At 42.8% G+C, this 144,179-nt stretch overlaps 2 protein-coding genes and 1 long non-coding RNA gene across 4 annotated transcripts; 1 reads left to right on the top strand and 2 right to left on the bottom strand.

Moving 5' to 3' along the window:
- Positions 1-23,200: 23,200 nt before the first annotated feature.
- LOC132207942 (ral guanine nucleotide dissociation stimulator-like 1) lies at positions 23,201-56,621 on the bottom strand. The gene is made up of 16 exons (XM_059643748.1): positions 56,569-56,621; positions 52,134-52,196; positions 50,664-50,744; positions 49,462-49,539; positions 47,104-47,181; positions 45,050-45,136; positions 44,316-44,393; positions 38,995-39,188; positions 38,237-38,364; positions 35,884-36,099; positions 33,762-33,865; positions 32,895-32,973; positions 30,115-30,201; positions 29,519-29,551; positions 25,738-25,797; positions 23,201-23,255 (listed from the first exon to the last, which is right to left on the bottom strand). Coding segments are annotated over exons 3-15 (1,173 nt in total). The 5' UTR covers positions 50,666-50,744; positions 52,134-52,196; positions 56,569-56,621; the 3' UTR covers positions 23,201-23,255; positions 25,738-25,788.
- Positions 56,622-61,046: 4,425 nt separating this feature from the next.
- On the bottom strand, positions 61,047-73,722 carry LOC132207946 (ral guanine nucleotide dissociation stimulator-like 1). 2 transcript variants are annotated; one of them, XM_059643751.1, is made up of 6 exons: positions 72,829-73,722; positions 71,666-72,596; positions 70,234-70,307; positions 66,042-66,241; positions 62,781-62,843; positions 61,047-61,402 (listed from the first exon to the last, which is right to left on the bottom strand). In XM_059643751.1, the coding sequence occupies exons 3-6, from the start codon at positions 70,234-70,236 to the stop codon at positions 61,318-61,320; spliced, it is 351 nt and encodes a 116-aa protein (XP_059499734.1). In that variant the 5' UTR covers positions 70,237-70,307; positions 71,666-72,596; positions 72,829-73,722; the 3' UTR covers positions 61,047-61,317. The 2 variants fall into 2 exon arrangements, with proteins under 2 accessions (XP_059499734.1, XP_059499735.1); XM_059643752.1 differs by lacking the exons at positions 70,234-70,307; positions 71,666-72,596; positions 72,829-73,722 and adding an exon at positions 68,942-69,011.
- Positions 73,723-79,918: 6,196 nt separating this feature from the next.
- Positions 79,919-93,779, top strand: LOC132207944 (uncharacterized). Its single transcript, XR_009444030.1, has 3 exons — positions 79,919-80,066; positions 83,060-83,212; positions 92,638-93,779. It is a non-coding gene; the product is annotated as an uncharacterized LOC132207944 (long non-coding RNA).
- Positions 93,780-144,179: the final 50,400 nt, after the last annotated feature.

Here is a 144,179-nt window from a genome sequence, read left to right as displayed (position 1 = left end):
ATGGCTGAACATACACAGGCCTCCTTCCTGATATCTGAGAGCTTGTGAGAACATTTAAAGAGCTTTCCCACGGGCGGTACAGAAATATCAGGAAAGGAGAAGGCCATTCAACCCATTTAGTGTCCCCCAATCTAGTTCATGGCTGAACATACACAGGCCTCCTTCCTGATATCTGAGAGCTTGTGGGAACATTGAAAGAGCTTTCCCACGGGCGGCACAGAAATATCAGGAAAGGAGAAGGCCATTCAACCCATTTAGTGTTCCCCAATCTAGTTCATGGCTGAACATACACAGGCCTCCTTCCTGATATCTGAGAGCTTGTGAGAACATTCAAAGAGCTTTCCCACGGGCGGTACAGAAATATCAGGAAAGGAGAAGGCCATTCAAACCATTTAGTGTTCCCCAATCTAGTTCATGGCTGAACATACACAGGCCTCCTTCCTGATCTCTGAGAGCTTGTGAGAACATTTAAAGAGCTTTCCCACGGGCGGCACAGAAATATCAGGAAAGGAGAAGGCCATTCAACCCATTTAGTGACCCCCAATCTAGTTCATGGCTGAACATACACAGGCCTCCTTCCTGATATCTGAGAGCTTGTGGGAACATTTAAAGAGCTTTCCCATGGGCGGTACAGAAATATCAGGAAAGGAGAAGGCCATTCAACCCATTTAGTGTTCCCCAATCTAGTTCATGGCTGAACATACACAGGCCTCCTTCCTGATCTCTGAGAGCTTGTGAGAACATTTAAAGAGCTTTCCCACGGGCGGCACAGAAATATCAGGAAAGGAGAAGGCCATTCAACCCATTTAGTGACCCCCAATCTAGTTCATGGCTGAACATACACAGGCCTCCTTCCTGATATCTGAGAGCTTGTGGGAACATTTAAAGAGCTTTCCCATGGGCGGTACAGAAATATCAGGAAAGGAGAAGGCCATTCAACCCATTTAGTGTCCCCCAATCTAGTTCATGGCTGAACATACACAGGCCTCCTTCCTGATATCTGAGAGCTTGTGGGAACATTGAAAGAGCTTTCCCACGGGCGGTACAGAAATATCAGGAAAGGAGAAGGCCATTCAACCCATTTAGTGTCCCCCAATCCACTTCATGGCTGAACATCTCTTCAATGCACTTCTCTCACATAGTGCACATAGCCCTTACAGTGATTAATCATTGGGGAAACAATATTAATTAGGAACTGTAGTAATTCCTTCGGTCGATTGATTTTCCTCCACCACTCAACATAATGACGCTGATACTCTTTCTCATACTTCTGTTCTCTGCCATTTAGTGTCTAGAAATCCATATTTATATTCAGTGCCTGGCTTCTACAGCCTTGTGTGGCAGAGTGTTCCCAAAGTTCACCAGTCTCTTTATGTAGACATTAATGCTTATCTTGTTGTACAGTGGCCTGCCTGTACCTAATACTGTGGCCCCTTATGTTAGACGTCCTAGCCAAGGGCATTATTCTCCCTGCTTCCAAACTGTCTCACTCTGAGAGAACTTAATGCATTACACTGAGATCTTCAGTCATTTCCCTAAACCTCATGGAATTTCGGCTGATTTGACTCGAACTCAGCTCAAACAATGAGCCTGTCATCCCATTGATCATAGAACATAGAACATAGAACAGTACAGCACAGAACAGGCCCTTCAGCCCACAATGTTGTGCCGACCATTGATCCTCATGTATGCACCCTCAAATTTCTGTGACCATATACATGTCCAGCAGTCTCTTAAATGACCCCAATGACCTTGCTTCCACAACTGCTGCTGGCAACGCATTCCATGCTCTCACAACTCTCTGCGTAAAGAACATGCCTCTGACATCCCCTCTATACTTTCCACCAACCAGCTTAAAACTATGACCCCTCGTGCTAGCCATTTCTGCCCTGGGAAATAGTCTCTGGCTATCAACTCTATCTATGCCTCTCATTTTCTTGTATACCTCAATTAGGTCCCCTCTCCTCCTCCTTTTCTCCAATGAAAAGAGACCGAGCTCAGTCAACCTCTCCTCATAAGATAAGCCCTCCAGTCCAGGCAGCATCCTGGTAAACCTCCTCTGAACCCTCTCCAAAGCATCCACATCTTTCCTATAATAGGGCGCCCAGAACTGGACGCAGTATTCCAAGTGCGGTCTAACCAAAGTTTTATAGAGCTGCAACAAGATCTCACGACTCTTAAACTCAATCCCCCTGTTAATGAAAGCCAAAACACCATCAGTCTGGTCATCCTTCGCTGTGCTCCCTCAATATAAGGTTTATCCTTAATGAGGCAAGGAGACCAAAACTGCATACAATACTGCACAATGTTCAAGATATGGCTCATCAAGGACCTGGTCTCTAGTAATATAAATAGCCTTCTCACACCATCCCCTGACTCCTGCCATTAAGACAATTTTGAATGTGACTTGCCAAATTACCATTGATACCATTGCGTTTTACTTTCTTTATCAGTTTCCCATGTGGGGCTTTGTCAAAAGGCCTTGCTGAAAAACCATATAAGTGATCATCTTGAAAGAAATCAATGAAATTTGTTAGGCATGACTTCCCGCTAATAAAGTCGTCCTGACTATCCCTGATCAAACCTTGTCTCTCTAAATGCAGAACATTTTTTTTTTGCTTTCCTATTTTCTCCCACTGTTTCCCTAACACTGATCTGATACTCACTGGTCTATTATTGCCCAGTCTATCTCTGCACACCTTCCTGTAAAGAGGTACTACACTAACTGTTCTCCAATCCTCTGATGCCTCCCTGCGGCGATTCTTATAAATCTGGATCGGGGTTTCCCTCTCCTGTCTCCGACAGCTTCCTCTGTTGCAAATCAGCCAGGTTCGGGGATTTGTACAATTTTATACCTGCCAAAACCATCAATCACTGCTTGCATCATATATCCATCTGCTAAAGGGCTTCACAGTTCATCTTCTTGAATTCTGTCCCCGAATCCTCCTTCTCCCAATTAAAACAGGCATGAAATACTCATCTATCATGGTTCTCCAGCTTCACACACACATTGTCCCTTTGTTTCTGGTGGGCCCTATTTGTTCCCTGATTATTCCATTCCACTTGATGTACATGTGGAATATTTTCGGATTCTCCCTCATCTCACCTGCTTGCTGTTCTCCATGTCCCTGTGTTAGTCAGTCCCGTCTGTGTGAATTTTCTCAGTTTCACTGTGATCACTCTCACTCTTTTAAACTTGGAGAACACAGAATGAGTTTTCTGATCAGACAATTTTGCCATCTGTGGGAGTAATCTCGAGAATACCCACTGCATTTCCTCATTGTTCAGTATATTCTTTCTCAGCAAACTGGACACAATACTTCAAGTACCGTCTCACCGACATTCTATGGAACTGCTGCAAGACATCATTATTGCTGTATTCCAATACCCTGCAAATGAAGGGAAACCTAACTTTCACTTTTCAGTTTGCATATGTTCCTCCCTACACCCTTTGCTTCAATTTCCTAACTCACTGTGCGATCTCTTGGAAAATCCTTCTGAATATCCATATGTACCACATCCACTAGTTCTCCATTACCTATGCCTATCAGAGAAATATCTTCAAACAGTTTGAAATGGAAAGCTCATCAATTGTAATTTTCATTTCATAACTGTCTAATATTGCTGCCTGCGACTTCTTAGTGCTTGCATTAAATTTACAGCTGGAATTTTTGGCTTCCCATTCAAATTAGGTTTAAATGTATTTTTAAAGAACTGATCATATTGATTTTGAAAATTTCCTATTTCCAGTTTCCCCTCTCTTACAAACTGCAAGAGTTCCCCTCCTGTGATTACATCAATTCCGGCTTTGGAACATTGACAGGCAAAAAACAGTTTGAACTGCATTGCAACTTCGAAATGCAGGCATTAAACTAGCTCTGACATACGACCGTAGGTCAATTTCCAAGGATTAACTAGTTGCATTGTACACAAAGTCACTGAGAAACTTTACATTTTCACAAGTTCGTGATTAATCCCAAAGTGCACAATCCCTTCAAGTTTAAGATGATTTGTTTTATTGTTGTGCCTTTAGCTACTTACATTGTCGATCAGAAAGTGAAACCATGGTGGTAGTGTCCTTAATTCTGAGCCTGGAGTGCTGCGTTCAAACTCCACCTGCTCCAGAACTGTGTTATGATTTCCCTGAACATTTTAGTTAGGTTTATCAAGAAGTAAGTGGATATCAATATGGTGTCGGAAAAGGACTGAGGTTTGATTCCGGCCTCAGGTGACTGTGTGAAGTTTGCACATTCTTCTCCTGTCTGTGTGGGTTTCCTCTGGGTGCTCCAGTTTCCTCCAAAGATATGCAAGTTAGGTGGTGTGGACATGGGCAATGCAGGTGGTTCAGGGATCTTCAGAATGTCGGTGTACAGTCGATGGGCCGAATAGCCTACTTCCATACTGTATTGAGTTACCTGGTTCACTTGAAGCTTTCTCTGACCAGCCAACACTACAGACCATTAACTGTTTCATTCTGCCAAATTTTCATTGCAAGACTTTACCCGTACAATATTTTAATAGTCTGATGTCAATTTTTATGAGGTGGTGCCATTCCCAAAGGGATTGAAACAGGCTGGGGTTGTTGAACTGGAAAGTTGGAGAGTTGTGGCTTTCCTAGTGGCTGTAAGTGTGATTCCATTTGTATCAGCATCAAATAGGCAGAACACTGATCTTCTTAGGACTGGCTCTGGTATATGGCATCGAAAGGTTGCATAAAACCAACACAGATTTACTTACATCTGTCACAAAGAGCCACAGTGTAGTATATCCACACAGCCATTTGAAGTTGGATTACTTTTATATTAATGCTTCTAAGTGAAGTTGAGAAGGGAATCTGAATGGGATTTGGACAGTTTATGTGACTTGGTAAGGACACGGCAATTGGAATGTAATGTGAAATTTTCCACTTTAGAATGAGGGAAAATGAAAGACAGAGCCTTTCTTAAATAGTGAAAGGTTGAGAAGTGTTGCTGTCTGTAAGGACCTGGCTATCTTGAGCCTTCCAGTGAGCAGCAGGTACAGCAAGCTGTTGGGAAGATAAACCATTGGCCCTTATCACAATGGGATTTAAGCACAGGACTTGAGGCATCTTGCTGCAACTGTTTTGGGCATTGGTGAGACTGTACTGTGCACAGTTTTGGGCTCCTTCTCCAACAAAAGATAAGTAGAGACAGTGCAATGAAGGATCAGCAGACTAATTCTCGTGATGGTGTGTGTGTCTTATGAGGATAGATTGAGGAAGCTGACCTCCCTGGGGGAGGTGAAGGCCTAGTGGGTATTATTGCTGAACTATTAACCAACAGTCCCAGGTAATGTTCTGGGGAGCCCAGTTCAAATCCTACCATGCGCATGGCAGATGGTGGAACTTGATTTCGATAAAAATCTTGAATTGAGGATCTAATGATGTCTACGAATCCATTGTTAATTGTTGGGAAAATGATTCTGGCTCACTAATGTTCTTTGGGGAAGGAAACTGCCATCCTTACCTGGTCTGGCCTTCACGTGACTCCAGACCCACAGCAATGTGGTTGACTCTTTATTGTCCTCTGGGCAATTTGGGATGGGCAATAAATGCTGGTCTCACCAGCGATGCCCTCATCCCATGAATGACTCAAAATAAATATTCTCTCGTGTTTCGATGAATGCTTGGAGATCTTATTGAAACGAATACAAATCTCATGGAGATTGTCAGCATGCATGCAGATAAAATGTTTCTTCCAGCTGGCAAGGCTAAAGGCAGAGGATATAATCTCAGAATAAGAGATGGGCCATTTAAGACCAAGGTATGAAGAATTTCTTCACTCAAAGCTTGCTGAATTTTTAGAATTCTATACCACAGTGTGTTACGGAAGCTCAGACATTAAGCACACTCAAGACAAAAATGGAAAGATGTTTGTACACTGATGGCATCAAGGGATAATGGAGCTTTATTGTAGATGATGAAACATGTTCTAATTGAATGACAGAGCAGGCTGAGGGGTCTGACTAGCTCACTCGTGTTCCTACATTCTGTTAGAAACTGAAAAGATGTATTTTCCAGTTCTCAGTCTAGTTGACAGTACCACAATTCCCACAGGACCAATTTGGGATTCTAAAGGTAAACATCAGGAGGTCATCCAGGAAACTAAACTGTTTAGAACATGCTGCAGACTCCTGGACTATTAGTCTTTTTTTCCATGCAGTATATTTCAATAGCAACTAACTGTGGACAGGACAGAGACAAACATCGAGGGCCGAAGGGCCTGTACTGTGCTGTAATGTTCCATGTTCTATGTAAACCATGTGGAGCCTGACTTAGCTGCATTTAATCCTATTTACGTTTCAAGCCTTCATCAGAAAATATGTTGTTTGCTGCTCCAACTGTTTTAGCTATCTCTGCGGAAATGTACAATATGTGCTGCTACAATGCAATCCTCTTCCAAATTACTTTTGGTTTTCAATTCTTCATTCACTACACATAATCACTGTAGGGGCCAAACCAACCCTGTGTGAAGAACTGAATATTCTGCTTGTTGTGAATTGCATATTCCAACAGAAATTTAACAGGGATGAAGAATGGCTGTTTCAATAGTTAAGGGTCTGCTGTTGAAAGACTAATGTTTTCCAACCTGTTTGATCCTACTGGGACAGTATTTTTGTTAATATGTAACAGTTAATCATGTATTTCACAGGCTAACTCAACCTAAATGAAATTAAAGCAAAATACTACAGAAGCAGGAAATCAGAATGTGGGGAAATTGGGGAAAACAGAAAGTGCTGGAAATACTCAGGCAACATCTGTGAAGCGACAAAACTAACATTTCAGCAAACATTTCAGCTAACATTTCCTTCGCCCTGCTTTGGTCCTAGATGCATTTTCCGATAAAACAGCCTCACCACCTCAGAGCTCAGTCACTGCAAAAATAAACATGCAGCTTTCCTTTTTAGAAAAGGGAAAAAGCAATGAGCATCAAACAACATTTTGATAAAAATCTTGTGAGCAAAGCATCATGACCAGGGATTTAGCTAATGCTCTAAACAGAGGTCAGTATGCAGAAGTTATAAGATGCGGAATTCCACCACTAACCTTGAAGAATAATTTCCACTTTATATAAAATATTAAAGTGGTACGGACAGGGAGCCTTGCTGAGCAATTCAGTAATGAGCAGAAACTGGTTGAGTAGCATTATCAAACATATTGTGATCATCTGATTTGATAAATACCACAATTTACGTTAATGAAACTGCCATTTGTGTTCTGAAACTATGCTGATGACTGCCAAGCGTGATGCAGCTGAGATTATATCAATACCCTCATGTTGGAACTATTGAGAAAATCCCCCATATCAGCTGCCATGGGTCACCTTCACAACGTAAGCCATTACCTGGTTTCCCTGCAGAACAGGACACATCACATTTGCCACTGCAGCCAAGTTAAATCTTTTGGTGGGCATGTCTGAGCTCAGATTTTTGCAAACATCTACATCAGGCCATGGGAAACATACATTACTGAAAGCAAGTTTGCTTTTAATATTTTCACTTCAGGATTGCACGAAAATCTACTAGTTCCAATAATGAAACGTAGTAATATAAACATTCAACTTAGAGCATTTATTAGAGTCACAGAGTTATACAGCACAGAAATAGACCCTTCAGTCCAACTTGTCCGTGCCGACCAAGTTTCCCAAACTGTACTAACCTCATTTGCCTTTATCCCCCTCTGAAGCTTTCCTCTTTGGGTAACTGTCCAAATGTCTTATAAATGTAGAAGCAGAATTCAGCTGTAGTTGTCTGTACCACTTCCTCTGGCAGTTCATTCCACATGCAATCCACCCTCTGTGTGAAAATATTGCCCCTCAGGTCCCTGCTGCTTCCCTCATGCAAGTAATATGTTTAGACTTTCAGAAAGCATCAGTAAGATTTTATAAAAAGGATTAAATAGGTTAATACTCAAAATTAGACCTCCGGATTGGGGTTAAATATTGGCACATATTGGGAATTTATTAAAGGGCTTAAATTTGACAGCAGGATTAAACAGTTTTGTTAGTGGACAATACGAGGGACTTAAGGGGAGGAAAGAGAGGAGGGGGAATGGTGATTTTGGTTTGGGATAACATTATGGCTGTACTTAGCGAGTACTTAGGGAGGATTTCTGGGAGTTTGCCCAAGGAAATTATTTGGGTTGAACTATGAAATAAGAAAGGGGTGACCATCTTGTTGGGATTGTACAAAAGTCACCCCCAGTCGTCAACGGGAAATTGAGAAGAAAATATCGAAGGAATTCTCAGATATCTGTGAGAATAATAGGTTTCTAATGGTTGGGGATTTTAACTTTCCAAACATAGACTGGGCCTGGCACAGTGTTAAGAGGTGGGATGGGAAGGAATTTATTGCATGTGTGAAAGAAAACTTTCTTATTCAGTATGTGGATGTATGTACAAGAGAAGGAGAAAAACTTGACCTATTGGGAATAAGGCAGGTGAAATGATTGAGGTCACAGTAAGGGAGTACTTTGGGAAAGTGATCATAATTCTATAGTTTTAAAATAGTTCTGGAAAAGGACAGATTGATCAAAAAATTAAATTGGAAAAAGCCCTATCTTGATGGAATTAGGCAGGAACTTTCAAAAGTTATGAAAACAGAAATCGCTGGTAAAGTTCAGCAGGTGTTGCAGCATCTGTTGAGAGAAATCAGAGTTAACGTTTCAGGTCGAGTGACCCTTCCTAGATTCTGAAGGAGTGTCACTCGATCCGAAACGCAAACACTGATTTCTCTCCACAGATTCTGTCAGACTTTTCCAGCAATTTCAGCTTTTGTTTCCAATTTAAGCATCCGCAGTTTCTTCAGGGTTTTTACTTTCAAAATTTGACTGGGAGAGATTATTTGCAGGTAAAGATTGGGAATCAGGACTCCTTTAAAAAATAGTTAAGGAGAGTCCAGAGACAGTTTGTTGACGATAATGTGAAGGGTAGGGCTGGGAGGTGCCAGGAATGCCGGATGAATAGAGAAATTGAGGGTCCGGTTAAGAAAAATGAGCCATATATTGGGTTTGGACAGCTGGGATTGAGTGACTCCCTGAACAAGTATAGGGGCAATAAGTATATATTTAGGAGGGAAACCACGAGTGCAAAAAAGGGACATGGAATGGCTTTGGCAAGTGCAGTTAAAGAGCATCCAAAGAGATTCTATAACAATAATAAGGGCAAAACAGTAACAAGGGAGATAGTAGAGCCCTTTAAAGATCAAAAAGGCCGTCTGTGTGTGAAACCGCAGGAGGTGGGTGAGATACTAAATGAATATTTCACATCAGTATTTCCCCTGGAGAAGGACGTGGAAGCTAGGGAACCTGGGGAAATAAACAGTGATGTCCTGAAAACAGTCCATATTACAGAGGAAGTGCCGGAGGTTTTAAAATGTATAAAGGTGGATAAGTCCCTGGGACCTATCAAGTGTAACCCAGAGCATTGTGGGAAGCTCGGGTAAATTACTGGGCCCTTTGCTGAGGTATTCATATCATCAAAAACCATGTGCGAGTTGCCAGCAGACTGGAGGTTGGCTAACGCAGTGCCATTATTTCAGACAGGTGGTAAGAAAAAGCCAGGGAACTATAGACCGGTGAGCCTGACTCCAGTGGTGGAAGTGGGTACAATGACAGTTAAAAGGAATGCGGATGGGTATATAAATAGGAAGGGTTTGGAGGGATATGGGCCAAATGCTGACAAATCGGACTAGATCAGTTTAGGATATTTGGTTGGCAGGGACAATTGGACCAGACGGTCTGTTTCTGTGCTATAGAGCTCAATGACTCCATGAGTACCAGAGACTCTTAAGTCTCAGAACAAATTCCTCCTCGCCTCAGTCTTAGGCTGAGGAGTAGGACCTGTCAACTCTGGCCATTTCTTTTCTGTTTTGTTTTCCCTATTTTGGCTTCTTTCTTCTCGGTGATGCCCTGAATGTCCAGCCTCAGTGTAGGCCCAGCAAGGTGATCCATTGGCTGACATGCCTTAGCATGGACTTCTGGCCTTGAGGTGATTCCAGAGCAGTCTCCCGGCCTCGAGAGGCTCAAAGTGAAGCCTGGCATGGTCAGGAGTTTAGGCTCAGACTGGAGGCTCGGTGCCAGCGTGAACTGGGTTAAAAGGACTGACATTCTGAACTTCTTACTGATATTTTAAAATTTATTCCTGTGAACTATCACGGTGAATTTCTTGCTTATTGTTCTCCCTTATTACTCTGATCAATAATCCTGAAACTTTTCTTTCTTTATTTTTCTAATTGTCAATCTGACCAAGAATTTGTACTTAAGAATCTTAACCTGGGTACCTCTGTACCTGAAATGGCCCGATCTGTGACATTTGAGTATATGTGACAATAAAGCTACTTCTCAGATTCAATTCTAACGTGGCACCTTTTATTTGGGGACTATACCTTCTGGACATATAGTCTCCCATGAAGGAAACATCCTTTCCACATTTACCCTGTCAGGCCTCTTAAGAATCCTGTACGATTCACTGAAATCACATCCTCATTTTTTAAAAAGTTCCGGACAGTAGAGTCCCAATCTGATTAGCCTTTACTCATAAGGTCATCCCAACACATTGGAGATCATCTAGTGAACCTTCTTTGAGCTGCCTCCAGTAAAATGATATCTTTTAAATAAGGGAGGAAAAACTGCTGACATAGTCCAAATGTATCCCACCAGCACAACTCCCTCATTTTAAGTGGTTGGAATGTAAGACAAGGGCCAATATTCGATTCGTCTTCGTGTTTATCTGCTGCATCTGTGTGCCAACTTCCTGTGTTTTGTGCACAAGGACCTCAACTGCCTTTATTGCAGATTTCTGCTTTTTTTTCTCCATTTGAATAAAACAACTCTTTTGTTCTTCCTTCCAAAATTAACAACTTTGCATTTTCCCACATTATACTGCATTTGCTTTTTGTCTATTCAGATATCAATATTTCAATGTGAAATGTGTGTACATCTCTCACAACCCACTTTTCTACTTTTTTTTTTACATTTTCTGCAAATTCGGCCCAGGTACTTACACTTCATTACCCCAAGTTATTTATATTTGTTGTAAACAGTTGCCGTCCCAGTACTGATCCCTGTGAAACTCCACTGGTCGCAGGTCACCAAGTTGGAAAAGAACCTCTAATCCCTGCTCACTGCTTCCTGGCTGTTAGCCAATTCTCCATCCATGTCAACTTATCACCTCCAACACCATGGTTTTTACTGTAAGGCTTAACCTTTTGTGAGGTACCTTGATGAACGCCTGCTCGAATTCCAAATATAACACATGTACTGGTTCCCCCCTAACTGCTCTGGTTCAGCATTCTTCAAAAAACTAATAGTCAGACATGATTTCTCTTTCATGGAGTCATGATGACTCTGTTTAATTAGATTATTGCTTTCCAAATGCACTGTTATTATTTCCTTAATGATTGATCCCAACACCTTTTCAACATTAAATGTTTGGCCTAAAGTTACCTGCCTTTTGCCTCCCTCTCTTTTTGAATAGGGGTGTCACATTGGCAGTTTTCCAGATACTTCCCCAGAATCCAAAGATGAGGAAAACTACAACAGTACAGCCACTATTCCTGGAGCTAACTCTTTTATCTGTCCCACCAATGCTTGTGCCAGCACGAGTTGCCCCACAGCGCTGATGTGACAGTCACTGCAAACACCATTATTCAACAGTCTTGCACAGAAATTCTTTGAAAGTGCATCAAGACCAATGTGGCCTTTGCACTGAGGCTTGCATTTTACAAATGGCATGGGGTCAGTGATGCAAGTGAGTAGACGGATGTCAGAGGCCATTTTTAATGGAGGCACCTTTCCCACGTATTGCAAACAAACTGTTCCAATCCTGGCAGAGCCATTATTTGTTCAACCAGTTTGTCCATCAGCTGCCCCCCCAATAGAGATTTCCTGTGTGATGCCAAGGTACCTGCCTTGCTCTCTAGGATTATGACTATCAATTGCCCCAGATACATGGTTCGTGGAGGTGAGCTCTCAACACAAATTGCTGATAGGAGGTTATATTTAGTGAAGCAGCACTAATTAGAGATGAAGTATACTCCCTCAGCCTAGAATTTGTCTTCTACTTCAAAAGAATGAAACAAAAGATTGCAATTTAAGTTTTTTAATTTAAAACAAATGTAAGAACATTGAAAACATTTACTGAACACTATTTTTAGAAACAAACTTAGACAAAGAACTCAGATGATTTTCTCTTCTACCTGTGGCTGGTATTGTTGGCATAGCCTCGATGGTGAACCATTTTAATTTTAAAGTGGTTATGTGTAAATGTCTAATTAGTGAATCCTATGTCGAGCACCAAGCGATTTACAGGAGGAGAAGGAAATAAAATACATATGACCTCTCAAAAATCAGGGCGGTGAGCTCTCTAAAGCCCTTCCTCACCAGAGCTCATTGATTCACATTGGGAAGGAGGCTCGAACATTGCCTGTGGAAGAAAGGAATACCAGAAATGTTAAAGTGCTTGTTGTTCCTGGTGTTAATTTATACATCGTGCAAATGTGAATTTGACAGAGACTCAAATACTGTTAAAAATTCCTGATATTTTGCTACTTTGAATGGATTTTTGTTTTGGATCCATTTGAAAAGTGAATATACATAACCAACGCTGTCCTGCACGTGAGATGTGATTGCATGAAGATGAAAAGGTCAATGAATGAGTTTCAAATTGGCTGTTAACCAATGAGACCCACTTGAAACAATGACAGGTCTGAGTAATGGAACATGAGCAGATAAACTAGGAACAACAAGTGTCTTACAGTATTCATGTCTGAGGTGATCTGGTCCCCTGTACATCTTTTAAATACCTTTTATCCCCAAAATGGTTTGCATTTTACAAATATATATTCTCTTACACACGCACGCACATCTCACAATATAACCATTCAAAATAAATTCATTATAAAGCTGAGCATTAATTAAAGTCTCAAACAAGTGCAATACCACTGGCAATAATAAACAGTGCTGTTATTTCTTGCAGTTGCAGTGAGTTAAAAAACATCAATGGGTTTTTAATGCAGAATTAGTTAAAGCCTCTGGAAACAAAAGGTTGGCTGGAGACTTTAAAGGCCGAGCCAAACAAACCAGCTGAAGTACTCATCATCCCACCTAATGGTCTGGATAAATGGTTAGTTTGTTAGTTTTTTTTTCCCCTGAGATGGCTTGCACTTTACTCTCATATATCCTCTCATACACACACTCCCTCACTCTTACACTCTGACAGTTTCATTCGCAGTCTCACACTTACACACACAATTTCTCACTCAGCCTGTTATAGTCGCTCACACACACACTCAGTCAGTCTGACTCACACTTCACGCAGCCTCACTCACACTCAGTTTCACTCACAAGTATGGACTCATTCACACACATGGACTGACTCCCTTCCCTCACACTCTCAAACAGTCTCATTCACACTCAGTCTCACACAGTATCACAAGCACAATCTCAAGGGTGGCATGGTGTCTCAGTGTTTAGCACTGCAGCCTCACAGCGCCAGGGACCCGGGTTCGATTCCAGCCTCCGGTGAGTGTCTGTGTGGAGTTTGTACATTCTTCCCGTGTCTGCGTGGGTTTCCTCTGGGTGCTCCGGTTTCCTCCCACAGTCCAAAGATGTGCAGGTGAGGTGGATCGGCCACGCTAAATTGCCCGTAGTGTTTGGGAGTGTGTGGGTTGTAGGGGGATGGGTCTGGGTGGGATGCTTCAAGGGGCAGTGTGGACTTGTGGGGTCAAAGGTCCTGTTTCCACACTGTAGGGAATCCAATCTAATCTCACACGCTCTCACTCATACAGTATCACGCTGACTTTGCAGCTTCAGTCACACGCATACACAGTCTCACTCTGACTTTTTCACTCACACACATGGTCTCAGTCTCACACATACAGTCTCATTCTCACTTCACACAGTCTCACACATGTAATTTGACTCCCTCCCACACAGACACTCACATTGTGTCACATGCACAAACTCAGGCTCAATAACACACATGCCCAATTTTGACTCTCACGCACCAACTCAGTCTCACTCACACAGGCTGTCTCTGACACTCTTAGCCAGTCTCATTTGAGTGCACAGTCTCACCCACACAGAGACTCACTCACACAGAGTCTCACCTGCGCACAGTCTCACTCGCACGCAGTCTCACCCGTACATAGTCTCACACACACAGTCTCACTCATAACGCTGTCTCACTCGCATGCAGTCTCACCCGTACATAGACTCACTCGCACACAGTCTCACCCTCACACGGTCTTACTTGGAGGTTCAAACACACAGTATCACTCTGACTTCCCACGATTTCACTCTCACACACCTTGCCTCTCACACTCACACAGTCTCACTCATACACAATCTCACTCTGAGTTCACAGTCTCAATCACACATGGTCTTGTTCAAACTCACTCAATTACACATGCTCTCTCACTCATACATTCTCACACAATCTTATTCAGTCTGACTAATATTCAGTCTCACACTCAATCATACATTCTCAATTAATCTCACTGTGTCACTCAAACTCTCACTCACAGTCACACTCACATCGGATCACTCGCAGTCTCACTAACACAGTCTCACTCACACACAGTCTCTCTCAGACTCTCTCACACACACATTCTTATTCACACACATGGCCTCACTCTCACAAATGCACGGTCTCATTCACATACAAATTCCTACTCTTTCTCTCTCAGTCTCACTCTGACTCACTCACACACGGGCCCACTCACACACGGGCCCACTCACACACGGGCCCACTCAGACTCTTTCACTCACACACATGTTCTTAGTCACACACATGTTTTCACTCTCACAAATGCATGGTCTCATTCACATACAAATTCCTACTCTCTCTCTCTCAGTCTCACTCTGACTCACTGACACACAGACTCACTCACTCACCCACAGACCCACTCACACACAGTCCCACTCAGACTCTCTCACTCACACATGTTCTTAGTCACACATATGGTCTCACTCTCACAAATGCACGGTTTCATTCACATACAAATCCCTAGTCTCTCTCTCTCTCTCTCAATCTAACTCTGACTCTCTCTCTCACAGTCTCACTCGCACACATGCTCTCACTCACAGTCTCACTCTGACTTCATACAGTCCCACTCTCTCACACCCACTCACACAGAAACTCTCAGTATCACTCACACAGTCTCACACTGACTGTCATTCAGTCTCACTCACACGTACAGTCTTACTCTAACTTCACAGTCTCACTCTTACACACACTCACAGTCTCACTCACACATCGCTTACTCTGACTCTCACTCACACAGTCTCACTCATATGTCCCACTATGACACAATAATTTTATGTTAAATTGTTGTAAAATTGAACATTAAGTAAAAACAGTTAAGGTCTCAAACAAGTGCAATATGACTGGCAGTAATAAACAACTCTATTATTTCTGGTAGTTACCCTTTGTTGAAGGCATGTCAATGGCATTCTGTCCAAATTAGTTTAAACCACTGGAGAAATAAAAATATTGAAGGCAGGAATGGAGTGCTGAAGAGTTTAAAGGCCAAACCAAACACTTCAGTTGAAGTATTCATCATCCTGCCATTGGCTGAACAAATGGCTGGTTTGCTTTTTAACCAAACAACCATTGAGGAACCCAAGCAAATTCAATCACAATTGGTCAACAAGATTGATACGTAAACGATTCTTTTTCTCATCCAACCAATTGATACATGACTGTGATGTTCATAGAAGACCGGTGGCAGGGTTCAATTCTCCAGCATTCCAGAAAAAATAGCTGATGTGCAAGATGTTTGAAAAGGACAAACAAGCACTGGACTCAAAAGTTAATGTTAAGCAATTGTCTGAAGTCAAGTCACTCTCTCCAAATTGTCCAATAATTTAAAGTAGAACACTGCCAAAGTAATTTATTCATATATTGCAGGGTTTTTGGTACTGAGCAGAGATTTTAGATCCAACAGAGTCCCATGAAACATTATGTTCCTTACAGCTAAAACTTGCATAGACATGAAGATCTTCTTTCAGTGAATCTCAGGATGAAGTCATGATTCACTTTCTTGTTCATTGCATAATACAGGATGGCATCGGCCGGAAGTATGAGCACTGAAAAAGCAGAGGGAAAGCACATTATTATTCACACGTGTTTTCATCATATTAATTGTGCACAGGTCCAACTGCTTCCTGGATACGGAAATATCAATGGCTGGGAGGAACAGAACAAATGTACTGCAAGGATTCAGAACGTATTACAAAACACAAGAGAAAATCTTGGAGTTATACCAAATTAGGTAAACTCAATAACTGAAAACCATTATATCTGAGACCCATTCTCAGGATGAGCATTGTTGGTCAAGACTAAAATCCATTTCAAACCTCTCACTGTCCGATGGCACATGCCTTCTTCATGACAGTTTGTACAATTGAGTGGCTTTATTAGGCCACATATGAGGCTGTGAAGAGTCAGCATACAGTAGCCCAGGTAAAGATGTCAGATTTTCCTTACTACAGAACAACGCAAAACCCCAATTGATTCACGAATGACCCAGCAGCTACATGGTCACTTCTGCTGATACCAGCATCAAACACAAAAAGGTGCAGTGTGATCAATGCGAAAACACTGAGAAAAGCTATCCTCTCCTTCAGCATTGTGTTGGAATCATGAAACTAACACCACTGAGGGCACCTAAATCAAACACGAGTTAGTGATCCAGTGAATGGCCATTTTCTGAGGGCTATGATGGATGCAGAATAAATTCCAGCTTTGTCAGTGAGACTTACGTCCAGGGAACTGATTTTTCTTTTCTGTGAAATCTGACAGGGATAGCATGCTGCAAAGGCATTGGGACCTTTCATTTTCATAAGGCATTCTGCTTAACACAGCCTGGATGGCAAGTTTTACACCACAGCAGAATTAAACCCATGAGACCTCGTTTCTACTTTTCACCAGGAAATGGTTGGGGGAGGGTTGCGACAGATTTGCAACTTGACAGCAGTGACCCCAACCATGTTTCTGGTCTCTCAGCCACGGGCCAAAAAGAGGGGAAGAACAGATTAATTTCAGCAACAGGAAACATTTATTTTGGAATAACCAGTTAAAATAAGAATGAACAAAGCAGAACAATGTGCTAACAATGCGAATAATTCAGGATTTAATGCCACACCCAAATCCCGATGTACATCCTTCACTCAATATGGCTTTAGGTAGTTTTACAAAAGGGCTACTGGACTCTAAACACTACCCCTGACTTCTCTCTACAAGTGCTGCTACTGCTGCTGTTCTTTTCCAGCAGTTTCTGATTTCCAGCATTTGTGGTTCTTTGTTCTGATTTGGCTTTAGGGCAATCTGATGAAATAATTTGCTTTTATTAGGTGCAGGTATTAGTTGTTTATTGGCTTTACATTCCTCAGAGTTGAATCCTGCTGAACATGCTTGGGTATGTTCAATGATACAAATTTAGATATCTGCAGCTTTTTGGTGAAATCAAAAGAAAATATCAATTCCCTTGCAGTTGTTATGCTGTTCAGAAATAGATTTAACTTAAATTGAAGCAATTTCCACTGCTCACCTTTATTTGATTCAATGATCTGTGCTAGAGCAAATTGCTGAGGACGCTCGGGTTCAAATTTGAGCGCGGTGATGGCTTTGTTGAGAACTTCAGATACACGATCTTGATTAGTCACCTAATTAAAACAACATTCACTTTTCATTAATGCATTAGACACACACACCAAATGAAATATATAATGCCTCAATTTCCAAAGGGCTTATAAATATTGCTGCTTTCACCCAGAAAACTAATTGGGACATTACACTGTAAGCTGTAAAAGTTACATTAATGAAATAATATCTGGTAGGACAGTTATTGTAAAATCTGCATTCGATGCTCCATAACACAGTTACTGTGAACAGTAAAGGTTGGAATTTGAATGGAAACAGAGCCCAGTGATCAAGTTTACCTATACACACAGTTTGAAACAAGTAACTAATGACGAAATTCATAATTTAAATAATCCACTTCCATCCCCTCCCACCCAAAACCCCCATACCATTTGACATAATGGGAACTGCAGATGCTGGAGAGTCCAAGATAACAAAATGTGGAGCTGGATGAACACAGCAGGCCAAGCAGCATCTCAGGAGCACAAAAGCTGATGTTTCGGGCACAGATCCTTCAACAGAAAAGCTTTGTTTCAAGGCTGAAGAGATTACAAGAGAGTTGCAGTGGGAGAAAGATCCACTGAGGTTTTTCCGGAGAGAGGAGGGTAACTTCTTCAGGTTAGGTATCCCTGGAAGAGGCTTCACAATGAGGTTAAAATTGTATCAGAGATAATGGGAACTGCAGATGCTGGAGAATCCAAGATAACAAAGTGTGGAGCTGGATGAACACAGCAGGTCAAGAAGCATCTTTGGAGCACAAAAGCTGATGTTTCAGGCCTAGACCCTTCATCAGAAAAGGGTCTAGGCCTGAAAGGCCAGACTGTGTGCTCCTGAGATGCTCTGCTGCTTGGCCTGCTGTGTTCATCCAGCTTCCCACTTTGTTACCCCCATACAATTTGCCTGCTTTTAACATTTATTGTCATTACAGCAAATGGCTCAATGTTGTTTGTGAAGTCTGACATTTCCTAATGTTATGCTTATTCATATAAATTATTCATAAAATTGCTTTAACAGTTTGAAACAGTTAGCAATTTGTGATTTGAAGACAGTGCAAATATTTAATCATAATGTGACTGTACAGGAATAATATTTGATAGGCAGGATATTGAGAAGACCAGTTTTTTGGGCAATTGTCTGCTTTTGTTTAATTCTCTGTTATATTTGGAGAATGCTTTTCTCAGCTCAAGTTTGAGCAATGACCTGGAAGATGAAATGCACCAGTAAATTTTCTGTTTCTTCTGGAGAACTGCAATGTTTTCTGGTTGAGTAAACTCACACTTAATTCTACTTTAATTTTGCTATAGTTCATGGCTAAAAAAACTACTTTTGCCACCCAGTCAAAAGCAAAGATCATATTAAATATATTAATGGATAGCAAATCTGAAAAATCCAAAAAATGTAGTGGAATTAAATTCCTGAGCAAGTGGCAGATGTAGACACAATTACAATGTTTAAAAGACATTTGAATAAGTACATAAATAGGAAAGGTTTGGGGGGATATTTTGTTCGGTACGTCTCGACAATTCTATAAGTGGTAGAGTCAAATATTACACAACTAGAGATTAGATGAACTACATTATCTTTCTAAGGAAGGGTCTAGGCCCGAAACGTCAGCCTTCCTGCTCCTCTGATGCTGCTTGGCCTGCTCTGTTCATCCAGCTCGACACCTTGTTATTTTACATTAACTAACATCCCCAAAAGTGATCTTTTTTGAATAACCAATACCTTTTCCACTCTGTATGCTCAGACTTTAAATGATTAATCACTAATTTTAGTGATTCATTGGTGATAAATTGGATTTTCTAAATTATGTTCGAAGAAGTGCCACACAAGTGTGCAAGCAAAATTGAAGCCTGTGGAATGAAATGGGCAGTGGCGGTATAGACTCAAAATTGGGTAAGGATTAGAACATAGAATCATGAAGAACAGTCATTTGCTCAGGCTAACTAAAGTAAATGAGGGAAACTGTTTACTGGTCCTTCTGACACTATGTACCAAGGTCAAAATCTAAGGTCATTGGTGGGGAGAAAAAGCAAAAACAAAAAAGAATCCTGCTTTTTCCAAACCGCAATGTACGAATAGGTGGTTAAAGCAGATTAAATAACTTTCTAAAGACAACTGAATAATTGCATGGAGCAAAATTTGCAGGGCAGGGCTAAAAAGGGCAATGGTGGTTGTGGTGGGGGAGATGGGTGGCGAATTAGGCTACTTCTCACTGAGATTTAACACAGACACAATAACTCAAGTTTTTGTTTTGCTTTGTGATAACATTCCACGATTTTCTAGTTGGCCTCTCATGACTGTATTAGTTGGCAACAATTTGTTGCACATTCATCAGGAGACATTTTCGTCATTTTGGTTGAGAATTTTGTTTTCTGTGTTTCATAGATGTTCAATCTAAACAAGCTGTTTGCCATTTGCTTATCCAAATTCTGCCTCAGATCTTAGGCTGGTTCTGCCCCATCTCCAACTCACTGACAAGCTAACAAATGTTCTCTTCACCAGAGTAAAGAGGCGCTGTTTGTTAACAATATTTAAACACTAGAAGCAATTTCCACACATCACACTGACCTCTGTGGAGGCACAATCAGAGTACGACTGATCCTGTCAAGGAAAATGCATGATCAAACAAAACAACCTATGTGCCTTCTAATTTGGCCAATATTCCTTCGACTTCCCTGAACTAGCCAATAGGCAATTATTCTGTTTTGGATTGCACTCTTGCTATTGGAACGCTTTGCCTGCAACGGTAGTAGATTCACCAACTTTAGGTACATTTAAGTCGTCATTGGACAAGCATATGGACGTACATGGAATAGTGTAGGTTAGATTGGCTTCAGATTGGTATGACAGGTCGGCACAACATCGAAGGCCGAAGTGCCTGTACTGTGCTGTAATGTTCTATGTTCTTCTCCAACCCATTTTTGATGTGCTTTCTTCCATGCACCAGCCTTTTAAATTTCACATGAGCCAAAGCCAGGAAAGAAATATTCAATATCTCTGTTAGTATTACTCGATTGGCTTACAGATGGACCAAAGTGCCTGTGGTCAGCTAACTGAAGATCTGGTACCTCCTTGCTGATTTATTGTACAGTTAATGGTGCGTGTTAATTTGTGATATTTCCTCTTCAATAGTTATCAGCCAGTCCCCAAAATGGGGCAACAGAGCGCTGCACCTTGCCATGTACACTTAAAGGAGAAATGCAAGGAAAATGTGTTCAGGCCTAAAACCTAAACATTGCTACTGCATTACAAAACAGGATCAAAATGATGGTCAAAGCACTCTCATAGAGCAAAAAAGGCTTCAGCAATGTGGAAAATACACACTGAATATGACTGCATCGCAACAAATAATTGGGATAAAAATTCCTCTTGCGATACTGGCAGGGAGCAATGGCAATTATTTGGACCGAGCATGACGAGAGCAACCAGTCCAGGGACTTACCAAAATAGTTTTGAATTCTTGTGCTCTGTCCTCCTCTAATCTGACTCGGATGAGGCAGCTTTTCTCATTCTGGCGGTTGTCCCTCCGACGTGTTGCACACCAGCAGCTGCCCAAACCTGCACGCCTACGAGACTTGGCTTTGTCATAATTTGATTTTGCTGGTGCACCACTGTTGGATAAACCTCCAGAGGAGGCAGTATCCACGGATCTTAATGGCTGTGGAATAATTATTTTGTTTAAGAAAACGTTTGTCAATTGTTGCATATTAGATACTTCCCCCTTTCCAGTTATATTTATTATTACACAAAATATGCTGTCCTGCTGCCCATAAAGGTGAAGGCATTCTGCTCAGGACAGCTTAATTGCAAGAACATTATGTTGTACATGAATTCTTGGTCGTTGCTGTCTTGTGAAATATTTAACTTGCAGTTCTTTCCTCTACCAGTAAAGATCACTTCTGAGGAATTATACTCCCGCTTGTGTTTACTAGCTGTTCAGTCAACATCAACAATTCAGTACTTAGCATGCCCATAAATTACTAATTAGTTTCCTTCAGCATAATAACATTGTGGTCATTTCACTTGACCATGTAAACTGGTGCTTCAATTCTAAGTTTGTCAGATAAACCTTTGGGGTTTCAGTTTGCACTCAGTATGTGAACATGCTTACATAAATATTTATTTGCCCACTTCACCCTGCTACGCACAGAAATCTTGAATACAACTATACTGTTTGAAGTTAAAACACATTTATGAATTGCAGGTGACTGCGAATGGGCCAACCAGTGCATTGTGCAGGTCAGAATGTGTGCGGCACAGCACCACTGGCAGAAAGAAAGACAGACAGCAGCAGCAAACCACATACAGCAGAGAACTAAAGAAACCAGAATGAAATCATCCAAGTCACTGCAGCTCTCAGTTTATGATTAACATACAGGGAGTCACAACACTAAACAGGAGAATCCATAAAAAGGAAGAGGGTATTTTGAAACAAAGAAATACCACTCCAAAACACCTAAATGTGACCTAATAATACTTAGCCCAATTCTTAGGGGAATACATTATGAAAATATCCCTGGGACAAGTCCTAGACATATTCTGTAAACAATAACCATAACACAACTTTGATAATCTCCCAAGATACAATGGTCTTCAGCACAGAACGCACTAATCAACAGCTCAAAGCCCAAATATTGAAGAAAAAGAAAACGTGCAGTCACGAGGACTCCATGCAGAGAGCTGCATTACTTTGTTGCAATTGCTGGATCAAGACCTATCCAACATACTCTAAATACTGTTTTTGTGGGCAGTGCGCTTCAAGCTGCGACAGATGTACCCCATGCACTAAAATTTACTGTGTAGAAATTAAACATGCTGTGAAAAATTAAAGATGAAATATTTTGGCTATTAGTATAAAATCATATAAAATATCTAAGCAAAACAAAGCCAACAGCACAACTCAAAAAAAACAAATAAAATCAGCTCTCACTTCGTGAGCGAATAACACCTTTTCTGGAATCAAATGCTTCAGTAACCAGCACAAAGGTTGAATTTGGCTGGGAATTGCACAGCTGTCTTGCCTTCGTTCTGAAAGCAAGTAACCCAACTTTGGCAAGTGGGACTTGGGACGGAAAATTGCTGGCAGCAGCCAGGTATGAAGATGCTTGGTGGAACGGCATTCACTTTAAGGATTTCAGTCTGGCTGAAACATCAAAATGGCTATTCGGCTAATAGCTCTTAAAAGAAAGGCGAAGGAGATTGGCTAGGCAGCCATCCAGCTCCAGTGGCTGGGACGGTATCACTGAGTACCCTTGTATCCTCTTGACTGCCAAAGTGTAGTCAGGATAATAAGACGGCAGGAAGGCAGAAGAAAGGAAGGAAAGAAAGAAGAAAAAAACTGTCTGGACATTATTAGACAAACCAGAGTCTCCAAGAACAACATATTTTACGTGATGAGTGCCTCACTGTCTCACCTTTTCCGGCGCTTTTTGCGAAGTGCTCGGCTCTTCCATTTCCAAGTGGCTGGAATCTGATAAAATGCTGGCTGCGGTAATGCTGTCGTCTGAATCCTCATTCTGAAGGGATGCTCGCTGCTCAGAGCTTTTAGTTTGAGTGTTGTGTATTTTAACACCTCTCTTTGAAAACAGGCTGCACAAGGGAAAGGGGACACAACAAACATGAAAATGTCATTGCATTCTAGAGAAACTGTTTAAAAAAATTAAACTAGAATGAAGGTATATTGATGATGAGAGTACCAGGAGTTTGATGCGCGCCACATTTGACCTGTGAGAAATTAATAGTGGCACACTCATACCAAGAGCTCGCATTACTAGTATTGAACACCGTTACATTGTCTAATAGTTAGGGAGTATATGAATAGGTTACAATGTTTGCATATTCCAATGGCACAAGAATCTGGGCTTTTTGCAGTGTTTGTTCAACCTGCTATCAACTTCAATCTCATGAAAGGCAAAATGTGGATTTGAATACCCACAGGGTGGAAAATTTCCCCCAACCTGGCCACATGCTAATGTGTATGTAATTTCATCCTGAAAGCTGCAGTTTATTAAAAATAAAACGTAAAACAAAGTAACACCATTGATAATTGATAGAAAACTGTATACAACACTTTGTAAGGTAGGACAGTGAACTCTGAATTTGGCCTTCAGTATATTGGTACTGCAAACGTTAGGATTTCTATTCAGCAATTTGCATTTATATTGCATAATTAACATCGAAAATTTTCCAAAACTCCCAAAAGAAGTACAGCAGATGCAATGACAAAAAAATTCCTACACTGAAAATCCCGATTGTTGGTATATTAGGCATTAAATAGTGCAGGGAGCAAGAGCAGATGGCTGCTGAAATGTGAGATTGCACACTAATGCTGCAACGTTGATTGCCTGCACTTCGAGAATCACAATTAAGCCACGGAAGCCTAAATCACATCCATGTAACATCCACACTCATGTAAAGAGAAGATATCCTAGGAAGTGAATAAGTGTTTCCCTTCTCTTTCTTGGTTTCTATATAACAATAGTCACATGTCACAGTCCAGATCACTGCAAGGCACAACACAGCAACAAGGCATGGTTTTGCTTCTCTGAAACTCTACACGGGTAGGTGGTGGAAAATCTGACTTTGCTGAGTTCCGGTCAGTCCTTACCTATTGAACAGAAATATAAAATAATATCCCCAACTCAGGAAAATTATCAAAAACAATAACTTTGGAGTCTTTACACATGTATGCACAACAACACAAACACATACTTTCATGTCACCTACATGGAAAGAGATTTGAGTTTTATAGACAATAGACAATAGGTGCTGGAGTAGGCCATTCGGCCCTTCGAGCCAGCACCACCATTCATTATGATCATAGCTGATCATCCACAATCAGTATCCTGTTCCTGCCTTATCCCCATAACCCTTGATTCCACTATCTTTAAGAGCTCTGTTTATCTCTTTCTTGAAAGCATCCAGAGAGTTGGCCTCCACTGCCTTCTGGGGAAGAGCATTCCATATATCCACCACTCTCTGGGTGAAGACATTTTTCCTCAACTCTGTTCTAAATGGCCTTCCCCTCATTTTTAAACTGTGTCGTCTGGTCCTGGACTCACCCATCAGCGGAAACATGCTTCCTGCCTCCACAGTGTCCAATCCCTTAATAATCTTATACGTCTCAATCAGATCCCCTCTCATCCTTCTAAACTCAAGTCTCCAAGTCCAGTCGCTCCAATCTTTCAACATATGATAGTCCCGCCATTCTGGGAATTGACCTTGAGAACCTACGCTGCACTCCCTCAATAGCAAGGATGTCCTTCCTCAAATTGGGAGACCAAAACTGCACACAATACTCCAGATGCAGTCTCACCAGGACCCTGTACAGCTGCAGAAGGACCTCTTTGCTCCTATACTCAATTCCTCTTGTTATGAAGGCCAGCATGCTATTAGCTTTCTTCACTACCTGCTGTACCTGCACGCTTGCTTTCATTGACTGATGTACAAGAACGCCTAGATCTCGTGTGCTTCTCCTTGACCGAACTTGACTCCATTGAGACAGTAATTTTGAGGTGGAGCTTCAAATGTGAGAAGCATGTCTGATAATTTTTCAACAGAAGATATTTCTGCTGCCTGCTGACCCACAAAGTAGAACACAAATCTGATTTTTCACTCAAAATTGTTAAACATTGCTAGTTTTCATTATACAGGCCCACAAATATGCAAATTTAATTCACTGTAACACTTTTTTTGCTTACTTGTCTCTCATAAACAAATTTATTCCGGTGAAATTTAGCCATGGTGCAGAAACTTCTCTGGACAAATGAGAATCGCTAGGCAATACCAAGCTCATCACAGGTCCACATTCTACACTCATGGTCATAGCAAAGAATCTCTATCAATCAGTCTACACGAGACACATGCACAAGGTGAGAATAACAGCACCACTCCTTGCATCATCTCAAATTACTCAAACAGTTACTAAAAATCTCACTCCAATGAAGCAATAATGACCACACATCAAATGTCTCTATTTGTCAAGGAACAGATGTAATTACCTTTCTGTCCATTCATCCCAATAATAAAGGAAATAATGAGATATTTGCGGTGCTTAACATGGGATACTTACCAGCTGAGGCGTTTAAACACACTCTTTTTGGGCTTTGGCGGTTTCTCGAGTTCAGAGGAGCTGCAGGGTGGCAAATAAACATTTTCAGACAAGATTCATTTAAAAAGAATCAGATGCTTTTGTTCAATATTCTTATTATTTATGGCAAAATCAATCATTTACATAGATTTGAAATTGCAGAATGATAATTTTGTTTGCAAAAGGCACGTGTTTTCAGGCAGGAGAACACTGAACATTACTTTGAGTAATGAGCGACAAAAGTTCTCACTGTAGGCACATCGATCTTTTCTGCTTTATGAACAGCAGATCAAGACAATAAGAGTTCTGAAGAAATGTCACCAGACCCGAAGGATAACTCTGCTTTCTTTCCACAGATGCTGCCAGACCTGCTGAATGTTTTCAGCAATTTCTCTTTGTGTTTTTGATTCCCAGCATCTGCGGTTCCTTTGCTTAATTTTTTACCAAGACGATAACCCCCTCAGTCTTTTTGCAGAACACGTGGAATTGAACAAAATGCTCGAACTTCTACAGCAGGTACAGAAAAAATTAACAAGGACTGGGCTTGAAAAAAGTTAACTGGAAAACATGAGAATCAAACTTCCAGTGCCGAAGGTGATACAATAGGTTGTAAAGTTATACAGGAGTTTCTCTGGGCCTCATCCACACTGTCATGTGAATGTACAGACAATGTCAAGCAATGAAAGGTAGTCATGAATCAGTCACTTCAGGTGACTAAAACACCACATGCCACATCTCGGAGGTAGTAAAATGAGGAGTATATCTCTTGACCAGACTTTCTGTTGCTGATATTTTCAGACAAACCGTCCGAAAATCAACCAAACTATCCGAGAGGTCCAAAAGAACTTTAAATATAACTTATGATCCATGCAAAGTGAATTTCGGTAACATTTTGTAATTACTGTTATAAATAAATACCATGTTTGAAGTTGGCCCAATACTGACTGTGCCACTGATGGAACTGACGATAATGCCAGGTGCTTGCTGCACATGGTCATCCATAGCCTGAGGATGGGCTTAATAGTGAGCTTTGATTTTCAAAGCAGGAATGTAAATTGCTACATCAGGTACATTTTAAATAAGAACTTCTGCCCATCAATTTATGAAGAAGCAAACTGTTTTCAAACAATGTAATTATTACAAAGCCTGCTCTGTCAAAACTAAAAAATAGTTTCAGTGATCTATAATCTGGTTCCTTAATCAACTCTGGTCCAGGAATGGCAAAGTGTTTTGTTTATCAGTTGGAGATTATTTTTGGTTGCATTATTAAAAATATACTGTGGCTATTTCGAGATGAGGGAATGATGTTTTTAGGCAACCATTGAAAGATACTTTAAAATGCTGACCAATTGTGTAGGGTTATTGTTAATTTTATGTTAGTAATAGGATTATGTGTTTGAAAAGAAATTGGAAGGAAAAGAAACATTTCTCAAAACTGGTACAATTTACATCTGGATTTGTAGGTGCACCCACAATAGGAGCTCTTGGACATGTTGCTAAAATTGGTCACTCATCAAGTTTTTTGCATTTTCCTGCAATCATTGGCTTAGTGATAGTATACTCTGCACTATTATATACCAATGAAACGCATTTTGATGCAACACAACAGAATTGATTCATTGAGCAACTGGCTTTATCCTCATCGGTCAGAATTCATTGTCAAAACTTTGAAACCAAGGAAAAGGAAGACAGTAAACAATCTGGCAGCTCACTAGCATTAAACAGCAATTATAACGAGAGAAGATTTCACACACAACCCTTAACTGTTTTACCTGCACACTCCTACAATACCAGTTACGTACTCGCTATCCTCACTTAAGTATTGTTGCATAAAGAACAAGTCTAGAAAATTCTCGTTTGGACGAAGGGTGTAAGATGAGCAAGCAAACTGCAGGGATTTGATACCCAAAATTATTTCATATTCCTGAAAGAACACAAATAAATAATGAGCTGTTAAGGCAAGTTTAAACTGCTATAATTGCTCCTGCTAAATCCTAGTCTGTGGTATTTTGAACAGCATCGATAACTTTATTCAAAGTGCACAGTACATCATGTCACAAAAATATTTCTGCTTTGGAAATAAATGACACAAATGTGACTTTTCAAGGATAAATTTCTGTACAGATTATCCAGGATGGTTTCAGGACACTAATTCCCAAAACAGTGCTTCAAAGATGGATTATTTTAAAAAATGATTCACTTAAGAACCATAAGCTGATTTAGGGTGAAGACAAGAAATGTTATGAAAGATCATTCATCCAAGCAAAAGGAAGTCTGCCAAGTACAAAATAAGTGGCTGATCTATAGTAACTGATACCAAGACAGACGGTGAAAATGTTGAGTTAATTTTTCAAGGTTGCACCACCATGAAATTGAATGGACCATGAGCAGCTCGAAGTTACTGGACTATTTTCTTTCAACCACAGTGGCTTCTTGGTTGAATCTTGTCACAATTTGACATGTAAAAAGGGGCAGACCTTTCTCAGTCAAACTCTGACAACATGTTACTGTCAAGTTGTAAAGTGCCAGCCAGTTTTCAACAGGTCAGTGAAAAGAAACACTTCACTACATCCACATCAGCCACGACAAATGGCGGGCCATTTGACAGATTACATTCCGAGCTGGTGAATTGGAGTCACATAGCGTTGGATGCCTATTTTGCCACCCAGCTGATTTTACATCACATGGCCCAGTTTGGCAAATTCAGCATCAGCTGCTTCTGATCGGAACCTATTCTATTCATAGGGACCTCAAGTTACAGCTCTGTAAGCAAGAATTCATTGTTTGCCATAAGGTCAAATTCCTCTCAAATTCATATTCTCAGGTTGCCTGCTGAATGTTGCAGTACAAGATGAAAATACAATCTGAGTGGGTTATCTCTGGGTACTCTGGTTTCCTCCCAAGGTCCAAAGATGTGCATGTTAGGTGGATTGCCCACGCTAAATTGCCCGTAGTGCCCAGGGATATTTAGCTTCAGTGAGTTAGACATGGGGAATGGGTCTGGGTGGGACCCTCTTCAGAGTGGCCCTATGAACTTGTTGGGCTGCATGGCCTGTTTCCACACTATAGGGATTTGATGATACCCTCAACAGTAGTCATGACAACAGGGATGTTTGAGAATTTGGTATTACCAAATTCAGAAATATGGAGTAAAACATACTGCCCAGTCAGTGAGAATCCAAACAGGTGCACTCCCTCAATTTCTGACATCCCATGACGAAATGATGTCTCTCATCTAAAGGAAAATACTAATATGGAGAGATTGTTTATCCAGTGTCTTCAATAATGAAATAGCTTCCATGACACTGAGATTAATTGAACAACATCTTCACTCACATAACGCCTAGCATATCCTGTGCGTGGCTGTGACTGTTCAAAGGTAAATTGTAGCACATTAGCAGCGCAAAAGCAGGCTATTTGACTGAACTGCTCCATGCTGATCTATACACCTCTCCCACCTTGCTTCAAACTCTAAATATGCCGCTGTGTCCTTTCTGACATCTAACTTTCTGTCAAATACATCTGTGCTCATCCTCTCAACGAGTCCTGGTAGCAGCAGCTTCTGCATTCTGGCTGCTCTGAGTAACAAAGCATCTCCTTAATTCTTTATTGGATTTATTAGTGACCATATACATTTAGGATGCTGTTGGGGACTCCCCCTACACCCCCATCAAGCAAATAAAGCAGCACAAGATTGAAAAGCATGCTTTTCCCCTTTCATACAATTCCAAACATTTTGTACAGTGCAATTTTCAGTACTAACTTTTTGTCTCTTGTCAAAGTTGATCAAGCCATTCTGTAAGAGATAGACAAGGACAAAGAAAATTAATTCAAATGTACAAAGGTCAAACAGTACAACAAGATCATGAAATTTAAAAGATCAGAAGTGAAATACAAGCTCTGTAAACTTGGTTCCATTTTAGTATATCGTCAAAGGCCAATCACAAATGATCTGTCATACCACCAGGTCATATCTTGGACACTACATAGAGCCCTTTGCTCCAGTCAAGTAGGTCAGTACCAAGCTGAAGACATTCTCAGCTGTTCAACTGCTCAATACGCAGTGACATCCAGGTAACCAATTTACCTGTACAGAATAAAAATGATGTGCAATTTATCCAACCTTTTGAAAAACTAAACCCATATTCAATTAACTGCAAAGTGATTTGCATGTTCCTTTGTTTACAAATTGTTTGATTCACAGCACAAAGCATCAAATTATTCTGATTGGGATTATTAATCAAACTCATTCATTTTTTTTTATTGCTTTGATTCTCATCTACAAGCAGCTTGCAATGAAACCATAATAATAGCGCTCATCAGCAAATAAGGAATCCAAATCTTGTAAGAGAGACTTACTGAATGGTAATTCGGGAAAGCCGAATCCAGTGCTGAAAATTCTGTTAAGAAAGTTCCCAGGTACGGCACAATTCCCTGAACGATATCCTAGAAAAAGAGAGGTGAATTTGTTTAATCCATTGTGAACTCATTGTCCTATTTCTCAAAATTACTACTCCATGTCTTATTTATTCCCTTGATCATACAACTAAATCTATTTAGAATCAAAATTTAGGACTCAAAATTTTAGACAGTTATACAGTGGAATGCAACGTTAGATCTATAAAGGCCAGGCAAGTTCAACGTTTGATCCCTCATCTGTGAACTGGAAACCAAACTCAATATTTGTGTAACCTCATCATTTGGAGATTGGAAATTTTCTATGTAACGTGCAATTTCGCTTGAAGATAAAAACAATTTACCTCACCAGATCTCCAAAACTTTGTCTCAACAAGTTTAAACGTCATTTTTTTCTAAACTCAAGAATACAATTCTTCTCAAGGTCTTTTCATTAGACACCTCTCTTACCCGAAGAAATAATTTAATGGTCTCAGATGGTGGGTTGGTTCAGAACCTAAGAGCCTAGGAGATACATCGAATTGGCAAATTGGAGCCAAAATTGGGTTTGCGGCAGGAAGTAAATGTGATTTTTGAAGGGCTTTTCAGCAACTTGATGCTTTCATCCAGCAGCATACCACAGGGTACAGTAATAGTTCTTACTGTGCGTACATTAATGTTGAAGACACGAAAGCTCCAAGTATGAACAGCCGATTCACAGATGACACAAGAATTGGACGGTTGTGAACAGCAAAAAGCCTTAGTCTCTCGGGTTATGCATATGGGCTGGTTAGAAGGCCTGAACAGAGGCAAATAGAATTCAATCCAGAAAAGTGTGAGGTGAAGCATTTTGGGGGTCTAATAGGTCAGGAGAATATATGTTCAATGAGATAATAAGGTGTGGAGCTGGATGAACACAGCAGGCCAGGCAGCTTCAGAGGAGCAGGAAAGTTGATGTTTTGGGTCTGGATGACAGAGGATCAAAAGGACTTTGGTGTGTGCATGAACATATTCTTGAAGGCAGGAGGACCTGTGGATAAGTTGGTAAAATATTGGATACTTGCCTGAATATAACAGCAATGGGGTAATGATGGAACTGTAAATAACATTAGTTGAGCCACAGCTGGAACAATGTGTGCCTCAAAACTAAGGCATTTTGCTACTTACTACCGTTCCAATTCTTGTGTCATCTGTGAACCTGCTGTTCACACTTGGAGCTTTTGTGTCTTGAACATTAATGTACTCACAGCAAGAACTATTGCGGTGCCCTGCACCACTGCCAAAGCACATTTGTGTAAGATGCTGAAAGATTAGCAAACCATGCACTGTAATTCACTGCATAATCTGGGAGAAAGCTTTATGGAAGTTATACAACTGTCCAATCATGAACTCACATTTTCCCCTGTATACTTACAGAATTTTGCACCACAAAAACAATCATCATGCAGAGCACACATTTTTGATTATAAAAGCAAACCTACTTTTAGATTCAATCTAGATCAGAAAAATATGTTGAAATTCTGTACAGTGCACCAATCACAACACACAATAAACAAAGTGTGACAGCAGGGCAGTAGAAATTCTGGGGCAAACATCTGGAAAGCAATGTAAAAAGATAGTTCACTGCAACTAGAACATTGAGCAGTTTGAAAAATGGAGTGTCTGTCAAACTGACAACATGCTAGCATGATTACTGCATTTCTCCCTCTTCAAATACCAGCTTGAAAGTGTTTCAATTCCAACTAAGAATGATTTAGAGAATAAGAAAACGTTGACTATTTTCTGAGCTGGACAACTAGTTTGGTAAAGTGGCACCAAAATATTTATATCTGACCAATTATTCTGTTATTTTGTCAAATTCAGGAGCAAAATGAGTGGACAAAGAGCATGATAAAAGGAGTGAGGAGGAATGGCTAGAAACTTGTCAGTTTTCGTCCAAGCTAGTTGAAACTAGATAGTTGATGTCTGAAATACTGAACAAAGAGATATGAATATCTCTCCATTCCTACGCAGCAAATAGTTCTGACTGCAGAGAACAAGAAAAGGAAGACATGGTAATTGAGTAAAAACACTTATGAGAACCAGTTAAATCTCTTAATGTTTTGCCTTGGCTTTTATTAATTACAAGGCCCTTGAGGTGTACAAAGCAAAAGAAAAAGAAATTGGCACATATCGCACTTTAGACATTGCTTCAGTTCAAATTTCCAAGATAATGAACACTGAGAAAGATAATCTATGAAGGCTGCATCACTGCATCATAGACATTGCTTCAGTTCAAATTTCCAAGATCATGAACACTGAGAAAGGTAATCTATGAAGGCTGCATCACTGCATCATATACATTGCTTCAGTTCAAATTTCCAAGATAATGAACACTGAGAAAGATAATCTATGAAGGCTGCATTACTGCATCATAGACATTGCTTCAGTTCAAATTTCCAAGATAATGAACGCTGAGAAAGATAATCTATGAAGGCTGCATCACTGCAGTATAACCAAATTAGATGTCGATTAAAATGTTAACTGCAATATCATCAGCAATTATAAGAATCATGACAAAACAATCTTGGAAGACTTGAGCCAAGCCAGACCACCTGGACTGCAATACATATACTCCTGTTGCAGTATTGATTGACAGAATCTGTATGCATTCAGTCACCAACTGAGTTCATTGCAGATATTTTACTAGAAACTATTGATCATGCCCTGAATATAGTCACACTGGGCCAAGTGCAACACCTTACCTCCATTAGCAGCTCTCTACTCGCTACAAAGTTATCTTCTTCATTGTTTGAAAGGTCTTCAAATGTTGTCTTACTGCTCCTAGTCAAGAGAATGAGACAAATTACTCTTGACAGAATAGAGTCAAGATAACAAACAGCTGATACGGAATCTGACAAATAAGCAAGTAATACAGAGAGTGAACGGCAGTGAAGCATTTTTACAATAAGTATAGTTATTTTAACCCAATTGTTCAGAAATGTTTTGGCAATCTCTGGGGCAGGTAGAACTTGAACCCTGATTGTTGAAACCCAGGGATGGGGATACTGCCATTGTGCTGCAAAAGCTCTTGAGTGCAGTCGTTTTGGTGAATCTCATTGCAGCAAGAGAGATTTCATTCCCAAGCTGCCTACAAAAACACAACCATGATCAAATGGTCTGAGGCACACGAACATAAACTACAGGTGTGCACTTCAAAGTGTTATAGAGTGCTTTCTTGGGAGATTAAAATAATTGTTGTCTTTGTATTTTAGCATCCCACACAAACCTCCGGCTTATATCACCCCATCACAGCATATCCACAGGAAACTGTGTTACGTTACATCCAACAGCAGATCAGTTTTGGAACACGATAGTTAAATATTTCAAGTTGCCAAACAGTTTTCTTTTTCCAATTAAACAAATTAACTCTTCGCTCCTTTGTGAAAGGATGAAAGATTCTGCCAATTAACCAATTGTTAGGATTGCACTGTAGTGCCTCTGGTAATCCTGTTAATGCACCGAGCGTGTGAAGATCACTTGTGCAAGTAAACCTGGAGGTCAAACCTGCAATTTCCTACCTCATACTTATTAAATAAAAATTACATGGCTCTTTCTGAACAATGACTTACTTTGACACGGCTGCCCAAGTCTTCTTCAAATTGAACACACTATTTGATTGCAATGCAGTGGTAATAGCATGCACTGACGAGAAATTCTGCAAAATCCTACATTCCTGTCAGAGAAAAAAAGCCGTGAGTTCTGTGGAAAAAGCAGTGACTCCCCATTACCCAACACCTCAGACTTTTTAAAAAGGTTCTATCAGAAAAATGTTAGCTGAGAAAATAACAGCATTAACAAACAAACTTTTTGAGGGAAAGAATTCCATGATTCTTGGCAACTCAAACCTTGATATTCGTTTTGTATCCCTCTGAGACAACCTCTTCAGTTCCCTTGCTGCCAGCCTGTGACTGGTTAGATATGATTACTGACACCAAAGGAGAGCTTAAAATGAGTAGGATTGAGACATGGACATCTGAGTGGTAGAAGTCGCGAAGGTAGGGGGTGGAGGCGGGGTAATCATCTTTGTTATATCCATCACATTTAGCTCATAAATGAATGATAGGTTGTATTATCTGACAGAATAGGAGGGCAGGACCAGTCACGTGAGATACTCATTCGAGGGAAAACAGACAAATCAGGAAATTGGGTCTACTTTTATGAATCACTACGTTATTGATACTGAGTTAACTAATCTTACCTAGATTAGCAGCTGAATGTCCTTCATCTGTTTCCACCACCCCCCCAACCTGTTGGAGGTAGGGAGAAAACTGGATCAAATCAAACCTCCCAAATGTGTACTTTGGGGTGTGGTGGAGATGAGGAGGAAGCCTGCGAGTGTTTGTTATCAGGTCTCAAAGCCAATTCTGCTTGGGGAGGAAGGCCAGGGAGGGGCAGGGTGATCACACCATTTGGGATTTCTTTAGAGGTGCGTCAATTGGCATAATCATAAGAGCCTTATCTGATTAAGGCCAGCAGGTAGGTTCTCCAGCCCATAGTCTTCCGGCTTCAGGGAAATAAAGCTGCTGCAGTAAAATGGAAGTAATGGAGGGCACTTCAACATGGAAGCCACTCCTTGTCAACTATTGTAAAAACTCAAAATCAGAACTAGAAAAGTCAGCCAAGTGATCAAAGTAAGGTGGTGATTCCTCTTCAGAATAGCCTTTGATAACACCAGTGTATATGTCAGCAACTCCTTCATCCATGTCTACTACTGGGAGTCAGCCTACATTCGGTTGAACTGCTCCATGTTGTGAAACTGGAGACAGACTTTCAAATCCCCATCAAGGTCCCATTAATGCCTCAAGACTCTTAACGAGTCAAAACTGATGCAGGCAGTGTTGCCAAGACCCAAACCAGACTTCTCTAAATTAGCTGGCAACAGAATTATTGTGAACTTTCATTCCAAACCTTACGAATGAATGAATATTTTGTTGTCACGTGTATACGGGAAAATACATTGAAAGTACAATTTTGTTGCAAAATCCAGTGCAATTTTGGATTATAAAATCAGTAAGAATCAATTACTTCCTTTACTTAATTAGTTAATTACTCGGTTCCTATCCTGATCCTTTCCAAATGTACGAGTGGGCATGCCACATGTTGGCGACAAGTACAAACCTGGTATCAGATCTGACAGCCCTTCCTCACTCTTTTCCCGATTGCTGACTAACATGCTGAGACAAATTCCTTTGGCAAACACATAGGAAACAGACAACCAGGCAAGTTACTGAAGTGCCGTCATGTAGGCATACAGAATGCAGAACATTGGGAATAAAATGTACACTGTTTCATAAACTGATTACGGCTTGGAAGGGAGGCAAATAACACTATGTAATGCCCAATAACTAACTTCGTTTTTGAAGGGCCAGTAAAAATCTGAAATCAGTTTGCCTTTTTTATCCACATAAATATTTTTGATTAGAAAAAAATACATTAATATTTCAATGCAACTGTAAACTGAGGCAAGAGCTATTAGCAGCCAGCACTACAGAAATTATGAATGCTAGGATTTTCCATGAAGCATTCAACTCTTATTCAGAAAAGTATTCTGCTCACCAATTCAAGAGGCTTTCAAACCTTGGACATATCAACACATAGTGTTAATGGCTTGCTCTCTTCCACCATGGTTGTTTCATGCACTGTGGACTTTAACATGTCACAAAGGCTAAAAACCAATAAAGAATAGTGTACCTGGGCAACATCAATCCATTTCTCAATGATTTTAGCCGTCTGCCATGGTTTCAACTGTTGGCGTCTTAATATGGTGCTGGTGACACATTTTGTAACATTATTGAACTGTGTCATGGTGGCCTGGACGGTTGATACCAGATGCTGTTTTTCTTCCTTCCCTCGTTGAGACCAGATGGACCCTAAACATTGGCTGGGCACAAGTTTCCGAAAAAGATCCTGATCAAAAATAAAAAGGAAACAAAGGTTAAAGGTGTCAGTCGTGCCATGTTTTAAGCAATGAACGACAAACAAGATTTGTCCATCCATGGGTACATTCGTCCTGCTAGTTTGCAATTGTACATTAAAACTGCATGCTATATTGTCAACGACTGGCTAGAAAATACTCACATTGATGCACAAGGGCACATTGGCTATTCAGACAGATCAAAACCCTCGAATTTTCAGTCATCTGCTTCCTATTTGTAGGTTAGATTTAAAATCACTGGTTATCTCCACCCAACTCCGACTGTTGGCTCCACGCACACCATCAATGCATGGCTCTGCTGGCAATAGTCACTGCTACAGATGCTCAGCCCTGGTGGCCCACAGGCTAGACAGGCTGGGCATCAGTATAGCGGCCCTGCATCATGTCTACTTCTCGCACCAAGGCAGGTTGACAGAACACAATGGCAGCCTGGCCCTCTGTTGGTTCAACAGGCCTCAATGTCAACACTTCACCACTGTTGGTTTCATGCTGAACACAAATATTGCCAAACGTCCAAGCTTGTCAACTGGTCATTCAGATTACATTGTGTCCTTCTGTCTCCCTCTTCAAGATGAGCAACTCCCATCAACAATTATGCTCCGACAGTGAAAGTTAACACAACCGGCAAATAGCTCCTTCGGATCCCCGTAAACTCATTCAGAATGGAGAAATTTGTCAGTTTCGTCACTTTCAAAGCCAGAGTTGGCTGTGACAGGCTGCAGTAGAAAGGAGTGCTCAGAAACCATCGAGAGGGAAACTGTTGCATGTTTATGCAAGCATGGTGGGCTCTCACTTTTAACAGTCTGATCACGTCACAATGATGTCAGCGATCATTTCCGGCAAGGAATAGCTTAGGCTAACCCTGCTGCCTCGACAGTAAACTACATAATAAAACTCCTGCTGTTTAACATTTCAGCCCCCTGGCTCTGCATGGTAAAGAAAAAAACTAGCAATGAGGATCAAAAAAACCGCTTTAATATTCACCAGGTAAAACCACTGATTTGACAAAGACTCACAACCCTCACTGCAGATCTCGATGGTTCAACAAAAGAAAAGCAGCTACATTCCTCAACAGACACCCAGCTAGGTTGCTTCCCACCAAAAATGGCTGTTGTCATCAATATGTCACATGATTAGACTCTAAGTGCCAGTCGGTGTATACATACACATATGCAACAGAGACTGCAGTCAAAACAGACAGTTACCTTTGGAACTCTGTGCAGAAAAGCAGCTGCCCCTTAACAAACTGAGATAACAAAGTGTGGAGCTGGAGGAACACAGCAGGCCAAGCAGCATCTTCGGAGCAACTGTGCTCACCCAGCTCTGCACTTTGTTATCTCGGGTTCTTCTGCATCTGCAGTTCCCATTATCTCTTATCCCATAACCAAAACCTACTTTTGACAAACTGGTCACTTCCAGATGAGATTGCTGCACCCCTGTTCTGAACATGAACATATGCTTAGGATTTTTGAGACCTAGAGGACTACTTACATTCTAGAGTCACACCCAATGCTGTCATACAGACCACTAAACTTTCACTTCAAGCCTAAGCCTATGACCAGACTTTGACATAACTCAAATTTTGATTCAGCAACCAAGAGTCTCATTTTGTAGAGGTAGGCATCAAGCCACCTTGGAGACTAGACTGGAATACCCCGTGGCTGATCCCACTCCAGAAGATTCTGGGAAAACAACAAAATTGCCATCCTGGATACTACAAACAAAATCAGTGGACTCTTGAAGAAACAGTGACTGTTATGATGAAACAATTAAACTTTTACCCTGAAATACTATTCATTTTGTAAAGTTTCAACACTAAGTTACAAAGGATTTTCAGTGCTCTCTCGGGTCACTTATTTCACATGGCGTTCATTCAAAACAAATGACAAGTGCTGAAGTTTTAGTTGGCAGGTATTTCAAGCGAGATACTGAAGTCACACGTCAAACAACACATTTTAACATCTTGGAAGACTGCATTTTGAAGGGAATTCAGTTATAATGACTGGTGGAGCAGTAATAGCATTAAACAATACAGAGAGATTCAGATGCCGACTGCTGACTGAAACATCTTATTCAGAATGACTGGCCGCCAGACTCCTGTTTACTCACAGCATCCATAAAAGTCAGCTGCTCTGCAATGAAGCGTGATGGGTAGGACAGGAGCTTTTCGTCAACTTGTTCGATGGTTTGGTCGTGTTCTTCTCCCACATAGAATCTGACTCTTCTACGGTAGCCTTCTGTGCAAGTGAAGATAGACATGTATTTTGTGCCCAAAGTTCACATTGCTCTAAAATATCTCACGAACTTGTGACTAGAAATTGTGCATTGGTTTCCAATAGTTATCTAATATTCATACTTCTAAATCTAGATTTGGTGAAAGTAATATGATATTGCACTGAAATCCTCTTGTTGGGAGCATCTCAATTGCAAAAGAACTTGTATTTAATGACAGATTCCCATCCCTATTTCTGGCTTTAGGAAATATTCTGAATCACAATCTATTGTTTCACAATAACTTGCAAAATTATTACGTCAGATTATAAAATAAAATGTCATTGACGAAAACATTTCAAAAGGAAATTGTCCAGAAAGTCGCATTACATGCTGCTGGGTCTTATCGGACCATATGAGAGTATCAATTCTATGCAGAATTTGGTCTTGTACATCATGCAATTAGTACAGGGGTAAGCACTCAGCAATAATTTTAATTCACTTCGTTTATCCAAAAATTTGCAAGTAATTTTGAAGCTTGTCAAAGGAAACCAAAATGAACTAAATCCTGAGACAGAGGGGCAAGCCGCACACAAACTTGTAGGGAGGCACCCTGAATTAAAACCACATTTTTGCAACATAATTGTAAATCTTACTAAACATCTCTTTCTCCGCTGTTTCCTCCGCCAAAAACCGACTCAGGAGTTTCTGGGCCCGATGTTCAGCATCTGACCCTGGCACTGTCTGGTTCAAGTAGGAAAGTACCTTCCGGAGACAAGAGTAAGTTGGAACTTGACGAAAGTCTTCGGCAGACTCCTCCAGCCAGATTTCGAGAATTTCAGGAATAGCACTGGAAATAAAGTCAGAGTTAACAACTGTTCATCGGGGAAGCAAAACATGTGGGGGAGAAAAAGCTTCTAATTCTACAAATGTCAATGCAATAGATTAAAGTTGGAATATGGGGTCATCGTGCTCACACAGGAGATGAGCTGCCATCTTGAACTGCTGCAGTGCACATGGCAATGGTGATCCTGCTGTGCCATCAGAGGGGGGCTGTGTGGCACTTTGACCCAATGATGAAGAAATGACTGTCCAAGTTAGAATTACGCTGGCCATGGATGGAAACTGCAAGTTGGCCATGTTTCCAAGTTTTCTTCTTTGTAGATTGCACAGGTAAGCTTAAGGCTCACGTATAAAGTGATTTCACATGTGTCTGAGGTTACTTATTACACCAGCAGGACCTCTTCGTGTTTAGAGTTTACTAGTAAAGAGAAAGTGAGCTTTAACAAAAAATCTTCTTTATAAAAGTCAAATGGGACAAATCAGATGAACAAAGAAAAACACAAGGATAATGATGATTTGTTTGCGTTTGTTCTGGGAGTTGCATTGCCAGTACTTGGATACCTCGGTAACATGGATAAATTGGGTCTAGTTGCAGGTGAATAATGAAATACTCCAACATAGTCAGCTTTCAATTCACTTATTTTAACTGTCTGGCTAATACTGAGAGGCCACGTAGCATTATTTCACAGGTAAATCAATGGTTACTTTTTTGCAACAAGACATCAGCTGCACAGAGAAGTCATCACATCACTGAAATCGAACCCTTTGCACAGAAAAACTCCCCAGGGCACTTCACAGCAGATTAACCAGACAAAAACCGACAAAGGAGGAGATATTCAAACAGGTGACTAAATATTTGGTCATAGTGACTTTTCATGAGTTTCTTAAAGGCGAGAGATGGTGATGTCTAGAAGAAGGAACTATATATCTGCAGGAAGTAGCACTAACGGTGGTGGGCTGATGAAAAAAATCAAGTAGTACACAGCACACTGGACGTGGCAGAACAGAAAAGTTCCAGGCAAAGTTTGGGACCTAAAATAATTCCAGACTAAAGCAAAATAAGAACATGAAAGGATGTGAACACAAGAATTGAAAGTTTTTTCGAAAAAAAATCTAAAGTTCAGACATTGGTCAACCAAGAGACAACGTGGGCCAGCAAACATCAGAATGATGAGTCTTGTTGTGAATTAGGAGATGGACTGAGTTGCAGCTATGGTCTATAATGCAGTAGGTAGGAGAAAACTTTGACTTTCCAAAGACTCCAAAAAGTAAACATTTGTTTGATTAGCATCGCCAATTTACATGGAACATTTTACGCTGAAAGTGCTGTTCTAGTTTTTAATTTGGAATTTCTTTATCTGCAGCCCTACACTGAAACCGATGATCACCTATTTGAGCCCGTTCATAATAGATCATGACAGCACAGAAATTACATGGTGTGAAACATTACACACAGACATTGGGGCTTGATTCAGACTTCACCAGCTCCATTCCTGTTAAACAGTGGTTGGTGTAGGAAGTGCTAGGCAGCCACAGTGCCATATGCAGCAATAGCCTCTTGTTGTTTGAGAAAGATATACGACTTAGAAATAGTTCACACTGGAGGGGCTATTTTGACTTCATCTGCTTTCAGATCAGTTGGCATAGGTTGTACTCTTTTGCAATGATTCAAAAACACAGCTGGCCCATACTGGTAAGGTGCTGTATGATATTAACTAGTGAACATGGCAAATTTTGAAATGAAGTGACTCATTTTGGAAATGTCAAGAGATTGTTTTTCAGTGAGGTCAGAAGAATCATGAAAAGCTTGATAAAAGGTGAAGTTTTTCATCAGCTTTTTACAAAATGGAGAAAAGCATACTGTGCATTTCAGATTTTCGAGTCTCAACAGCTGAAACCATGGCTGGTAACAACAGGACAAACATAATCTGGGATAGGCAAAAAAGTGAAACTGGACAGGAAAAAAGAGAAACGTCCGAAGCGGACACAAGGAAATTGCAGAGATGGAGGGACAAGGCTGTGGAAATGTTATTTGTTATGTTACCTCTCGGAAACAGTGACTAACTGAAACACACTGGAAACATGACCTAAGGAAGTTGCCTGGGCTCATTTGGTCCTGAATCATTCAGAAATGCCTAGGTCACATTACAAACACTCGAACAGTAACCCTCCAAAAATATATATAAAGAAAAATCAATTCAAAAGATCACAAAACCAAAAAATTCCATTTCCTACTGAAAGCCTTCATGGCTGGGAAATAAGTTGCTGAGCTAAAGAGCCTCTACCCTGCTGACAATATGGTAGAACTTAATTAGTACTGTGCTGAGTCCAAAATTTGACCCAAAACACTTTTCTGTCGTCCCACTAGAATTAAAGTCTCTGTTTCCAATAGATTCATTAACAAGTTACTACATCCCCACCGAGTAATCTGAAACCTTTAATCAGCTGCAGTGTACAACATCATTTCATTTAATTACTCATTATCAGCCTTCCACCATCTAAAAGGATCATTTCCTAAAGCGAGCACAACATAATCTTAGATTCCAATGGCACTGGAGAGAAGTGTATTCTTAAAGTATTAGAGCGTTCCAGAATTGAAATAATTATGTACGGGTGCACTTTTGTCTTTCTTTTCAATTCTGGCCACTTGCGCATCTGAGATTAATTGTTTCACCGATGACAACTTCACTGGATAGATTCCTGCCTCTTCTGCCCTCACTCAAGATGTTCCTTTAAAACCATGCTTTTACTCAACCCCTCAATATCTGTGTTTTCTTCAATGTCAAACTGACAGGTTGTAAGCTACTATTCTGTAGAAAAAGAACTCAACCCAAAAAACTTGAATTTAAAAGGAGATTAACATACCAAAAAACATACCAAACCAGCACATTACTTTCATGAGGATTACACTGTCCTCAATCGGGGATCAGGATAATTTAGGTTCCTTTATACACTTCATCCCTATATGTCTCTTGAGACATTGGCACAGGAATATTGTGAAATTAATCAGGACCAATTTGGTATCCACAATTAGCTGTGTTCATCCAGACATGAATAGCTAGGTGTTGGAGAAAAATGTCCGGATAACCACCAAGCCCTATGGCTTAGATTTCTAAAACTTTGTTTCATTTACCCAAAAAGACAACTGGGTGGGTTAGAGTGAATAGCAATGCACAAGGCATCCCAACTGTGTTCTGAGTTAGTAGGTACTGCTGATGCTGCAGTCTGAGATAACAAGGTGTGGAGCTGGATGAACACAGCAGGCTAGCAGACTAGGGGCTCAGGAAAGCTGGCATTTCAGGTCTGGACCGATCTTCAGAAAATTTCTGGTGGAGGGCCCAGACCCGAAACATCAGTTTTTCTGCTCCTCTGATGCTGCCTGGCCAACTGTGTCCTATTTGTTTGATTAACGAGAGGGATTTTTCCTTTGCTGCATTTTTCATAAATTGTTTGAGCTTTATTTCGAACTTCAGTGCAGCCCAGTTGTGAACGCTTGCTATTGCATCTGAAGTAAAAATATTCCATGAAAATCCTCACTCCCTCAAATTGACCATTTTTCTCAATGCAATACTGCAAAAATTTGCCTTTGTATTTGCTCACAAGTAATTTTTCTGTGCTTGGCCCTTCAGGCATTGGCTTTCTTGATTGTAAAAACGACAAACAATATCAACTCAAGAAAACAAAATAAATGAGTAAGCAAACCATGTACAAAAGAAAATAAATCACTGTATATATAAAGGTAAGAATCTCAAACTTTAAAGTCCCCAAGTCCAGTCCAGCACTCAAATCTATTGGATAAATGTTCTTTTGTCTTAATCAAAAAGCACAGAGTTTAATCGAATGGCCAGACAAAGAAGAATAATCCCATCTTTAACCCCATGCAGCCAAAGTGTCATGCAGGGCAGCATGGTGGCTCAGCGGTTAGCACTGCCACCTCACAGCTCCAGGGTCCCGGGTTTGATTCCAGCCTTGGGTGACTGTCTGTGAGGAGTTTGCACATTCTCCCCATGTCTGAGTGAGTTTCCTCCAAGTGATCCAGTTTCCTCCCACAGTCCAAAGATGTGCAGGCTGGGCGGATCAGCCGTGTGCTAAATTGCCCTTCGTGTTCGGGGAATGGGTCTGAGTGGGATGCTTCAAGGGACAGTGTGGACCTGTTGGGCCGAAGGGCCTGTTTACACATTGTAGGTAATCTAATCTTATTCAGAGCAGTAAAACAACCTCAGCAATCTGGTACAGCTCAAAAATAACTAGAATTCCAGCTAGAGATGCATTTGTGCGATGCTTTCTACAGTCAAATATCTTTGAAAGCACTTAGTTTACAAACTTCAAACATGAAAAATCATTTCACAAGATCATTTGGATTTCATAGATTCAGGAAGTATTAATTCAAGATCGATTATGTGCAAAATGTACAACAGCAGCACGGAGTGGGAGGTCTACCAAAGTCAGGACACCACAAACAAACCACTTGCCAAGTATCTGACTGCTCTAGATAGCGGTATCATTCGGTTTCAACTATTCACAGGAAGTTTGCAGGATAACTTCTAATAAAGTGGTGTGAAGAGGAAAACCATTCCTGCAATAATGCATCATTATCACAAACTAGACTAATGACAATCTGAGATAAACAACCCCAAAAGCGTGATCATGTAGGACAAACAATTCCAAAAGACAAAGAATTTTGGATGATTTACACTGAAAAATATAAACAAGCCAATCTCTGGGAATAATGCAATCATTGGACATGCAAGACAAGCAGCTTCTTTAATGCAAAAACAGAGTTAACATTTTGGGTCCAGCGACCCTCCCTCAGAACTGGAAGGGTCACCCGGACCTGAAACATTAACTCCATTCTTACCTTCACAGATGTTGCCAGAAATGCTGAGCTTTTCCAACAACTTTGTTTTTGTCCCTGAATTGCAGTGTCCGTGATTCTTTCAGTTATTATTTAGCTTCTTGAATGTGATTGTTATGGGTTGGAGTGCCGTTTGCCATCCTGTTCTGGGTGCCTCATATCTTCATGACAAAGGCTCTACATTATTTTACAGGTCTTTCTGGCTCTCCAGCAATTCTTCTCACATTCTTAAATTTCACATTGAAAATACAATTTCACTACATGTCAAATCAAACTTACATTTTCATTAGTGTTTCCTTTTCTGCAGGACTGAAATTATATTCTTCTAGAAAGCTTGATCTGTTGAAGTCTATGCTTCTGCAATTGATCATAAACCACAAAAGAAAAAGCAAATTAAAATGGTGTTTGGGTCTACAATTGCTTGCCAGCCGTAAAATAAGAAATGAAGTCTCAAAATTCAGCATCCTAAGCCGTGATCAGCTAACTTTATGAAACAAGGTCACACTCTAAATGTAAAACTGCATAAAATAGTGAATACCTTCTTTAAATTTCCTCAGGAAGTTTACCAGAAATGCCCTTGAGGGCCAAAGCAGCTCACCAGCAGTGGTGGTGGCTGGTGGTAACAGGGGAAAGGAGCAGGTGCAAGGAGTGAAGCCACTTCTTCAATAGCTTACATTTGCTACTAGTCCAGAAATTTCAGTCTGAGATAAACTCAACACCTTCACACGCAACTGCTGCTTGTGCTTTGTATTGCTTGTTCCTCAGAATTAGGGAGAGAATATGCAAAGAACTCAGAAGCTGTTTCTTCATCGATGTGCCATGATCTGGAATGATATCCGAGTTTTTGTTTCTGTGGTATGTCTTACAGAGTCATACAGCATGGAAACATCTCTGCCTTCATGAAGAGATTTCTGATAATTCAACCTATGGCCACCAGCTCTCCAGCCATTCCCTTTACACACTACTGTATTGCAAATGAAGCATAACATGGTCACATTTTGGATCAAACTCACTTCTTGACTGTCGCTCCCTTCTCCGGTGAACTTAAATTCTGAATTTCATCAGAATTCGGACAGTGTTTGGACTCAACACTTTCACAGCTGCAATTGAACATCAAGAACAATTTAAAACACCTCAAGCAAACCCTTTCATCTTCAGTTAAATCCATTAAAATACCCATGAAAATTGAAGATTCAGAATGACAAGCCTCCATCAGATGGTTTTATTAAACAGGTTACACACCAGATGGTGAAGATTTCTGAGTCAGCATAAAATGTTAGCCCATATGCTCCCCAAGTATTCTTGCTTGAGACTGGGATTACAGTTCCTGTGATGCTGTCCCGCCAATAAGATGAATCTAGTTGCTGGATTTATCCACACACTTTTGAACATAAACATAGTACATGTTGTAATCCTCCAGTCCTCTGATACCACCCCTGCATTCAAACAGCATTAGGTTGTTGTGCAAAGTGCCACTGCAGCCTCAAGCTATTTTTTTTCTTTCTCAGTATCCTCAGTTGTCTACAATTCACTTCCTTCTGAGTTACCAACACCAGGGACAACCAGCCGTTCTAATCAAAGCAGAAATTGCTGTAAAAGCTCAGTGGCTCAAATTACTCAAAAATATTAACTCTGCCTTCTCGCCACAGATGCTGCCAGACCTGCTTAGCTTTTCCAGCAATTTCAATTTTCGTTTCAGTTTTCCAGCATCTGCAGTTGTTTAATGTTCACATTTCTAAAATGCTGTCCAACCTCAGCTCATCCTTGTCTCAACTATTTACTTTTCATCGTGAATTGGGCATCAACTTCTTCTGAATAGTATCGCAGCCAGGCCCTTACCTCTGTGAAGATTAAACAGTGATTTATGACCATTAGCCCCACTTTCGCTACCCTTTCACTGCTCACAATGGAGGACGACATTCGGATTCCCTTTTAACATGAGCTGCCAGCATCATTTAGTTCAACACTTCCCTTCTGAACTACTTATAATTAACTCGGTACACACTGGGGTCATCAATAATCCTCATCATTTGTACCATTTGCCACTCTCTCCTGCTTGTGGGAATATTCTGACACTGTCACTAAACAACCTCCTTCTGTAAGACAGACTGCTGTTTCATTGCAGTTTTCCCTGAACTTGTGTTCAACCTTACTTGCTGCAAACGCCTTCTTGCTCCTTTTGAAGTTGGACCTCCTCCAAATCAAAATTATTCTGGATTGTTCCTTCCTCTTTTCTGTAGCCAAAATAAATATCTTATGATATGGTGCTTCCTGAAATGATCCATGCCTGATATTTGATCGATAGTGTGTGTGTATGTGTGTGCACAATAATTATAGAAGTGGTAGTGCAGGTTGAAGATATCATCAGGATTCTGAACTTTAAAAATTGGAGCATTGTATGAAAAACAAATATGTTCTGACTAATCATGATTAAACAAAAACCTCCTGATTTCCCCTCAACTCTGGTATTTACCAACCACACTTCAGGAAGGGATTTGAGAGGGTGCACAAAACATTCCCAAAAAATATTACCAGAGATGACAAACTAGACAGCCCTGTGGAGAGCCTGAAGGAGCTTGGGCTGCTCTTGGAGAAGACTAAGAAGTGATTTTAAAAGTGTTCAAAATTATAAGGGATTTGGTTGGAATGGATAAGAACAATCGGTTCCTTGTGACAGAAGGCTTAAGAAGAAAAGGACACTGATTTAAGATGATCAGCAAAAAGAACCAATGGTGACAAGGATTTTTTTTTTAAATAGCATCATTAGAAACTGGAAAGCACTGCCTCATTGTGTGGTGGATGCAGCTTCAATTGAGGTCTTCAAAAGTGAGCTACAATTTTCTAAAGGAGAGGTTTCGCAGTATTACACAGTAAAAGGACTTAGGAGTGAACGTAGGCAAGTCCCTCTTTGAGAGCTGGTACAAACATTATTAAATCATTGTCTCTGGGCTATTACCATTCGATGGCAATACAACATTGCACAAACTGCTAGCTCCCCAGCTATTTCCTACCGCTTTGTCATATTCTGAATAATGATTCATTTTGTCATGCATGCAATTAAACTTACTCAGCAATTATTTCGCTGGATCCTGAAGAAACACAACTTCCATTTTCCTCACCATTTGCACTGTCAACATTTCCAGAACTGCAATTGATCAAAGAGGACAAATTAAGTCATTTAGAACAGGCAAACTCATCCAGAATTAAATCCAACCCAATTCAACAACAAAAAATCACAGCCTTGAGAGATGGATTGTTTTGACTTCCACAGGATGCCCACAGGCCTTCATATTGAGGCAGTGCTGGGGTGTGGATTGGAAGAGACAGAGCAGGGCAATAAGGAGAGAAAACCACTTCTTCAGTATTTCACCCTTGTTGAAAGCCGTTTCTGGGCTATGCAAGAACTTGATACTGAAAGATAAGCAAAATTTAATCTACCATTGAAAAGCTTTGAAAGCTTTATGCTAATTCAACATTATCCCATCTCTCAAAATAAGCCAAACATTGCAGAAGCAGTGAAGCAGTTGCTTCATGTGATTGCTATTGTCTGGATTGGTGCTCACTGCACTGCCAATTGGGGTATCTTCCTGAGGCAACCCTGACATATTCCTACAGCAAATCCCAACAGTTTCCTTTCACAGTATTAGATCCCAAATACCATACAACAGGTTTAATCTGTCGTCACATCAAATTTACTTGTCAATTACTCCTTCAGTTTCCGACAAACTTAGGTTTCCACCCACCACACAGTGTGACATGTCAATATTTTCTCAGCTGCAACTGGTCACAAAACACCAAATAAATCATTTTACTTGTGCATATGATCACATTTTTAATTTCTGGCACTCTTATCAACATTGGGATTTGTGGCTGTGAGGGGGTGCCAGTGGGTAGATGAGGTGTAAAGATGTCAAATAAAGAACCTCTGCACTGGGACAGACAACAAACATCCCAAAAGAGAGGATTTAAGTTTAACTTCCTCATATCTGAAAAAGAAACTCAAGCTCTTTACAGACTATTGACAATTCAACCCTCACAAGCACAGCTTGTAACTCAAAGTTTGATTCAGAGCACTGATGTAGGAATTTGTCTTTGCTCAAATTCACTGAAGCTTAAGGTCAGATTAGTCACCATTGGCTGTTTTGCTGAAAAAAAAATCATTTTTCTATCCTGCTCCTTTAACAGTTCTGAGTTTCGTTAAAGATCTGGACAGAATAAGCTCAGGATTAATTCAAGGTCTCTGACTTGTGAAAGTGCCTGACTCCATGAATACACATGGCAAATGACCAAATTAGATAATTCAAAATGCAAATTATTCAATGGCAATATTGTATGGGAGAAATACCAAGGCTCGGACATGGGGAGCAGGTCACATTCTTAATTGAAGACATATTTCTTCAAATGTTACGGACGTTTGGAGGACACTTCAATGAACTTGGAGGAAGTTTGTAGGGAGGGTGCAGCTGAGCAGGAAGGAGGAACACAGAGAAGTGCTGAGGTGGGGTAGAGGAGATTAACTCATTTCTTTAGCAATTTTACCAGAGCCACATTGTCCAGAAATATAACCTCAATATTGATCTGAGAACAATTTCCCATCTAAGTGTTTTGGATGCTTCAATGGTGATGCTATTATTTCAGACAACTGTCTCTGTTATAAATTTTTGAGGGAGGCAGCCCAGCAGACACTTTAATGTGACTGCTATAGTCTGGAGTGGCACTCATTACATTGCAACAAAAATTTTGAAGAAATCAATGGTTCCCCATCATTCCCTTTTCACACTGCTGCATTCCAAATGAAGCAGAATTAAAACATATCAAAATTATTTCCGATCAACCTTGCTTCCTCATGGTTACACAGATGCCTGGCAAACTTTGATTCCTACCCACCCGATAATCTATACAGCCAAAATATCTGCAGCTGTAAGTGCACATGAAGCACAAATTAAGAAAAGGATTTGCATCTACAACTGACTTGTAAACATTGAAAATAAATACTGAATCCCAAAATGCTCAGTATTTCAAGTCCCCATTAGGTCAAAGTCCACATGAATGACTACACTAGATGGTTTGCTTTCCAAATTTTCAGAGAAAATATGTAGGACACTCCAGTTACATCGGCTGGTGCATTTGAGGGGAGGTGGGAGGTTTCGCAGTTTAGCATTGTTGCAAGTTAGACCACCAAGGTCTGGATGTTGAGGGCCAATCAAATTTTCACTGAACATTTTCAAATGTTTTCTATGGATCAAAGGCTGAAATGTGTCATTGATTTAATTACTGGCAATGGCCTCGGAGGGAATAAAGCTGTTTCTTTAATGTGATTTTTATCGTCTCGAATGGTGACATAATCTTTCAAGAGCTACTATATTCACAGCAATTTCTTTTCATGGTATGTATTATGAATGAAGCACAGAAGGATGAAACTTACTTTGAAATGTCTGCAGTCGCTTTTGGTGAACTTGGTTCTTCATCTTTCTCAGAGTTTGGGCTGTCAAAGGTTTTAGACCTGCAATTCATTAAGACCATAAGACCATAAGACAGAGGAGCAGAAATTAGGCCATTCGGCCCATTGAGTCAGTTCTGCCATTCAGTCAGGATGATAAGTTCCTCAACACCATTCTCCTGCTTTCTCCCCATAACCCTTAATCCGCTTGATAATCTGTCTCAGTTTTAAATGTACTCAATGACCTGGCCCCTACAGCCTTCTGTGGCAGTGAATTTCACAGATTCAACACTCTCTGGCTGAAGAGGTTTCTCCAAATCTCCAATTGAAAAGATCTCCTCTTTATTCTAAAAGTGGGCCCTCGGGTCCTAGTCTCTCCTACCAATGAAAGCATCTTCCCAACATCCACTCTGTCCAGGCCATTCAGTATTCTAAAAGTTTCAATTAGATCACCCCTCATCCATCTAATCTCCAATGAGTATAGTCTCAGAGTCCTCAAACGTTCCTCATATTTTAAGCTTTCCATTCCCTGGACCATTCTCATGAACCTCCTCTGAACCCGTTCCAGGGACAGTGCATACACAACCTCAGTGACAATCAGCATTAACAGTTGGGCTGAGAAGGATGCTGATCTGCCATCCCTTTCACTGGACCAGCAGCTGTCAAAACTGATCCAAACCGTCAACTGGTGAGTAACGCCGGCAGCAATCTCTGTATTGGTTACCGCTGGAATCGGCCAAGGCCTCCAGGTTTCAGATCCAGCAGAAGGCCTGCAGCATGAACCACAAGCTTCCATCTAAAATTTCTTTTTACAACACTAAGAACAGAGCAAATATTAGAACAACAGCCAACTGTTTCTTTAATGTGAAAACAAACAAACTATGGACACCGGCAATCTGAAAGAAAGGCAGATGTTTCTGGAGAAACTCTACAGGTTTTGCAGCATCTGCAGACAGAAAACAGAGTTCAAGTGAAGCCAGGTGACATTTCTTCAGAGGTGTGAAGTTCTGAACAGGGGAACCTTAACTCAAAGCGCCCACTCTGCTTTCTCTCCACAGATGCTGCTAAGTTTCGGGAGATAGCCTCTATGTAATGCTCCTGAAAATGCAAGACCTCCAGCAGCTGCCCTTCATATTTTTGTATTCCGATTGAAGCATCATTTCCTCACATATTGGATCAATACTTACATTCTGATCTCAGCAACTGTCTTTGGAGGAATTGGATTTTCAAGCTCCTCACAGCTCAGAATGTTAGCATTGTTCCCGATGCTGAAATTAGTTGTGAAGAATGTCATTTTAAACAAACACTTGCACCCAGTAATTCTTAGCTCATCGGCAGTTTCCTTTGTATTCCTTGTACTCTGAATAAAGCAAAACCTTAACCACTTATTGTATTCAAACTTACTCTTTCATGACAGATTTTAGAGTGCAAGGTTTCCCATCTACCTTGTAGTTTGCACTTTCAGGTGATCTGCAAATGGTCCTAAAAGTGTGATCAAGTAAATTTGAGGAAACATCCACATCCACAAGAAAATTATCTCCATACACCTGAAAGACATTGAGTCGGCATTTTGTGCCATTGACAGCTAATTTTCTAACAACGGGTCAAGACGCAACTACAGAATATGGTCATTGGTCTCCCCGAAACCCCCAACGGTAGTTTGCAAGATAAGACCATGAGACTGGAGTGTGGAAGTAAAGATAGAGAGAGAGAGAGGGAGAAGGATGCAACAAATTCATTTCTTCAACATTTTATATTTGTTGCAAAGTCTAAAAATATCTCAAACAAAGAGCTCCAGGCCCAAATATAGAAAGGCAACCAACTTTCCAGTGAAGAACTTCAGATAGCGTCTCTACATTCAGGGCTGAATGTCCCAAGTCAACTGGCCTTGGCCTGAGACATGAAATTCATGGCAAAGTGGAGGGGAGTTCAGGAGAAAAGCTGAACTCTCTTCTGCACCATTATACTGTATTGTCAGAGGTGGGCAAAGTAGGTGGTTTAATGACTCACTGGGCATGAATCACGTCACCAGCTGACAGCCACTTGTGTCTGTCTGTCTGTCTGGTAAATATTAGAGTTCCTCAACTCCCGCAGTGGACATTGGCCTGCAAATCTCTTTTCTATAAGCTCGGCAATGACAATTGTAAAGATTGCAGCTCTGCCCCTATTTCATCCTTTTGTCAACTGTTTTTATGAAAAAAGATCACCCTCCAGATTTAGTGTGCTCATGGACAGCAGCAGGTTTTTCTTCAAAACCTTCACAGGAGATTTGAAAGACACCACAGGCAGACTGAGGGGAGGGGATGAGGTAGGAACCTCAATTCTTCAACATGTGGTATCCTTAATTCAGAGCTCAGCTATCTAAATGTTTGGCGACAAATGAAGATCTGAATAGTGAATGGATGAGCAATTTTTTTCACTGAACACTTTTGGATCTTTTCTGTTAATACAGCTTTTCTTTTTAAACAAACAAAATCTGTGTAGATTTTTGATACAATCAAGCAACTTTGTTAATGTGACTGCTGCTGTCTAGTGTTTGCTGCATTGCTGTGGGAGGAAGGCCCTCCACAGATCTTACAGGAAGTGCCAGCAGGTTTTTTAACATTGTTGTATTTTGAATGAAACTTAATTAAGTCACACATTAGACTAAAGCTTACTTTGTGTTCACTGAATCGATTACTGGAATCTCTTCTGCCTCTGAGGTGTCAAAGCTTCCATATCTGCAATTGGTCAGACAGCACAAACTAAGTGATTTTAAACAAGCTTGAATCTACAATTTGCATTCAGCCACTGAAAAACATCTGAAGGTTCGGGATTTCGGCATTTGAAGCCTTGATTACCGAGTTTGTTAAAACATTACACTGAAACTCCAATTTGGCATTTTACAGCATACCTGCCACATCCCATACAACAGAGAAGAGTAAAACATTCAATGTGGTTCTGTCTCATCTGATCGTAACTTCAAATCTACATTCCTGCCTATCTGAGTGACCTTTCACTCCCTTGCTCTCAACAAGTATCTATTTATCTTTCCATTTACAGTATTCCAGCGCTCTGCTTTTACCATCTTTTCAGGAAGAAAACTTAAAAGAATACCCACATTTTGAGATATTTAAAAAACCACTGTTTTAAGTTGACAACCACTGAATTTTAGACACTCGCCCTTCATTCTAGTCTCTTCTGTAAGAGGAAACACCGTCTGCATATCTACCCTGTACAAATGCTCAGGATTTTTTCTTTCAATCACATTGCGCCTTCCGCCCGAAACACCGACTGATGCAAGCCTTGTCTGTACAAATTTTCCTTGTGAGGCAAGTCACTTAGGCTCGGTATTATTCTGGTAAACCTGTTCTGAACTGCCTCTCATATATTTACTTCCATCCTTAAATAAGGCTGACCACCACAAAGAAAAACATTCAAGATATGGGCTCACCAGTGATCCCTAATTTTGTGTTTAAGTTCCTTCATGATAAAATGAAAACATTTATTTGCTTTCCTAATTACTTAATGTATCTGTACATAAGCAATTTGTGATTCATGCACGAGGATACCCAGAATCCACTGTATCTCAGAGCTATGCAATCTCCTTCAACAAAAAAAACTGCTATGCTTCCTGCCAAAATGGACTTCAAATTTACCCATGTACAACTGTCTTTTTCAGATCTTTGACGACTTGCTCAACCTCTCTTTCTCTGCAGTATTCCAATGTCCTCTGAGGTTAATTTTTAATGCATTTTTGTCTCTTCAGCACATCTGTCAGCCATAAATTCATTCCTTCGTAAGTCATCGACTGTTCGTCAATACTTCGAAAACTTGGCCAGAAACAGATTATTAAAATTATATTGGAATTATGTGATCCAAACAATTTTGAGCTCCAGTTAATTCTCTGTCTCAAATAAACACCTAAGTAAATGAGAACACTCATGCAAAAAGGGATGAATTCCTTGGATCCAATTACAGAAAACCAAAATAACTGTAGCATCTAGTCAGCCTGTTTCTCCCTTTCCCTATGGATACAGGAAAATCTTGAAATGTAGGATGTGTGTAAGGTGAATGGATACTATTAGCATCCATTGAATTATGATGATCTTTTAGCTGAATTCAAATGGTTGACTCAAACACGAATCTTAAACACAACATCTGTCCAATTAGTAAAATGGATTTGAACTTTCGAATGGCATGGAAGCCATTTTGTTGTTGACTTTTTAAAATCTCGCAAGGATCTCCCTGCAAATGGAAACATTCACCAAAAGACAATAGACAAGTCAGTGATCTAAGCAGCCAAAGTAATAAACAGTTACACTGTGAAAGGAGGAGATAGTAAATATAACAGATGATTGTCTTAACCAGAACGATCTCAGAGCTTAATGAGAACCAACCTCCTCAAATTTCAACAAACCACATTTTGCTGAGATTCCTTCGTTTTCCAAATTTTTCGCTTGACCTTTAAAAGAATACCATCATCTAAGATGACTACAGGCACAATACAAAAGCAAATAAGAAAGTAATAACCTGCGAAGAATCTTTATGCACTATTGAACCTCTGAGAGATAATGTGAGACACATGAGTGAGCTGTCATGTTTAAAATTTGAGGGCAAGTATAGGTCATCTTTTTCTTTAAAACTCAAAAGCTTATTGCTGGAATTATTCTGCTGGAACATTTATTTACTTGGGCAAAGAAAGAGAATATTTTGGCCACAGGAAAAAAGAGAAACCCAAATTCCCTTTTGAAAGGACCAGCTGGATCATTTCTGCAATCCATTGGGTTCATGAAAGCCAGCTCATTAGCTTACTGCTTTGAAGAAAAATCTAATCACCTCTGGTTATTTGCTGATCTTCTCAAATTTTATAAGCATAGCACATTTGTGAAACTTTTCATCCCCGGGGTGTCCCTATAATGTCAGAGGCACATCAATTGAAGGTCAGCAGCGGTGAGAATCGCTTTGTCTCTGAACTGAGTTTTGATCAGTTACCCCAAAAAACCATTTGTGAATTGCATAAACTGTTAAATACTCACCGACATTCAGAAAACTAATGTATTAAAAAAAACTGAGGTGACAAGAGAAACCATCACTGATGTCATTTGAAAAATATGCAATCCATTATGACAGAATTGCGGTACTCCTGCATATTTCAGTGGTAAACAGACATTCATTTGACCAACATTTCCGTTCTGCAAAAAGGCTCCTCAAACTGCATTCAGCTTCCAAACTTTTATTGTTATGCCCAACACAGACTTACAGAAATTGATAGATTTTGTTCAATTAAAATAGCACTCTTCCATTCACTACATGCAGAAACTTAGACATCCCAAACATTGTTTCAGGAAGCTCCAAACTACATAAAAAGCATTGAAGGAAGTCAATGTTACATTTTATCCTTAATCTCAAGGTCTAGTCATTGTCCTAACACATTCACCGCACTTATTAAACTTTGTGTTGTACTGGGTCAAAATCACTTCATTATTGCGAAAAATTAATCAAAAATACTTTGCCACCTGTCTCTGTATTATGTTTTGTGAGTATGTTTTATTCACTTTTGTCCCAAACCACTAGCGGGGTGCTTAATCATGATTTGTGCCACCATTTGGGATCAGGGATATTGGAAGGGGATAGGGGCACAGAACAGGAGAACTGAAGGACTGCTTTGCCTTGTTGTAAACAAACAAGTTCATCACAGGATGTTGTCAAGGATTCCTGCAGGAAATAGGAGAGCCCAAAATAGTTACAAGTTCATCTTCGAGAAAAGAAAATCTAATGTAAATGTCGGGGAAGCAGAATGAACGTCACACACTGGATTTCCACATCTCTTTTTTTTTCATTTTGAAAATTAGAACATGTGTGTATTGCCCGTGAAATCATTCTGACTGCATTAATATGGCACAATATTTTGTGGGTCCTTTAAATCTCTTATGCATGCAAATCCACATTTAGCAAGAGATTACTGAATGCTGCAAGGCACCTGAAAATGTTTGCCAGTCTCCTTTCCTTCTACACTTCCCTTCTGAAGTACCTATATTTCACTCTGTACACATTGGGGTCATCAATAATCCTCATCATTTGTACCATTTGCCACTCTCTCCTGCTTGTGGGAACACTCTGAGATTGTCACTAAACAACCTCCTGCTGTAAGACAGACTGCTGTTTCATTGCAGTTTTGCCTAAACTTGTGTTGAAATTTACTTGCTGCAAACGCCTTCTTGCTCCTTTTGAAGTTGGACCTCCTCCAAATCAAAATTATTCTGGATTGTTCCTTCTTCTCTTCTGGAGCCAAAATAAATATCTTATGATATGGTGCTTCCTGAAATGATCCATGTCTGATATTTGATCGATAGTGTGTGTGTGTATGTGTGCGCACAAATTATAGAAGTGGTAGTGCAGGTTGAAGATATCATCAGGATTCTGAACTTTAAAAATTGGAGCATTGTATGAAAAACAAATATGTTCTGACAAATCATTATAAAAAAAACTCCTGATATGCCCTCAACTCTGGTATTTACCAACCACACTTCAGGAAGGGATTTGACAGGGTGCACAAAACATTCCCAAAAAATATTACCAGAGATGACAAACTAGACAGCCCTGTGGAGAGGCTGAAGAAGCTCAGGCTGCTCTTGGAGAAAACTAAGAAGTGATTTTAAAAGTGTTCAAAATCATAAGGGATTTGGTTAGAATGGATAAGAACAATCGGTGCCTTGTGACAGAAGGCTTAAGGAGAAAAGGACACTGATTTAAGATGATCAGCAAAAAGAACCAATGGTGACAAGGAATTTTTTTTTTCAATAGCCTATTCAGGAACTGGAAAGCTCTGCCGAATAGTGTGGTGGATGCAGCTTCAATTGCGGTCTTCAAAAGTGAACTACAATTTTCGAAAGGAGAGGTTTCGCAGTATTACACAGTAAAAGGACTTAGGAGTGAACGTAGGCAAGTCCCTCTTTGAGAGCTGGTACAAACATCAAATCATTGTCTCTGGGCTATTACCATTTGATGGCTGTATAACATTGCACAAACTGCTAGCTCCCCAGCTATTTCCTACCGCTTTGTCATATTCTGAATAATGATTCACTTTGTCATGCATGCAATTAAACTTACTCAGCAATTATTTCGCTGGATCCTGAAGAAACACAACTTCCATTTTCCTCACCATTTGCACTGTCAACATTTCCAGAACTGCAATTGATCGAAGAGAACAAATTAAGTCATTTAGAACAGGCAAACACGTCCAGAATTAAATCCAACCCAATTCAACAACAAAAAATCACAGTGTTGAGAGAGGGGTCCTTTTGACTTCCACAGGATGCCCACAGGCCTTCATACTGAGGCAGTGCTGGGGTGTGGGTTGGAAGAGACAGAGCAGGGCAATAAGGAGAGAAAACCATTTCTTCAGTATTTCACCCTTGTTGAAAGCCGTTCCTGCGCTGTGCAAGAACTTGATACTGAAAGACAAGCAAAATTCAGTCTACCATTGAAAAGCTTTGAATGCTTTATGCTAATTCAACATTATTCCATCTCTTAAAATAAGCCAAACATTGCAGAAGCAGTGAAGCAGTTGCTTCATGTGATTGCTGTTGTCTGGATTGGTGCTCACTGCACTGCCAATTGGGGTATCTTCCTGAGGCAACCCTGACATAATCCTACAGCAAATCCCAACAGTTTCCTTTCACTGTATTAGATCCCAAATACTGAACAACAGGTTTAATCTGTCGTCACATCAAATTTACTTGTCAATTACTCCTTCAGTTTCTGACAAACTTAGGTTTCCACCCACTACACAGTGTGACATGTCAACATTTTCACAGCTGCAACTGGTCACAAAACACCAAATAAATCATTTTACTTGTGCACATGATCACATTTTTAATTTCTGGCACTCTTATCTTATTTTGGCTGTGAGGGGGAGCCAGTGGGTAGATGAGGAGTAAAGAGGTCAAATAAAGAACCTCTACACTGGGACAGACAACAAACATCCCAAAAGAGAGGATTTAAGTTTAACTTCCTCATCTCTGGCAAAGAAACTCAAGCTCTTTACAGACTATTGACAATTCAACCCTCACAAGCACAGCTTGTAACTCATAGTTTGATTCGGAGCACTGATGTAGGAATTTGTCATTGCTCAAATTCACTGAAGCTTAAGGTCAGATTAGTCACCAGTGGCTGTTTTGCTGAAAAAAAATCATTTTTCTTTCCTGCTCTTTTAACAGTTCTGAGTTTCCTTAAAGACCTGGACAGAATAAACTCAGGATTAATTCCAGGTCTCTGCCTGACTCCATGGATACACATGGCAAATCGCCAACTTAGATAATTCAAAATGCAAATTATTCAATGGCAATATTGTATGGGAGAAATACCAAGGCTCGGACACGGGGAGCAGGTCACATTCTTAATTGATAACATATTTCTTCAAATGTCACAGACGTTTGGAGGACACTTCAATGAACTTGGAGGAAGTTTGTGGGGAGGGTGCAGCTGAAGCAGGAAGGAGGAACACAGAGAAGTGCTGAGGTGGGGTAGAGGAGATTAACCCATTGCTTTAGTATTTTTACCAGAGCCACATTGTCCAGAAATATAACCTCAATATTGATCTGAAAACAATTTCCCATCTAAGTGTTTTGGATGCTTCAATGGTGATGCTATCATTTCAGGTAAATATCTCTACCATGAATTTTCTAGGAAAGCAGTCCAGCAGACACTTTAATGTGACTGCCATAGTCTGGAGTGGCATTCATTACATTGCACAAAAAGTTTTGAAATCAATGATACTCCATCATTCCCTTTTCACACTGCTGCATTCCAAATTGCAGAATTAAAACACATCAAAAGTACTTCTGATCAAACTTGCTTCCTCATGGTTACACAGATGCCTGGCAAACTTTGATTCCCACCCACCCGACAATCTATACGGCCAAAATATCTGCAGCTGCAAGTGCTCATGAAGCACAAATTAAGGAAAGGATTTGCATCTACAAATGACTTGTAAACATTGAAAATAAATTTTGAATCCCAAAATGCTCTGTATTTCAAGTCCTCATTTGGTCAAAGTCCACATGAATGACTACACTAGATGGTTTGCTTTCCAAATTTTCAGAGAAAATATGTAGGACACTCCAGTTACATCGGCTTGTGCATTTGAGGGGAGGTGGGAGGTTTCGCAGTTTAGCATTGTTGCAAGTTAGACCACAAGGTCTGGATGTTGAGGGCCAATCAAATTTTCACTGAACATTTTTAAATGTTTTCTATCGATCAAAGGCTGAAATGTGTCATTGATTTAATTACTGGCAATGGCCTCGGAGGGATTAAAGCTGTTTCTTTAATGTGATTTTTATTGTCTCGAACGGCGATATAATCTTTCAAGAGCTACTATATTCACTGCAATTTCTTTTCATGGTATGTATTATGAATGAAGCACAGAAGGATGAAACTTACTTTGAAATTGTTGCTGTCTCTTTTGGTGAACTTGGTTCTTCATCTTTCTCAGAGTTTGGGCTGTCAAAGGTTTTAGACCTGCAATTATTTAAGACCACAAAACCGTAAGACATAGGTGCAGAAATTAGGCCATTCGGCCCATTGAGTCTGTTCTGCCATTTAGTCATGGCTGATAAGTTCCTCAACCCCATTCTCCTGCTTTCTCCCCATAGCCCTTGATCCCCTTGATAATCAGGCACCTATCTGTCTCAGTTTTAAATTTCCTGGCCTCCACAGCATTCTGTGGCAGTGAATTTCACAGATTTAAAACTCTCTGGCTGAAGAAGTTTCTGCAAATCTCCAATTTAAAAGGTCTTGTCTTCATTCTAAGGCTGTGCCCTCGGGGCCTCGTCTCTCCTACCAATGGAAGCATCTTCCCAACAACCATTCTGTCGAGGCCATTCAGTGTTCTGAAAGTTTCAATTAGATCACCCCTCATCCTTCTAAACTCCAAATGAGTATAGTCTCAGAGTCATCAACCGTTCCTCATATTTTAAGGTTTCCATTCCCTGGACCATTCTCGTGAACCTCCTCTGAACACGTTCCAGGGACAGTACATCCTTCCTGAGATATGGGCCCAAGTCTGCACGCAGTACTCCAAGTACGGCCAGACCAGAGCCTTATAAAGCCTCAGAGGTACAGCCCTGTTTTTAGATTCATATCTTTTCACAATAAATGCCAACATTGCATTTGCCTTCCTGACTATATAAGGCAAAAACTAAAGACATTTTAAAAAAACACTTGCACCCAGAAGTGGCTTCATCACAAAAGGACCAATGAAATATTTAGTGTCAAATGCATAAGACCATAACATATAGGGGCAGAATTAGCTCATTCAACCTCCTCAGTCTGCTTTGCCATTCAATTCTGGCTGTGATGTTTCTGAAGCCCAATCGCCAGCCTTCTTCTGAAACTCTTGATCCCCTTACTAATCAAGAACCCATCTCTCTCTCTATCTTAAATAGTCCGAATGACGTCGGCTTCCTGCAATGTTTTCCTCAGATTAACCACTCCCTGTCTGAAGAAATTCTTTCTTACCTTAGTTCTAAAGGTTGGCCTCTTCACTCCGCGACTGTGCCCGCATGTCCTAATCTCTCCTCCTAGTGGAAACATCTTCTCTGTTCCATGTACAATCCTTCCAGGCCTCTCAGTATTCTGTAAGTGCCAATAAAATTCCCTCCCATCCTTCTAAACTCCATCCTAAACTGAACCAAAACCCACAACCACTCTTCAGATGACTAGCCCTCTCACGTTTTCAAGTCCTATTCAACTGGATTTGTTAAACAGGCAATATTTCTGATGTATGTAACTACAATAGATCGAGATTTGTTTTTCCCTTCCAAGCTCTAACAGGTGGTTTGCAAGTGACAGGAGTTGAGTCTGGAAGAGGAGCTGGGGGAGTTGCAAGGAAGAAGGAATTTCAACTTTCACACAAGTTCTCAAAGCACAATGGTCTGGATTTTTTTGGGCAATGCGGGGAGGTGGGACATGTAATAACACTGCAAACAGAGTTAGAGAGTCAAGTTTTTCAATATATTTACCGGCAGTGCACAGTCCAATGTTTGGAAAAGAAATATTCCATTAAAGACTGTGTGTTAATGCATGGCCAATCATTCGCTGACAATTAAATTGGAGGTGGGAGGATTAGGAAAATGGCAGGGAGGGAGTTTACCACCTACACATTGCAAAGCTATGTGACATGGGCCAGTTCTCTTTTTCACCTGGGCTCTCCCTGACATCTAAGGACTGCCTCCCTCACTTTCCTAATGGCGCCCACTTACACAACCTCAGTGACAATCAGCATTAACAGTAGGGCTGAGAAAGGTGCTGATCTGCCACCCCTTTCACTGGACTAGCAGCTGTCAAAACTGAGCCAAACCGTCAACTGGTGAGTAACCCGGCGATGATCTCTTTGTTGGTCACCGCTGGAATCGGCCAAGGCCTCCAGGTTGCAGTTCCAGCAGAAGGCCTGCAGCATGAACCACAATCTTCCATCTAAAATTTCTTTTTACAACACTAAGAACAAAGCAAATATTAGAACAACAGCCAACTGTTTCTTTAATGTAAAAGAACAAACTACAGAAGCCGACAAGCTGAAAGAAAAGCAGACATTGCTGGAGAAACTCTACAGGTTTTGCAGCATCTACAGACAGAAAACAGAGTTCAAGTTGAGCCAAGCGACACGTCTTCAGAGATGCGAAGTTCTGAACATGGGAACCTCAACTCAAAATGCCCACTCTGCTTTCTCACCACAGATGCTGCTAAGTTTCAGGAGAAAGTCTCTAAATCATGTTCCTGAAAATGGCGGCCTCCAGAGGTTGCCCTTCACATAGTTGTATTCTGATGAAAGCATCATTTCCTCATACATTGGATCAATACTTACTTTCTGATCTCAGCTACTGTCTCTGGAGGAATTGGATTTTCAAGCTCCTCACAGCTCGGAATGTTAGCATTGTTTCCGCTGCTGAAATTAGTTGTGAAGAATGTCATTTTAAACAAACACTTGTACCCAGTAATTCTTAGCTCATCGGTAGTTTCCTTTGTATTCCTTGTGCTCTGAATAAAGCAAACCTTAACCACATATTGTATTCAAATTTACTCTTTCATGACAGATTTTAGAGAGCATGGTTTCCCATCTGCCTTGTAGTTTGCACCGTCAGGTGATCTGCAAATGGTCCTAAAAGTGTTATCAAGTAAATTTGAGGAAACATCCACATCCACAAGAAAATTATCTCCATACACCTGAAAGACATTGAGTCGGCATTTCGTGCCACTGAGAGCTAATTTTCTAACAACGGGTCAAGACGCAACTACAGAATATGGTGAGTGGTCTCCCCAAAACCCTGAACGATAGTTTACAGGATAAGACCGTGAGACTGGAGTGTGGTTGTAAAGACAGAGAGAGGGACAGAAGGATGTAACAGATTCATATCTTCAACATTTTATATTTGTTGCAAAGTCTAAAAATATCTCAAACAAAGAGCTCCTGGCCCAAATATAGAAGGGCAACCAACTTTCCAATGAAGAACTTCAGATACTGTCTGTACATACAGGGCTGAATGTTCCAAGTCAACTGGCCTTGGCCTGAGACATGACATTCTTGGCAAAGTGGAGGGGAGTTCAGGAGGAAAGCTGAACTCTCTTCTGCACCATTATACTGTATTGTCAGCGGTGGGCAAAGTAGCCGGCTTAACGACGCACTGGGCATGAATTAAGTCACCAGCTGAGAGCTGCACATGTCTGTCTCTCTGGCAAATATTGGAGCTCCTCAACTCCTACAGTGGACATTGGCCTGCAGATCTCTTTTGTATAAGCTCAGCAATACCAACCATAATGACAGCAAAGAAAAGATTGCAGCTCTGCCTCTATTTCATTCTTGGTCAACTGTTTTTATAAAATAGATCACCCTCCAGATGTACTGCGAGTAGGTTTTTCTTCAAAACCTTCACAGGAGATTTGAAAGACACCACAGGCAGACTGAGGGGAGGGGAGAAGGTAGGAACCTCAATTCTTCGACATGTTGTATCCTTAATTCAGAGCTCAGCTATCTAAATGTTTGGCGACAAATGGAGATCTGAATAGTGAATGGATGAGCAATTTTTCACTGAACACTTTTGGATCTTTTCTGTTGATACAACTTTTCTTTTTAAACAAACAAAATCTGTGTAGATTTTTGATACAATCAAGCAACTTTGTTAATGTGACTGCTGCTGTCTAGTGTTTGCTGCATTGCTGTGGGAGGAAGGCCCTCCATAGATCTTACAGGAAGTGCCAGCAGGTTTTTTAACATTGTTGTATTTTGGATGAAACTTAATTAAGTCACACATAAGATTAAATCTTACTTTGTGCTCACTGAATCGATTACTGGAATCTCTTCTGCCTCTGAGGTGTCAAAGCTCCCATATCTGCAATTGGTCAGACAGCACAAACTAAGTGATTTTAAACAAGCTTGAATCTACAATTTGCATTCAGCCACTGAAAAACATCTGAAGGTTCGGGATTTCGGCATTTGAAGCCTTGATTACCGAGTTTGTTAATACTTTGCAGTGAAACTCCAATTTGGCATTTTACAGCATACCTGCCACTTCCCATACAAGGAGGGAAGAGTAAAGCATTCAATGTGGTTCTGTCTCATCTGATCGTAACTTCAAATCTACATTCCTGCCTCTCCTAATGACCTTTCACCTCCTCTCCCTCAACAAGTATCTGTTTATCTTTGCATTTACAATATTCCAGAGCTCTGCTCTGCATTTAATTGCTTTCCAAATTACTTAACATGTCTGTACACGATCATTTTGTGATTCATGCACGAGGATACCCAGATTCCACTGTATCTCAGAGCAATGCAATCTCCCTCAATAAAAACAAAACTGCTATTCTTTCTGCCAAAATGGACTTCAAATTTACCATATACAACTCTATTTGTCAGATCGTTGACTACTTGCTAAACCTATATTTCTCTGCAGTATTCCGAAGTCCTCTAAGGTTAATTTTTTCGCGCATCTTTGTCACGTCACCAAATCTGTCAGTCATAAATTCATTCCTTCAGAAGTCATGGACTGATCGTCAACACTTGGAAAACTTGGGCAGGAACAGATTTTTTAAATTATACTCATACTATACGATCCTAACCATTTTGAACTCAAGTTAATTCTCTGTCTCAAATAAAAACCTCAGTAAATGAGAACACTCAAGTAAAAAGAGATGAATTCCCTGGATCTAATTACAGAACACCAAAATAACTGTAGCATCTAGTCAGACTGTTTCTCCCTTTCACCACGGATAAAGGAAAATTTTGAAATGTAGGGTGCGTGTAAGGTGAACGGATGCTATAAACATCCGTTGAATTATGATGATCTTTTAGCCGAATTAAAATGGTTGACTCAAACACTAATCTTAAACACAAAATCTGTCCAATTGGTAAAATGGGTTTGAAATTTGAATGGCATGGAAGCCATTTTGTTGTTGACTTTTTAAAAACTCCAAGAATCTCCCTGCAGATGGAGACTTTCACCAAAAGACAATGGACAAGTTAGAGATCAAAGCAGCCAAAGTAATAAACAGCTACATTGTGAAAGGAGGAGACAGTAAATATAACAGATGATTGTCTTAACCGCAGCTACCTTAGAGTTTAATGAGAACCAAACTCCTCAAATTTCAACAAACCACAGTTTGCTGAGATTCCTTGGTTTTACGAAATTTTCGCTTTACCTTTAAAAGAATACCATCATCTAAGGTGACCACCGGCCTAACACAAAAGCAAAGAAGAAAGTAATAACCTGCGAAGAATCGTTGTCCACTATCTCACATCTGAGAGATAACATGAGACACATGAGTGAGCTGTGATGTTTCAAATTCTACGGCAAGAATGGGTCACCTTTCTTTAAAAACTCAGAAGCTTATTGCTGGAATTATTCTGCTGGAACACTTATTTAGTTGGGCAAAGAAAGAGAATATTTTGGCAACAGGCAAAAAGAGAAACCCAAATTCACTTTTGAAAGGTCCAGCTGGATCGATTTCTGCAACCCATTGGGTTCATGAAAGCCAGCTCATTAGCTTACTGCTTTGAAGAAAAATCTAATCATCTCTGGTTATTTGCTGATTTTCTCAAATTTTATAACCATAGCACATTTGGGAAACTTTTCCTACCCAGGGATATCCCTCTAATGTCAGAGGTACATCAATTGAAGGTCAGCAGTGGTGAGAATCGCTTTGTACCCGAACTGAGCTTTGATAAGTTACCCCAAAACACCATTTGTGAAGTACATAAACTGTTCAATGCTCACCCAACGTGCAAAAAACTAATGTATAAAAACTGAGGTGACGAGAGAAACCATCACTGATGTCATTTGAAAAACATTTCACCCATTATTACAGAATTGCGGTATTCCTGCATATTTCAGTTGGAAGCAGACATTCATTTGACCAACATTTCAGTTTTGCAATGAAGGTTCCTCACCCTGAACTCAGCTTCCAAACTTTGATTGTTATGCCCAACACAGACTTACAGACAATTGATCAGAGATAATGGGAACTGCAGATGCTGGAGAATCCGAGATAACAAAGTGTGGAGCTGGATGAACACAGCAGGCCAAGCAGCATCTTTGGAGCACAAAAGCTGGCTCTAGGCCTGACACGTCAGCGTGTGTGCTCCTAAGATGCTGCTTAGCCTGCTGTGTTCATCCAGCTCCACACTTTGTTATTACAGACAATTGATAGGCTTCTTTCAATTAAAATAACATTTTTCCATTCACTACATGCAGAAACTTAAACATTCCAAACATAGTTGTAGGAAGCTCCAAACTACATAAAAAGCATTGAAGGAAGTCAACGTCACTGTTTATCTTTAATACCAAGGTCTAGACATTGTCCTAATACATTCACCACACTTTTTAATCGGTGTATTGTACTGGTTCTCGATCGCTTCATTATTGCGAAAAAATAATCAAAAATACATTGGCACCTGTCTCAGCATTATGTTTTGTGAGTATGTTTTATTCACTTCTGTCCCAAATCACTAGCCGGGTGCTTAAACATGATTTGTGCCACCATTTGGGATCAGGGATATTGGAAAGCGATGGGGGCACAAAACAGGAGAGCTGAAGGACTGCTTTGCCTTGTTGTAAACAAACAAGCTCATCAGTCCCACTGCAGTCTCTCTTTATGAAGGACTTCAAGTCTAATTACTTTTAATCAAGTTATTCAAACTTATTATGACACATGACATAGGAGATAGAATTTGAATCTGGACCTTTTGGGCAGAAGGTGTAGGATAAAACCATCTGTGTGGAGGATAAAATCCTCCAGAATACTTTAAAAAATGTGGACTTTTCTGATGAAACTGGATGAAAGTTAAAGCCCAAATTTGCAGAGCTTAACGTCCGAGGGATTGGGGTGCAGGTAAGTTCATGTCTTCAATGAACAAAAAATCGTCTCCCTTACTGAGGGTTGGATGGAGATTCTCAGTTTACTGAGAGTTGTTTCCATATGGCTAGTTTCAGCGATTCATTGCCAGAAGGATTAATAACAAAAATTACTCGACAGAACATACTTTTCTATCATTACCATTAAACAAAGGAGATGCTCATTAGATTTATGCTCACTTGTCCAGGAGGATGTACAACACACTTTCAGCAGTGGTATATGCTTTGTATGTCGAAAAGAATGTGCGGATGTAGAAACGCTCCTTGTTCATGAGAGCGATTACAAAATTTTCGACGAGTCTTTTTGAGGTCTCAGAGTTAAGAATTTGAACGTTGGAGGTATCGACAGCGAGATGTGATGGAAGCTCATCTCCTGATGCCTACAGAGAGTACGAATTTAAAAAGTAAATGTGATGCAGGAACAACGTTTATTTGTATAGATCTCTGACATGGTAGAAACATTTCAAAATGCTTCACATTTACATAATCATTTAAAAATCACTCCAAGATTCATGAAGCTAAAACTAGGACAGGCCACCAAAAGCTTGGTCAGAAAGATTGGATTTGAGGACAAAGAGGAGATGTTTTGGAAGAGTGTCCCAGAACTGGGTAGCTGAACACACCAATGACAGAATAAAGAAGATCAAGCATGCAGGGAAAATCAAAGTGGCCAGAATTAGAAGTGCAAAGATATGAGCATTGAAGGGCTGGAGGGGAATACCATTGATGAGGAGATACAATATGTTCAATCCAATGATAAAGCAGCTGGTCACTTCATGTATTACTTGAACCATTCAAAGAAAATACAAAGTTAAAGTCAAAACATCACAGAAACATGGCCAGCTAGATTCATATAAAACAGAAATTTGAGCCTTGGAGTTATTTTGTATCGATCTCAAGAATATTAAACCATCATTTTAAGTAAATAAACATTTAATATTAAATCCCTTCAGCTGACTACCCACTATTTCTCAATTTCTACTTCAATCCAGTCATCAGATGGGCCAGAAAGTTTCCACAACAGAGTAAATGTGGAATTATGTACAGCAACTTCTGTCTACAGCTCGAGGCCACAGCAAGCTACCGGAAACAGGACAGTCTGGCTTCAATCCTGTTTGAATTCTCTGTTAACAATATCACTGACTTCACATTTCTGAACAATATTGTTTTGAGGAATCTAATTACTCTTGAAAGCAAGCTTACATAACTGGTAGGAAAACAGAGAGGTGTAAAATGTTTGCTGACTTGGCGGAAAATAGAAGGAGGGAGAAACTGAAGAAAAAGGAAACCTCTTTTTTTTTGTTCCACAGCTCGTGCTATGCAAGGTCTCTTCCAATGTGCTGCCTAAGGGTTATCATACTTGATACTGTGGAGTGTGCAAAAGAAATTAAGAACTCTCACAAAGAACTTCATAGTTCAAATCGCATCAAGCACCCCTATATCAAATTCAGTTTCCTTCATGTCAGCAGATGAATATACCTTTGGAATTGGGCAGGGGTCAGGGTGGAGCATGTCAGCAAAGGAGGGAATTGGAGCACTCTTTAAGGAGCCTGATTTGAAATTTGAAATCCAATGTGAACCTCTCAACTTTGCCAGAGTAGCTGGCCGGTTCAGTCAGAATGATGAATTGTCTGTAATCACAGGAAATGTATTTCCAAGACTTGTTCCAAGTAATAGAAAATTGTACAAAATGTGTTTCAATTAAATGAAGTTGTCGTTTTAAGAACTTTACCCCACACAAGTATAAAAAAGCATGACTGAAGAAAAGCATAACCTTCAAACAAAGATAACAAAGTGTGGATAATAAAATGTGAGGCTGGATGAACACAGCAGGCCAAGCAGCATCTTAGGAGCACAAGATGCTGCTTGGCCTGCTGTGTTCATCCAGCCTCACATTTTACTATCTTGGAATTCTCCAGCATGTGCAGTTCCCATTATCTCTAACAAAGTGTGGAGCTGGGTGAACACAGGAGGCCATGCAGCATCTTAGGAGCACAAAAGCTGATGTTTCGGGCCTAGACCCTCCATCAGAAAAGGGGGAGGGGGAGAGGGTTCTGAAATAAACGGGGAGAGAGGGGGAGGCAGATCGAAGATGGATAGAGGAGAAGTTCGGTGGGGAGGAGACAGACAAGTTTCGAGGCAGGAATGGAGCCAGTAAAGGTGAGTGTAGGTGGGGAGGTGGGGGGGATAGGACAGGCTGGGGAGGTCGGATAGGTCAAGGGGGCGGGATGAGGTTAGACAGAAGGAAATGGGTGTGTGGCTTGGGGTGGGAGGAGGGGATAGGTGAGAGGAAGAACAGATTAGGGAAGAGGGGACGAGTTGGGCTGGTATTGGGATGCGGTAGGGGAAGGGGAGATTTTGAAGCTCAAATTGTTTATGTGTCACCATATTTTGATCCAGTAAGACAAATAACATTAAAAATAAATTGATGTTTTATGACCATGCTGACAATCTCAGCAAGAGAAATTACGTAATGTCCATGTTTAAATATTAAAAGAGCAAAACTATTGAATGGTTGCAATACGTTACTAAAATAAAGGCTACCAGCTGTCAATACATTGCTTTCACCATTTTTAATGGTGAAATCTCTGTTCCTTCCTCTCTCACCCTACTACTCATTCCTTCCATCTGTTCTGCTGTTGTGGTACCAGGCTATCAGCTCCCCTACTCAAATTTACTTCATAATCATTCTTCCCGCTCCTTTCCTTCCCATTCATCGCACGGTGTAACAGAAGAAAGGGCAGGATATCTATGGAAGGATGTGCCCTTCAGTGTTCTAAGTTTTCACAATGCCAGCAAAAAGGAAAAAAAAATAATCGAGCACAGTAAATCACAGTCCCTCAACGCACAGTTTTTGCGGCGATAATTCAAAACTGGTGCATTTTCACAGCATATTGAACATATGCAATTAGTAAGCAATCAACAGGCATGGAGGAAATCTCTCAAGCAGATATTAACATGTCAATAAAAGCAGGATGGAAGAGTTGAAGTTAATTATGCAGTGGAGAAAATCAACTGAAGTGTGCACATTCAGGTTTCAAATATTAAGTAGAGTTCCACATGAACATTGTTTTATTTACCTCTCGTAGTCAAAATGCCACAACACACTAGCTTGCCTGACAGATGACATGTTCTCTTCTTGTTTCAAATTCAGGAACTGGTTTGCAAATCTGGTTCAAATTTGGACTTTGTTAACTGAAGGTTGCCAGGCACAGCATGTGGCAGAGCAGTGGAATGTGGCCAGTGATTGAAACACCATCTCATGTCCACACTTAACTCCTATTAACACACTCCAGTTTGTGGCTATAAGTTAGTTCTAGTCATGATGATTGTCAAAAATTTACGAAAAACATGACAGTTATGTTCACCACCCCCACTACACTACATCAAGGGACACAATTCCTCTTCATGATTATGTCGTTGTTCTATGTTCATCATGAATGTAAATTGGGTGACTATTCTATCTCAGTCTTAAATTGAAAAGAAGAATTTGCACGTCGCTTACTTAATTAATACCAATTAGAAAAGTTGAACAGATCTCTATCCTAGTACACAGCATACTTTTGTTACTCCATTTGTCTTACAGTTTGCTTGCTGAATATCTCAGAACTTAAACGATATTTTCTGAATTCATAGGAATAAGGTCTCTTGAGCTTGCTCCATTGTATCACATCATGATGTGTTTCTCTCTTAACTCCATTTATCCACCATTTATCCATTTACCGTGAATACACTGGCATAACATAAATGGCAGTCTTGAAGTTCTGAATGAACCCAACAGACTCCAACTTCAGAAGCTCCAACGGACAACATTTTTGGAAAAACGTCTGTCGCCAGATTTCACACCCAACGGACATAGCTTGGATTTGAAAAGTGCAGCAATAGATATTTCCTGACATAAACAGTCAGTGATTATCACAAGAAAAACCCGCTTGTCTGTTTCAAAGTGACCCACCTTTCGAAAAAAAAAGTCACCATTATCACACCACATCATAGGGCTGTGCTCACATGAGTGAGAGAGAGAGACAGCTGGTGGTTGTTTAACCAGCATGTCAGGCACGGGGAGAAGTTGAGAAGGACAATCCCTCATGGTCAACACAAATGTTGTTTACTCTTTCAATATCATCTTGCTCTTCCTTAGAACAATTGAAACTTTAAAAGGCCAAGTGAGCAGACGAGAGCATCAGCCTTCAAATATTTCAGCTCCCTCAGAATGAAATGGGACAAACCTGTGACCAAATATATAAAACATCTTGCACATCGTGGAAGAACGTGCGAGTGAGTGAGTGTTGGATGGTATATAGGAATATGAAGAATAAGTAATCAGGGGATTGGAATTTGTCATGTGTAAAAAACCAAGGATAGTACAAACCATTTTTATTCAGAGTAGTATGACGGAAATCTGACTGCTTCGGCAAGCTGACTGACCGGAAATAACAGTCAAATCTATAAGATAAATGAAACCATCATGACAGACAAAACAAAATTAAACATGTAAAGAGAAAGACTGCCATAAAAATTAAATACTGGACCAAAAAAGATAAAATGCTGACTTCAGTGTAGTTACATCTGTCCATGATCTGTTTGCTCTTCTGATATCACATTGCTCTTGCTTAGAAAACACAACTCTAAAATCCTAACTAAGCCAACACGGACGTCAGGTTTCAGACTTTTTAGGCCACTCAAAATAAAAATCAACAAAGCTTTCACATCAATATATAAGTAAAAATCACTCTACACACCCTGGAAGCACTGTCTCAGAATCTAAAGGGAGTAACCCACAGTCGAGGCAAGGTAGGCTGCCTTCATGCAGGATAGGTTCACCAAGAGCAGTCTCTGGCATTAATACAGGGTAATGGGCACTGCCAGATGGACACCCGAGGCAGTCAGCTTCTCAGAGTCCACACCTCTGCAGTCCAGTGAGTGGGACTCAGTCAGCCCAGTGGGAGACTGAACCCAGTGTGGGGAGTGGGGAGAAAACAGCTGGGAAACTGTAGAGACATCAGTTAGATGTCGGGTCACCTATTGCTCAGTCTGTCAAGGTCGCTCAAGGGGGCTGCCACATCAGTCCTCATTGTGCTCAGTGATATTACACTGAGAAATGTCTGACTCCAGGGTCAGGCTGCTGTCATTGATGCAAGGCTGACAACTATTACTTTTCAGAGGTGTCAATGGACCGCTGCTGTTTTAATCTCGTCGGATATGGGAGGCACGGTGGCTTAGTGATTAGCACTGCAGCTTCACAGTGCCAGGAACCCGGGCTCGATTCCAGGCTCAGGCTGACTGTGTGGAGTTTGCATATTCTCCCCGTGTCTGCATGGGTTTCCCCTGGGTGCTCCCACAGTCCAAAGATGTGTAGGCTAGGTGGATCGGCCATGCTAATTTGCCCGTAGTGTTGAAGGGTGTGTGGGTGAAAGGAAGATGGGTCTGGGTGGGATGCTTCAAGGGGCGGTTTGGACTTGTTGGGCTGAAGGGCCTGTTTCCACACCGTAGGGAATCTAATCTAATTTAATATGTCAGAGATGAGTATGAGCAAATGGAACAAAGGAGCAGGAATATTTCCAAGATAACAAAGTGTGGGGCTGGATGAACACAGCAGGCCAAGCTGCTGCAGTTCCCTGCTGTGTTCATCCAGCTCCACACTTTGTTATCTTGGATTCTCCAGCATCTGCAGTCCCCATTGACTCGAAAGGCAAATTTCCATGTGAAGTCTGGAATAAGTGAGTCAATGCCTGACTGAACACAGGGAGACAAGGAACTGGATTGAAGCTTGTGCTTTGTGAAAAATTAATGATAACTCATACCTTTCAGAATCAAAGTGGGTTGGAGTCTGAGGAATGAGAAAGGTGAAGTATCGTCAAACCTAAAAGACAAATGAAAACACCATAAAAGTAAAAGCCAAATTCAACATGAAAAGAGAAAGAGTACGATCACACTTAAATACTAGACCAAAAAATATCAACTGCTGACTTCAGCCTCATTATATATGTCAAATATTCATTTGCCTCTTCACTGTCTACTTGGTCTTCCTTCAACAATTTAACATTTTAACTTGTCAACTGAGCAGCCAGGACATCACCCTTCAGATACTTCAGTTCAAAATGAAACTCAACGAAGCTTTGCTCTAATTCAACTCCTTGAACATTTGGAATGATTTCCCAAAGGGCCTTTTTCATCCAAATACTATTTTTTGGCTGCTGTAATGTAGGAAAGGCACTGGTTAATGTGCAGAAAGCACGTTTTCATGAATAACAATTGGTAATGACTAGTTTCTCCATTGAAACAACATTCACTGAGGGATAAATAGTAGATGATTTATACGGGAGAATTCCATTCTTGTTTTTTTTGCAAATTGTTGTGATAATGGGATCTTGTGGTCATCCGAGATGAACATTTTCCCTGCTAATATCACCTTCAGCAAAGACCAGAAGAAACATTTTGCTCCATCAAAGAGTGGACACAAAAATGTGGCCAATATAATTTTGGTTTTGGCAAGTACTGGAACCATTGTGACCCACAACATACACGCATCAATTCAATCGGGTTACCCCACATTCACATCATTTTTCCAGTTTTCCCGTCTTTGAAATTCGTACTAAAATCCAATTTCTTTACAAATAGTGTCCAGTATATATTGAATTCAAATTACCTCAAAACTCTTCTCACAACCAAGAGTGATACCACGAATGTATTGCTCCTTTCCCTCCGCTTCAATTAGTGTTAGTTCTAATTACACTGACGAGGGAGAGAAAAGAAATAAGCGATGCGCACTTGAAACTGCAGAGCTACAAGTCTGCAATGTTCACCTCACGTTGTTTCAACATGAAGTGAGGACACACAGCAGTTATTGTTTATTCTTGTTTGTGTTTATGACATCACAGGCAAACCATTGTGATGTCACTGGGCTTATTCTTTTTTAAAAGAAAACCTTCCCGAGAAAGAACACAAAACCTGTTCGAGCAGTTACCTGCTGTTTTCCACTTCATCTCTGTGTACGCGGTTGTCATGTGGGGAGGGCTTGTTTGTAAACGTGGGCATCATGTCATGGATGCAGTTTCCCATCTCCGCCATCTTCCCTTAACAGTCTTCCTGGTATATTGCCCATGGAGGTGAAGGCACCAGGAGGCCTGCCCACATGTGACCAATACGTCTATTAATTTATTTGGTGGCCAGACTGGCTGGTCAGCTGTCAAGAGGAAGGATGGTCTCATCTGTCCTGAAAGTCCATTAAAAACATCCTGGAGGTTAATTCAACCTTTACATTGACCTTCGAATCCTTTGCACTCCTCTCATCACAGTCACAACAACACTTACTGTTATGTCCTGCATGTTCACCAACTCTCTATTCATGCTCATACATTACCTTCAGTTCCAGAGCCCTTCTCTTATCTATTAGCCACCAGTGTGACACCCTACAAAATGCCTCTTGGGAATCCAGGTGTTATGCAGCTGTTGGTTTCCTCTTTGCGACCTCACTTGTTTGACTATCAAGAAGGAATGAAATTGTCAAACATGCCTGGCCCCAGGGTGACCTTGAACTTACCTGCAACTGCCCTGTCTCCATCATGGAAAGTCTTCTTCTGGATTGACCACGTTGATTTAATCAGATGATACGATTTTTGTTTTAAAAGCATTGCTAAAACATACGTAATGAAGAGACATTATTAAGCACTTTCCCAACTGATTGAAATCATGTTAACTGGCTTTATTCCTTATTTTTGCTCCTCCTTCTTTCTTACATAGCAGTGTTACAACTGCTAATTTCTACTGAACTCAGACTTTTCCAGAATCCAGGATGTTTTGGTAAATCAGAAACCAAAATATCTACAATGTCTGAAGCTGGGCTCCAGGCATATTCAGTTTCTTGGAAGGACTGACAAGAAGGAGGAGGTAGGTTAGCATTACTGGTTACGGAATAAAATTAATATGGTAATGACAATGGATATTAGTTCTGGTGAAATGGAGTCTGGGTACAGTTTAGAAACATCAAGGGACAGAAATTGACAGTGGTCGATGTATATACACCCCAGTTAACTCGTGTGGTAATTTTAGCAGAAGGCACTAAAAAGGAAATTGAAGACACCAGCAGAAAGGGAGAGCTCTAATTATGATAAAAGGTCACTGACTTCAAGAGTCAGGTGACTTCAGCCTGCATAAAGATTGGGCAAAGCAAATCAGTTATCATTGCATACAGGAGGAATTCCTGACGTACTTTTTAAATTAATTCATGGGATGAGGGCATCACTGGCTAGGGTAACATTTATTACCAATTCCTAAATGTCCAGAGAGCAGTTAAGAGTCAACCACATTGCTGTGGGTCAGGAGTTACATGTAAGCAAGAATGGCAGTTTACTTCCCTTAAAGGACAACAGATTCATGCTCATCATTAGACGCTTAATTCCAGGTTTGTATTGAATTCAAATTCCGCCGTCTGCTGCAACTGGATTCAAACACAAGTCCCCAAAGTACTATCTGGGTCTCTGGATTAAGTGTCCAGTGATAACAATCTCAGGCCACTGTCTCCCCAATGAAGTGTGTGCTGTGCGGGTTTCTGGGTCAACACTTTGAGGAACCAGGGAAGACTGTGTCCATGCCCCCTCGGGGAAGTGACCCTCATTTTCACCCACAGAAGGAAACTGACAAGGAGACCTTCCACCGAGAGTGCCAGAGGCTTTCGGAGAGAGCAACCCCCAGAAAGCAGAACGTCACTCACTTGGCTCTATTGTCCCATTCCAGACTCCAAAACTAGAACCTGTTTACAGCAACAAATGGAAGTATTTGATGGATGCCCTGGGTTTGTGCTCCTCCCCCACTGCTCACCTGCAGTTTTCCTGCTTCACCTTGTACTTCCAGCCAAACATCACTGATGTCAGCTGCTTCCTGCCATTCCAAATGCTGCTCCTCAAGTGGAAGGACAAACAGCAATGTGGAAATTCACACATATTTCTGGTCTGTGGAGGAAATGATACTGTTATAACTTCAGATAATTTTTAAAGGGCTCTTTTTGCCCTTTGAAGCAGGGGATGTACAAACACTATCACAGGCTCGAACTCACAACCACTTGTTTCTGAGACCAGTGCTCTGACCACTGAGCTGTGGAGCCAGGCACAAGACATGGAAAGAGGGTCTCATGTATTGGAAATAACAAAAGAATAGATAACTGGAGACTGTTATATATCAAGACGTAACAAAACCGAAACAGAGCAGAGGGGCATCATGTGCAGAAGGTTGGGAGAATGCAAGGCCGAATCAGACAGTGTCCTCCGTGCCATAAACTGATCTTTCCTGCTGGTCCAGTGATTACGATTCAGTGCCTTCACTGTCGTAGCCTGTTCATGGTTATCATTTAAAGTAATAATCACAAAATATTGACTGATCTTGAGAAGCAGAATTATGTCGTTGCTCAGTCAAAATCGATTCATTCCAACTGTAACAATGCCAGCTGAAACTGCCTGATGCGCAATCAGTTTAAAACAAGAATAGAGGGGAGGCCAGGAAAAGTGAAGGGCAATGGTAGTTTGTGAGAGTTGGCTGGAGGCCAAGTGGAGCCAGGTTCAATGTGGGTGTTGAAGACCAGTCTTCACTGTTTACCCTGGCATTCAGATCACATTGGATCAATCACACAAGGACCGTCCTTTGTGTGTTGTCCTTTGCACACAACAACTCGGGTCAGTGCCTCGAGGGGCTCGGATACTTTTAATTTGGCAAGTAACTCAGGCCAGTGGTGCACAAACTAAGCTGTGTCGGGACACTATTTAAATGGGCCACCACTCATTGCAATGACCCAGAACTATGCAGAAAGAGGAAGAACACAAATACAAAATCTTCGCTCTGAATGGATATCCCTGCAATTTCATCCACAGGTGCTGACTAAACAGCAGCACGAAGAGGACACATTATGCCCTAACACACTGGACACACTGCCACACATCAGGAACATATCAGAACTGACAACTCCTATGACAACAAGGAGTTACGGTAGCACATAAGCCCAAAGCCATGCTACGACAAACATTCTCAAGGACTAAAGACACCATACCCACAACATGCAGAACTGACATTGTTTACAAAACACCGTGCAACGATTGCCACAAACATTATATCAGACAGACAGGAAGGAAACTACCCATCAGTATGCATGAACATCAGCTGGCAGCAAAATGACGTGACAAACTTTCCCTAATATCAGTACACCCGGATAATGAAGGCCATCAGTTTAACTGGGACAACATAACTGTAGTAGTGCAATCCAAACATAGACACACACGGGAATTCCTAGAGGCATGGTTCTCAATCCATAATGCAGTTGGCAAACATATAGAATTAGACCCCATATACAACCAACACAGAACAGAATGCGAAATGACAGAAGTCGCCAGAATGGACCAGGCAGTATAAATTCCAAGTGGAGGAGAACAACATTGCTTCATTGCAAGTCTCACTCATGACGTTACCTCGCATGGTGATGTAAAGGCTGAACAAAAACAAGCCAGCTGGGCGATCAACTTTACAACTTTACTTGTTAACTTTACCGTTTAATATGTGTCTCAGGGTCAGTCTTTGTGATATTATACACACACTGTTCTACCCGCTTCTCCCGCTGTACGCAAGGTTTCCCGACAAAAGGCAGCTTTATGTGGAACACAAGCAGTTTCTCCTGACAATGGGTACCGTTGCCATGAGCTGGGATATGAAATAGACAGTGTGTTGAAGTAGCCCCACACTCATGTTACTCAATTACCTTTCAATTTCAATTTTCAATTTCCAGAACACAGCAATCCATTCACTTCAGCTGCTGGGAACCTGACACAAACAGCGCTGGGCAGACATTCCTCTTCGGAAGCGTCTGTCAATTTGCAAGGGTAGAAAAGCTGTCAACTTCACTCGAGTGAGAGAGGATACAATATTCCAAACTTCCAATTCAAATTCAGATGCCGTATCAATTACACCACTGGCTCCACACATCTTGCTGCAGCTTTCATCCTGTCGACTTGTGATGTAATCAGCGATAGTGGTGGAAAAAAACAACATTTGCAAGGTGAATATCCTGCAAAATAATCACCGTCACTGCTGCACTTCAATGTTCCCCACTTTGTGAAGCGGTGAATGTCACTGGCAAACGAAACACACTTATCCTCACATGCCTGCTTCACTGTCACCTGTTTCTTTGCCACCTGTTTCTCTGCTGGAAGTTGCAATTGTTTTATTCACAGTCATTGCAAAGTTCTGCCTCATTTTTTTTATGAAATAATCTCCTCGCAACTTAAAAAACATCCCCTAGTCTTGAAATCTCCCATCCTTGAGAAATGACGACCACAATTCATATTATCTAAGTCTAATTATTGTATGAACTCCTAACAGGCCGCCTCTCAACCTCTTAAGCACCAGCAAGAAAAGTCAAAGTCTATCCGACCTTTCTTTATAAATCAAATCTTCCATACCAGGCAACATCCTGGTAAACCTGTTCTTAACACTCGCCAGCTTCATAATATGCCTCCTGTAATTGTGTGACAGAAACTGCACACTGAATTACAGAAGAGGTCTCATCAACATCCTGTGCAACCTCAATATGACTTCCCAACTCCTAAACTGAAACGATTGAGCAATGAAGGCTGGCGTGCCAAAAGCATGTTTAACGGCTGTCTTAAATGTGATGTAAACGTCAAATAATCATGTACCTGGATCCCCTAGGTCCATGAGTAGGCACCTTAACAGGGAGACAAAGTCTGTGGGAGGATGGGGAATAGATTTGAATTTCTTTGACCTCACATCTAAAGAAATTTATTGTACACATGCAGCTGAATAAGATAAACAATTTATTCTCCGTGAAAAACTATAAATGAACCTGAACATTTTTCAATTAAAAAGTAAAGTTAGACCCTCTCGAGTCAGAAGGAAGCCATCACTGTTCTGTTTCTGAGCTTATATTACCCAACAAGTTCTGCACCATGTCATTCATTCACCATATCCTGATACGTTAACTTTGGATCACTCTCCACAGGTATCAGTAACTATTGCCAATCCTCAGTTACATCTGGAGAATTTGATGTTTGACCTTTCTGAACCAGTGCAGGTCATGACGTGAAGTCGCACTTGCAATGATATTAGGTAAGGAGTTACCAAATGATCGTGAAGGATTAGTGATGTTTTCCAAAAGAACAATTTAAATGTTTTCACATTTTTGATTCAATCCAATGATCTGACATATTACACAAGGTTGTCACAAAAAAAATTTGATACCAGGCACTTATTAGGACAAGTGACCCAAAGCTGACCAAAGAAGTAGGTTTCAAGGAACATCCTGAACAAACTAAGGGACTTTGAAAACCAGGGATGTTTAGGGAGTAAATTCAGGAGCTTATGGCCTTGGAAACTGAAAACATGAAAAAGGTGGAAGAGTTAAAACCAGAAATCTAGTGGAGGTTGGAAGTCAGGGAGAAAAAATGTTTTGAAGGAAAAAGCAAAAGAACAGTAGATGCTTGAAAGTAGTAACACAAGCAGAAATTGATGAGAAACTCAGCTTATCTGGCAGTGCTTGTGGATAGAGAGCAGCATTATTGTTTTGTGTCCAGTGACCCTTCTTCAGATATATCTCAGAGTGTTTTGCAGCTGGAGGGACTATTAAATGGAGGTGTGATAACAAAATTTCAAAATAAGGATATGAATTTCAATACCTTGATGCTTTGTCACCCAGAAAATGTTTATGTTAGTGAGGACAGGATGGCAAAACTCAAAGATGTTGAAATGGGTGAGAGTAAACACACGTGCAGCAGATTTTTGGATCTTCTCAAGATTTCAGGGAAGTAGAATTAAGAAGCCTGCTGGGAGTGTGTTTGGGGAGTTAAGTCGAGAGGTAACAAAGGAATGGATGAGAGTTTTAGCAGCAGATGACCTGAGATGCTGCTGAGGTTGAAATTGTATGTGGTCTTTGTGGTAATGGGTGTGGGGGTGAGTAATGTGGTTAGAAGCTCATCTTGGGGTGAAATATTGCACCATGACTGTGAGCAGTGTTGCCAGCCAGTTACCAGGGGCAGGGATGGAGTCAGTGGTGACGGAGTGGAGCATGGCTGCCAGCCTGGATTGAGATTTAGCACTGTCGACTTAAATGTGACCTATACCCCTTTTCAAACAGGAACAGACTTGGCAGCAGAACTAATTTGTGAACCAACTGCCAGCTTTATTGAGACAAAGTGTGGAGTTTGTCTGTTATGAAGTAAACTACAGTGACAAACTCAGACAGCTATTTCCAGTTGAGTGTGGTTTATGCTGCTTATGCCAATAACTAGCAGTTAAACAACTCATTGAAGTTTTTGCAGCCTTGGTCTTCAAACTCCGTCTTGAGCTTTTATCTTCTGATTCTCGTTGCTTTCCATTGCACAGACCTTTCATGAGAATCTCCTTTCTGCTTGTTCTTTTTTGATTAACCTCCCTCTCTGCCCAATCACAGTTCATATGCACAACACTCACCTCACTTCACCACGTGATGTTCTTCATATTCAAAGCTATTCTCTTTACATCTTACCTGAGGACTGCTATATCTGTATTTATTACCCTTATTTCACCGCCATTTCTCTATTCACTGACAGAGCGGTATCAAGAGTATCTTTAGCTTTGAGCTGCAGGAAGCCTTTTCAAACGCGACTTATTAAAAAATAACAAAAGAACTGGGATGTTGTAAATCGGGTACAAAAACAAAGTTGCTGGAAAAGCTCAGCAGGTCTAGCAGCATCTGTGAAGGTTAAAAAAGAGATCATGTTTCGGGTGCAGTGCCCCTTCCTCAGAGCGACTTTTTAAAACCCCAGGGTCGCTAATGTAACAATCTTTCTCATCCAGTTCTCAGGCTCATTTGTCTCAAAATGCAACATTGTGACGACGATCATTTGCTTCTGACAATGACAACACAAAGCACTGCACATGCTCCAGCTAACAATGGCGTCTGGGTGATTGATGTCAGTGCGGGACCAATATGAGCACAGAGATGCAGTTCAGGGCCGGGCGGAAGTCCCTGCCCTTTTAGCCAATCGGGATGAAAAAGGGGCGGGATCGGTGCAAACCACGTGATCATCCATTAGAGCGGTCCAGAGTCGCTGAGATAACACGGTGTGCAGCTGGATGAACACAGCAGGTCAAGCTGTATCGGAGGAGCAGGAAAGCTGATGTTTCGGGCCTAGCTCCTTCGCTGAGACCAAGATTTGTGCAACGGAGGTAAGAGCAGGACGCGGTAAAGAAAGCAAAACGGCAGAAAGCGGGAGGGGAGTGATATTCGTATGGGTTTGGAAGTTTTACAAACACTTAGTGCACGTCGGAAAACACACACGTTTGAAACTCCCAGACTCATGTTTGCAGAAAACAAATCAATGCCTCAGATGACGATAGGCCCGTGTGACCGCCACCATCTTTATTGGGGGCAATGATCCGCGGGGCGCATGCGCGGCAGCTTTAAAACTTTGGCATGGCCGAGCTCAAGCTGGGCGCATGCGCCGCCGCCTCTGGCTGAAAGTGAGAGAACGAGGTGTGGGGCTGGAGGAACGCAGCAGGACAGGCAGCGTCAGAGGGGCAGGAAAGCTGGCGTTTTCGGGCCTACACCCTTCAGAAATGCGGGAGGGGAAGGGGATTCTGAAATAAATAGGGAGAGAGGGAGAGGCAGGTGGAGAGGAGACAGACAAGTTAAAGAGGTGGGGATGGAGCAGGTAAAAGTGAGTGTAGGTGTGGCGGGGACCTACTCCGTAGGTCAGTCCAGGGAGGATCAACAGGTCAAGTGGTTGGGATGAGGTTAGCAGGTAGGAAATGGGGGTGCAGCTTGAGTTGAGAGGAGGGGATGGGTGAGAGGAAGAACAGGTTAGGGAAGTGGGGATGAGCAGTTGTTTCGTGTGACCTGAGTGTAGAAGTTCTGTAACGTGGTCCCCAAGCCTCTGCTTGGTTTCCCTGATGTAGAGGAGGCCACAAAGGGTAGAGTGGATGCAGTATACCACATGAGCACCTGCATTCCCCATACAGATGGCCTAAAAGCCCTACGCTATTTCCCGTCCTGCAGGTCTGATCAGTACCCCTCCACTGACCACCCCCCCCCCCCCCCCACCTTAGGTGCTTTGCCAAACTCATTCTCACCCTCAACAACTTCTCTATCAACTCCTCCCACACCCTACAGATGAAGAGGGTGGCCATGGGTACCCGCATGGGCCCAAGCTATGCCTGCTTCTTTGTTGGAACAATTCCTCTTCTGTACCTACACTGGCCCTGAGCCCCACCTCTTCCTCCAGTACACAGATGACTGTATCGGCGCTGCCTTGTGCTCCCATGAGGAGCTCGAGCAGTTCGTCCACTTCACCAGTACCTACCACCCCAAACTTTAGTTCACCTGGACCATCTCTAACACCTCTCTCACATTCCTAGACCTCTGTTTCCGTCTTGGACAACCATCTAGAAACCGATATCCATTTCAAGCCCACTGACTCCCACAGCTACCTAGAATACACCTCCTCCCACCCACCGTCCTGCAAAAATGCCATCTCCTATTCCCAATTCCTTCACCTCCGCCGCATCTGCTCCCAGGGTTCCACTCCCGTACATCTCAGATGTCCTTGTTTTTGAAGGACCGCAACCCCAGTCCCCACTCACCCCCCCCCCCCCCCGGCAGTAATCGAGAACGACCTTCACTGTCTCCTGCATTTTTCAACAACTCCTCCCTCACAGCCCGTCCCTGTAATAACAACCGAAAAAGAATCCCCCTCATCCTCACATCACTCCTCCAATCTCCGGATCAAACGCATCATCCTCTGACACTTCTGCCATCAGCAATCCGACCCCACCATCAAAGACACTTTCCCCTCCCCACCCTTGTCAACATTCCAGAGGGACCGCTCCGTACATGACTCCCTTGTCCGCTCCACACTCCCCTCCAGCCCCACCACACCTGGCACTTTCAACCGCAACTGTAGGAATTGCTGCACCTGCCCCCACACCACCCTCACCCCCACACCACCCTCACCCCCATCCCAGGCCCCGAAGAAGACTTTTCACATCAAGCAGATGACTTTTCACATCAAGCAGATGTTCAACTGCACGTCTGCTAATGTGGTATACTGCATCCCCTGTACCTGTTGTGGCCTCCTCTACATCAGGGAAACCAAGCGGAGGCTTGGGGACGGCTTTGCAGAACACCTACGCTTGGTTCGCAATAAACAACTGCACCTCCCAGTCGCGAACCATTTCAACACCCCGTCCTATTCCTCACGACGTGTCCATCCTGGGCCTCTTGCAGTGCCACAGCAATGCCTGCCGAGGGTTGCAGGAACAGCAGCTCATATTCTGCCTGGGAACCCTGCAGCCCAATGGTGTCAATGTGGATTTCACAAGCTTCAAAATCTCCCCTCCTCCAACCACATCCCAAAACTAGCCCAGCTTGTCTCCACCTCCCTAACCTGTTCTTCGTCTCTTGTATATCCTCCTCCTACCTCAAGCTGCATCCCTGTTTCCTACCTACTAACCTCATCCCACCGCCTTGACCTGTTTGTCCTCCCTGGACTGACCTATCACCTCCCTACCTCCCCACCTGTACTCTCCTTCACCTGCTCCATGCCTGCCTCTTTGACTTGTCTGTTTCCTCTCCACCTATCTTCTCTCTCCATCTTCAATCTGTCTCCCCCTCTCTCCCTATTTAGTTCAGAATCCTCTTCCCCTCCCCCGATTTCTGATGAAGGGTCTAGGCCCGAAACGTCACCTATGCTGCTCCTCTGATGCTCCTTGGCCTGCTGTGTTCATCCAGCTCCGCCCCTTGTTGTCTCGGATTCTCCAACATCCGCAGTTCCCATTATCTCTTATCCAAGTGTTTGTTTCTTCTGGATTTCTTTCCCAGAGTGTGGGATCATAGCAGCTCGCACTGCTCCTACTCAGGTCTGTGCTCCCTGATCACCTTTGTCGGTGTCAGTCTCTAATGATGGGTATATTTGATCTCTGCAGTATTTTATAGTTAATTCCTTTAGCTTTTTTGTAAATAAATTTTCCACTGCTGCCCACCCCCTCACCATCTGCTGCTGTTTTACCAGATTAATTTTTGAATGGTATCTTTCACAGCCAGGAAATATTTCCCAGAAAGAGAGTGCATTTTTCTTCCATTTCAGACCAACAAATTCGACAGCATTTTTATTCTCGTCATTCATTTTGCACTTCTGCAACATTTACTGTTTCTCCTTCCACAGATACCAGCGATCGTTGCCAAAGCCCTGTTACCTGTGGAGAAGGTGATATTTAACTTTTGTGTGCTGCTGCAGTTCGTATGATGAAGGTGCTCCCACAATGCGGCCGTTTGAGAAGTTTCAGCTCGGTCATCTAGCGATACTGAAGAGCTGATGGTGTGTCCAAATCAACAAACAATTTGTATTGTTATCATGTTTTAGAATTTCACAAAAATATTATCCAGTAACTTTTGACATAAGGCCATATTAGATCAGGTGACCAAAAAGTTACCAAATTTGCAGGTTTTCCTGACTCCTTAAAGAAGGAAAGCAAACCTAAGAGGCTTATCATGGGAATTCCAGACCATGTTGCCTGGCAACTGTAGAAACAGCCTCCAGTCGTGAAGCAATGACAAAGCGCATTGTTGGAGTCTGAAACTAAATGAATTGTCGAAGCCTTGAAGGTTGTGTAGTGCAGGGAGATAGGGCTCATCACAGCCAGGAATTAAATCAAGGATGAGAATTTTAAATTGTTGCTTATGAATAGGAGCCTTTGTGGGTCAGGGAGCACAGCAGTGATGGTGAACAGGTCTTGGTACAAATGAACTTGTGTGCAGCAGAATTTTAGGTATTCTTGAGGTTTCAGGGCCGTTGAATGTGGGAGGCTGACTGGCAGTGTGTTTGGATAGTTAAGTCTAGAGGTAACACAGGAATAGATGAGAGGTTCAGCAAATGAGCTGAAACTGAGGTGTTGTTGTTGGGTCATTGTCACTGAAGTGAAAATAAGTGGTTTTTGTGCAGGGCTCTGCTGTTTCCCCTCACCTCACATCGGGGATTCAGCTGCTTGTGAATTTGTGGATCAAGTCTGTCATAAAATCAGGAACCGAGTGCCCGCCGTGACCCAAACTGGGTGTCACTGAGCAGGTTACTGCTGAGTAAGTGCTGCTGAATACTGCTGTTGACAACACCTTCCATCACTTTACTGACGATAGAGAGTAGACTGCTTGAGGGGAAATTGGTCGGGTTGGATTTGCTGTGTTTTTGTGCTGAACAGACCTGGGCCATTTTCCAAATTGGCAGTAGATGCCAGTGCTGTAGCAGGACTGAAACAGTTTGGCTTGGTGGCTAGCAAGCTCTAGAGCACGAGTCATCGGTACTATTGCCAGTGTTGTCAGGACCCATAACCTTTGCACAATTCTTCCATTTATTGATATTATTTGAAATGAATCAAATTGGATGAAAAATCACATCTCTGATGTTGGGGACCTCTGGAGAAGGCTGAGATGGATCATCCAGTTGACACTTCTGGCTTAAGATTGCTGCAGACTTGTCTTTTGCATGGATAGGTTGGGCTCCTCTGTCAGTAAGGATGGGGATTTTTGGCATGCTTCCTCCAGTGAGTTGTTTAATTGTTCGTCACCATTCACGACTGGGTGTGACAGAACTGCAGAGCTTACATCTCATCTATTGGTTATGGGGTGGCTTAGCTCTAACTCTTGCTGCTTATGGTATTTAGCATGCAGGTAGTCCTGTTTGGTAGTTTTACCAGGTTGGCACCTTATTTTTAAGTCTGCCTTGTGCTGTTCTTGGCATGTACTCCGATACTATTCCATTCAACCAGTGTTTGTCTCCTGGGTCAATGGCAATGGCTGACTGTAGGGTATGCTGGGCCATGAGGTTACAGATTGTGCTGGAGAAGGTCTGCTACTGTTGTAGTCTCTCTCAAAGCCTCTTAGATATCAGGTTTGGAGTTCCTGTGTCTCTTCCTTTCAGCCAAAGTTCGTGCCACCCAACGCAATGGGGGGGGGGTATTATCAAGTTTAAGATGAGGCTTTGTTTCCACAGGAGTGTGCGGTGGGCGCTGTTATCAATTCTGTCACTGACAGATGCCTCTGCAGCTGGGAAATTGGTGATGATGAGATCAGCTATGTTTTCCCCGTTTGGTGCGTCACCACCTGCTGCAGTCCCAGCCAGGCAGCTTTGTCCTTTAGGACCCGACTAGCCTGATTGGTAATCCTCCTGCAAATTACTCCTGAAGGTGGACATTGAGTACATTTAGTGCTGTTCACACTCTCAGTGCTTTCTCCAAGAGCTGTTCAACATGGAGGAGTTTTTGTTTATTAAAATTCACTCTTGGGATGTGGAAATTGCTGGCTGCACCAGCATTTATTACCTGGAAGGCAATAAAGTCAACCACATCGCTATGTTTTGGAGTCACATGTCATCCAGACCAGGTAAGGATGGCAAATTTCCTGAAAGGACATAAGCGAACCAGATGGGTCTTTCCTGATAATTGGCAACAGTTTCATGGTCATCAGTAGACTCTTAATTTCAGATCATTATTTAATTCAATTTTCACCATCTGCCATGGCAGGATTCGAACCCAGGTCCCCAGAATGTTATCTCGGTCTCTGGATCAATAATCTAGCGATAATACTGCTGCCGATTTATCAACAGAGGGAGGATGGTACATCGTAATCAGCAGGAGCCATGAGACTTCCAGGCGTCAGAGTCAATGCTGAGTACTCCCAGGTCAAATAATCTGGTCGGAATAGCACTGTGCTATTCCCCTGAATCAACTGTGGACCCCCACAAGGAATAATGTGCAGCAGGAACAATGCACAGTTATCCTTGGCCCGGAGGAGGGGATGTTGTGAATTTCTAACCAGACTGTCAGTGATGTATTTTATGAATTTGTGTTACAGAGTATTACAAGTGGACTTTCAGGTGGGAAGCTCAATAATTGTAACACGAAACTGACAGAATTACTTAATTCATCAGCACCTGGATATTCTCATTGTGTTCCTGCTCGTTCCCACTTGCCATGTAAAATTTCTCTCTTATTACTCCATTCTCTCAATAGATCTTTCCTACGACTTTCAATATATGTCCTGTAGTCCTTTCTTATGGCCAGTTGAGTGTACATTTTGCCATCCTAATGTTTATCTTTTGTAAACACTACCTATTAAGGTCCCCTCAAAATCCTTTGTTAAAAGGAGATCAATCTTAGTTTCTCCAAGCACCTGATTCTCCAATGACTTTTTGTTTCCTGTGTGTAAGGCACTCATCCGGATTGTGTTGGCACATTTTCCACTTCCCTGCATGAGTACAGCCCCAACAATATTAAAGAAAGGTAACATCCTCCAGGTGAAGCACTGTCAGAGTGGTGTCACATCCACCACATTCAACATTCCCCTCTACACCACCGAAGGAAAGTGGCATCACTGTGCCAAAGGTAAAGTCACCGTAGTCCTACCTGACCATAGGGCTGGTTTAACCTGAAGATTACCACACCCCAGGCGAGGGGAGAGGTTGAGAAGCAGAGTCCATCTATTGTAGATGGTTATTCTCAATATGTACCAGCAATGTCTAAGTCACATGAAATTATAATAACAGCCCTAACCATGCAACTAAAAACCCCCTCCCTACAAACCATTCTGTTAAATCTCCTCTGCCCCCTATCAGGGACCCTCCCGTCCTTCACAGTGTGTGTGGGATCTTTGGTTTGCACAGACTCAGCTCGTCTCTGTTCCTGTCTGTGATGTCATCATGCTGTGACAATGGCACTGAACCTCACTGTCTGTGAGGGTGGTAGGCACCGAGATCCTCATAGCGTTTAAGGCATATTTAGATACACACTTTTGTGATGCCAACGCAGACAAGTCTATGGGCTAAGTTCTGGAAAATTAGATTAGAACGGTTAGGTGATTTTTAACCGGCACTGGCTGGATGGGCCACAAAGTCTTTTTCTGTACTGTAGACCTCCGAGGCAGTTCACATAGGAAGATACCCAGCAATATTTCAAGTCATTTCAGAATATGAGCTATTAGAATAAATGTCTCATGATTGGTCAGTATTTTCGGGAGAAAAGGGAGGTATAGACGTAATGCGGTTTACCTCAATTCTGGGGCCTGAAGCCCAGGAAAGTGAAAGCACCGCCATCAAGTGGTTGTATAAAAATAAGGATTGTATCAGAGGAAAGAAATATCCTTCTTGTATCATCCATTTGTGAGGCCGGACGATATTAGAGACAGGAAGGGTTCTGAGACTGGAGAAGACTACAAAAATAGGGAAAAGTGAGCTTGGAAGAGATTACAGAAAGGGGGAAGATTGTGAGGCTGGAGGAGACCTCAGACAAAGAGAGATTTGTGAGGCTGAAGACAATTATAGAGCTAAAGAAGTTTGTGATAATGGGAACTGCAGATGCTGTAGAATCCAAGATAATGAAATGTGAGGCTGGATGAACACGGCAGGCCCAGCAGCATCTCAGGATCACAAAAGCTGACGTTTCGGGCCTAGACCCTTCTTCAGAGAGGGGGATGGGGTGAGGGTTTTGGAATAAATAGGGAGAGAGGGGGAGGCGGACCGAAGATGGAGAGGAAAGTATAGGTGGGGAGTTAGGGAGGGGATAGGTCAGTCCAGGGAAGACGGACAGCTCAAGGAGGTGGGATGAGGTTGGTAGGTAGGAGATGGAGGTGCGGCTTGGGGTGGGAGGAAGGGACGGGTGAGAGGAAGAACAGGTTAGGGAGGTAGAGACAGGTTGGACTGGTTATGGGATGCAGTGGGTGGAGGGGAAGAGCTGGGCTGGTTGTGTGACGCAGTGGGGGGAGGGGATGAACTGGGCTGGTTTTGGGATGCGGTGGGGGAAGGGGAGATTTTGAAGCTGGTGAAGTCCACATTGATACCATTGGGCCGCAGGGTTCCCAAGCGGAATGAGTTGCTGTTCCTGCAACCTTCGGGTGGCATCATTGTGGCACTGCAGGAGGCCCATGATGGACATGTCATCTAAAGAATGGGAGGGGGAGTGGAAATGGTTTGCGACTGGGAGGTGCAGTTGTTTATTGTGAACCGAGCGGAGGTGTTCTGTAAAGCGGTCCCCAAGCCTCTGCTTGGTTTCCCCAATGTAGAGGAAGCCACACCGGGTACAGTGGATGCAGTATACCACATTGGCAGATGTGCAGGTGAACCTCTGCTTAATGTGGAAAGTCATCTTGGGGCCTGGGATAGGGGTGAGGGAGGAGGTGTGGGGGCAAGTCTAGCATTTCCTGTGGTTGCAGGGGAAGGTGCTGGGTGTGGTGGGTTTGGAGGGCAGTGTGGAGCGAACAAGGGAGTCACGGAGAGAGTGGTCTCTCTGGAAAGCAGACGGGTGGGGATGGAAAAATGTCTTGGGCGGTGGGGTCGGATTGTAGATAGCGGAAGTGTCGGAGGATGATGCGTTGTATGCAGAAGTTGGTGGGGTGGTGTGTGAGAACGAGGGGATCCTCTTGGGGCGGTTGTGGCGGGGGCGGGGTGTGAGGGATGTGTTGCGGGAAATGCGGGAGACGCAGTCAAGGGCGTTCTCGACCACTGTCGGGGGAACGTTGCGGTCCTTGAAGAACTTGGACATCTGGGATGTGCGGGAGTGGAATGCTTCATCGTGGGAGCAGTTTGTGGGCTGGAGGAGATTAGAGATAAGGTGGTTTGTGAGACTGGAGGAATCTGAATAGATGGTGTGAGTTATGAGGCTAGTGGGGGATTCTAACGATAGGCAGGTCGTGAGGCTGGAGAGGGATTCCAGGGATGCGAAGCGTGTTGAGGCTCGAGGGTGATGCCTGCAGTAATGCAGGTAGTGAGGCTCGAGGGCATGATCGGGTGGGTAGTGAGGTTTGAGGTATGATTCCTGCAATAGGGAGGGTGGTGAGGCTCCAGGGCGGATTATCATCCAAACAGCACAGTGGTGTACTTACAGCAGATGGAGTGCAGCAGTAATAGAAAGTACCACTTTCTCAAAATTGAATAAAAATGGGCAATCAATATTAGTCTGTGCCGCAAAGACCACATCCCATAAGTCAATTAAAATTATGGTGGGTCTCTGGTTTGGAGAGAGCTAACAGAAGTTGAGAGAATTTTCCATTGTAGTAGTAATGTTTGGTAACCATAGAATACAACATTCAGCTAATTGGCAAATAATGCAGGGTGAAAATGTGAAGATTGTTTGTTTGACTCAGCAAGTTCCCAGGATCTGGAACAGTCTGAATGGCAGCTGGATGCAGATTTAGCAGTTATTCTCAGAAGAGAGTTGGGATTTAACTTTTCAAGGAATGATGGACAAATGGCGGGGGAATTGGGTCAGATTTGCAGCACCTCCCAGAGTGAGAGTGAAGCCTTTGACAGGGTTCCACATGGTAGACTGATGAGTAAAGTTAGATCTCACGTGATTCAGGAAGAGCTCGCTAATTGGAAGCGGAATTGGCTTAGTTGTCAGAGAGAATGTGGTGTTGGGGGATTTTTCAGAGTGGAGTTCTGTGACCAGTGTGTTCCACAGCAATCGGTGCAGGGGCCACTTTTGTTTCTCATTTAGATTAATGATTTGGATGAGAATTTAAGGGACAAGATTAGTAAGTTTGCAGATGATACTAGAATTAGTGGTTAGTGAAGGTTATCTAAGATGACAGCGAGATCTTGTTGAATTATGTCAATGAGTTGAGTGGAGGATGAAGTTCAATTTGAATAAATGTGAGATATTGTATTTCGGTAAAATGAACAAGGGTAGGACTTGTACAATTGATGGTTGCACCCAGGGTAGAGTTGTGGCACAGAGAAATGCTGAGATTCAGGTACATACTACTTTGAAGTTTATGTAGACAAGTAGTCAGGCTGGTTAATATGTTGTTTAGCACACTTGCCTTCATTGCTCAGACCTCTGAGTCTCAGTTGGGATGTTGTGTTGAGGTTGTATACGACATTGTTTAGGCTTCATTTGAGGTATTGTGTGCAGCTCTGGTTGCCCTGTTACAGGAAGGACATTATTATTAAACTGGAGACAGTTCAGAATAGACTTGCTGGGATGTTGCCAGGATTGGAGGGCTTGATTCTCAAATAGACAGCCAAAGCTAGGACTTTTCTCACTGCAGCATAACGGGTTAAGGAGTGACCTTAGAGGTTCATAAAATCATGAGGGCACAGATTATGTGAATAGCAAGGGTTTATTCCCAAGGTTGGGTGATTTCAAGACAAGGGGACATGTGTGTAAGGTGAGAGGAGAAAGACATATTTAAAAAGACATGAGGGATATTTTTATTCTTATGGAGTTGTCCATGTGTGGAATGAACTTTCAGGAGGTGGTAGATACAGGTACAGTCACGTTGTTTAAAAGACATTTGAATAAAGACATAGATAAGAGAGGTTTAGAGGAGTATATGCCAGATGCAGGCAGATGTGATCAGTTTAAATATAAAACTTATACATTTCAAAATTCTAAGTATGTATTAAATTGAAGTAAGGCTAACTTTGACATTATTGGGCAGGAACTTCCAAAAGATGATCGGGAGAGGTAATATGCAGGTCAGGGAATGCTTGGAAAGTGGGAGGCCCTCAAAACTAAAATAAGGAGAGCCCAGGCACAATATGTTTCTGTTCATGTGAAGGGCAACGCTGGTAAATGTAGGGGATACGGGATGACTGGAGAAATTGAGGCTCTGGTCAAGAAAAAGAAGGCAGCACATGTCAGGTATTGACAACAGGAATTGGGTCAATCCCTCGAAGTATAGGGGCAGTAGGAGTATACTCGAGGGAAATCAGGACGGCAAAAAGGAGACATGAGCTATCTTTGGCAAATTGAGTTAAGGGAAATCCCAAGAGATTCTGAAACTTCATTTGGGACAAAAAAGCAACTAGGGAGAAAATAGGGCGCCTTTTAAAGATCAACAAGGCTGTCTGTGTGGAACTGCAGGCTGAGATCGTGAATGAGTATTTCACATTAGTATTTACTGCAGAGAAGGATATGGAAGGGAGAAAGCTTGGAAACATACATCGTGAGTCGTGAGAAGTATCTCTATTACAGAGATCTAGGTGCTGGATGTCTTAAAATGCATAAAGGTGGATAGGTCCCTGGCACCTGATCAGGTGTTACACTCAAACTCTGGGAGAAGCTGGGGAAATAATTGTTGGCCCCTTGCTGCGGTATTTGTATCACTGACACTAGTGAAGTGCCAGAAGGCCGGGTGGCTAATGTGGTGCCATTCTTTAAGGAAAAGCCAGAGGACCATCGACCGTTGAGCCTGATGTCAGTGGTGGGTAAATTGCTGGAGGGGATTCAGAGGGACTGGATTTGCATGTGTTTAGAGAAGAAAAGACTGATTAGGGATAGTCAACATGGCTTTGTGAGTAGGAAATCTTGTCTCACTTAATTGATTGAGTTTATTTGAAGAAGTGACAAAGAAGATTGAAGAAGGCAAAGCAGTGAACACTGTCTATATGGACTTCAGCAAGGCATTCACCAGAGCTCCACATGATGGACTGGTTAGCAAGATTAGATCAAATGGGATCCAGGGAGAGTTAGCTATTTGAAACAAAATTGGCTTGAAGGTAGGAAACAGGATCATGGTGGGTTGGGGGGGAGCGGATTCATTCTAGAGGACTATGAACAGCAGTGTGCTGCAAGGATCGGTGCTGGGTCCACTGCTTTTTTTATCATTGATGCAAATCATGTGGAATGAATATTGGAGGAATGGTTAGTAAGTTTGCAGATGACGCTAAAATTGTTGTAGTAGACAGCAAAGGAGTTTACCTCCAAGTGCAATGGGAACGTAATCAGATGGGTTGATGGGCTAAGGAGTGATAGAAATAAGTTTTTAGTTCAGATAAATGTGAGCGATTGCATTATGGTAATTGTGATCAGCGCAGGACTTAAACAGTTAATGATGAGGCCCTGGGGATTGTTATGTAACAGAAACTCCTTGGGGTGCATGTGCACAGTTCCTTGAAGGTGAATTGCAGGTACAGAAGGTAGTGAAGATGATATTTGCTGTGCTGCATTTATTGGTCAGTGCATTGAGTGTAGGAGTTGGGAGGTCATGTTATAGGCTGAGCAAGGCATTGATGATGCTGCTTTTGGAATACTGTGTTCAGTTCTGGTCTCCCTGCTATAGGAATGATGCTGTCAAACTTAGCAGGGTGCAGAAAAGATTTACAAGAATGTTGCAAGAGGTGGAAGTTTTGAGCTGTAGGGAGAGGTTGAATATGCTGGGGCTATTTTCCCTGAAGCATTGAAGGCTGACTGGTGACCTTTATAGACGTTGTTAAAATTATGGTGGGCGTAGGGTGAGTGGCCAAGATTGTTTCTCCAGGTTAGGGGAGACTAGAACTAATAACACTGGCTTAAGCTGAGAACCAAAAGAACTGCAGATTTTGTAAATCTGAAAAAAAAAACAAAGTTGCTGGAAAAGCTCAGCAGGTTTGGCAGCATCTCTGGAGGAGAGAAGAGTTTCGGATTCTGAGGAAGGGTCACCGGTCCCAAAATGTTAACTTTTTTTCCCTCCTCCACAGATGCTACCAGGCCTGCTGAGCTTTTCCAGCAAATTTTGTTTTTTTAAAGGGAAAGTGGGTGGTGCTTGTGTAGAATGAGCTGCCAGAGGGACTGGTGGAAGCTGGTACAGTTACCCATCCAGATACCTTTTAAATGTTGTATGTGAATAGGAAGGGTGTAGCAGAATATAGGTCAAATGCTTGCAAATGGGATTAGATTAATTTGGGATATCTGGTCAGCGTGGACAACTGGGACAAAAGGGATTGTTTTGTGCTGTACAACTCTGACGAAGCATTCTTTTTTGTTTTCATTTCAGATTTCCACAATTTTACTTCTGCACTATTCTTAGTCTTTCAGAGGGATCAAAAGATTGAGTTACAGATCTATACAATGACTGTCCTTCCTCCCTGGCTCTCCCACCTCTCTCTTTTGGTAGTTTGATGCAAACACTGACTGGATCCCTTACCTGGAGGATATTTGTGAATGAATTTGTTCTAATGGTGATCTAGCATATTCCCCAAGTGTTGCTCCACACATGTCCAGAGAATTTCTCAGTTTCACAATGTGTGTGTCCTTCTGGTTTCTTACTCGCTACACTTACTTTCTGTTTGAAAGTATAGTCTGCAGTCGGACAATTCAAACTGTTCCACATCCAGGTCTGACAGTCACTTTGTTTATCACAAACCCAATTTTCTCAGGATTTTGAACATTGAAGGAAAAAGCAGCACTCATAGTGGGGAGAAAAGCACATGGTGTGTATGTTGAAGAGTCTGTGAAGATTCATCTGAAATGTCCAAACACCAGTGCAGTGACACTGGGAGAGAGTGTGGAAATGTGCAGATTGCAGGAAGGAATTTCTTCATCGATCCCAGCTAGAAACTGACCACCAGAGGCACACTGGAGAGAGACCATTGACCTGTTCTGCATGAGGGAAAGGCTTTGCTGACTGGAATTCCCCACTGATACACCAGCGAGTTCACTCTGGGGAGAGACCTTTCATGAGCTCTGAGTGTGGGAAGGGATTCATTGTCATCCAAACTGTTAACACACCAGCGAGTTCACAGACAACCACAGTTGAAGGACTTTGCTGTCACTCTCACTAGCAAATGAACCATGGTTTTGGGCTGTTTGTACAGATGTTACTGATCCCTGCTCAATTAAAGGTGCTGGTATTGTGAATAAAATGTCACACTAACAGTTGTGTAAGGTAGAGCTTGGAAATAGTCACGTTGTCACAACACATCGACACATTCACACTGACTAAAGACTATCCACCTGCACGATATGTGAAAAGGGATTTCCTCGTTTATCAGGACTGGTTAACTACCAGCAAATTTCTGAATAAGTTGATTTGGTTTCAATATAGCTAACAGTAGAATCAAAAATAGTATCAGTGATAATGGGAACTGCAGATGCTGGAGAATCCAAGACAACAAAATGTGGAGCTGGATGAACACAGCAGGCCAAGCAGCATCTCAGGAGCACAAAAGCTGACGTTTCAGGCCTAGAGAAGGGACAAGGCCTGAAACGTCAGCTTTTGTGCTCCTGAGATGCTGCTCGGCCTGCTGTGTTCATCCAGCTCCACACATTTGTTATAGTAGATTCAAAAACCATGTGTTTTGGGCTTGTTTCTGGAGATCAGAGAATCCCTCCAGTATGGGAGCAGACCACTTAGCCCATCAAGTCCGCACTGACCTGACGAAGAGTGTCTAACCCAGACACTGTCTGCGTGAGTTTCCTCCAGATGCTCTGGTTTCAGTCCAAAAATGTGCAAATTATGTAGATTGACTATGCTAAATTGCCCACAGTATCTTGTGTGCAAATTGCAGGGATAGGGTACGGTGTGAGACTGGTTGGGATGCTCTTTGGAGGGTTGGTATTGACTGAATGGCCATCTTCCACACTGTAGGAATTCTGTGATGAATTCAATGGCCCTTTATTTGTTAGATAGGTCTGCGCACCTTTACAGTGACGGATTCTGTTGCTCTCCACAGATGTTTGTTTATTGGAAACAAGGTAATCTTTCATTTTGTAGATTAAAAATCAAAGGAAAGTTTTAAATCCAAACATAGGATTGGGATGAGTCATGTCCTATAATCCCTGATTGCATTTTCCCAGTCGCCTGTGAAACCTGGTGACCGCTGTGACTCTGCCTGGGGGCATTGCAGTCTCTTCAGCTCTTTACCTGGTGTCCATAGCAGCGATGGATCTCATGATGGAAACATAAACCAAGACATTGTGTGATTCCTAGTACGTATTTTCTATTTAGTCTTCTGTCCATCACTTCCCTAGAGCCTGAGATACTGGTCCGGGGACCTAGGTGTGAATCCATCTGGAAATAAGAATTTGATGATGACTGTCAATCCATTGTCTTTCTTGGAAAAAACCCATCTGTTCACTGATGGCCTTTAGGGAAGGAAACTGCCATTCTTATACAGTGATGTGATCAGCCCATGAATGAATTTTTTAAAAAAAATTAAAAAAAACTCCTGCAAATACGTTTAACTCTCTCTTAATTTATTTGACAGCTGACAGTTCAAACTGCTTGATGGTCACTTTCTCTTTTGATCAAGTTGTGGCCATTTCGTGGTTGAAACCATAGTTATTCTCGTACTAACAGTGCATGCTCTGACATGCCACTTATGAACCAGACATCCAAGTTGACCATATCCTGATGCTGTGTACCATGAAAGCGAAATTCTTCACCATCTTATCTACTTGTGTTGCTATTTCAGGGAGCTATGGACTTGAACCTCCCGAAAACCTAGAGAATTTCATCAAACTGACCTCCAATGGCAGGAATGGAGAGGGTCAGCTTGGATTGATGAACATAATTCAGGCTCAACAAGTCTATTGCAGCATTTTGAGAATAATTAGTAGTGAGTGTGGCCACCTCTCTGTACTGTAGTGATACAGATTCCCTGATCCTGATTGCCCCAAATGGCTGACTGACAGTGTCAAAGTCCCTGGGCTGATATCGAATGATTCCTTGGACATGCTGTGTCAGGATCCCCTGACTGAATCCTGTCTCCCTTGCCCTGACTGAGAACTGTTTCCCTGAGACTTGTAGATGTGACCATTTGGTTGAAAAAAATGCATTAGTTGCCACAGCTGCTGACCAGCCCTTGACTGACTGCTGGTAATAACAATGCTAAGCTGCCTGACTTATGCCTGTGATGAGCAACCAGGCAAGACAGGAGCACTGTGAGACATTAGGTTCTAGTTGAGACATCAAAGTGCAAAAATGCCAGGGTAAGGCAGAGATATTGTGCCAGGCCCTGAGCAGAACATGTCTCAGGTGCTGAAAAGCATGTAGAGTACTGACAGCAAGAATGTACTTTGTGGACAGGCAATTCTGCATCTTGATGTAGCATTTTTATTTCACTCTGCGAGATGTGCAAATATCTATTGGTCTGGCTAATGTGAGAATTGGCTTTTGGCGTAATATGCCACCTGACTTGGTCATTCGCAGTTGTGTCCCACATCAGTGAGTCAGTAATCTGATTAAACTCACAGGCCTCGACTTGAGAAAAATGAAGCAGTCACATGCACACCTGTCTGATTGGTTGTTCTTGCACTCAAATGAAAAATGTGCATTGTATACACCATATCCTTTCCTGGCTCACAGTGTTCCCAAAATCTCTCATTCAATACATCCAACTCATCATCATCAAATTCAAAACTAGTGAATACTTCGATAGCATTTTTTTCTGAAATGCTATTTGTAATGAGGTAGTGTTAGCAGGTGATTTTCTTTTACTTCTGATGCCATGTGTGAATATTCAGGGAGGGTGTTGGTGGGAAGGTGCAGCATGTACCAGGGATGAGGTGATAACATTCAGAGCAAGTGCTGAACATGCATAAAAGGAGAGATTAACATTTACCTTGAAACAAGCATATTTAGAGAAAGTTGGGTGAAAGTACTGAGAGAAAGCATTTCAGTGGCACGGTGGCTCAGTGGTTAGCACTGCTGCCTCACAGCACTCGGACCCGGGTTCGATTCCAGCCTTGGGTGACTGCCTGTGTGGAGTCTGCACATTCTCCCCGTGTCTGCGTGGGTTTCCTCCCACAGTCCAAAGATGTGCAGGTTAGGTGGATTGGCTGTGCTAAATTGCCTGTTGTATTCAGGGAGGGGTACATTAGGAGGGTTATAGGTCTGGCTGGGATGCTGTGAGGTTTGGTGTGGACTTGTTGGGCTGAAGAGCCTGTTTCCACACTGTAGGAATTCCATGATTATGGTTCCAGAGCATTGAGCATATCCCAGCATATAGTTCTTCAAGGATTGTAGGAACTTCAAATGCTGGAGAATCTGAGATAACAAGGTGTTTATGCCTAGTATTTTTAAAGTTTTGATCAGTCTGCTTTTAAAATTGGTTTAATAAGATTGCACCATTCCTGGGAACACGACAATACCACAACAATGCATGGAGAGGATGGAGAAAGCTCCTGGATGTGAGTTTGCTCGCTGAGCTGGAAGGTTAGTTTTCAGACGTTTCGTCACCTTTCTAGTAACATCATCAGTGAGCCTCCGACGAAGCGCTGGTGTTATGTCCCGCTTTCTATTTATCTGGTTAGGTTTCCTTGGGTTGGTGATGTCATTTCCTGTTCTTTTTCTCAGGGGATGGCAGATTGGCTCCAAGTCAATGTGTTTGTTGATGGAGTTCCGGTTGGAATGCTATGCTTCTAGGAATTCTCGTGCATGTCTCTGTTTGGCTTGTCCTAGGATGGATGTGTTGTCCCAATCAAAGTGGTGTCCTTCCTTATCTGTATGTAAGGATACGAGTGATAGTGGGTCATGTCGTTTTGTGGCTAGTTGATGTTCATGTATCCTGGTGGCTAGCTTCCTGCCAGTTTGTCCAATGTAGTGTTTGTCACAGTTCTTGCAAGGTATTTTGTAGATGACGTTCGTTTTATTTGTTATCTGTATAGGGTCTTTTAAGTTCATTAGCTGCTGTTTTAGTGTATTGGTGGGTTTGTGGGCTACCCTGATGCCAAGGGGTCCGAGTAGTCTGGCAGTCATTTCGGAAATGTCTTTGATGTAGGGGAGAGTGGTTATGGTTTCTGAGCCCGTTTTGTCTGTTTGTTTGGGTTTGTTGCTGAGAAATCAGCGGACTGTGTTCATAGGGTACACATTCTTTTTGAATACGCTGTGTGGGTGATTTTCCTCTGCTCTGCATAGTTCCTCTGTGCTGCAGTGTGTGGTGGCTCGTTGGAATATTGTTCTAATGCAGCTTCGTTTGTGGGTGTTGGGATGGTTACCTGGGCCTCTTAACCAGGGCAAACAAGTCAGTTTGCACCAGTGCTTTTGCATCACTTTTCTATAAAAAAATCTTCGTAGTGAATGTAGATCATCGGAAATGTACCAATCAGATGAGATAGCGCAAAGCTGACGTCACTAACAAGCCTCAACAACCAGCTCCATGACTAGCAGCGGGTCAGTGAGATTGCAGCAACAATCGGTACAGAACTGCACACTCAGAGAATGTCCCAGCACAGAGGAAGGTGCTTCAGCCTGTCACTGTCTGCATCAGCTGTTTGTCCGGGTAACTTCACCAGTCCTTCCCGATGCCCTGTAAATCTCTCATCATTCAACTCTCTCCTGAGGGCCATGAATAATTCTGCTTCCAGCGCCCTCTCAGGCAGTGCACGGCCGCAAGGAACCACCCGCTGAAGATGGTGGGTCTACCTCCCTTGATAAATGTGACTCTTTGTGACAAAAAAAAAGGCGAATCACCATCCCCTGCCCTCCAAACCCATCCCACCCTGTCTGTTTCTTTGGAATGTGTAACTGCCTGCAGTGTCAATGTGCCTGCAGTTGCTAAAAGGGTCTGATTTTTGTGCTGTTCTATTCTGTGCACTAAGCAAACTGAACTGTTTGCAAAGCAATGAATGCCTGCCTCTTCCCAAATCAAATCAAATACTTGAAACAAATTCTAATTCTGATCAAGTAATATCCCTGTCAGGAAGTACTGGGTCACAGTTACAAACAGAATTTCTTAGACTAATCCATCTGACCTGGAATATATGAACTCTGGTCCCCAAACCACTCCAACATCCTGAACGTCACTCCCCGCCCTTCATGGAAATGAGCAGCATGATGCTGGATATTAAGTTCAGTACATTGAATAAGTCACAAATGGTTTGGCTTCGACTCCAAACATTCCAATTACAATCTGGTAATTTAGAATTGCAAATTAAGATCCAAGAGCTGTAGAGATATAAAGGATGGAAACAGACTGATTGCTGCAACTTGTCTATTCGAACCAGATATCCTAAATTATTTTAGTCCCATTTGCCAGCATTTGGCCCGTATCCCTCTGTCCCCTTCCGATTCATTTCCCAATCCTGATGCTGTTTAAGAGCTGTGATTGCACCACCTCCTTCATACATGCAGCATTCTCTACATGTAAAACTGTCCCTCAGGTCCCTTTTAAATCTTTCGCCTCTCAACTTAAACCCATGCTCTCAGGTTTGGATTCCTTTCCTTGAGGAAAAGATATTGACAATTCACCCCATCCAAGCCCCTCATGATTTTATAAACCTCTGTAAGGTCACGCCTCAGCCTATAATGTTCCAGGGAATCAGTTCCGGCCTATTCAGCCTCCTCTCCCAGTAGCTCAAACCATTCATTCCAAGCACCATCCTTGTAAGTCTTTTTTTTTCTGAAACCTTTCAGTTAAACAACTTTCCTGTAGCAGGGATATTATAACTGAGTGCAGTATTCTAAAAGTGGCAATGTTCTGTACATCTGCATCGTAACACCCAAACCCCGATACACAATACATTGATGAATAAAAGCAAGCATGCCAAATGCCGCCTTCGCCACCCTGTCTAACTGTGGCTCCGCTTTCAAGGAACTATGCATCTGCACCCCAATGTCTCTGTTTGGTGACACTCCCCAAGGCCCTCCCATTAACTTATAAGTCCTGCCCTAGCTTGCCTGACCAAATCGCATCACATCACATTTATCTGAACTCTGCCACTCCTTGGCCCATTGGCCCATCTGATCAAGGTCCCGTTGTACTCTGAGATAACATTCCTCACTGTCCACAACAACAAGAATTTTGGGGCCATCTGCAAACTTACTAACCATCCCTCCTATGCTTCCATCTAAATGATTTATATAAAGTTTGGATAAGCAGTGTCCCAGCACTGATTCTTGTGACACACCACAGGTCTCCAGTCTGATATACAACACTCTACCACCACTCTGTGCCTCCTGCCTTCAAGCCAGACTTGGATCCAAACCACTAGCTTCCACTGGATTCCATGTGATCTAACCAGTCTACCATGAGGAACCTTTTCAAACACCTTTCCGAAGTGCATCCAAACAATGTTTACCCTCTCTGCCTTCATCAACCTTCTTTGTCACCTCTGCAAAATACTCAAGTTAGTGGGACGTGATTTACATCACACCAATGCCGGAGTCAGATAACTGAGAACAGCACGTGAAGCAAAATATGTACATGAGATAACAAAGCGTGGAGCTGGATGAACACTGCAGGCCAAACAGTCCACAGTCAGCAGCCCCAGAGGACACAGCCACGCTGAGCCCTGCCGAATTTTCACCATCTCCCCAGACGTCCCACTGACTGAGGTCAAACGGTTAGTCCTCAGTAAGGGGCTCACCTTTGTCCTCATTCACCCACACATCCACGAATGGCAGTCACGTTAGGACATTGAGCAGTTTTTCTGCCGCCTTTGCCTCTCCAGCTATCTTCTCCTCTATCCATCTTTGATCTGCCTCTCCCTCGCTCCCTATTTATATCAGAACCCTCTCCCCATTCCGCTTTTCTGATGAAGGGTCTAAGCCCGAAACATCAGCTTTTGTGCTCCTAAGATGTTGCTTCGCCTTCTGTGTTCATCCAGCTCCACACTTTGTTATCTCGGATTCTCCAGCATCTGCAGTTCCTATTATCTCTGCTACAAAATGTGTACATTACTGGTTAAAAATAATGAAATAATTTCATTGTCTTCAACTTTAAAATCAAATGCTGGAGTCTGCAGCTCAAAAGATATCAGAACCACTGGGGTCAGAGGAAACCCACAGTTCATGAAATGCCCAGGATTCAGGGTGATGTCACTGAGCAATTGCCCGTGTGTGATAACATCACCCACTTGAACACAGAGCATTCGGGTCTGCACAAACAGGTAGTGTGCACAAAGGATGTGAGGGTCTGTGGAGTGATTGAAAGGAGATTGATCAGAATGATTCAGGAACTGAGGAATATTAATTGTAAGGTCAGGTTGGAGAAACAGAAGATGTTCTGCACAAAGCAAAGGAGACTGATGATCTTTGACAAAGATGTCTCGGTCTATGATACTCCCAAACATCCCAGATGTCGTCTTTTTTCAAAAACCGCAACTTCCCCTCCACAGTGATCAAAAATACCCTCGACCGTGTATCCCGCATTTCCCCCAACTCATCCCTCACACCCGCTATTCGCAATAATAACCAAAACTGAATACCCATCGTCCTCACATACCACCTGACCAACCTCCAAATCCAACGCATCTTCGTCTGACATTTCTGCCATCTGTAATCCGACCTCACCACCAAAGACATTTTTCCGTTCTTACCCTTATCTGCTTTCCGGAAGGACTACTCTCTCTGTGACTCCCTTGTCCGCTCCACACTGCACTCCAGCCCCACCACCCCCGGCATGTTTCCATGCAACCGAAGCAAGTGCTATGCCTGCCCCTATATCTCCCCCTTCACCCCCATCCCAGGCCCGAGGAAGACTTTTCATATCAAACAGTTGTTCAACTGCACATCTGTCAATGTTATGTACTGTATCCGCTGTTCCCGTTGTGGCCTCCTCTACATCGGGGAAACCAAACGGAGGCTTGGGGACCACTTTGCGGAATACCTATGCTCTGTTCGCAACAAACAACTACACCTTCCAGTCGCGAACCATTTCAATTTCCACCCCCAACCCCCACCAACTCCTCAGATGGCATGTCCATCCTGGGCCTCCTGCATTGCCACAATGATGCCACCTGAAAGATGCAGGAACAGCATCTCATATTTCGCTTGGGAACCCTGCAGCCCAAGGGTATCAATGTGGATTTCACAAGCTTCAAAATCTCCCCTCCCTCGACCACATGCCAAAACCAGCCCAGCTAGTCCCTGCCTCCCTAACTATTCCTCCCATCTCAAGCCCCACCACCATCCCCTACCCACTATCCTCACCCAACACCCTCCCGACCTATCCATCCTCCTTGGACTGACCTATCTCCCCTTAACTCCACACCTACAGTCGCCTTCACTGGTTCTAAGCCCAACTCTTTGACCTGTCTGTCTCCTTTTACCCTATCTCCTCCTTTATCCATCTTCTATCCGCCTCCCTATCTCCCTATTTATTTCAGAATCCCCTTCCTCTCACCCATTTTTGAATAAGGGTCCCGACCTGAAACGTCAAAATTTCCTGCTCCCCTGAATCTGCTTGGCCTGCTGTGTTCATCCAGCTTCACACCGTGTTATCTCAGATGCTTGGAGACTGCTTTGTGGAGCACCTACAATCCCCCCTCACTGACCAACCCGCACCCCTGCTTCCCACCTACACTAACCTCACCTCTACTAGTCTCATTCCTGCCTCCTCGACCTGTCCGTCTTCCATCCCACTACCCGCCCCTCCCTCCTCACTGACCAACCCCCGTCAAATCTCCTTACCTAGCTCACCTTTACTGGCTTAATCCCCAACTCCTTGACCTGTCCATCCTCTCTCCACCTATCTGCTCCACTATCTATCTTCTATCACTGCCTCCCCCTCTCTCTATTTCAAAGCTCTGTTCCCCTACTTTTTTTTTCTGAAGAAGGGTCCAGACCTGAAACATCAGCTTTCCTGCTCCTCTGATGCTGCCTGGCCTGCTGTGTTCATCCAACTCCACAGCTTGTTATCTCAGCCTTCAGCATCAGCAGTTCCTGCTGCCCCCATCACCATTTATGACTGGTTGTAGCAGGATAGTTGGTCTGTTGATCTTGCAATCATTCCACCCTGTCTGTAATGTATCAGTTCTGCTGTCTGTAATGCAAGCAGTCGAATGCAGTATCTATAACGGGTTGGCATCAGTTTCAGGTACACATGGTTCTGACCCCAGCATGTTTGCCTGCCCTCGTCACTGAACCATTAATCAGCTTCATGGTAATCATAGACTGAGGGATTATGCCGGACAAAAAGTCACAGGTTCTGGTGGAATACAATTCTGCTTCTGCAGTTGCTGCTGTGGTTTCCATCACCACATGGATGCCCAGTTTTGAGCTGCAATAAGTGCAATGTAATGCTCCCCAGTTCAGACTGAGTCCCCATTGCCCTTGTACGCAGTGACCTACTCTATTTTCTGATGTGATAACACTTCCATTTTAATATTCTCATTCTTCTGACAGTCTCTCCATGGTGTCAAATCTCCAACTTGTCACATTGCTCAAAACCCTTTAACATATTCATCTGAACCTTTTCCTTTCCAGTAGGGACATCTGTGGGTGGCACAGTGGCTCAGTGGTTAACACTGCTGCCTCACAGCCCCTCTGATGTCGGCTCAATTCTACCCTCAGGTGACTGTCTGTGTGGAGTTTGCATGTTCTCCCGTGTTTGCGTGGGTTTCCTCCGGGTGGTCCACTTTCCACCCACAGACCTAAGCTGTGCAGGCTCGGTGAATTGCCCATGCTAAATTGCCCATTGTGTGGATTAGGTGAGTAATAGGGGGCTGGGTCTGGATGGCATGCTGTGAGGGTCGGTGTGGATTTGTTAGGCTGGAGGGCTTGTTTCCACACTGTAGGAAGGTTTTTAAAGTGAATGTTTCTCTCCCTGACCATGATTAAGAGCTCTGTAGTGTCAGTGAGGCTAGAGTTATGTAGTTTCAGAACAAAGTAATTTTTTCACCTTGCACTGTCACTCACTTCTCAGTGTTTGGTGATCCATGTTGGACAGGGTGTTTGAGCAACTTTGACACACGTTTTCGGGATTTATTCAAAAACACAATTTGCTGAAGAAACTCAGCAGGTCTGGCAGCATCTGTAGAGTGAAAGCAAAGTTAAACTGTTGGATCCAGTGATGCCTTTTCAAAGCTCCCAGTTTCTCCAGCAATTTTTCATTTTTCAGATTTCCAGCATGCACAGTTGTTTGTTTTGTTGAAAGTTCAGTCAGTGCTGATTCATTTCTGGAGAAATTCAGCAGGTCGAGATGCATCTGTGGAGACAGAGAAACAGGGTTAAGGCTTTAAGTCCAGCGAGACCCTTCTTAAGAACTGAACAGGTTCAGAAAATGGCCTTTTTAATACCTTATGAGAGGTGGAGGAGAGCTAACAGAAAACAGAGGATGTTGGGGTGCGGTGCAAAATACAAATCAGCTTTTAATTGTGTTGAAAGAGAAGCAGATGTACAATGGGAGTAAATAAAGTTGTGAATGGGAGAGATGGGTTCCCTCCACTGAATGCAACGTTAACAAGTCACAAACAAGACAAGGTCACATCGTCTGTGCCATATTGTGTTCATCATATCTTCATTAATAACCCTGAATGTGTTGAGCATGTGTGAACACTCTTATATGTCTACACACATACGCTGATTAAACAGTATATATAAAATCATTTCTCCTCTGTTCCGTTGCAACCTATCGTGTTTTGTTCACCTTGTCAGTCACCATTCCTTCAGCCAAATTTATTCTGTCTCTTTCTCTGCATTTTATTTTATTCCGTCTCTGAAGAAGAAATTGCCTACTGGGCGATATCATGTTCGTCCTGTCCAGTCTGCACAGCCACTGTCTCCCCTTCCTTACTGTTTCTTAATCAATCACATAGATATTGTCTCTGACCCTTTCCTCCCAATAAGCAAAGCTATTGGAAATGTAATGTTTACTTTTGGGCTCAGGCTAAAAGATTGGTCAGGAAAGGCTGTATAAACTGCAAAAAATTTGTTTGCAACTTTAGAAGCAAATTCTTGAAAATATTGTGTTAAAGACAAAATGTTGCCTTATGAGGACAGTGAGAGGAAAGTTCAGCAAAACCCACATTTCCTGCCTTTCTCCAGGCAGTTGTGGCCAGAGATGGTGTTTGGATTGGCAGTTGTTGTGGTGGAGGAGACTTCGGTGAAATAACAACCTCTCATTTGGCTCTCAGGAAAATGGTTACATACATCATCACATGTGGATAACACAGCAGAATCATCGAGCCTGTGCAGAGAAAGTATCAACTTTCTCCTCTGTCTCTATCATTGTGAGATGAATTGGAGATGGGCATTGAGTCCAACAGTAGGCAATGTCACCCAAACCAGGTATTGTTGTTACATTAAAAGTGTCAGAGTGGAAGGGGTTAACGGGAGCTGTTTGTTCAGTGACTCGAATTAATGTCAGTCTCCATGGATACTAACTGTGTCACTGGAGGGTTTTCCTCTTCTATTAATAAGGGGTTTCTCCCAATGCGTTATCCCACAGTATCTGTGGCCGTGGCATATTCAACACAATTGGGATCAGCAGCTCCAGAGATGTGGAGAGATCAGAATCTGTGAACAGCAGATTGGGATGTTCCAAATTATGGATCAGAATCTCAGAACCACAGCCGGGAATGTGACAACAATGTATAAGAAACTGAGAGGAATAGATTGGAATGTTCCAACAATGGACAGGGGTTTATCCTCTGGCCTTTACTATCTTTCTATCAATTGGGCGCCATTAACATTGTCGATAGAAGCTGTACTGATGGTTATTCAGGCGGGTTACTATCCCATCCTCGCTATTGTTGGTGTTCCCGGTAAGTCTCTCTATCTCTGTCCATTCATTTATTCTGTAAGCCTTTGTGACCAGCGACTCAATTTCTGAGCTCTGTATTTGGCAAAGAAGGAAACTATTGTATTCACTTTCAGTTACAAACTCAATTCTTATTCGAGGGTTTTTTTCACCTTCACTTACAAACCCCCGAGGAAGAATAAAAGTGTTCATAACCACCATTGGCCCATTTTGTCCTGAGCTGATTTATATCACAGTATTCCCTTTATCACCAATAATATTCCCAGTCTTCACTTCTGCCTCAGTGCTGTTTATGAATAAATCATAATCTGCTCCTTTCCAGTTGCAGCTCTCTTCTGGCCACACTTGCAGTTACTAATATTTTGATTGTGTACTTATTCTTATCTCTACCTCGAACTATGTCAGTTGTAAAGTGTGGAGCCAGTTTGATTCTAAAATGAGGAGGTTACAGCTTTGTGTCAATGGTTTCAGCATAACCCGTCGATGGCCATCAAATGACAGTTTCCTTGAACTGTTTAGATTCTAGAACTTTCCAAGTAGCAGTGGTGCCATGTCCATCATCTCCTAAGTGCAGTGCTCTGATGTGTTCACTTGTTGACAGAGGCCATCTCTCTTCACCCCAACCCCCACTGACCCACTGCTGAGTGAATACATTAATTCTGTTTCCACAGAATAAGATATAGGAAATCTTTCAGAAATTCTACAGGACAGTGACTGTGAAAATGAGAAACTGTGGGAGATTAGAATTAATAAAGAGGAATTGCTCAAAACTAATTGAACTGAAGTTTGGTACTTTGCTCTGGTATGTCCCAGAGAATACATGGAGGTGGGGAAAAAGCTTGTGAAGGAGTTACAGGGTCAGACAGCTCTTCAGCCCAACCAGTCCATGTCAAACATAATCCCAAACTATCCTAGTCCCATCTGCCTGGGCTTGGCCCATATCTCTCCAACTGTTTCCTGTTCATGAACTTGTCCAAATGTCATTTGAAACTTGTAACTACGAGAAAGAATTATTGATTACCATTCAGAATTCTTCAGATTCTGGAATTGCCAGTTGGAAGTAACTGTTGTAACGCACATAAAAAAAACTGGACTGAGAGGGAAATCAAAATAAAAATACATTTTGGACAACTTGGTATCTGTTATGAGGAAAATATGGAACCTTTTTTGAGGGCTTTAAAAACTAGACACTTGGGAAATCATGATATGACTTGGCAGAGTCAACTTAGATTCAGGAAATGGAAGTTATATTTGGTAAACCTGTGCAGTTTATGTTAATTGAAACATCCAAAAATTTCAGATGTGTGTCCAAATTATCCCCGGAAATGTCTTCCATTGCTAGTCCACCATCTTCCCTAAGATTCTATTCCTATTAACTCTAGCCAGTTCCTTCCTCATGATGTTTTTTTTAGTTTCATTACTCAATTGTCATCATGTCACATCCAAATGCAAACAATACATTTAAACTGAAAGAGGGAGCTTTGAGAGATAAAACATGGAGAAAGATTGGAGTATTCATTAACTTTATTTATGTCATGTATGTATGAGATAGAGAGAAAGAGAGAGAGAGAATATGGGTGATGAGATGTAAAAATAGAGAAAACTAGATTATCGACTGAAGTTGATGTACTTTCCTATTTGTTTTGGCAATTCCTGTGTGTTGTGATCCTTTGCCCAGTGCATGTACGACTGAGTAATATGTATATAACAGTTGAAGCATCCACACATGAGAACCAGTGGGAGTGGTGTATTTGAATTTACAGAATAATTTTGATATGGTTGCACAGAGGTGAGTGAATAAAATTAGAGTTGAGAGGTAAGGTGGAATATACTACATGGATTGAGAATTGTTTAGTTGAGACATTACAGAGAATGGAGCCCTTTTCCAGGCTGAATGCTGCTACATTTAGGGTATCACATGAATCAGTGTTTGGACCACAGTAATTTAAAAGGCATACAAACAATTTGAATGTGGCCAGCAACAGCATACATCTCATTTTGTAATGATTAGATGATGTGAGGTTGGGATGTGTTGTGGTCACGAAAGGGCCTGTATGTCCTTGATCATAGGTCACCAAAATTAGTACATGCAGGGGTATCAGTCATGAGGGAAGTAAATGGTATGTTGTCCTTCATTGTAAGATGATTCATGTACATGAATAGAACCATATGTCTGCACATGTACAGCCTTGATGAAAGAGTATTTATGGGCACTGTGCACAGGCTTGATCTCTTTTGTAATGAAAGAACTCCTTGCCACAGACACGGTACAAATGGTCATCACCAGTCTAATCCCTGAGATGATGGTACCATGAGGAGCGAGTGAAGAAAGTGAGTGTTTAATATGTTGTGCTGTGAGAGAATCAGAGATTACTGCATTAAAATTACAAAGTTGGTGATGAACTCTTATATCCACAAAAGAAATTGATAGGGTGAGAAATCCCATACGTGACCCATGTAAATACATGTGGATTTTACATGTAAAATGACATAGAGCCCCACAGTGATTCAGAGAGAAGCGCAGGCTCTGAATGAACTCTCCCCACATTAATCTGTGACCCTACACTGAACGCCATGTTGTTCACAATCCTGACAGCAGCCATAATACCCTCTTTGTGACATTACCCAGACCAACCAGATTCTGATCTCCATAGAGAACGCAAGCATGTCTTTTCAGAGGATGCCACTTGTGATTTTGCACAAAGCATTAGGCTTCCCACCACACAACTGTAAAGCTGCATTAAAGTACTGCATGTGTACCATGAACAATGGAGGCACGTTGAACAGCGTGAAGCAGACTATCTGTACAGCCTAGCTCCATTTGCTTGTCATGTTACCTCAGTCTGTTTTCATGTAAGTGACTGTAGGGTCTCAATGGCCTTTTCCTTTCAATATGTAGGGGCTCAAGGGGCTGTAGAGCAGGGCCAAATGCTGAATTGATCCACCCTGGGTTCCTAAGGAACAGTTGGATGTGTGAACTCATGTGACATTGCTGTAACTGTGAGAGATTATTTTATTTTGGTTTCTTTTAAGAGAAGGATTGAACGAGAGGCACAAAGCTGTCTAGTTAAGACCATTGAGTAAACAGTCTTGAGAGGCTTTGGGTTTTTGTTTTAATGCAGCCTGAATGAGTGTGACGAGCTCGCACGGATCAGAATTTCTGAGTTTTGCTTTTCAGTTGCATCAGAAGCTACTGGTGTCTCAATGGAGTTGGAAGCTTCAGTGAATGTCTCCTGGCTGCAGAATTTTCTTTGGATGATTGGTTCCTCATCCTGAATTGGAGAACTGCATGTGAGAACCTGTGAATGAATTTTATTTCTTACCAAAGTGTCTGTTTATGGGCTGTTACTATGCTGGAACAGCTAATTAGTAATATTTGCTGTAGCTATTATACTATTAGGTTATCCACCAGAGCGAGGTTATTCTAAGTTCCTCTTTTTTGGTTCTACTTTGACTACAGTGTTTAAATAAATCATGTTTTGTTTAACATCTGTCAACTATTTCATTAACGTATCTCTGAATAAATGTCAACAGAAAGGCACCACAGACCTCTGGGGAAGAGATTTCCCACTCCAAATGCCCTTTTAGAATTTCTTCTCGTCCACCTGATGGAATCAGAAAGTCACACAACGCAGAAACTGATTATTTTCCCCCACTGACTTGATATGTAATCTGATCTATTCCCATTTGCAAATATTTGGTCCATATCCCCCTCAACTTTTCCTATTCATGTACCAATCCAGATACTTTTTTAGCTGTGTAATTGCACACACCTTCACCACTTCTGACAGCACTTTCTGATCACACATCTCTCTCTGCGTGAAAACTTTGCCCTAAGTTCCCTTCTAGGTCGTTCCCCTCTCATATTCAACCTTAGCACTTTAATTTTGGCCTCCCCTCTCCTGGGAAACAGACCTTGGTTATTCAGACTATTAATGTCCCTCATGATCTTATAAACATCTGTCATGTCACCCTTCAGCCTCCAGCACTCCAGGGGAAAACACTTCAAACTGTTCAGCCTCTCCTGACAGTTCAAACCCTCCTGTCCTTGAACATCCTTGTAAATCTGTTTTTTCTGTGCCTCTCAAGGTTAACAATATCCTTCCTTTAGCAGAGCCAACCGATATGTGCACAGTATTCTTAAAGTGGCCTCATCAATGTCCTGTACAGGAGCAACATGCCATCCCAACCCCTATACCCAATGCTCTGACTGATTAGGGCAGTCATGACAAATGTGTCCTTCCCTACCCTGTCTCACATGCTACTCCACATTCAAGGAACTATGTGTGTGCACTAAAGGTCTCTTTATTCAGCAACAGTCCCCAGGGCCCCAGCATTGACTGTATAATGATAGAAAGCAGTGAACTCAGAGCTGATACTTGCGGCACACCGCTGGTCACTGGTCTCCAGTCTGTGAAACAATCCTCTGCATTCAAGCCAATTTTGAATTCAATTGGCTAGCTACTCGTCTGGATCCCACGTGAGCCACCATTACTAATCTGTTTACAATTCCGAACGTTACCGAACACCTTCCTGAAGCCCATATAGAAAATGTCTACCACACAGCCTTCATCAACCTTCTTTATCACCTCTTCAAAATAATCAAGTTAGTGAGACACGATTTTCACTGCACAAAGCCATGCTTACTATCCCTAATCAATACTTACTTTTCCAACTGCTTGTAAACCCTATCCCTCAGAATCCCCTCCAACAACTTACCCAGTACTCATGTCAGCCTCTCTGGTCTATGGTTCCCTGGCTTGGCTGGTCACTGTTTCCTTTTCCAGTCCCACTCCTCCACTGGTCACAGCAAATTTTATATGTAACCAGGTTGGTGATGTGGCCGATGATATAGGGCTCAGACTGCGTCAGGGTCGGTGTAAGGAGCAAGTCAGGCAGTTTTCTTTAATCTGCGAAAACAACATATTTATGATCAAAACAAATTTACTCAAACTATGATGGAATGAAGAATGACATATGCACTTCACAAACACACACACACACACACACGTATATTTGATGACAAGCTGAAATATTAATTTGAAAGAACTTTGTCCATGTAACAGTTGAACTCATGATAAAAGGAAGAATGTGAGAGATTGTCCCAACTATTATTCTGCTTCCAAAATTTATTCTGCTCGCACAGGTTGTTGGCAATGGGATTATTTCCTGGAACTATTAGATTTGGCTGAATTCCCTTTGCTACAGGCAGTGGGAGATTCCAATTAATCCTCGTCATGAGTCCTCCATGAGTGGTAAAGATGATTGGTGCGTTTTCAGCTCTCATACATTGATGCGATGAGGAACAAGGAAATAGAGAGGGAGCGATAGGCTGTTGCCTTTCAGGCAGGTTACTTTTTCCCCTCTGAGTTGAATCGCACAATAACGCTCGCCAACCCCCAAACTGGAACGTGTGAGGTCTCCTTGAACATTGTCTCCATTATATGCTTACATCACATTCGCTGCTCCATGTAGTTGTATCATTGCTGCTGTAATACACAGAGCAACATATGACTGCACTCGTTTTAAAGGTATGTTTATATGTGCCTGCATAATTTAAAAATATCATGTTTAAAATATGTTTAATACATATATAATTTGTGTTAACAAGAATGTGTCTTATTCCTAAAGAAATACAAAAATTACTGGAAAAGCTCAGCAGCCTGGCGGCATCCATGAAGAGAAATGAGAATTAATGTTTTGGGTTCAGTGGTCCTTCCTCAGAACCTGTTTTATTTTTAAAATTATTTCCCCAGTTTTATTCTCCCGTACAAGAGGAAATATCAGTCAGGTCTTCACCATTTACACTCACCTCAAGTTCTTGCATAGTCAAGAGCATTTCTCGTTGTCAGGCCTAAACTGTTAATCCTCCAGAAACTGAATGTCTTCATCACAGGATGGTATATACAAGTTAGCCAGGAAGGAGCTGAAGAAAAGGCTTAGGAGAGCTATAATGGGGCATGAGAAACGTTTGGTGGATAGCATCAAGGAAAACCCCAAGGCTTTTTTACACGTATGTGCAGAACAAGAGAATGAACAGAGAAAGGGTAGGGCCAATCAAGAATTGTAAAGGGAATTTGTGCACAGATCCTAAAGAGATAGGAGGGGTCCTTAATGAATACTTTTCTTCAGTATTCACACCTGAGAGGGACCTCGTTGTAGAGGAGGACGTTGTGAAATAGGTAGGCTAGAGGGGGTGGATGTTAGTAAAGAAGATGTACTACGAATTCTGAGGAAGTTGAAGGTAGATACGTCATCCAGCCCTGATGGGATTTATCCAAGGATTCTGTGGGAAGTGAAGGACAAGATCGCAGGGCCTGTGGCGATGATCTTTTCATCCTCACTCTCCACGGTTATATTGCTGGAAGATTGGAAAGAGGCAGACATCATTCCTTTGTTCAAAAAAGGCAACAGGAATAACCCCAGAAATTATAGTACGCTCAGTCTTACTTCAGTGCTGGGCAAATTATTGGAAAGGGCTCTGAGAGATAGAATTTATGATCACTTGGACAGGCACAGTATGATTCGTGATGTGCAGCATGGATTTGTAATGGTTAGATCATTCCTCACAAAACTTATTGAATTCTTTGAAGAGGTGACCAAACACGTGGATGAAGGTGGAGCAGTGGATGTGGTATATGCGGATTTGACCCAGGCCTTTGATAAGGTTCCCCAGGGTAGGCTCATGCAGAAGGTAAGGAGACATGGGATATGGGGAAATGTGGCAGATTGGCTGACCCTTCTAGGACAAACGGTGGTAGTGGACGGGAAATATTCAACATGGTGCTCTGTTACGAGTGGTGTACCACAAGGATCTGTTCAGGGTCCTCTTCTATTTGTGATTTTTGTAAATGATTTGGATGAACGAGTGGAATGATGGATTAGTAAGTTTGTGGATGATATAAAGGTGGGTAACTGTGGACTGTGTGGACGGCTGCTCTAGGTTACAAAGCGACATTGATAGAATGCAGAGTTCGGCTGAGAAGTGGTAAATGGAGTTTAACCCTAAAACGTGTGAGGTGATTCATTTCTGAAGGACAAACTTGAAAGCAGAATACAGGGTTAACGGAAAGATTCTTGGCAGTGCAGACGAGCAGAGGTTCATGCTCAAAGTTCCCTGAAAGCAGGTGGATAGAGTTGTTAAGGAGGCTTATGGTATTTTAGCTTTCATTAATAGAGGGATTGAGTTCAAGAGCCGTGAAGTTATGCTCGAGCTGTACCAAAGCTTGGTTCAGCCACATCTGGAGTATTGTGTTCAATTCTGATCACCTCATTACAGGAAAGATCTGGAAGCATTGTAAAAGGTGCAGAGGAAATTTTCCAGGATGTTGCCTGGAATGGAGGGAAGCTCTTCTGAGGAAAGGTTGAGAGATCTAGGGCTTTCCTCTCTAGAATGACAAAGGATGAGAGGTGACTTGATAGAAGTGTACAAAACGATCAGAGGTATAGATAGAGTGGAGAGCCAGAGACTTTTCCTGGGGTGGAGGTAGCTTTAATGAGGGGACAAATTTTTAATGTGAGTGGAAGTAGATATAGTGGAGACGTCAGAGGTAGGTTCTTTACTCAGAGAGTGGTAGAGGTGTGGAATGCATTGCCGGAGAGGGTAGTGGAGTCAGCCTCATTAGGGACATTTAAGTGGCGATGAGGCATGTAACAATGTGATAGTATAAGGTAGAGGTGGAGGTTAGATAGACCTTAGGTTTAGGGTAAAGGTCTGGCACAACATTGTGGGCCTAAGACCCGGAACTGTGCTGTACTGTTCTGTTCTATATAGAGACCCATCTTTGAAAAGTTTCAAAGGCCATCGTTCTTTTTTATTAGTTTAGGGCATGATACCTACAGACAGTGCATTGGGTAGAATCTCAGCAATGTCCTGTAGAAATGCAGGGAAATATGCCTAAGATCATACCCAGCACCCTTTGCAGGAAACAGCACCATTCCATTTCCTTTCCAAATCACTTGTGACATCTTCAGATTAACTTTATCTGATTTATGTACCAGGACCCACAACTCCCTCTTTCACACGCAAGCTCTGTGTTCTCCCTCCAGTTAAATAATTTACCGCCGTTTTACCCTTTCCCCAAAACACAAACTTCCCATAACCCACACTGTACTGTTTTATTTGCAATGCTGAAAGTTTGCTCATTATCATCCCCTGTCTACAGCCCGTTATAGATGCTCCGCCTCCACTTGACATCTTATTGAATGACTGTCCTGGTGTACTAGCAAATTGAGCTCCAATCTTGTCAGACCTTCGTCCAAATCGTTAACCTAGATTGTGAACTGGTGATGACCTCACACATCCCCGAGGAATTCCAGTCATTGCAGCTTTCCAAACTGAAAATAAATAATTATCTCTACTCTGCATTTCCTGTTAGCAAACCAGGGCTCGCTGTGTAGCAGCCGAGAAAGGTTGCAGGGCCTCTACTGCAGTGTTTAACTGGTAGACGAGGTGTATTTGAGCTCAGCAACACACCATTAGGGCTATTTGTTGTCGGATCATCATGTAGAGGTTGTGCTGTCAATGATTCCGATTCTTGAGTGTTTAAAGAACAAGCACAGAACATAGACTGACATTTGAGTAGAATGCTACACGGTCAAGAATGCTGTCTTTCAGATGCAGCAATAAATCTTGTCTGCACTCTCAGTCAGGTGCTCAATTTTCCCCGGACACATATTGAGGAAGAGGGAAGATTTCCTATCAGTCTGGTTAACATTCGCCCCTTTACAAACACCACAAATACAGATAATCTTAATAATTAATTTCATTTCTGGCTGTAGGTGCTGTGTGAAAAATTTGCCACAATAAAATAGAACAAAGTCTTTGATGAGTGACCTTACAGACGTTTGCAAAGTCATAAGGGGCACAGATGTAAACAGCCAAAGTCTTTTCCCCGGGATGGGGGAGTCCAAAACGAGGGGGCCCAGCTTTAAGAGGAGAGAGGGGAAATCTTTAAAAGGGACTTATGGGGCAACATTTTCATGCAGAGGGTGGTGTGTTTATGGCATGAGCTGCCAGAGGAAGTGGTGGAGGCTTTTACAATTACAACATTTAAAATTATCAGGATGGGTATATGTTTTGGAACAGTTTAAAGATGTATGAACCAAATGCTGCCAAAGGGGCCTGGATTTCTTTGGGATATCTGTACGGCATGGACGAGTTGGACCAAACAGTCTGTTTGGATGCTGTATATCTTGATGTCTCTCTGAATCCATGTTTGAGTGCTCCATTCGTGTAACTCCTGAGAGGGAAAGAATGATCCCCTATCTCATTATAACTTTCTTTCCCCCTGCAACAGCTTTGAGGGCTGGAGTGAGAGAACAACACACAGGATAGGAACTGCAGTTGGCCGTTCAGACCCTCGAGCCTGCTGCTCAATTTAGAAAGCTCATGGCTGATCTGTTTGTGGCTGAACACCTCTTTCCTGTTTACTCCCAATAATCGACCCTCTTGTCCATTAAAGGTCGGTTGAGCTCTGCCTTGAATATCTTCACTAACCCAGTCTTCACTGTTCCCCGAGGATGAGAACACCACAGACAACACAATATTAAAGAGAAAGATAAATTCTTATCTCAATCTTAATCGGGAGAACCCTTAAAGTGGGTTACATCACAGCAAGTTACCTCCTCTTTAAAGAGCAGAACACTTGGGAGCAGATGTAGGCCATTCATCCCCTCAAACCTATTCCATATTCCAATTGACTCTGTTCAGTAAAGTGTTTATCAATCTCAGCCATCACTGTTCTCTTGGGAAAACATTTCCGATACCTTCAGACCAGACAGCATAAGACGTTGGAGCAGAATTAGCCATATGGCCATCAAGTCTGCACTGCTGTTTGATTATGCTTGACAGGTTTCTCAAAAAAATAGTTATCTCGCTTTCTCACCATAACCCTTCATCTGCTTATTAATTGAAGGGCATCTGTCTCTCTCTTAAAGACATGGCTGTGTGTGTGTGTGTGTGTGTGTGTGTGTGTGTGTGTGTGTGTGTGTGTGTGTGTGTGTGTGTGTGTGTGTGTGTGTGTGTTCTGCTTTATGGCAGGAGACAGGGTGTTCATGGAGGATTGTCCTTCAGACTGGAAGCCTGTGATTAGCGGTGATCCACAGGGATTGGTGTTGGATTTGCATCTGTTTTTCATTTAAATAAATGATTTAGATGAAAATTATAGAAGGTATGGTTAGCAAGTTTATGGATGACAGTGAGACTATTTGAGCCGTAGACAGGGAAGGTTATCCAAGATTACAAAGAGATCCTGATCATGTGGATGAATGAATCATAAAAATGTACAGTATGGGAACAAATCATTTGGCCCAACATGTCCATGCTGACCAGATATCCGAAATTAATCTTGTCCCATTTCCCAGTGTTTGGCCTATATTCCTCTGAACCCTTCCAATGTATATAACCATCCACGTACCTTTAAAATGGTGTTTTCACAAGCCTCCAGCATGTCATCTGGCATTCATTCTTATGTTTCTTAAATCTTTCCCCTTGCAACTTAAACCTGTCCCTTCTAATGTTTGACTCCCCATACTCTGGGAAAAAAACCCTGACTATTCATTCTATCCATGCCCTTCATGATTTTATAAACATATATAAGGTGCACATTTTGCTCCAATCAACACGAATGGCTGTGCTTTCTGTTATCCCGGGGCTGAATTCTGAAATTCAACACTGATACCGCTTCCTTCTCCATCAAGTCACATTTCTGGAAAAAGTTTAACCAACTTTTTCAGACATTTTATGAAAAACATCTGTGGGATTTGATTCGAGACCTTTGGGCCCAAAGGTGGAGACATTACCACCACACTGCGATGGCCCCTGAATCTGCAACCTTACTCTCCTGTATATTTGCTCATCAACCTGTTCTGACAGGCTGTGACACACCTCTGCGACTGGCAGGAGTTGGATCCAGAACTTCTGGCCCAGAGCTAGTGACATTGCCACAGGTTCAAGGATGGAAATCGAATCCAGAGCTCTGGCACAGAGGCATTTTATCCATTACACAAGACCTAAGTCATGCCCAGATTTTGAGTCACATTTTGCCTGCCAACTGAGTTTGAGTTTATCAAATTCTGGTTAACTTTACTGAAGTACACAGGGAAGATTTTTCAGTGTTGACCAAATGCAAGGTACTTGCCTCAACTATAGCATGTTGGGTGCATGTGCTGTGCCATTTAGATAAACTAATAACATCTTGAATTGCTTGGCTGTGATTTCCAACCTTAATGGTTATTATCTGAAACCCTCCCTCGACTGACACCTTCTCTCCCTCCTCCTGGAAACCACCCCAAGGCGTCTTACTCTCCCTGACCTCTTAATTTCCAACTGCCATTGAGACATCAAACACCTCAACCTCTCCAGCCTCTCACCCACTCCAACCTCTCCCCCACAGAGCATGCAGCCCTTTGCTCCCTCCGCTCCAAGTTTGACCTCGGTATAAAACACACGGACAAGGGAGGTGCAGTTGTAATATGGTGCACTGACCTCTCCATCGCCGACGCCAGGACCAGCTCTCTGAAATCTCCTCCTACCATCCCCAGGATCATGACCCCACCCCGACCACCAAAACATCATCCCCAAGACCATCCAAAACCTCATCACTTCAGGTGGCCTCCCACCCACAGCCTCCAACTTCATCATTCCCCAACCCCACACCACCCGCTTCTATCTCCTTCCCAAAATCCACAAACCTGACTGACCTAGTCGACCAATTGTCTCTGCCTGCTCCAGCCCCACTGAAGTTGTCTCCACCCTTGTAGACTCAATTTTCTCCCCCTTGGTCCGGGAACTCCCTACCAACGTCTGTGACACCACCCACGCCTTCCACTGCCTCCAAAACATCCGAATCCCTGGTCCCCAACACCTCATCTTCAGAATGGACGTCCAATCCCTACATACGTGCAGTCCCCATGCAGACGGCCTGCAGACCCTCTGCTCCTTCATGTCCCGCAGGCCCGACCAGCCCCCCGCCACTGACAACCTTGTCCATTTAGTTGAACTCATCCTCAACCTTAACAACTTCTCCTTCAATTCTCCCACTTCCGACAGACAAAGTGGGTGGCCATGGGTAGCCGCATGGGCCCAAGCTATGCCTGCCTCCGTGTAGGGTACGTGGAACAGTCCCTCTTCTGAAGCAACACTGGCCCTATCCCCCACCTCTTCCTCCGTTACATTGATGACTGTATCGGTGCAGCCTCATGCTCCCACGAGGAACTCGAACAGTTCATCCACTTCACCAACTCCTTCCACTCCAACTTTAAGTTTATCTGGACCATCTCTGACAACTTTCCCTCCATCCAGGACCTCTCTGTTTCCATCTCTGGCAACCACCTGGAAACCAATATCCATTTCAAGCCTACTGACTCCTACAGCTGCCTAGAATACACCTCCTCCCACCCACCTTCCTTGCAAAAATGCCATCCCCTATTCCCAATTCCTTCGCCTCCGCCGCATCTGCTCCCGAGATGAGGCATTCCACTCCCGTACATCTCAGATGTCCAAGTTCTTCAAGGGCTGCAACTTCCCCTTCAAGTGGTCGAAAACCCCATCGACAGGACCTCCCGTGTTTCCCACAACTCATCCCTCACAACCCCTCCCCGCAATAACAACAAAAACAGAATCCCCCTTCTCCTCACGTTCCACACCATGAACATCCGGACCCATTGCAACATCCACCGGCACTTCCGCCACCTGCAATCGGACCCCGCTACCAAATCTGCTTTCCGGAGGGACCACGTTCCTCGTGACTCCCTTGTCCGCTCCACACTCCCCACCAGCCCCACCATCCCCGGCACTTTTCCCTGCAACCGCAGGAAGTGCTACAGCTGCCCCGACACCTCCCCCCTCAAACCCATCCCAGGCCTCAAGAAGACTTTTCACATCAAGCAGATGTTCAACTGCGCATCTGCTAATGTGGTATATTGTATCCTCTGTTCCTGATGGGGCCTCCTCTACGTTGGGAAACCAAGCGGAGGCTTGGAGACCACTTTGTGGAACACCTACGCTCGGTCTGCAACAAACGATAGCACCTCCCAGCCGCAAACCACTTCAACTCCCCCTCCCATGCTTTGGACGACACGTCCATCCTGGGCCTCCTCCAGTGCCACAGTGATGCCACCTGAAGGCTGCAGGAACAGCACCTCATATTTCGCTTGGGAACCCTGCAGCCTAATGGTATCAATGTGGACTTCATTAGCTTCAAAATCTCCCCTCACGCTACTGCATCCCAAAACCAGCCCAGCTCGTCCCTGCCCCCGTAAACTGTCTGCCCTTTCTCCCACCTATCCACTCCTCCCACCTCAAATCCTACCCCCACCTCATACCTCCCAGCATCATCCCTGTTTCCTTGAACTGTTCTTCTCCTCTCCACCTATCTGATCCTTTATCTACCTTCTATCTGACTTCCCCTCTCTGTCTATTTATTCTAGAATCCCCTTCACCTCTCCCATTTCTGAAGAAGGGCCCAGACCTGAAACGTCAGCTTTCTTGCTCCTCTGATGCTGCTTGGCCTGCTGTGTCCATCCAGCTCTAAACCTTATTATCTCCAATTCTCCAGCATTGGCAGTTCCAACTATGTCTGTAAACTGCAATGTTAGCGAAAGAAATTCTGCAGACATATTCTGCACTATGAAGAATCTCAATTAGACATTACTGAACACCAGACATGACCAAAGAACATAATTTCGAACCCCAAAAGATCATATTGCAGATCACTATTTCCTGCCTCTAATGTGTGACTGCCCTCCCCTAAAACCATTAAATGTTACAAGGCAACAAACTATATTCGAGGAATAAAAGCAAAGTTGCTGGAAAAGCTCAGCAGGTCTGGCAGTACCTGTGAAGGAAAAAAAAACAGAGTTAATGTTTGGGGTCCAGTGACCCTTCCTCAGAAGTTATGGTCACTGGGAAAATGTCAGTTTATATGCTGAAAATAGGGAGGTGGGTGGGGTAGAGAGTGACCGAGATGCTCGGGCCCAAAGAGCGAGAAAGAAGTTGGACAGACAAAGGAGTTGCTAATAATCAGCCTGGGAGGGTGAGTAGTTGCTAACAGGGACTGTTAGTGACTAACAACAGGGAGTGTGTAATGGCAGGGTATGTGGTAACAAGGCCTGGTGTGTGCAGTGGGGTGTGGGACATGGGAGAGTTTAGGCCCTAAAATTATTGAACTCAATATTGAGTCCGGAGGGCTGTAGGGCCTCAAGCAGAAAATGAGGTGTTGTTCCTCCAGCTTGTGTTGGGCTTCACTGTAACACTGCAGCAAGCCAGAGACAGAGCTGTTGCCCAGGGAGCAGGGTGGTGCATTAAAGTGGCAGGCAACCGGAAGATCAGGGTCTTTTCTTGGGAGCAAAATGTAGATGTTCTACAAAGCGGTCGCCACGTCTACGTTTCGTTTCCCCAATGTAGAGGAGACCACATTGTGAGCAGCAAATGCAGCGGACTAGATTCTGGGAAGTGTGGGTGAAGTGTTGCTTCGTCTGGAAGGTATGTTTGTGCCCTTGGATACTGGGGAGCGAGGGAGTAAATGGGCAGGTGTTGCATCTCCACTGGTTCCAGGGGAAGGTGCCGTAGGGCTGTGGGGAATTGTTGGGGGTTTGGACCAGGGTGTCCCAGAGGGAACGGCCCTGCAGAAGGCAGACAAGGAAAGGGAGAGGAATATGAGTTTGATGCTGACAGCTCGCAGAAAGTGGCGGAAATGGTTTCTGATGATCTACTGGATGTGGATGCTGGCGGGATGGTCGTTGAGGAGAAGGGGAACCCTATCGCTGTTGTGGGAGGGAAGAGAAGGAGTGAGGACAGAAGTGTGGGAGATGGGTCAGACCTAGTTGAGGGCCCTGTCGACTACGGAGCTGGGGGATCCTTGATTGAGGAAGGAGGTGGACATGTCGGAGGCTCCCTTGTTGAAGTTGGCCTCATCTGAACATGTGCGACAGAGACGGGGGCCCTGAGAGAATGGGATGGAGTCTTTACAGGAAGTGGGATTGAGGATGTATAGTCCAGGTAGCTGTGGGTTTGTCATGGACATTAGTGGCCAGTCTATCCCCAGGAATGGAAACAGAAATGTTAAAGAAGGGAAGGGAAGGGACAGAGGTAGACCAGATGAAAGTGAGGGCAGGGTGAAAATTGGAAGCAAAATATTTGAAGTTTTCTAATTCCAAATGAGAGAGAGAAGCAGTACCGATGATATTAATGATGCATTGGAGAAAGATTAGTGGGTGGAGGCTAGAATAGGACTAGAAAAAGTTCCACGTACCCCATGAAGAGGCAAGCATAGCTTGGGCCCATCTGAGTACCCATGGCAACCCCTCTTTCCCGAAGAAAATGAGTGTCCTCATTTGGTCTGCAGTCCATCCCCCATCTGGCTCCTCCTGCCCGCACAAGCACAGAGACTTTGTAAAAATAAAGACCGGAGTTTGTAGGCCTTCTGGAGACGGGAGGGCCTTTCAAAACATGTCAGGGTTGTTTGGGGGGTGGGTGTGGTGTGGGAATATCCCTCACTGGGCTGTGGTGTGGCAGATTTTGTTTAATTTGCATAAATATGAGACATTGCCTTTGGTAAAACAAACAAGGGCAGGACTTACACAATTTAAATTAGGGCCTTTGGTCATGTTGCAGAACAGAGACGAGGCCATCAGGTATAATTCTTTGAAGTGTGAGTCACACATAGACAGGCTGGTTAAGAAGGTATTTAGTTCGTGACCTGCTTTGCTCAGACCTTTGAGTTTAGGAGTTGGGGTGTCATTTTCATGTTGTACAGGATGTAGGGGAGGCATCTTCTGAAGTACTGTGTCCACTTCTGGTCGCACTGTTATAGGAAGGATAATATTAATCTGGAGAGGGAACAGCAGAGATTTACCGGGATGTCGCTGGGAATTGATAGTTTGAGTTATAAGGAGAGGCTGGACAGGCTGGGACTTTTCTCAGTTGTGCATCGGAGATTGAGGAGTGACCTGATTAAGGTTTACAAAGCTTGAGGGGCACAGATAATTTGAAAGTCGGTAATCTTTTCTTGGGGGTGGAGGTTTTCAAGACAATGGGGATGTTTAAATTTTTGAGGAACAAATATCTTAAAAGACATGAGGAACAATTATTTTACAGAGAGTTGTTCGTGTATGGAACAAACTTCCAGACAAAATGGTGAATGTGCAGACAGTTACAACGTTTAAAAGACATTTAGGCAAGCACATGAAGAAGAAATCAGTTTGGATGGTGTTGTGAGCTGCTGCCCTCCCAGTACCTCTCTCTATAAATCCCTGATGGTCCCCATCATCTGCTGCTGCCTGTGTAGTGTCATGTGGAGACCAGCAGAGGGTGGCATTGCATCACATCAAACAGTACAGAGACCGTCAGACCTGCCCCACACAGAGACCCACAGAAACACCTGCAAATACACCGGAACTGACACAAATAAGGGGAGCCTATCAGAATGTCTCTGTCTCTGTGGTTTGTCAATATTTCATTCATTCCATCTGGTGTGTGTCAGGATTCCTGTTATTCCGTGGACAGCATTTCATTATTTGAGTCACTCCATGAGAGTACATCAGTATTTGCTCTCTCCAGTGAGTGTGACAGTATTTCAGTTGTTCCATGGGGACTGTGACTCTATGAGGTTTTCAATGCTTGATTATTGAAGATGTAAGGACAAGTTGGGAGACTAGTAAATATTACAGGTTAGTTTCAGTATCTGAGCTATCTGAAGGAGGAGGTGCTGGAGGGAGACTCCGTGCTCCCTTCCTGGGAGCTGGTGGGGACGATGTGTTGTGAGCCCACCCTCCTGCCCGCCGAGACCGTGGGGATTCCATTTATACCGGCTCGATATAAAAGGGAGATGGCATCAGGGACACGGTTTCTAAGCTGTGCCAGGTGGAAATGGAACTGACAGTGGGTTTAAAGTGAGAATTGCCCTTCACTGAACATTGCTCCTTGCTCGGTCTCGGTGGGACGTGGATATTTTGGAATCTCCACACGGGCCGTCCTGGTTCTCTCCGGCTCATTCCAGGGCCCTCCCCATGCGGTGGGGGAAGGTGGGTGAGGGAACGGATGTGGGAAACACCACCTCCCTGCTTGGCCCTTTCTGTCCTATTCCAGGCTGTTTCTCCTGGAATAAGGGAAAGGGAGGGAGGGAATGAAGGTGAATGTGCATGGCCCTCCCGTTAGTGATGGTGTAGGTGAGGGGGAAGTGGTGAGGTGTCCGGATTGAATCAGTCCACAGTGTTGGATCCATGCAGTGTTTTCAGTGTAGGGGAGTAGCGGAGGTGAGAGAGAGAGTGAGAGAGAGAGAGAGAGAGAGATGGAGCAGAGAGAATACGATGATACCTACCCTGACACAGCGGGGAAGGTTATTGTTGCTTGTCCTGTGTTGCTGGACATTTCTTCAGACTGCAGGCACTGCACTGAGCTGGGTGCTGAGCTCAGGCCATGCTCGGTGGGTCTGGTGGTGTGGTTTCCTCTGCGAAAAGAATGGTCCTCCTTTGTACTAGCCCATACACCAGAAACTCTGTGTCCGTTTCGATAAATCTTGGTGCAATTGCCCCTTATCTGCCAGGCTCGAGGTAAACTGTGCAGGCTGGCTCCGAACTGAGAAAGTGCAAATGTGTGCCCATTGGCCTTTTAAAGATGGTATCTGCACCAGGGATCATGGAATACCCGGGCCATCCAGGCGATGGGAACTATTACCAGCCATAATGGTTGGGAGAATCGGGCTGGCATTGAATGGGAGGAATGGCATGGTCTGGGGTAGGTAGATAATGAGGGGACTTTGATAAGATAGCATCCGAAAACTAGCTCGGCCTCCTGCAGACTATCCCTCTGTCACACTCAATTAAAATATCACTGAGACAAATTATTGTTAAATTCAGCCCAATGAGCCAAAGAGTGTGCTCACCTTACTCTCAGTCACAAATGCAGAACAAATGCTCATTCAAAACTCTCCATCATCTGAACTCACAGTAATATCCTATTCACACATCATTCCTGAAAAACTGACCCATGTTGCAAGATGCCATCAAAATGTCTACATGTCAGCATTCTATAACTTGTGAACACATCCTTCCATGGCACAGTCTCTCCAATCCTCCCTCTCTGTGTCTTTGTCCAACCATCCCATTTGTTTGTATTTAAAAGGATGCCCCACCATCTCCCTCTGGCAGTGATTTTCACACTCATGGCACCCCTTGTCAAGGCACATTGGAGATATGGAGCTGTAAATGGATGGGAGCTCCACATCCTGTCACTTCCAGCATGGGCTGCAAGTTTCCCCAGGCTGGGCAGCGATTTAACACAGCGTTACCGAGCACTGCACTGGGGTGGTCTGTACAGATCTACACACTGGGAGGCTAGCTGCTCCAGGTTTACAGATCAGTTCAGTGGTGTTCACTTCACAGCCCCCCGTGCTGAAGAGATACCTGATCCGGGTTTATAGAACAATGCACTGGTGTGGTCTGCACAGCTCCCCGTGCTGGACTGATATCTATTTGGCTGGTGTGGCCTGCACAGTGTCCCACTCTGGACAGATTGACGGGTTGTATTGAGCAGGACACGAGCCTGGTCTGCACAGTGTTCCATGCTGAACAGATATTTCATCTGGGTTTGTGGTGTCTGGGCTGGTTCTGTGAGGTGGATTGAGAATGTGACATAACTGACCACTTCAGCTGATCTGGCAATGCCTTTAATTTGTGTTTGCCAGTTGTGTTGAGTTTGGGGAGAGATTCCCACCACGAGGCTGAGTGGGTCTCACAAAAACTGATGGACAGAAGGACCTTAGTGTTGACTCCATCACATTCTGTAACCGACATTCCCCGGAACATTCTGGAACTGACATTCCTCGGAACATTCTGTAACTGACATTATTGGTGAATGGTTGGATGTCAGTTAATTGAATAAAAGATAAGATCCCGAGGAAAAAGATCCCATTCCAGAGAGAAGGAGACACTGTTTCAAAATCGTCTCAGGCAGTTAAAGAGGTGAATACGTTTTCCCTGTGTTCATGTTTCTTCAATGGAAAATTGACCGCAATTTAGACTCAATGACAGAAATTTACAACCTCCGTTTGTCTTCAAGAAACTGGGAGAGAATCCTTCAGGACGGCAACGTCTTCATCCTCTGTATCAGGAACTGTGAAGAAGTGACCTGTGCCTGCTCTCGAGAGTTCGAGTGTGTAGGAATGTTCCAGAAACCATCTGTTCTTCTGGATGTGCGTTCGTATCTTTAGGGAGGGAGAGATTGTTGTGTTTTCTGTTACATTTCAAAAAAAAAGATCCATTACTATTTTTTACTTCAGCCTCATTTATTTTCAATAAATCAGTGATACATTTGAAAATGTCACTGGGTCCTCAATCAAACTGGTAACTTTGCCTCCAGGCTGATGTATATTTTATTTGTTTTCCTTCCTCACAGTTAACATAGTGACGATCTTCGTCCTGCTTCATAAAGATTGTGGATTGTCTCCATGTGTCAGACGTTACCTGGGGGCCATGGCAGTGGCGGATCTACTGGTCATTATCCTCGACCTGATCCTGAGGCACATTCCCATTGTTTATGAGGAACAGTTTTATTTCCTGAAGTCCATCCCCGTGTGTAATATCCACGCCGTCCTGCTTTATGCAGCCACTGACTGTTCTGTCTGGTTCACCGTCACTTTCACCTTTGATCGATTTGTGGCCATTTGTTGCCAGAAGCTGAAAAGTAAATATTGCAGTGAGAAAACGGCGGCTGTGGTTCTGGGAACAGTGACTGTGCTGAGCTGTTTAAAGAACATTTTCTGGTATTTTATGCTCTCAGCTCGCTATTGGCTGCTGAACGTCCCCTGGTTTTGTGATGTAACAGACGGTGTTTATGACTCTCGTGTCTGGGTCACAATCGAGTTCCTCCACCACATTCTAACCCCGACTCTCCCATTTCTCCTGATTCTGCTGCTCAATGTTTTCACCGTCAGACACATTTTAGTGACCAGCAGAGCCCGCAGGAGACTCCGGGCTCACACCAATGGGGACGGTCAGTGTGACACAGAAATGAGAAATCGAAAAAAATCCATCATTTTACTGTTTGTGATCTCGGCCAATTTCATCCTGTTATGGTCGATCTTAATGGTGTTTTCTATATGGTCCCGGATGTGGTTTCTGTTGTATTACTCTGTGTATTTACATGGCTTTGTGCGGGAACTGGGCTTCATGCTGCAGCTCCTCAGTTGCTGCACAAACACCGCGATTTATGCCGTGACCCAGACTAAGTTCAGGCAGCAGCTGAAGAATGTGCTGAAATATCCCTTTACCCAAATTCATCAATCAATCAAATTCACTCATTAATCAATCCATCCAGGATTTTCTCATTTCAGTTCAATGTTTCAGCAATGAAGCAGCCTGTCGCTATGGTAACAGACTGAGGGTAGTGCTGGTTTATCCAACCTTATCCCACAGTGGTTACAGGGAAACATGTCAATGTTTCTCTCAACTCACAGGCCAAAGAGAAAAGGCACCATTCCACTAACTGTAACTATTACTTCACTGTGTAATTAAATAAAAAGGAGCCAGGCTGCAGAGCAAAAATGTTTTTGTCTGTCTTTGTGTTGAAGAAGCTGAGCTGGGGAGAGACAGACGCGGCCCCAGGTCCTGTCCTCAGGGAAGGGGAGGGGACTGGGGACATGCTCAGGACATGGGTTTAAGTCAGTCTGTCCTTGCTTTCACCTGTGGGTCACCCATTCTGACCCGGCCTCGACAAAATTCATCTCTCCCTCCGTTACATCTCCCTCCATATCTCCCTCCGAATCTCATCATGTCCCTCTCTCTCCTCATTCTTTTTACTCCCCTCTTTTATTTGCAGACCCTCTCTCCCACATTCTCGTTCACACTCTCTACTTTCCAACCTCCGTCTCTCTCTGGTTTTTGCCAGCCCGTATGGCTCACTTCATCTCATCCTCTCTCACCTCCCATTGCTGGGGGAGCAGTGTGGGTTGGTAATAGGATGGTGCTGGGGACCATCGTATGGGTGAAGGCCACGCCTGTTGTTAAAGGATTAGTGTAGTGGGGGTGCAGCAGGTCAGTGGGAGGGGAACAAAGTGGGTGTAGGATCCCTGGCATTTTTCAGGGGAACAGTACTGTGGTGGGGCTGAAGGTCATCCCTGTGTGTGTTGGGAACAATGGACACTGCTGTGGGAAACATCTAGGTGTGGGTACACATGCCATTGCCATGGGCCAGGACTGAGTGTGTCAATCTGGTGATATAAAGCATCGGAGTAACTGAAGTACAAACAGTGAAAGCAGCTTGTGACTGACACAGCTAAGGGACCACCCAAACCGCAGATCAGGTCTGAGCTGTGCAGACCTGCCGAGGGGAGCTGTGAATGGAGGTGGACAATTCGAGCCATAACAGGAAGAGACATCTCCATAAATATTCCCAGAGCCAATGCTGAGGGAACACAGGACATCTTTCCACTGACATGGCAGAACTGTTTGCTTCCATCTTCAATAAGAAGTGTCGAGTTGATGACCCATCGGTTCGATTTGGATTGAGTTATTACTGTCACATGTACCGAGATACAGTGAGAAGTTTTGTTTTGCATGCAGTACAGCCATATCACACAGGTATGCCTTTTGTATCTTCTTATTGTTGCCCCTCCTGAGAACATCAATGTCCCTGATGTCAATCTTGAACTAATTGACTCCCTCCATGTAATATCAGGAAATGGCTGAAGGAACTGGACATTACAAAAGCTGTAGGCGCTGACAGACTTTCAGCAATAACACTGAAGGGTCATGTTCCAGAACTGGCATGGACCCAAGCCAATCTGTGCCAGTATATTCACAGCACTGGCATCTACCCAATGTCCTGAGCGCAAAAGGAAGAAAAAAATCCCAGTCGAGTTAATTGGCATCCGATCAGTTACCTCCCAATGTTCAGTGAATTGATGGAAGGGAAGTGGACAGGACTCTCAAGCATCACATTCTCAACAACAAGCTGTTCACTGACACTCTATATCTTCTAATGTTCACTGTCTTTGTTCATAGTCTCGATTTGCTTGTTGTTTTAGATTTATCACCTTCATTCTGACTGGGAAGTGGCGTTCAAACACAATCACATCAAACATGAGCTTTCTGAATGGTGGGCCAGAGAGAGAGAGAGACAGCAAGAGAGAAATGTAGAGAGAGTGGGGGAAGGAAGAAATGGGAGAGATGGGAGGAGTGTGCGTGAGGGGGGATATGGTTGGAGATAAACGGAGAGGGTGAGAAAGAAAGAGAGAAAGGGACATAGAGAAGGAGGGAGGGAGAGAGAGAGAGGAGAGAAAGAGAATGTGCGAGCGCAGGGTAAGAGAGAAGGAAAGAGAAAGGCTCCCCTGTCTCACCACTGACTTGTCCCTTGTGTTAAAGTGGTAACACGCCACTATCTGCTGGCTTCCCCTGCCACTGCACAGGGGATGGTGAAGGGTGAAAAGCATAAGGGGTTCAGTCAGAGAGAAAGAGAGAGGGGCCCGGTCACAGCAACAGCAACACACACACAAAATGTGCTGGCACGGAGAGGAAAGCAAATATACTGATGCTTGTCAGAGTAAATATGTTCATGTTCAGAAATGTTGTGTTCCCCCTGCAAATGTGGAAATGGTTTGCCTTTGGGCATTTTCCTGACATTATATACATTTAATAGAGTATTCCCTTTGCGAATGTATTCAAGTACCTTCGAGTAAACCATTTTGTGAGGAGGCATGGAGAATCTTATTACACTTTCTGCAATTTGTCATGTTTTGGAATCTACTCTCCCAGATCCTAAGCGGGAAAAGAAATCAAATGTGAAGGGAGTGAGATCAGCAGTGGGCTTGTTCATGTCTCGTTCTGCTAATATCTCAGGGACAACATCTATTGGACAAAACTTCTCTGTGTCTCCAAAGACATTGTTTCAAGAGCGAAGCAACTGCGTGTCCGGAGATGTTAAAACACTGCGATGCCTTCAAAGGAACAAAAAATCAGCGGTTTGTGTAGAGTCGTCAGGAGGCCGCCAGAGGCAGCCATCGTATCACTTTAAACACAAGAGGGAGCGAGAAAATGAGTTTTTAATTCCTAACTTTTTAATTCATTCATGATTCACTCATTCAAACATCCCTCCAAGGAGTACGCCTGCAGCCAGAGATAGAAATACAGATACATACACACAGAGACACACATATGGAGACACACATTACCAGGACAGGTGTATCACTTTAAACAAAAGAGGTAGAGACAGAATGAAAGAGGAGAGGAGGTAAAACACATTTCAATGGATTGACACCCAAGGCAAGAGAGACCCCACTCATTCTACCCCTCCCTTCCCCCCGGCTCACTCTCCCCCCTAACTTTCTTTGTCAGTCCTACACTAACTTTCTCTCTCTTTATCCCTCTGTCTCTTTCCCTGGGGGTGTCACTCTGCCTGCCTGTGTCTTTCTATCCCTGTCCCGAGACACAGGCACAGAGACACACACAAACAGAGAGACAGACACTAATGCACACACTCATAAACACTAACTCACACTCACGCACACAGTTACAGAGACACACGGACATATTCATACACTGAAATATATATACACAGATCTAGAGAAATAAACTAGGGATCATTTGGACAATGAACAAATGTCCACTCGTGCAACAGATCCATGTCACCATTTGATGTACATCGCTGAAGTGGATTTACGTTCATTCCCTGAAGCTCATTAAAAGTAAACTCACGGACTTTGCTGGTCAAGTTCAGCCCCATTCACACCTCGTGTTGGTTTGTGTGAAAATACTATGTTGCGCTGTGGGATAAATCTGTGTTCCCTGGCTGCAGAAGATTCTGTTCCCTTGTCTGAATAAAAGTGTTTGGCAGCTGGTTTGAACCTCCAGCTTTGTCTCTGTGTGTATTTCAGGTCTGAGGCGAGTGTGTGTGTGTCTGTGTGTCCGTGTATCTCACTCTCTTTTTCTTTCTCTTTGTATTCCTGTCTCTTTCTCTGAAAGTCTCTCCTCTTGTCTCCCTTTCGCTCTTCCTCTCTCTCTTTCTCTCTCTGTCTCTTTCTCTTGCCTGTGTCTCTGTCTCTCACAGAGTCAACTCTTTATTTCATTCTCCCCCTCTCTCACTGGCAACTTCTCTTTTGGGCCCCTCCCTCACGCTTTGTCCCTTCCATCCCCATGTCTTTTCCCTCCACTTTTATTTGTCTTTTCTCTCTGCATTTTTCACTGCATTTTTCTTTGCCTCCTTCTTTCCCCACCCCCCACCCCAAAACGTGACGTTTAGATTTTTGTGTATTCCAGTTTTGACCCCTGATACTCTTTTCATTTCACATTCTCCCCTCCTCCATTCCCCCGATATTTCCCTCAACACGTTTCATTGCCTCCTAGTTTTGCCCGTTTCGCGACCCTCCGGAGGTGCATCTTCAAATATTGCCACCCCTTCACGGTATTGTACCCCATCTACACATTTTGTGCCCACCAAAACTATATTGTCCCCTTAGATACTGCACTGCCCCCGTACAAATATTTAGCCCCCACCTGCCAAATTTGCGCTCCGAGTATTGCATTTCCCACATTTCTGTTCCCTCCAAATACCGAACAAAAACAAAGTTACTGGAAAAGCCCAACAGGCCTGGCAGCATCTGAGAAGGAAAACGTTTCGGGTCTCGGGACCCAGCTCTGAGGAAGGAACAACGCACCCGAAACGTTAACTCAGTTTTCTTCTTCACAGATGCTGCCAGACCTGTGGGCTTTTCCAGTAACATTGTTTCTGTTCCTGATTTACAGCATCCGCCATTCTTCCGGTTTTTATTCACTGCAGATATTACCCCTTAAATGTGCCCTCCATCCCTATTTTGGAGCTGCCCCCGCCCCCACTTTGTGCCCTCACAAATGTTGCTCTCCCCCACCCACCCCCCCACACAGGTTTGGGCCTGACAGAGGCAGAGGGACAGATAGAGCCAGGAACAAACAGAAAGAGAGGGAGAAAGGGATAGGACAGAGCGACAGGGACCGACAGAGGGAAAGGAACAGAAAGAGGGAGGCAGGGAGAGAGGGAGACTGACAGCTGGAGAGGGAGGGAGAGAGAAAGGTAGGCAGGCAGACAGACAGAAAGAGAATTTGAGAGGATAAAAAGAGGCATTGACTGGGGAGAGAAAAGCCATCAGGAGAGAGGGAGACAGTAAGGAAACCATTACAATAACTATTCAGCACCTGCAATTCCGACATTGAGTACAAACCTGCTCCCAGAGAAAGGGACAGGGATAGAAAGACACAGGCAGGCAGAGTGACACCCCCAGGGAAAGAGACAGAGGGATAAAGAGAGAGAAAGTTAGTGTAGGACTGACAAAGAAAGTTAGGGGGGAGAGTGAGCCGGGGGGAAGGGAGGGGTAGAATGAGCAGGAAGGGGAGAGTGAGCGGTGGGGGGGAAGGGAGGGGGAGAGTGAGCGGGGTGGGAAGTAGGGGGAGAGTGAACGGAGTGGGAAGTAGTGGGGGAGTGAGTGGGGGAAGGGAAGGGGAGAATGAGCAGGAGGGGGAGACTGAGCGGGGGTGAAGGGAGGGGGAGAATGAGCGGGGGGAGGGGGAGAATGAATGGGGCGTGGGGAGAGTGAACGGGGTGAGGAGGGTAGGGTGAATGGAGCGGGAGTGGGAGAGTGAACGGGGGGAGGGAGGGGGAGAGTGAATGGTGTGCGGGGAGAGTGAATGGGGGGGGTTGATGTGAAGAATGTGGGAGCGGCAGGCAGTTGGGAATTTGGGGGGAGAGGGAGACGATGGTGTCAGACTGTTCAGCAAACCCCTTTGCCTTTCTGCTACCCCAGCCACCAGCCCAGTTCCAGCTCCCGTCTGTGGATTCCTCACGGCAGAACAATTTGATTCATTCTCTGTCTCTGTATCGTACAGAGTTTCAGCTCCTGGATTAATTCTCCTCAGGGATGGCGGGTGTGAAAAAGACGGAGTCTGAAATAAAATTTGAATAAAATTTTACAAAAAGCATCAAAAGCACAGCAAGATCCCAACCCTAGCTACATTTCACAATCTGACAACCTGTCCCCCCACACAGCAAGATCCCACCTCACTCTGGAACAAAGTGGAACACCTCAAAGTTTGCAGACGAACCCATTTGGATGAGAAGGTTAGCGGTGATGAGGATACTGAGATGGATGCAGAATATCTGGACAGGTTGGGTGGGTGAGCAAATCAATGGCAGATGCAGTATAATTTGGATAAAAGTGAGGTATTCAGTTTGGAAGCAAAAACAAAATGCAGATTACTACCTGAATGGCTGTAAATTGGGAGGGGGGAGTGTGCAGGGAGACCTGGGTGTCCTTGTGCACCAGATGCTGAAGGTAAGCATGCAGGTGCAGCAGGTGGTAAAGAAGACAAATGGTACGTTGTCCTTCATTGTGAGAGGTTTCGAGTACAGGGGCCAGACAGGGCCTTGGTGAGGCCACACCCAGAATACTGTGTGCAGTTTTGGTCTCCTTTTCTGAGGAAGGATGCTCTTGCTCTCGAGGGAGTGCAGCGAGGGTTTACCAGGCTGGTTCCAGGGATGGCAGGACTGGCAAATGGGGAGAGGTTGACCAGGTTAGAATTGTTTTCCATAGAGTTCAGATAAACGAGGAGGGATCGCATACACACTTACAAAATTCTGATAAGACTGGACAGGGTAGATGCAGGGAAGATGATTCCGATGGTGAGTGTGTCCAGAGCCAGGGGTCACAGTCTGAGGGTTCGGGGTAGGCCATTTAGGACGGAGATGAGGAGACATTTCTTCACCCAAATAGTGTTGAGGATGTGGGATTCATTACCACAGGAAGGAGTTGGTGGCAAAACATTGAATGTGATTAAGAGGCGACCAGATACAGCACGTGGGGTGAACAGGGTTAAAGGTGATGGGGAGAAAGCAGGATAAAGTTCTTGAGTTGGATGATCAGCCAGGATCACGATGAATGGTGGAGCAGGATCCAAGGGCTGAATGTTTCTGGAATCCGACACAGTCACCCAGCAGCACAGCAAGATCCCACCACACACTGCCTTCCACACTCTGAGGCTTCCACACCCGACCGCAATACAGCAGAGAAACAATTGAGATCCTATCACTGGCTGACTTCCCAAATCTCAAACATTTTGCAAATGAAACGAAAGGCCAAAAGCAGTGTCAAGACAAAAAGTTGCAAATATTGTGCGCACCTTCCTTTTTGGGATTCATCATTGCAACTGCTGTGTTCTCGGTTTGATTCTGAAATAGGAATGAAGATTTTATTGCTCCTGCCAAAACTCTTAAAATGAACACAAATTCCTGACATTAAAAGACAAAAAGGAGATGGCTCTGTCAGTATCAGTGAAAGTTTTACATCAGGGATGAAACCAAAGAGGAGGAAGTCATGAAATCCAATGACTCCGCGTGCTCAGACACAGTATTACAAAAACAACACGTGGTGCTTATTAAAGCTTACCGGATTCTTTGAGATTTAGTCTGTTGGACACAAAAAATAGTTTTCCTTCTGGGCAATCTTGCACCAGAGTGCCTAATATCAGAATGAGGTCTTGCACATTTAAGATGACGAAACATTTATACTCTCAGATGGTGGTGAATCCATGGAATTCCTCACAGCAGAGGGTTGTCACATCTTGGTCATTAAGTGTATTCAATGGTGAGAGCGACAGATTTTTATTCAGTGAAGGTATCAAGGGTTATGGGGAAAGGGAAGAAAGTGCAGTTCAGGATTATCATATCAGACACAATATCAGTAAATGGTGGAGCAGGCTGAGTTGTTTGGATGGTTCCTTTCTACTTCTAAAGTTCAGGATCTTAATACAAGACTGTTAGGCTGACCTGAGTGAAATTTGCCAAGTTAACGTGCATGGATGCCCTCTGGGCTCTGAACCAAGGTGAGACGTGCAAAGGACAGCACACAAAAGCGAGTCATTGAGGGTGATTGATCCAGAGTGATGATATATCAGGGTAAAGAGTGAAAACCAGCCTTCAGAATCCCAAGATAGTAGGAACTGTCGATGCTGGGAATCTGAGATAACAAGGCGTAGAGCTGGATGAATACAACAGGCCAAACAGCATCAGAGGAGCAGGAAAGCTGACGTTTCCATTCTGGGACCTGAAGCATCAGCTTTCCTGCCCTCAGAACCTACATTGGGCCTGGCGGCATTAGGCCTACGGTTAACTCTCACAAACCATCATGGCCCTTCAACTTTCCTGACGTCCCCACAATGGATTGTTTTAATCTATTTGCACGTCAGACAGTTGCATCTGGCTTTGCTGATATGGACCTGTAATATGCAGTGAAGTGATTCTGACTGGTCCATGGCATAACTCTGCTTCTAAAGATGCATCAGTATTTTGTATTTATTGCTGTAAATGTTAAACATTAAAAGGCCATGCCAGCGAAGGCACTGAATCCTCATCACTAGACTACCAGAGTCGAGCTCTGTTCATCCTGGACACTGTTTGATTTGGCATTACAATCTCCCATTCTTCTGCACATGATAGCCTCGGCTCTGTATCGGATTTGTCACAATGTCTTCGTGTATGATGCACAGCTATTCTGTAACCTATTGCATTGCAGTTTCTAATGCATGACTTTGCAGTTTAGTGGTTTGTCCAGTGCTCTTGAGTTGCATTCTTACTGGGGAGTGAGAGAATTTTCATCACGTTCTGCAACCAACATCCGAAGGAGCTCTTTAAAATCATTTGAAATTATTTCTCATTAAATAGTATTAACACCACCATGTCATTTCCTCACCCAGCCGGAACTACATTTGAAACAGCACATTCCTCTTTGTCCTTTCAGGTACTTCAGGAAGATCATTCGGAAGGACGGAAAACAGCTGACGTGAGCAATGCTCCAGTCAGACAGAATAAACTGCAGAGTAACGGGGAAACAATTGGGGAGTAATACGGACAGGGGAGGGGTCGAATTTTTTTCTTTCTTTGCTGTAACCAGACACTGGTTTTGAAGTATAAATTATGGCAATCTAAGCTAGATGGGTGAAATAAAGGTAATAAAGTGTGAAGTTGGATGAACACAGCAGACCAAGCAGCATCTCAGGAGCACAAAAGCTGACGTTTCGGGCCTAGATCCTTCATCAGAGAGGGGGATGGGGTGAGGGTTCTGGAATAAATAGGGAGAGAGGGGGAGGCGGACCGAAGATGGAGAGTAAAGAAGATAGGTGGAGAGGAGAGTATAGGTGGGGAGGTAGGGAGGGGATAGGTCAGTCCAGGGAAGACGGACAGGTCAAGGAGGTGGGATGAGGTTAGTAGGTAGGAAATGGAGGTGCGGCTTGGAGTGGGCGGAGGGGACAGGTGAGAGGAAGAACAGGTTAGGGAGGCAGAGACAGGCTGGGCTGGTTTTGGGATGTAGTGAGTGGAGGGGAAGAGCTGGGCTGGTTGTGTGATGCAGTTGGGGGAGGGGACGAACTGGGCTGGTTTTGGGATGCGGTGGGGGAAGGGGAGATTTTGAAGCTGGTCAAGTCCACATTGATACCATTGGGCTGCAGGGTTCCCAAGCGGAATATGAGTTGCTGTTCCTGCAACCTTTGGGTGGCATCATTGTGACACTGCAGGAGGCCCATGATGGACATGTCATCTAAAGAATGGGAGGGGGAGTAGAAATTGTTCGTGACTGGGAGGTGCAAGTGTTTTTTGCGAACCAAGCGGAGGTGTTCTGCAAAGCGATCCCGAAGCCTCCGCTTGGTTTCCCCAATGTAGAGGAAGCCACACCGGGTACAATGGATACAGTATAGCACATTGGCAGATGTGCAGGTGAACCTCTGCTTAATATGGAAAGTCACCTTGGGGCCTGGGATGGGGGTGAGGGAGGAGGTGTGGGGGCAAGTGTAGCATTTCCTGCGGTTGCAGGGGAAGGTGCCGGGTGTGGTGGGGTTGGAGGGCAGTGTGGAGCGAAAAAGGGAGTCACGGAGAGAGTGGTCTCTCCGAAAAGCAGACAAGGGTGGGGATGGAAAAATGTCTTGTGTGGTGGGGTCGGATTGCAGATGGCGGAAGTGTCGGAGGATGATGCGTTGTATCCGGAGGTTGGTGGGGTGGTGTGTGAGAATGAGGGGGATGCTCTTTGGGCGGTTGTGGCGGGGGCAGGGTGTGAGGGATGTGTTGCGGGAAATGCGGGAGACGCGGTCAAGGGCGTTCCTGACCACTGTGGGGGGAAAGTTGCGGTCCTTGAAGAACTTGGACATCTGGAATGTGTGGGAGTGGAATGCCTCATCGTGGGAGCAGATGCGGCGGAGGCGAAGAAATTTTTGCAGCATCGCTTCCAATTCTTTCTGCATCTGTGTGGCTTCGAGAAGACTGAGCCTGTAGGAGTTTCTTTTTCCAAACAGCATTACCCACAGCATCTTCATGTAGGATAGAATTACTCTTCCCCATTCTATTCCTGTATATGTTCTCATATTGCTGCAACGCGTCTTTCGATTCAGTGACCTGTTCCTCAGGCAGATAGCTCACTGTCCTATCCCATTTCTGAAGGAGTTCCTTACCTTTTAGACTAAGTTGTGGCACATCAGAAGCAGGTAATTTGTATTTTGATGCACCTCGTTCTGAGTGTCAGTGACTAATACCTTTTCCTCAGTGTCCATTCCAAAGGCACTGATTTTATTCCTGCCTGTGGCTTTCCTACCATTTGACATGTATGACAGGAATGACAAAATTCAACCACATCTTTATTTAATTCAGACAACAGAATTGCTTTCGTATTTTAACCTCACTCTCCCTCACTCCCAAATGACTTCCTGTCAGTATTTCATGTGCTAGCCACATTACTTCCTGTCTTTATGCTCCCAGCAACAACATTTGGTGCATTTCCGCCAATTTCTCTTCTGCACAAACCTGTTGCGGACTCCATTTTTGCCTTCAGATTCTAACATTAAGATAATAACCATTTGGAATATGTTTTGATTCCTTTTCCGAGTTAGTCTCATGATATAAATATTTTCTTGTTTCATCTTTTTGATGTAACTCCAGGAATCATCAGAACTAAGCACCTCTGCCTGACCCGCTCCCTGTTCAGATGTTTCCTTTACCATTTCATCAAACACGGCAGCTAACTGGAACTTTGACTTCCTTTTTTGTTTTTACTTTTTTTTCCCCTTCTTGCTGTAACTTATGGCTGTGAGATCTTGTTACCATGCATTCCAGAAAAATTCCAGGCTATTTCTCTCTTACCTCCTCAGGCCCCGGTATACCTTTGGCTTCTCCACTACAAGGGTTTGCCTCCTGCCTTTGATCCTGCTCGGCTGTTTCCAATAACCACCTGTATTCCTGGAATTGATGCTCTTTCAATGTCTCCCACTGTCACTTCCCCAGTCTTGATAGGACTTTCCAACCTGATCTTACACAGTGGAATGATACATCTCTCTCCAACTATTCCACAGATTACCACTGTCACAGGTAACATTTCAGAAGGAGTGCAAATACTTTCATCTCTTACTGTTAGAGACTGATAAGATCCCATATCCCTCAATGTTTTTACTTCTTTACCCCCTCCTCCTTTTCTTCCTGAGTAAACCTTATCCACAGAGGTGAAACCTTTATAGAGTTCAGGTACCGTCTTCCTATCCAGTCTGTGACTCGGCTGTGCACTCTCTTGCAGCTTGTTGGGAATCTTTTGGGAATTCCTTCGCTGTCTCCATTAATTGCACTGGCTTAGCATCATTTACCGCATCCTTTTTCACCAGTGCCTTTCTTCAGCTACCAGCACTGTGGCTATGTGTGTCCCACCATATGACAGTGAAAACACCTTTTGCCGGTGCCTTTTTAAAACCACTGGCACTGTATGTTTATGTCTCCCTCTCCATTACAGTGTAAACACCTGGTGCCTCTTGCCTCCTTTACACCCGCATGGGTTTATTTTTTCACCAATGGTAAACCGGTCACTGTGTGATCCACGTTGTTTTTTTTCATTGAAGAATCGCCTGTTTTTTTCCTCGATTCACATCCCTCATGGAATGAAATTGCTGTCGGAAGCTAGATTTCGATTCATGCACGAATATGTATTCATCCGCCACCTCAGCAACTCTTCTCGGTGTTTGAACTTTCAGTTCCTCAACATGAGTTCTTATCACTTCTGGAAATGAGTTTTTAAACTTCTCCAACAGAATAATCTCTCGATCAACCTCATAAGCCTTTTCTGTCTTTAATACTCTCATCCATCAATCAAAGTTATCCTGTTTAATTCTTTCAGTTTCGACATAGAACTGACCAGGTTCCTTCCTTGTCTTTCTCAACTGTTGTCAATGTGCTTCTGGTCCCAATTTGTAGGCACTCACAATAACCTGTTTGACATCTCCATAAGCTCTTGACACCACATCTGACAGAGCTGCAAACACCTCACTCACCCTGCCTACCAATGTGGTCGAAAGTAACATTACCCACAGAGTTCCTGGCCAGTTTCTGAAAGGAAATGGTAAAAAAAAGCTTCTGTATTCTTTTCATCGAATTTCTACAATGTTTGGATATATTTGTATATATCCTTATTAGGCTGTTGGTTTGATGAGTTTGCTCATCCTCACTTCCAGCTTGTACTTCTCCTTCTGCCATTTGAAATTATTTTGTTTTAAGTTCCAACTTCATCTTATCCAACTCGAGCTGCCTTTGCCTTTCTTTATATCCCAACATGGCTCTTCTTTCCCTTTCTTTCTCTCCTGCCTTCAACCATAATTCAAACTCTCTCTCTTCCCTCTCATTCTCTAACTCCAGTTGTCTTATTTGCATTTTCTTCTCATTTTTCATCTGAACTTGCCTGTTTCTCTGATTACCTAAGTGCTTGACCAACTCCATTACAATTTCAGCTTTTCTCTGACCCGATTCCCTTGAATCCAATTTTCGCCTACATGCTAATTCGAAAATATATATACTTCCTCTGTCTTTCTAAACTTTTTGGGCAAATTTGGGAAGCATCTCCAAACCCCAGATTCTCTTTAGAAATGTTCAGAGACATTTCCCTCACATTTAATTTTACCCCCAACAAGTAAACAAAATTAAACAGATTTTTCTCACCTAAGTTCTATTTCATGATCTTGCACACAAATCTCCCACTCTGTTTAATTCTGTCCAAATGCGTCCATATCAATTCAAATCCTGTGCATGAACTGGCCATATTCCAGACTTGAGCCCCCAATCTGTTAGAGAGGGAATAAAGGCATCCCTTCGTTATTTAAACCAAAACAGAAGCTCCAGACCATTATGGAGGGAGTAGGGATTCCCCTCTAATGACTAAACGTGAGTCACACCGAAAAGCTCGCCTCCCATGTATGATGTTTTAAAAACAGAGATTAAATGAAATCAAATGCCTGATATCAACTTTATATGTAGCAAGTAACAATTTTTTTACTTAACCCTCACAGTGAACAAATAAAGAGAATTACTTGCAAAACCAAACAATATCTCCTGCACTTCCCATCTCACCCCCACCTCTCATACACCTTTTCAACCCAACCAGCATTGCCCCTGATATCAAACCCAGAGAAGAGAGCATATGAACGTGCCTCATATCGCCTCATAACTGCAGCAGTGTTTCTGTTCGAAGGTAGGACAGAAGAGTTATGAGCTCCCTACTCTCAGACACTGTGTGTCTTCCTCTCCCTGTGTCCAAACTTCCGTCTCTCAGAAAGCCCCCATGAAGAGTGAAGGAGAGAGATAGAAATCGATTGAATCAAAGTTAAGATGATTTGAAAGAAAAATAAACAGAGACAAATGAGATCCCATTGCTGACTGACTTCCAAAATCTTCCCAATTGTCGCCACTGTCCCCTGATTTCAAACCCAGAGAATATGAAAGGTTTCAACTGGAATTAAAGGGCAAATACTTTCTGACTGCCCCCAGGTTTTAGTTTCTGAGAGGTTGGGCAATGAGTTAATGGTGAGGAGTCAGTTTCTCCAGTCTCCCTCCCTCCCTAATAGAGAGGGGATATGTGATGGTCTTTTTGAAGCAGGTGGAGACTTTGTCTTGTAGGAGGGAGACATTGAAGATGTTGGTGAATACCTTGCATCTGTTAGTCTGCACGATCTGAGTGCTCGGCTGGGGACATAGTAAGAACCCCGTGCTTTCCTTGGGTTGACTCTCAGAAGACAGATCTGACATCTGCAGTGTGACAGTGGACACAGGCACATCCAGGGCTGTTGGGGCAGGCATCAGCCCCCAATTAGTGACAGTCACATAGTCATTCATAAGAGACATCTCTCAGTCATCATCAACACATGGCAATACTGGTTGGTGTGAGCACCACACAGTTTGTGTTGAGACAGAGAGACATCAATAGACCAGGGCCACGGTCCATCAATTTCTGCATCACCTTAATGGGGTAAATTCACAACAAAATGGGGGCAGCATGTGCTCCTACTGAGTGCCGCTGATGCAGAAAGTGAATATTTTGCAGATGTGATTCCAAGCAAGCCACTGCTTTAACCTGAATGGCACCAAGCACCCTGAGTGTTGTACCTTGTGGATGGTGGACAGTCCTTAGGGAGTTATGAGCTGCCGTATACATGAACAACTTGAAAGAAAGACCTGACGGCATTTCTGATACGTTTGCAGATGATACAATGATAGTTGGGCGGACAGGTGATGTTGAGGAAGTGGGGAGGCTGCAGAAAGACTTAGACAGGCTCGGACAGTGGGCACACAAATGGCAGATGGAACACCACGTGGGAATATGTGAGATTTATGCATTTTGGTACGCAGAATTATATGCATACACTCCATTCTGAAAGATTTTGTGAAATCAAAGGTATTTTGGAGTCCTCGTCCTCTCATATGTTTCATCTGCAGGTTCAGTTTGTGGTGGGAAAAGTAAATGCAATGTTTGCATTCATTTCAACAAGGCTAGAATGCAAGAGCAGAGACGTACTGCTGAGGCTTTATAAAGGCTCTGGTCATCTGCATCTGGAATATTGTGAGCTGTTTGGGCACTGTATCTATGGAAGGATGTGCTGATATTGGATGAGGTCTAGAATGATCCTGGGAGTTACAGCATGTCATATGAGGAACAGTTGAGGACTCTGTGTTTGTACCCAGTGGAATTTAGATAGATAAGGGGAGGGGTCTGATTGAAACTGGCAGAATACCAAGAGGTTGGGATACAGTGAACATGTAGAACATATTTCCACTAGTCAGATAGACCATGGTTCCAGGACACAGCCTCAGATTGAAGGGATGACACTTTAGAGCTGAGATTGGGAGGAAATTCCTCAGCTAGACGTTGGTGAATCTATGGAACATTTGCCCCAGAAGGTTGTGCAGGCCACATTATTTAAGGCAGAGATAATTGGGTTCTTGATTAAAAGCAGAACACGTGTTAAGGGAGCAAGCAGGATAATCGGGATTACAAACATATCAGCAATGATTGAATGTTGGAGGTGATTCGATGGGCTGGTTGTCCGAAATATATTGCTTTCTCTCATGTCTTAATGAGCATTCCATCTATTATTCACTGTCGAATTGTCAGCTTCTGACCTGCTCTTGTACACTTGTATATTCATTTCAATTCGATCTCACATTCTGGTCAATGCTAAGCCCTATGATACAGATGGTGGGAAGATTCAGTGTCGGCCAGCAGTCCAATAATGTGTTGAATGCACGCTGCCATCAGTGAGTCCCATTTGCCAGCAGCACATTGTCTGTACGAAGATTGTCATTTCCAGTCTTTTTTTTCAAAGGATCAATCCTGTGGTGCCAGTGCCATTGAATTCAACACCATCGGTGACATCATTTATCACAGACTTCAGCAAGAATAAATTATGCAATATTTGAAACCTGTCTAATTATAGGAAAGTCTAAACTGAAGAAATTGAATCTTTACTTGCATAGTGTTCAGAATAATAAACACTTTTTTTTCTGTTTGTGTTCAAATCAGGCAACTTGTCACATCAAGGTGTTGAACTTGTAATAACTTGCAATGATAAGTTCTATTCTGTTCTCATTTCTTGTGCTGCTCTGTTCTTGTTTTATTATTTATATTATACTGTAATCCCATTCTTCATTAAGTCCTGATTGAAATGTTCTCCGGTGAATATCCTCCACCCGACTTAAATTACATTTAATCTATTTGAACAGGCATCTTGAGGCAGCTGCAGAAGAGAAGAACAGGAAGAGATAACGGCTGATTGTACACCGTGTCCACCATTCGACCAACTTTTCTCTCCAGCCATCTAAAGTTTTTTATTGTAGGTCAGAGAACCTCAGAATTATTACAGCACAGTTAGAGGCCATTCAGCCCATTGCGGTCCATGAGCTGTTCAACTGCACAATTTGGAGACAGAGAGTGTGTATGAAGGTGGACTGAAAGAGAGATAAACAGAGAGAAAGAAAGTGAAGGGCGATAAACTGAGTGAGAAGAGAAAGGGGAGCAACAGACAGAATGAGAATGAAAGGGGTGCGAGAAGAGGTGGAAGTTAAATAAATCAGAAGCCAGAATGAGGGGAGATAGACCGGGACAGAACAAATATCATTGTCCTTTCTTCGAATCTCAACAGCTGTGTCCTCCGATTCTCTGTATTCTGTATATTCTCCAAATTCGCAATCATTTTGGTCAACCCACAGCAGGAGGAATGCAACGATTCAAGAAGGCAGCTCCCCACCACCTTCTCAAGGGCAACTAGGGATGGGCAAGAAATGCTGGCCAGCCAGCAAGGCTCACATCCCACAAATAAATAGAAAATAAAATCACACTTTGAGTAAGTATCATTTATTAGAATTCACATGCAGTCCTTTGACATCGATGACATCAATGGCACAACTCTCATCTTCACTCTCTGATTCTGGAATAACAACCTGAATTGTGTTTGTCAGGTACAGTTCTCTGTTAACATATCCACACCATTTGTCTGTTATTTTACGCACATTTTCCCCTCAGATTAGACAATATTCAATAGGTGCAGGAGTAGGCCATTCGGCCCTTCGAGCCAGCACCACCATTCATTATGATCATGGCTGATCATCCACAATCAGTATCCTAATAGACAATAGGTGCCGGAGTAGGCCATTCGGCCCTACATTATGGACAATAAAATTTTTACTGATAGTGTCATGACTGATCAGTCTTTACAGGATGGATGTAACCATTTATGAACAGATAAGCATGTTTATGTTCCAACAATCCTTTGGCATTAATCCCATATCCAAAGCAGGTTGAATGATTGAGCACAATTGGTTGACTATCTCTAACATTCCTCCTCTCAGTTATGCTCACACGGCCCATCCAAAATGTCTAAAAGTTAAATGTTATTTTGAATTTGAATAAATCAAGAAAAGGGTTAATTGAAGCTGTTTGTTCAGTGTTTGCGATTATTGTCAGTCTCTGTGGATCCTAAACGTGTCACTGGAGAGTTTGCCTGTTCTATGAATAAGGGACTCCTTTCAATGTGTTATCCCACTGCATGCACAGGAACATCGCCTACAGCACCCACAGGGATCAGCAGCTCCAGGGAGAGGCAGAGTGGAGACTGGAGCCTGAGAACAATAGGCTGGAATATTCCAACAATGGACAGGAGTTTACCCGATAGTCTTTACTGGCTTTCTCAGCCTTGAATATCATTAGCATTGCGGATTTATGATGTACTGAAGGTTATTCAGGCTGGTTACTATCCCATCCTTGCTATAGTTGGTGTTCCCGGTAAGTCGCTTTGTCTCTTAAACCAGTTTGAACTGACTTGCGGCTCATGATGTATAAATTTTGGAAAGGTGGAATTCAACATTTTCCGTTCCAATCAAAAGTTCCACTCTTTACAAATTATAGCCAGCTGGTTACTATTTAAAGGTTACTCACCAATATGTGAGGAGGGACTAGATTGTTCTCAAATTCCATGACCCTTTTTTGCTCCCTGCACTGATTTGCGTCTTCATATCCTCGCCACTCACTGATCTTCCCCATTACCGCCATCATGTTTTCGCAGTGTCTTCCTCAGCCTCAGTGCAACTTTGTAAAAAGCCATCATTTGTGCCTTTATTAAATCCGGATACAACTTCAAGTCCCTTCTAACTATGTTTCTGTTGCAAAATAATGACGCCTGAGATGTTTAACTTGTTCTTGGCACAGAATCTATCAGACGGGAAGACAGTGCCTTGTGCTCAAGTCATTGACTCATAATCTAGAGGCACAGAATAAAAGCCTGTTGGTATTTCATAAAGGAAGTTGGCGACATTTAAGTGAAACCATGATCTTTGTTGTTTGAAAAAAAAACCCAAGCAAATGTCCTTTGGAGAATGTAATGCATCACCCTTCCCTGGGTATGTGACTTCCATGTGACTGCACACCCACACCCACAGCAAACTGTTTTATTCGTTCTTGTTATGTGGAACAGCTGAACCAGCCACTCAGTTCAGGACAGGTATAACATGCTGGCATGACCAGGGCTGCATACATCACATGAAAGTAGAACAAAAGTGAAAATAACTCCCTTCCGGTGCCTGTTTACCATATTCCTACAACTCATTTCCATTCAGGCATGTGGCAATTCCCTATTTCAAGTGCATTCTCTCTCACTGAGTCTCTCCCTGAGAGTGATGGTCATCTCCACAGGCACCTCTGGTGCTGGCTTTATTAATGCTGACATACATACGCAAGGAGCTTTTACATTCTATATCAGCTACAATGCATAGAGAAGGAATGGCCTTACCCACCACAGGAAATAAACAGAGAGGTTTTTACAAAGATCTGTAGCTTGGATTGTGGATGAGGTTGTTGGCTTGCTCGCCAAGCAGACTTGCTTTTGTTCAGATGTTTTGGCTCTAGGACCAACCATGCACGTCTACTTTTGGCTTGAGCTCCTATGGTTACCTTGCCAAAATTAAATTGATAGCCTTCATTGTCGGAATATACAGACATTAAGGAGAGTTCATCGTGCCGTTTTGCTGCTGACTGATGTTCAAAAAGTCTGATGGCTAGCTTCCTTCCTGTCTGTCTGATGCATTCATTGCCTGGTATTTTGTAAACCATGTTTGTTCTGCATGTTGTGGGAATAGGGTCTTTAACCCTTGTCGGAGAGTGGCTTTGCGTTTGTGGGATACCATGGTTCCTTGTGCTCTTCAGAGTCTTGTTGTCAATTCTGATATGCTCTTGATGTAGGGCAGTGTGGCCGGTATGTTAGGTCGTACTGTGTCCTCCCGTTGTTGTCTGTTTTGTAGATGGATAAGTAAGGATAA

This window comes from Stegostoma tigrinum, unplaced genomic scaffold, assembly GCF_030684315.1.
Source record: "Stegostoma tigrinum isolate sSteTig4 unplaced genomic scaffold, sSteTig4.hap1 scaffold_218, whole genome shotgun sequence".
NCBI lineage: Eukaryota > Metazoa > Chordata > Chondrichthyes > Orectolobiformes > Stegostomatidae > Stegostoma > Stegostoma tigrinum.
Note: the sequence above shows the minus strand (reverse complement) of the source record. Positions and strands in the feature narration are given on the sequence as shown.

What these genes read in the sequence shown, in the direction of transcription:
- LOC132207946 (XM_059643751.1), bottom strand. An exon ending in TTGTACATCCTCCTGGACAA is followed by an intron (nt 62,844 to 66,041) that starts GTGAGCATAAAT and finishes GACCAATTGCAG; the next exon opens with ATATGGGAGCTTTGACACCT. An exon ending in ATCGATTCAGTGAGCACAAA is followed by an intron (nt 61,403 to 62,780) that starts GTAAGATTTAAT and finishes AACTAATTTCAG; the next exon opens with CAGCGGAAACAATGCTAACA.
- LOC132207942 (XM_059643748.1), bottom strand. An exon ending in AAGGAAACACTAATGAAAAT is followed by an intron (nt 39,189 to 44,315) that starts GTAAGTTTGATT and finishes CTTTATTTCCAG; the next exon opens with TGCTATTCCTGAAATTCTCG. An exon ending in CTTTCCCGAATTACCATTCA is followed by an intron (nt 29,552 to 30,114) that starts GTAAGTCTCTCT and finishes TATCTCTTACAG; the next exon opens with AATGGCTTGATCAACTTTGA.